The sequence below is a fragment of the Miscanthus floridulus genome, chromosome 1 (genome assembly GCF_019320115.1).
Source record: "Miscanthus floridulus cultivar M001 chromosome 1, ASM1932011v1, whole genome shotgun sequence".
Lineage (NCBI taxonomy): Eukaryota > Viridiplantae > Streptophyta > Magnoliopsida > Poales > Poaceae > Miscanthus > Miscanthus floridulus.
In genome coordinates, this window is record NC_089580.1 from 54,910,409 (window position 1) to 55,054,587 (window position 144,179).

General features: G+C 46.1%; 7 protein-coding genes and 4 pseudogenes across 7 annotated transcripts; 9 read left to right on the forward strand and 2 right to left on the reverse strand.

Moving 5' to 3' along the window:
• Positions 1–50,901: 50,901 nt before the first annotated feature.
• Positions 50,902–52,301, forward strand: LOC136457032 (uncharacterized; annotated as a pseudogene).
• LOC136457039 (uncharacterized) lies at positions 52,302–54,344 on the forward strand (annotated as a pseudogene).
• An 11,470-nt stretch (positions 54,345–65,814) lies between these two features.
• Positions 65,815–66,911, forward strand: LOC136484239 (uncharacterized). Its single transcript, XM_066481462.1, has one exon. The coding sequence runs from the start codon at positions 65,914–65,916 to the stop codon at positions 66,628–66,630; it is 717 nt and encodes a 238-aa protein (XP_066337559.1). The 5' UTR covers positions 65,815–65,913; the 3' UTR covers positions 66,631–66,911.
• A 4,914-nt stretch (positions 66,912–71,825) lies between these two features.
• Positions 71,826–72,835, forward strand: LOC136484248 (uncharacterized). Its single transcript, XM_066481471.1, has one exon. The coding sequence runs from the start codon at positions 71,970–71,972 to the stop codon at positions 72,642–72,644; it is 675 nt and encodes a 224-aa protein (XP_066337568.1). The 5' UTR covers positions 71,826–71,969; the 3' UTR covers positions 72,645–72,835.
• Positions 72,836–73,022: 187 nt separating this feature from the next.
• Positions 73,023–75,482, forward strand: LOC136457048 (telomere repeat-binding protein 2-like; annotated as a pseudogene).
• A 6,928-nt stretch (positions 75,483–82,410) lies between these two features.
• LOC136484252 (receptor-like serine/threonine-protein kinase SD1-8) lies at positions 82,411–86,770 on the reverse strand. The gene is made up of 6 exons (XM_066481483.1): positions 85,361–86,770; positions 83,889–84,271; positions 83,572–83,782; positions 83,226–83,463; positions 82,957–83,107; positions 82,411–82,852 (listed from the first exon to the last, which is right to left on the reverse strand). Exons 1-6 carry the CDS (start codon positions 86,694–86,696, stop codon positions 82,535–82,537), a joined length of 2,637 nt encoding a protein of 878 aa, XP_066337580.1. The 5' UTR covers positions 86,697–86,770; the 3' UTR covers positions 82,411–82,534.
• Positions 86,771–88,610: 1,840 nt separating this feature from the next.
• LOC136484259 (glycine-rich cell wall structural protein-like) lies at positions 88,611–89,494 on the reverse strand. Its single transcript, XM_066481496.1, has one exon. It carries the CDS (start codon positions 89,448–89,450, stop codon positions 88,779–88,781), a length of 672 nt encoding a protein of 223 aa, XP_066337593.1. The 5' UTR covers positions 89,451–89,494; the 3' UTR covers positions 88,611–88,778.
• A 4,849-nt stretch (positions 89,495–94,343) lies between these two features.
• On the forward strand, positions 94,344–95,925 carry LOC136457065 (RNA-binding protein CP31B, chloroplastic-like). The gene is made up of 2 exons (XM_066457112.1): positions 94,344–94,399; positions 95,544–95,925. Exons 1-2 carry the CDS (start codon positions 94,344–94,346, stop codon positions 95,923–95,925), a joined length of 438 nt encoding a protein of 145 aa, XP_066313209.1.
• Positions 95,926–96,554: 629 nt separating this feature from the next.
• LOC136484268 (cytochrome P450 71D11-like) lies at positions 96,555–97,366 on the forward strand. Its single transcript, XM_066481505.1, has one exon. It carries the CDS (start codon positions 96,560–96,562, stop codon positions 97,283–97,285), a length of 726 nt encoding a protein of 241 aa, XP_066337602.1. The 5' UTR covers positions 96,555–96,559; the 3' UTR covers positions 97,286–97,366.
• A 14,760-nt stretch (positions 97,367–112,126) lies between these two features.
• Positions 112,127–119,216, forward strand: LOC136484274 (uncharacterized; annotated as a pseudogene).
• Positions 119,217–141,381: 22,165 nt separating this feature from the next.
• LOC136484280 (dirigent protein 1-like) lies at positions 141,382–142,299 on the forward strand. The gene has a single exon (XM_066481526.1). It carries the CDS (start codon positions 141,518–141,520, stop codon positions 142,133–142,135), a length of 618 nt encoding a protein of 205 aa, XP_066337623.1. The 5' UTR covers positions 141,382–141,517; the 3' UTR covers positions 142,136–142,299.
• The last annotated feature ends 1,880 nt before the right edge of the window (positions 142,300–144,179 follow it).

Consider the following 144,179-nt stretch of genomic DNA (forward strand, 5'->3'; position numbering starts at 1 on the left):
TTGATTCTTGCTTCAAACTTACCTTGATTCCCTATAAGCCTACATATCATTGGAGTCTTTCCCTTTCATTGGTTAAGTCTTGTTGAGTACCTTTGTACTCAGTGTTTGTTAAACCCTTGTTGCAGGTGAGCCTCATCAGTAGTTTGGCATGTGCCCCTGTTGTATGACGGTTCTAGAGGAGTCCCTAGAGTAGAAGTTTGTTGTGCACCCTTGGGTAGGGTGAACCTCTTTTATGTGTTGTATTATAAGTGGTACCCATCATGCTACTCCACTGCCTAGATGGATAAAACTTATGGTTTGTAATAACTAAATAAATGGTTTATAAACTTTTGGTCTGTAACACTTCCGCTATTTATCTGATGTAATATATTTGTATATTTGTACAACTGTTGTGATACTACAATGATTCCTATGATGTATCCTGCTTGGAATGATTAGGTGGATGATTTGGGTTTCCTAAGGACACCCGACAGACTTCCAGAGTTGTCTAGCTCTCATATGCAGCAGTCATAAGTCTGTAAGACAATGACATGCACATATGGGCCATATAATTTAGGCGGTTCTATCACAACTGGTATCAGAGCATGACATTATAGAAGTTATTGTAGTACTACTTTACAAAACTTCAAAATAAACTATGCAAATTAATTTTAAGTCTAATTTGGTCAAAAAGGTTACTTCTGACTCATCCTTATGCTTTCTTAGGATACCTCAAAGGATACCATTCATCATGACCAGGGCTTAAGGAACTAAAGGATTTCCAGCCATGCTACAAGAGCTTATGTGGCATGCCAACTTCTCCTATGCACCAGAGTACTTTGTCTACACCACCAAAATAGGTCTCAATCTTGTAGAATGCTATGCTAGTGTTCTCCTACATCATCATCTCATGATCAGTCTACCAGAAAGATCTCACATCTTTTCTGGTATTAGAAGTTCTCCTAAAGCTGCAATTCAAGCTAGTGCCTACAATGCCCTTACTAGCCTTAGACGCAGAAACTCAGAGCTAAACTATTCCTATACCTTTGCCTATTTCCCTTACTGAGTCACCAGGAGTGTGAATGAAGTCCTATACCCACATCCTGAACATGAGGATGATAACCAGAGCTGTAGAATGTCTGAGCTTATCTGAGCTCTAGATGTCTCATACTGATGCCTTACCTTAGAGGTGAACGAATCTCGAAGGTGTTTAGGGGACATGACCGTAGAATTAGAAAATCTTTGCAACCGCCACTCATATCCCTCCATTGAGACTAGAGCACCCCTTCTTTTTACCCCAACAGACCTTTTACCAGAAATTTACCTACACTCAGTCATTCAAGGAGAGCGTTATCCTATCCTTCCTTCACGTAACTGCTATGCACCCCCGAGTGAGCTAAGACAGGCTATGGGAGAGCTAGGAAATCTTACCCATCCTGAAGCTCCATGAGATACTGGTCATCCTACCTTCTACTATCTTCCTACTTTTTCTCATCGTCGTTTTGCACGTTATCCATATGATCATGAGGGTGGAGGCTACTCTTAGAATAAGTTGTGTAACAGTGGAATAGCATGTTTAATATCGCCCTATATTGTAAGAACTTTAGTGTGCTGTTGCTTGTTAGTGTTTTATGTAAAAAGGTTTTTAATAAAGTTATGTAAGCAGGTTTGTAGTAATCGTAAGGTCGTTCATGCATCATGTTATTAAATAATCTTTTGTTTACTGTCCCCTTACAAGTAGCTTGGGTTAAGTACGTTGTCCATCCTATTCATGCTATCTGCCTGTTCTTTCTTTGTTGTTCTACCTGTCTGTGGAAATCTAGAGATTTATAAGTATTCTTACCCTACAGTATGAGGACTCATTCTAGAAATATTGATGCACCCCATTCTTCACATGGTCGTGCTGCCACACCACCACCTAATCCACCACCAGCACCCACTCTAGCTGATGCAGTTGTCGCTTTGATAAATGTCAGCGCCGATAATGCGCGAATCCTGCAAGCCTTAGCGTAGAATGGAATACCTATTCCTTAGGGTTGTTAGGATGCGCTCACCAATAACACCTAAGCTAACTTCCTCAAAACTCATCCTCCTGTATTCATGAGAGCTGAAGAACCACTGGAGGCTGATGACTGGCTTTGCACCATTGAGCAGAAACTTGGTCTTATCCATTGCACTGATGCTCAGAAGACCCTATATGCAGCACCAACTCCAGGGCCCTGCTAGCGCTTGGTGGACAAACTACCTTACAACTCACCTAGTGGGACATTAGGTTCCATGGGCTGATTTCCGCACTATTTTCCGTGCACACCATATTCCTGATGGTGTGATGGAAATGAAGTTGGAGCAGTTCCTCAAGCTTCAGTAAGGAGGCCAGAGTGTGCTAGAGTACTTGGGAAAGTTCAATCATCTATCTTAGTATGCCCAAGAGCATGTCGGTACTGATGCTAATAGGAAGCGCTACTTTATGCATGGTCTAAACACTAAGCTTCGGACCATGATGACTGGCTGCACCGCTGCTACTTTCAATGAGATTCTCAGTATTGCTCTCTGTTCTGAGGAGACATATCATCTGCACAAGGAGTCAAAGAAGAGGAAGAATGCGCCTATGGGATTTTCTAGTGCCAATAATCAGCATCAGAGGATTGCCTACCAACCTTTCCCTAGTTCTTCTTATCATCCACCTCAATGGCAAAGCCAGTAGTAGTCAATTCTTCGACCTACTATAGTTCCTTCCTATCCACACCAGCCGAATGCCACTGGTGTTCATCCTAGTAACCCACCAAATCATAACTACCCATATTACAACTATGGTAAGACTGGGCACTTTTCTAGGGAGTGTCGTCAACCTAGGCAGGTAAATGCTCAGAGACCCCCAATGAATCAACAGTAGAACAATCAGTGGCAGAATAATCAAAAGAAGAGGGTTGTTTCTAAAGTGGGTCGAGTTCATTATGCTTAGGCAGAAGCAATTCTAGAGGGGGAACCTGTTATGATGGGTATGTTTTCTGTTGCTAAACAACCTATAGTTATATTGTTTGATTCTAGTGCACCGCATACTTTTATCAATAGAGCATTTGTCATGAAGTATCAGTTGCTAATTGAGGTTTTGAAGGGTAGTTTTTGTATACAGTCTCCTAGGGGACAAATATATACTAAGGAAGTGGTGGAGCATGTCCCTATAGATCTTGTTGGGCATACTTTTTCCACAGATCTGATCATTCTTAAGGGTCAGGATATAGATGTGATCCTTGGCATGAATTGGTTGTGCCAACGGGGAGCTGTTATTGATGCTCTGAATAGAACTATCCAGTTGAACTCTCCTAATAATAGTTCTAAATTGCTTATCCGTCTACCTACTCCTAAGAGGGCAGTTGAGAGATGCTTTGGAGGCATTGTTATGGATGTGAAGAATATTCCTATAGTAAGAGAGTTTCTAGATGTGTTCCCAGATGATTTGCCTAGCTTACCTCTAGATAGAGATGTAGAGTTTGTGATTGAGTTGAAACCTGGCACTGCTCTAGTGTCCAGAAGAGCCTATCAGATGCCACCTAAAGAATTAGCATAACTTAAGGTTCAGTTGTAAGAGTTGCTTGACAAAGGTTATATCAGACCCAATTCATCACCATGGTGATGTCCTACAATCTTTGTGAAGAAGGACCAAACCCTGAGGTTGTGTGTTGATTACCGCCCACTAAATGAAGTAACTATCAAGAATAAGTACCACCTTCCTTGCATTGATCTACTCTTTAATTAACTTGCAGGAGCTAAAGTGTTCTCTAAGATAGATCTCCAATCTAGCTACCACCAAATAATGATTCATCCTAAAGATATTCCTAAGACTGCTTTCACTACTCGATATGGTCTTTATGAATATCTAGTCATGTCCTTTAGCCTAACCAATGCTCTAGCTCACTTTATGTACCCAATGAACTCTGTTTTCATGTCGGAGCTCAATAAGTTTGTTGTTGTCCTTGTTGGTGGTTCTTAACTCACATTTCTACCGCCAATATTTAAACAAAATAAAACAAATATGAATACCGAAACTTAGAATTAGGGTTTTTAACTAACATTCTCCATGAGTTTTGGTACATACATATTTTGCAAGGAATCATGTGAAAACACACTAAAATGCGCAACCGAGAAGGCACATTCAAGCAAAACATAAGCAAAGCCCAACCAAACTTTGATTCTAGGCCAAAACACCAGCGTGGTAGGGATCTAGGTCCACCTAGGAGCCCACCTAGCGAAGGCAATGCGAGGAGGCACCAACAGGGGTGTGGCTGCACCCCCCTTGCCACCTCTTGGGCCCAGTCTTTAGGAGGTGGTGCAATTAATGCCCCCAAGGATGGCTGCATGGGTGCTTACCAAAAATACCTCACCAAACCATCATACTCAAGCTATAAAAGGAGCCCCCCTCCTCACATTCAATAGCATCATACACTTTGGAGAAGAAGAAAAAGGGCTACACACATTTCATTGGCTTCTAGCTATACTAGTTAGGGAGTGAGAGAGGGAAAGAGTTAAAGGAATAGTGGAGTAATGGTGCCCTCTACTTCTTGTACTCTTAAAGCCTAGTACATTAGGTGGAAGGAGTGCTAGACTTGTCAGCTCCCCTCTACACTTGTACCTCTACAAACATCATGCTACTTGGAGTAAGACATTTGTGTTCATCTTTTGGTTTGATCCCTTAAGTAAAAGTTATCATTGTTACTACTTACTTGTGGGTTCATCGTCTATCCTTGTGATGGATGCACTAGTAGAGCACTCCTGATAAAGATAGAAGTTCCTGGCCAACACTAGAGTAGTAGTGGTTAGCATAGATATTGTGTCTAAGCTACACATTACCTTCATTTGCCTCATTTCCCACGGTTAAGGGGTAGGCGGCAAGTGGTGACAGCCCTGTCCGTCCTTTGTAACCCCCCACATTTGGATACAACATAGAGCCGTAGACCAGCATCGACTGGTAGACCAGTTGCAACTCGGGGCCCGAAGTAAGTCTGTAGTAGCAAAATTATCTTCGCTTAAGGTTTTTGCCCTTAGAAGAACCTCACTACCCAAGTTACCCTTCATCTTGTTTTCCTAGGTAAACTAGCTAAGAGACTACTTACACCTTCGTTCCTTGTTGAAATACGATACCCTAAATACCACTAGGTGAAGTGCTACAGCGGTACTTCCGTGTGCTTGCAGACTTTTCTGCTTACTCTAAGATGCACCAACAAGCATTTCTAGCACCGTTGCCGGGGAACGATTGTCGTTTTAGTCTCCAAACCTAGTTTGCCCATGTATCCTTTATTTTTTACCTTTCTTTTTTTACTCTTTTCCAATGGAGCAACCTACCATTCAAAACCTTTTTGCTCCCAAGGGTGAGTTCATTGAAGCACCACAATCCTCGAAGCTAATCATAGCTTCTAGTTATGAGCTCCGCCCTAGCTTTATAGCCATGGTTCAGGAACAAGCCTTCTTGGGGTTGAATTACAAAAACCCCTACCATCACTTAAGGGAGTTTGAGCAGCTCTATGCTTGCCTGACCATTTCAGGTATGTCACAAGAAACACTTTGGTGGAAGTTGTTTTCTTTCTCACTTGATGAGAGAGTGAAACAATGGTATGCCCACAACGTAGGGAAGGTTTCTAGCGATTGGGAAGAACTAAGGAACATATTCTATTTTGCGTTCTTCCCTATATCCCGAATCACTATCCTATGACAAGAGATACTCAATTTCCAACAAAAAGAGAAGGAAACTATAGGTGCAGATTGGGATAGATTCTCAATTTTAATAGGATCTGGCCCAGACTTGTCTATACCCAACCATGTACTTTTACAACAATTCTAGTTAGGGCTTAGCAAGGAATCTACCCTATAGCTCGACATAGTTGCCGGAGGTTCGTTTACCCAAAAACCATAGCAGAAGGAGAAGCTCTCCTAGACCGCATTCTAGAGAACACTCCTCCAGTAGAACCCCTCAGTGTAGAACCCGAGCCGAGCCATGAGGAAGTCTCTTCGGCTGAGGTCGAACCCATAACATCTTTAGAGAGACCTTTGTCCAAACCAGAAGATCTGAAAGGAAGGTTTCCATCCTTCGGACCTTCCATATTTCGAGGATGAACTTTTTGAAGAATTCAGAAACACCTCAAAGTTCTCATGCCAAAAGAAGCCACCAGTTCTAGTCACTCCTGAACCGTTAGACAAAGAATCCCTTAGAGATTCTATGAAGTAGTTGACCGCTATCATGAGCAGCGAATGGGTGGACGAGGGAGAACGTTCTTCTAAAGAAATTTAGATACGCACCCCCTCTTCAACCATTCATTGTAAAATTTAAGGAACTTGGGTGGAGGCGCTTTATAACCCTTCTATTGGAGCAAACTTAATGTCTATAGCTTTTTCATCTGCTTATCTAGGTGAAAAATCCTAGGCTCCAATAGTTAAGACCCTTAGGTCTAGTCCAAGAACTAGCCTAAAAGGGCTTGGGATTCTCCATGATATAATTTTACAACACGGGGATACTGAGGTAGCCCTTGATTTCCATGTCTTCAAAATCTAGGATTTCAACATCATGATAGAGCATCCCTTAAAAAAACTTATCGTGGAGCTTCCTTCATCAGGGGCATTGGACATAAAGTTGGGAAGAGACACTTTTACCATTCCTATCGCTCGAGCTAAAAACTTGGTGCCAGAATCTCTCCCCCGTCTTGACCAGCCCAAGGAGGTCATGTTAGTTTTACCCTTTTATTCCCCCAAGTCATACTTAGAAAAGGATGCGAAACTCTTCATAGAAGAAGAGGACAACTGAGGAGAAACCATTGATCTTCCCATAGAGGAAGTATCGACACAACCTCTGGTTGAGATAAAACCCCTACCTACTGGCTTACGCTATGCTTTCCTAAATGGTGACAAAAACACTCCTGTAATCATTAGCAATAAGCTTTCTAATGAGGAGACATCCAAACTCATCGCCAATTTAGAGAAACATAGGTCAATCTTCAAGTATTCTATGCAAGATCTCAAGGGTATTAGCCCAACTCTCTGTACCCATTGCATTCTGATTGACCCTTCAAGTACACCATCTCGAGAGCCTCAGCGTAGGCTCAACAATGTGATGTGGGAAGTCGTGAAGAAGGAAGTCCTCAAACTTCTTCACGCTGGGATAATTTATCCCATACCACATAGCGACTGGGTTAGTCCCGTCCAAGTGGTTTCAAAGAAAGGAGGCATGACGGTCGTTGAAAACAATAAAAATGAGTTAATTCCACAACGAACCATCATGGGGTGGAGAATGTGTATTGATTACCGAAAACTCAATGCGGCAACAAAGAAAGACCACTTTCCACTGCCTTTCATTGATGAAATGTTAGAGCAGTTGGCGAAGCATTCTTTCTTCTATTTCCTTGATGGGTATTTGGGATATCATCAGATCCCCATCCACCCTAATGATCAGAGCAAGACAATGTTTACATGCCCTTATGGAACATATGCATATCATAGAATGTCGTTTGGGTTGTGTAATGCACCCGCATCATTTCAACGGTGCATGACATCTATTTTCTCAGACATGATAGAAGAGATCATGGAGGTTTTCATGGACGATTTCTCGGTCTATGGCAAAACCTTTGACCATTGTCTAGAGAATCTAGACAAAGTCTTGCAGAGATGCCAAGAGTAGGACCTAGTACTTAACTAGGAAAAGTGCCACTTCATGGTCTGTGAAGGCATCATTCTTGGGCACCTTGTGTCCAAGAGGGGGATAGAGGTAGATAAGGCCAAGATAGAAGTTATCGAGCAGCTACCACCCCCTATGAACGTCAAAGGGATCCATAGCTTCCTAGGTCATGCAGGGTTCTATAGCCAATTTATCAAGGATTTTTCACAAATCGCTAGACCCCTCACGATCCTGCTAGCTAAGGATGCACCTTTTGAGTTCACAGATGAGTGCTTAAATGCTTTCCACACTCTCAAGAAAGCACTCATCTCAGTGCCCATCATCCAACCGCCCGATTGGTCGCTACCGTTCGAGATAATGTGTGATGCTAGTGACTATGCTATCGGTGCGGTCCTTAGCCAAACCAAAGATAAGAAGCATCACGCAATCACATACGCTAGCAAAACGCTGACGGGAGCACAACTTAACTATGCTACCACAGGAAAAGAGCTCTTAGTAGTCATTTTTGCTATCGACAAGTTTAGGTCTTACTTAGTGGGTGCAAAAGTTATCGTTTATACCGATCATGCTGCACTTAAATATCTGCTCACTAAGAAAGACGCTAAACCTAGATTAATAAGATGGGTTCTCTTACTCCAAGAGTTTGACCTTGAGAAAAAAAGATAAAAAGGGAGTAGAGAATACTGTCGCCGATCATCTATCGCGTTTGCAAGTCACTAACATGTAGGAACTCCCAATAAATGACTTCCTACATGACGACATGCTACTCAAGGTGATGGACACAAACCTGTGGTATGCAAACATCATGAACTTCATGGTTTCAGGATACATACCACCAGGTGAAAACAAAAGGAAGTTGCAAGCAGAAAGCAAACATCACCTTTGGGATGACCCGTACCTGTACAGGGTATGCTCTAATGGCCTATTGAGGAGATGTGTACCCACGGCAGAAGGATTGCAAATCATCGAGAAATGCCATGCAGCACCGTACGGAGGACATCACGGAATATTCCACACACAAGCCAAAATCTGGTAGTGCGGGTTCTTCTTGCCAACGATGTATGAAGACACCAAGGAGTTCATCCGAAGGTGCCAAAAATCCCAACTGCAAGGTGGCATTATAGCTCGCAATGCAATGCCCCTTCATTACAACCTATAAATGGAGATCTTTGATGTTTGGGGCATTGACTTCATGGGACCATTCCAAAAGTCCAATGACAGCGAGTACATCCTCATCACCATTGACTACGTGTCAAAATGGGTGGAAGCTTTACCCTACAGAGCTGCTGACGCCAGGCATACAAGAAAGATGATAAGCGATGGAGGATCCCACTTCATTGACAAAACCTTCAGAGCCTTCCTAAAAGAGCTTGGGGCCAAGCACAACATTGCCACCCCATACCATCCTCAAACAAGCGGTCAGGCAGAAACCTCAAATAAAGAAATAAAAATATCCTGTAGAAAATGGTCAATGAAATGGGAAAAGGATGGAAAGATAAGCTCCAATGCACTTTGGGCATACAAGAGAGCTTATAAAACTCCCGTTAGCATGTCGCCGTTCTAGCTCATATATGGGAAAAGCTGCCATTTACCATTTGAGCTTGAACACCGAACTCACTGGGACATAAAGAGCTGGAACATGGATGTGAAGCTAGCCGGTAGAAATCATCAAAAACAAATTGCTGAGCTAGAAGAATGGCGAGAGAAGGCGTACCATAGTGCCAAGCTCTACAAGGAAAGAATTAAGAGATGGCACGATCACTGAATCCAATACAAAGAATTCAAGGAGGCAGATAAGGTTCTTCTGTTCAACTCCTGAGTCAAACTCTTCGGTGAAGGAAAACTAAGAAGCAAATGGCAAGGACCGTACACCATCATCAACACTTCGCCACACGGCTCAATCACCATTCAGGATGATGATGGTAACATTTTCAAAGTTAACGGTCAACGTTTAAAAGTTTTCCTAGAGCCTTCTTATAACACTAACTTAGAAATAGATAGAATAGATTTAATTGTTTTTTATAAGTTTATTCAAAACTTAGGAAAATTTAAAAATTAACTATGCTAACATATTCTTTCATTCACTTATTTTTTTTGCTTTATCTTCTTAAGCAAGTCATCATGGTAAAGTGACCTTTATGCCCTCACTAGACAAACCACGATTTTTGCTCTTTCTTGCTGATCACATAATATTCTACTCATTAATGCATGATCATGAGAAATGTGCAACATAAATATTCTTGATTCAACTTGATCACATTTGTATCCTGCTCTATCATGGTGTGATACTATTGAATCGTAATTTGACACTAGCATCACTAGGATCCCCATGCATGCAAATGAACCTAGACGATATCTCGAACTAAGGGGAGGAGCTGGGGGGTGCGGGCACACCCATGGTGCGGCCACACCAACCCTGGCTCTGCTGGCCCCTAATCTTCTTATGCATCTTCTTGATCCTCGGTGTATCACAGCCATGACGGTGCTTGGTTCATTTCCATTGCGGTATAGGCTAGAGAGACTATATAAGCCACCCCATAGCCTCTCCTCTCCTCACACCAAGCTACAAGCTTTCTTTTCTCCCTCCACTTAGCACTCAAAGCTCTAAGCTCAGCAATGGCCAGCCATGCTCTCACCTTGTACAAAGGCTCTTGCTCCACCTACAACCTTGATGGCATTCTGACGTCCATTGATCTTGTACCCGAGAGCTCATTCATGAGGGAGGAAGTGAAGGTGGTCTTGGAGGCACTGCTCGCTATCATGCCACCACCTAGCTATGCCATGAGAGGTGGTTCGAGCCTCAAGACCACGGTGCATTCCAAGGCGCCCCAAGGTGGCGTCAAGGAGAAGAAGACAGCGCGCACACAACCTACCACCGGCACCATCGGCCTCAAGAGGAAAGCACACGATTTTAGCGGACCTAGCAAGTGCTGTCTTGTAACACCTTTGGGCAATACGGTCTCCCACGCTAGTTTGTCCTTTCATACCGCTAGGCCTAGTCTCTCATACACTATGGTAGGCATGCACAAACCTAAAGGAGCGTATGGAAAGGTGCTCATGCGCAAAATGGCTAAAAAGCTAGTGAGCAAGACGACTCCGTCAAGAAAGGAGTCGGAATCCTCGGGTGTGCCCCTTATGATCAAAAGGTTTAGGAAGCTCCTGCCAATAAAAAGACCCATAGGGCAACATGAGAGTAGTGATGAGGAGGATGCACCTTCCAAGGGACCTTCCATCACCTCTCTTAATGCTAAAAATGATAGCCTGTGAGATCTCCTTTGGTGCCTTAATGATAACTTAGCCACGAACCTCCTCAAAATCAAAGATCTGGTCAATGACATCAACAGCTTGCGCTTCAAGCTTGACTAGAAATTAGCTAAGGTGGCTAAGGCGATAGGAGTGGTGGATGCTCTAGATGAACCTTTCTAGGCCACTCCCACTGCAACATTAAATTAGGCGCATTCCTTTATATTTCAAGTTTTCATTCCCATCATGTTTTGAATTCTAGTCATGTAATGCCCCTACCATTTTATAATTGAATAAAGTTTTAATGTTAGAAATATTTTGTTACTATTGTTTTCTTGTTCTTTTTGTGTCAAATAAAGATAGGCAAGAAAACAAGTGTGGGGGAGGAACCACACTCACCCCCGACTCGGTTGCACAAAAGATGGTCCAATTCAAATTTGGTTTGTGCAACTCTCTCTAATTCCATACTTACATAAGAAGCTTTAAAACTAAATAAATTACATAGTAAAAAGAATATGCTACATGTCCATGTCTTCCTATGAGTATGAAGTTTGCTTACTTTTTATTCCTTGCTAATATTCCTAGAAACTTGTGAACACTTATTATAGGGAACCCATTTTATCTAAGTAATTGATGAATGAGATATAGTAGGATGACACGACGCTTGCTCATTCCTTGAGAAGTACTTGGGATTTATTTTACAAAACAAAATTCAAATAGCATGTTCCTTGAATGACATTCAAATACCTACCAAGGCCATATATGATCTTACATGACAAACCCTTCCATATATGCCTCTTACTTTGTGTTGAGTTTGGTCAAGTTTTGTGACCCCATTGAGAGACGTTTCATGCTCCCAAGATCAAAACTCACGTACACGCCACAATTAACAACTATTCCTACACTGCGAATATGCTAAAACATGTTTTCCATCACCACCAAAATAAATACTCCATGCTAAAAAATATGATCTCTCTAGCATATTTCTAGAAAGAGACAGCAAGGCTATGCAAAAAGATTGAAAAAAGAATGGGACACATGAAGGTCCTGAAGTATAGAAAAATAAAATAAAATAGGGACACATGAAGGTCCCAAAAGAATAGAAAAAAATGAGCACATGAAGGCTCATAGAAGAATAAGCTAGCCATGTCTCAAAATAAAAGTTAGAAAAAAGAGATCATATCCAATAAAGGAGTATAATTCCATAAAAATTCCACACACTTGCACTGTTTTGATCTAAGAGTATGACACTTCTCTCTAGTGCGGTCCAAGATTTGACTTTACAACAAATGCAAGGTAAGTGTGCCTCACAATTTTTATCCCTACCGAAAGCTCCATATAAAGCTTATTAGAAGTAGGATGATCAAAAGAGAAGGCAAAACTTCACAATATGCCTTGGTGAGGAACCACTTACAAAATTTGAGTGACCCAAGAGAATCATTCAAGGAACAAAAAGCAATCCTTATGTTTTCAAAATCATACAAAAACCCAAGTTCTGAGCAGGGATAGAGTAAGAAGATTTAATTCCAAGCTATTCCATTTTTCAATTGCCCAAGATATTTTGGTAGACACTTGGAAGTTCACAGGTTCAGGTGAAGCATGGAATAACCTGTATGCTGATTTTCAAATTAAGGAGATGAACCCTCTTAGTCCTTAGAACTTTACTCGAGGACGAGCAAAGGACTAAGTGTGGGGGAGCCTATTGGCGGTCCTTAACTCACATTTCTACCACCCACATTTAAACAAAATAAAACAAATGTGAATACCGAAACTTAGACTTAGGGGTTTTAACTAACATTCTCCATGAGTTTTGGTACATACATGTTTTGCAGGGCATCATGTGAAAACACACTAAAATGCGCAACCAAAAAAGTGCATTCAAGCAAAACATAAGCAAAGCCCAACCAAACTTTGATTCTGGTCCAAAACACCAACGTGGTAGGGATCTAGGTCCACCTATGAGCCCACCTGGCGAAGGCGGTGCAGGGAGGCGCCAACTAGGGTGCGGGCGCACCCTGGGTGCGGCCACACCCCCTTGTCGCCTCTCGGGCCGACTCTTTAGGAGGCGATACAATTAATGCCCCCAAGGATGGTTGCATGGGTGCTTACCAAAAATACCTCACCAAACTGTCATATTCAAGCTATAAAAGGAGCCCCCTCCTCACATTCAATCGCATCATACACTTTGGAGAAGAAGAAAAAGGGCTACGCACATTTCATTAGCTTCTAGCTAAACTAGTTAGAGAGTGAGGGAGGGAAAGAGTTAGAGGAATAGTGGAGTAACGGTGCCCTCTACTTCTTGTACTCAGCAAGCCTAGTACATCGGGTGGAAGGTGTGCCAGATTTGTCGGCTCCCCTCTACACTTGTACCTCTACAAACGTCGTGCTACTTGGAGTAAGACATTTGTGTTCATCTTTTGGTTTGATCCCTTAAGTAAAAGTTACCATTGTTACTACTTACTAGTAGGTTCGTCATCCGTCCTCATGACAGATGCTCTAGTAGAGGACTCCTGATAAAGACGAAAGTTCCTAGCCAACGCTAAAGTAGTAGCTGTTAGCTTAGACGTGGTGTTTAAGCTACACGTTACCTTTGTTTGACTCGTATCCTACGATTGAGGGGTAGGCAGCAGGTGGTGACAGCCCTGTCCATCCTTTGTAATCCCCCACGTTCGGATACGACATAGAGCCATAGACCGCCATCAACTAGCAGACTAGTTGCAACCCGGTGCCCGAAGTAAGTATGTAGTTGCAAAGTTATCTTCGCTTAAGGTTTCTGCCCTTAGAAGAACCTCACTACCCAAGTTATCCTTCATCTTGTTTTCCTAGGTAACTAGCCAAGAGACTACTTACACCTCCATTCCTTGTGGAAATACGATACCCTGAATACCATCGAGTGAAGTGTTATAGCGGTACTTCCGTGCGCTTGTAGGCTTTTCTGCTTATGCTATGAAGCACCAACAGTCTTCATTGATGATATCCAAATATACTCAAAAACCAAAGAGGAACATGTGGAACATTTAGGCATCGTTCTAAGCCATCTAAGGGAACACCAGCTATATGCCAAGTTTAGTAAGTGTGAATTTTGGCTTGACGAAGTGCCATTCCTTAGGCACATTCTGTCTGTCGAGGGTGTTGTTGTAGACCATGGCAAACTGAGAGACATCCTTAATTGGAAACCAGCAACCACTGTTCATCAAGTTCGTAGTTTCCTTAGAATGGTGGGATATTATCGTCGTTTCATCCCTGATTTCTCTAAGATATCCAAGCATATCACTGAGCTGTTAAAGAATCAAGTCAAGTTTGTCTGGTCACCTGAGTGTGGTAAAGCTTTCGAAACTTTGAAGAATCTTCTTACCACTGCTCCTGTTCTAGCCTAGCCAGACATTGAGAAGCCATTTGATGTTTACTGTGATTCCTCTAGCATTAGAATTGGGTGTGTACTGATGCAAGAAGGTCAAGTTATAGCTTATGCTTCTAGACAGCTCAAGCGTCATGAAGAACACTATCCTACCCATGATTTGGAGTTAGTTGTAGTTGTTCATGCACTTAATATCTGGCGTCACTACCTATTGGGTAACACTTGTCACATATACACTAATTACAAGAGTCTAAAGTATATCTTCACTATGTCTGAATTGAATATGCCTTAGAGAAGATGGTTAGAATTGATCAAAGATTATGATTTGGAAGTTCACTATCACCTGGGCAAAGCAAATGTCGTTGCAGATGCTCTTAGTCGAAAGTCTCATTGTAATTGTCATACAGCAAAGCTGATGTATAGTACTTCATGTCAAGAGATGGAGAAGCTAAATTTAGAGATTGTTTCATAGGGAACCCTAGCCAATATCACTGTTGAATCCACTATTCAGAGTCAGATTGTTGCTGCTCAGAAAGGAAACAAAGGAATAGCTCATATCAGAGAAAGAGTTGTGACCGGAAAAGCCCCGTGTTTCTGGATTGATGATGAAGGTGTTCTTTGGTTCAAGAATTGTCTAGTGGTGCCAAAAGTTTCTGAGTTACATCAGCAGATCCTTGATGAAGCTCACTTGTCTAGGTTCTCTATTCATCCAGGAAGTAATAAGATGTATCATGATATGAAACAGAGGTTCTGGTGGACTAAAATCAAAAATAGAGATTGCTTGGTATGTAGCTAAGTGTGATACTTGTCAATGAGTAAAGGTTGTCCATCTGAAATCTATAGGACCACTGAACCCTTTGTCTGTTCCATCTTGGAAGTGGGATGATATTAGTATGGACTTTATTGTTGGTCTACCCAAGATGTCCAAAGGTTGTGATTCTATTTGGGTCATCATTGATCGTCTCACAAAACTAGCCCACTTCCTTCCAGTTAATGTGAAGTATCTAGCTATATGTTATGCCAAGCTATATATTGATCATATCATGAGTCTTCATGGAGTACCTAAGACCATCATTTCTAATAGAGGTACGCAGTTTGTCTCCAACTTCTGGGAACAATTGCATAAATCACTCGGTATGAGACTCATCCGCAGTTTAGCTTATCACCCTCAGACCGGAGGATAGACTGAAAGAGTCAATCAGATTCTAGAGGATATGCTGAGATCTTGTGTCCTCACTTATTTAGCTAAGTGGGATGAGTGTTTGCCCTTGGCAGAATTTTCCTACAATAATAGTTATCAGGAAAGCATTAAGATGGCACCTTTCAAAGCCTTGTATGGTCGAAGGTGTAGAACTCCGCTGAATTGGTCAGAACCTAGAGAAAGATGGTTCTTTGGACTGGATATAGTGAAGGAAGCTAAAGAAAAGGTTAGACTCAGCACAGTCCCGCCAGAAGAGTTATGCTAACAAGAGACGTCAACCCTTAGTATTTAAAGTGGGAGATCATGTCTATCTGAAAGTATCACCTATAAAGGGAGTAAATCATTTCAGAGTCAGAGGAAAATGAGCACCTCACTATGTAGGTCTATTTCTGATCTTGGAACGGTGTGGATTAGTAGCATATAGCCTTGAGTTACCAGAACAACTCTTAGTTGTGCACAATATGTTTCATGTATCTCAGTTGAAGAAGTGTCTATGAGTTCCTGAGCAGGCTATGGAGATTGAAGGAGTAGAACTTGAACTAGATAGATCTGACATATGCAGAATATCCTATTCGAATCTTGTATCAGAAAGATCGAGTCAATCAAAAGAGAATGATCAAGTTTTACAAGGTTCAGTGGAATAAGCATTCAGAGAAGGAAGCTACTTGGGAATCATAGGATTATCTGAGGGAGAATTATCCAGATTTCCTTCCATCTAACTAGGTTGCTAACTCCTTAATAGTTGTAACTTTTCCTTTTGAAAGTTGATGTAAATGTTGCAAACCTCCCTTGTTGTTTTAAGGAAACCTTGCTTGTAAATGTGTTTGACATGTTTCCTTTTCCATTACTTAACCCCAGGCTTTAGGTTTTCCTTAATCTCAGGATGAGATTTCTGTAAGGGGGGAGGAGCTGTAACACCCCTAGCATTAAGCATCACTAAAACATGAGCATGTCAGCATCATGCATGTTAAGCATTCATGGTAGCTAACCAAGCTTTGCATTCACTAAAATCAATGTTAATAAACTTTGTGACCTATTGAGTTGAAACCAAAAAAATCCTTTTAAGGTACTTTGTGACCTTCTATTTTTGAATTTCACCAAAATACTTGAATTTATGCTTTAATAAACTTTGAGGTGTAGAGTTGGTGCTTTATACTAGTGTCAAGTATGGAGTATGAATTCAAGTCCAACCTATTGAAATTTGAGCTCCAAATTTGAATTTAAACTTGAAATCCAGCACTGTCAAATTTGGTTGTCTTGGAATCCAACATTAAGTTCAAAGTTGGGGGCATTATTAAAATGAATTTCTTGAATAAACTTGATTAAACAATAATATCATTTCAAAGTTTGAAGTTTGAACTTTGCAATGGTGTAATTGGTTGTTTGGTTTGCTCACTAATTAATCACCAATTAATTCACAAAAAAGCTAAGCTAACAAAATTTCAAAACCCTAACTGAAGGTCTGAAGTTCTGACTTTTCAGTTTCAAACCCCCTCTATTCTTGAATCCTTATCTCCTAATCTAGTTAGAATTAGGTGTTCTTGCTTAAAGCAAAGATGAAGATCAAAGTAAGGGGAACAACTTTTGTTTTTGGATCTCAGCGAGTTGCCTTTGGGAATCTAGAGAAAAAGGAAGCAGAAGATTGGGCTTTAGGCTGCTATAGTGAGTCCAGTGAGCATATGCCTGCTTCAACGTCGATGGCTGCCGCCGACTGCTTTTTGGCCGCTCTCGCACGCGTGGACGCATAGCTACTTCCCTGTAGCATCGCAAGCAGTTGCTGTCTAGCCTCAACATTTTGCCTTGCCCATAAATCAACGAGTCGGTCGTCATCTCCCTTCTCCTCCTTTTCCACCACCGCCGTCGATCTCTTAGTTCACCGGTGATTTCCCCTCCACTACTCCACCTCCTCGCAATTCACCTCGTCCACATCTTTGCCACCGCCTTGCGCATCCACCTGCCTTGCTTGCATCAGCCTAAGCCACCAGAGTCGCCCTAGCGTTGTCTTGTTCCCCGACGTCGAGTAGAGCGCCGCTGTGAGCCCCTTGCCAAGGCTAGCCCTCTGTGGTGCACCTCTGCTACAACCATCTCATGTTTCCATTTCCTCTTTTCACCCTGATGCTCATAAGCTAGATGGTTTTCGTAGCCAACGTCTAGACAAGCTGGAACGCCACCATGCCTGTGAGCTGCGCTGCCGCCATCATCTCCAACATCGATGACCTAGCTCCGCTGCCTTCTCGGTTTAGTTGTCTGGCATTTTGAAGTCTCGGTGAGCCCCTCATGCTAACGTCATTGCCAATTTAGTCTCTACTGGGCCCTTATGGCCAGAGTGCCGCCATGGCCACGGTCGCATGCTTTGGAGCTTGCGTGCGCTCAACCAACCCCTTGGGCGTGTTTGTCTGAGTGTGTTGAGTGCGTCAGTGCCCCTCATGTCACTAGTGACCTCACCGTTGGCCGCCTCCACTTCGCTATTGCATCGGTAGACCGCGGTGATCATGGGCAGTGGCGCTGCGGGCGTTATTTCGCCCGAGTGACCATTCGGTTGTGTTTGTGAGGCCGAGAGGGAGGTGTAGGAGTAGCTTGGGTCACCGAAGCCATCGTCGTCGATCACTGTCATCACGTTGGAGCTCCACCATGTCGCCATGGCCACCAGCGTGCGAGTTGCGCTACCCTAGATGGTCGATTAGTGCCACTAGTGTGTGCTCGTGAGCGAGTCGAGTCTGTTAGGGCAAGTCCCATCGTCGGCGAGGTCACTGCTAGTGAGGAAACCACCGGTCAACATCGCCTGAGCCACGGTCAGCGTGGGAGTCCTATTCACTGACCAGGGGGCCTGGCTGTCAGTGACTATGGCTGGGGCGGGGTGAGTGAGAAAGGAATTTAATCCTTTTCAATTTTCAGAAAATGCTAATAAATCATAAAACTTGATTAATTCATAACTAAATAATGAAAGCTGATAAAATTATGAAAATGTTTGTGTAGACTTTTTATGATATGCTTAATCATGGAAAAATATGAGTTGGTCAATATCAGTAGTTTTGCTATGGTTAAAAACTACAGCTTTTAATTAATAAATGAACCTTCTATGATTTTTATAGGCTAAAATAATTATCCTTTAATCATGAAATTTTTTGTGTAAGCTTAATATGCTTAGATATATCTTCACAAAAATTTTGGTACTATTTTGATAATTATAAATTGTCCATTTAGTTTAGGTCTACTAAAATGCCTTGTTAATTAATTAAATAAATACAAAATGACTTCTATAAATCCTTAACTAATGTTGATGTGATTTTGGGATTGATTGTGGACCTTGGAACACTAATCCTTTGCTGTTCCTTGGCAACTTAAGTTTATGATTGTTGCTCTCATAGTCAACCTTGTTAGTAATAAAAAACAATGTGTTTTGTGAAGTAGTTAACTTAATTAGAAAGTGAAGGAAAGTTGTATTCAAGTTGTTTAATTTTGATTAGTCTTCATAACCCATGCTTAGTATTTCATCATTCTAAAGCATGCATCTTTATTTATGTTTAGTGAACGAGTCTAGTGAGCCTTTGGTTGAGCAAGTCTTAGTGGCAAGGTTTCACTCTATGGAGGTCGGGTTCGATATATGTGGTCCATCTGAGAAATCGGACAACCCCAACATCGAAGGCAAGCCCCCGAGCATAAACCCATTCCTTGTGTTTTATAAACCTTAATCACTTAAGTCTTATGTCTATTGCATTAAATAAGATTAGGAGTTGATTGATTACCAATTGTTGCATGACTACCTTGGTATTTCAATACTATTCCTTGTCACCCTGCTAGCTATCATAGGTTAGTTATGCTTAGCCATGCTTAGTTAATAAGAGTTGAGTGGTGATTTCATCATTCGCAATGGTCCTATCCTTAGGAGATGTCCTGAGTGTTAAAATAATGAATTTGCATAACTTGAGACCAGATGGGACATGGAAATGGTCTTTGGTGGTTAAGCCGATAGGGTTACCTGGTCGTGCTTGTCACGTCTGTGTCGATTAAGGACTGTCTATTGTAGACCTATGTGTATAGTTGGCCATGCAGCCTGAGCCCGTCGACCTGGCCCAATCCCGGTTTTTTGGCCCGGCCCAAGCACGGCCCGACGCGGAGGCTAGCGGGCCCGGGCTGGCCCAGCCTAGAGCAGTAGGCCATGCCTGGGCCTGACCCTAGGCACGTGGGCTAGCACGGCAGGGTCTGCTATAGAGCAACCAGCCCGGTGATGGCCCGGTCTGCCAACACCCCCCCCCCCCCTCCTACCGCCCCGTGCCCTGTCCCCACATATAAGTGGCTCCCCAGTCCCACCGTTGCCTGTCGCCTTGCCTCCTTAGTCCTCACCTCTCCACTCTCCCTCCTTGCCCGCTCCACAGTCAGCAGTCACCTCACCTCCTTGTCCGCTCCGCTCTCCGCTCCGCTCTCCGCTCTGCCCTCTGCTCCACTCTCCGCTCCAAACCCTAACCCTAATCCCAAGTTCCCCACTCACTCACCACGGTGCAGTCGAGCCCCGCTTGCCCAGTCGCCTTGGCCTCATCGGTGGCCGGCTCCGCGGTCCGCTCCCAACCCTAACCCTATTCCCCACTCACTCACCGGCTCACTGCGGTGCAATATCTGCTCCCTCTATCGCCCGCAACGACCACATCCACGATCTGGTGAATCTGAGCTCTCTCTCATGATCTATTGATCTCGTCCATCGTCCCCGACTCCGATGACCTCAATCCGCCTCTCCTCCCTTCTCCCTCTCGCTTCTCTCGCTCTTGATGAACTATGTGAGTTCGTGACTATGTTCCTGTCCATCCCTCTTTCGCTATTCGCCATCATTTCTAATCAGTATCTCTCCTCTGGGTGGCCCTTGTCATCTCCGGCACCGGGCTCTGGTTGCGTAGGTACTCCGCTAACCCTAACCCTAACCCTAACCCTAACCCTAACCCTAACCCTAACCCTAGATCTGTCTTCTCCACTTCTTGTGTCTCTTCCACTGATTCTGGATCTGTACCTCTATGGCTCTATCTCTCTGACTCTGTTTTTCTCCTCTATGTAGGTCGATTGCCGATGCCTCGTCGTCCTCTTCCGGTGGCATAGACCGAGCATGGCGGTCGCGCGCACCATTGAGGAATGGTGCTAGAGATAAGCCATCCATGGTCAAGGTTGCCATGGTGGATGACGATGATGTCATCTATCCACTCACTGGCAATGATGACCTGATTGCGGTAGGGCTGCTCCTAGAGGACGACGACGACATCCATGACGACGCTGCTACATTGTTGGGCATCGATGTTGGTAGCGGCTTTGCTCTAATCGATCTGGACTGTGGTGACGGTGGTGGAGGGGTGGAGCCAGCACCATCGGCGACGGCGATAGGGACACTGTTCGACTCCAATAGCACAAATAGTACCTTATGCCTTGGTAAGCATAAATTTGGTGTCTGGGTTGATTTTGATGAGATCTATGAGACTATGAATGGTCAAAAGGTTCAAACTGTTGCTATCTGTAAAATGTGTAAGAGTAGATTGTCTGCTAGATCTTCTGCTGGCACTGGCCATTTGATTAGGCATCAGAAATCTTGTAGGAAAAAGGTTGATCATGCTGCTAGGGTTTAGTCTAGGCTTTCTTACAATCCTGATGGATCTGTGCATAACTAGGACTACAATCCTGTTGTTGCTTGCTCTGAGTTGTGTAGGTTGATTGCTAGGTTTGACCTTCCATTAGGTATAGGTGAGTCATAGGCATGGGAGGATTACATTGTTCTTGCTCATAACCCTAGGTTTGCTAAGGTTTCTAGACATTGCTAGGCTGATTGAGGTTAAACATTCTGGTGAAAACATTGCTGAAAGAATTGCTACTGTGGTTGAGGAGTATTGTCTGATTGACAAGATTTTCTCTATCACTCTAGACAATGCTTCTTCTAATGCTAGGGCTATGAACACTTTGACACCTCTATTTGCTTGTTACTTGGGTCCTGATCCTTTGGATCCTAGTAACCGTAAGTATAGTCTTGTACATCAACGTTGTGCTTATCATATCATTAATCTCATTGTAAAATCTGGATTAAAGAGGTTGAAACCTTACACTGAAGATTTTAGAACTACAATTAACTTCTTAAATTTCTCTAATCAAAGAATTGCATTGTTCAAGGAATATTGTAATGCTAAGGGTGTTAGACCTAGAAAGTTTGGCTTGGATATGGATGTTAGATGGAATTCTACTTACCTGATGCTTAAACACTTGGTTCCATACAAGAATGTATTTTCTGTGTTCATTAATTCCTATTATGGTTCACAATTGTTGACTACAAATCATTGGTATTTTGCTGAGAAGTTACTAGAGTTCCTAGAACTCTTCTATGACTCCACTGTTGTACTGTCTGGTGTTTATTATCCTACAAGTCCACTTGTTCTGCACCATATCCTAGAGATTGCTTCTCATTTGCATGCATGTGAAAAAAGAGCATAATCTAAGAGCTATTGTATTACCAATGAAGCTTAAGTTCCTTAAATATTGGCAGGACATACCTCTGTTATATTCATATGCATTCATTCTTGATCCTAGAGCTAAGATGAGAGGTTTCTTTAATGTGCTGCAATTACTTGGTGAATACACTAGTTCTGAGTACAGTTCATACTATGCTGATGTCAAAACTGAATTGTATAAACTGTTTAACAAATATGAGAGCAAGTTTGGTGCAGCTAGGTCTCAAAGGGTTGCACAACCATCACATCATATAGGTAAGAAAAAGCAAGCCTGGGGAAGAATCTTTGGCCATGGATCAGGTGTTGTTGATCCTTCCCCTCTCCCTGCCACTTCATCTTCATCTACTTCTGCTGTTTTTGAGCTATCAGCTTACTTAGACAGTGACAATGTCACTTCTTATGAGGTTGATTTTGACCTACTTCTATGGTGGTGTGACCACAAGCTAACCTTTCTAATCCTGTCTATAATGGCTAGAGATATCCTATCAGTTCCTGTATCTACTGTATCTTCAGAGTCTTGTTTCAGTTTGACAGGTAGGATAATTGAGGAACGGTGGTGGCGCTTGTCACCAGAGACTATGGAGATGCTAACCTGCTTAAAGGACTAGGAGTTAGGAGAAAAAAGGGAACATGTTGTTGACAACCAAGAACTTAAAGACTCATTCCAGAACTTGTACCTTGATGAAGATGGACCTGCTAGTGGTGCTCCTGGTACTTAGTGAGGTACTAAGGTTGAGACTTCCCTCCTGAGTGTGTGTGTGTGATCTGTGACTGTGAAAGGGTGTGTGTGACTCAGTGACTGTGAAAGACTTGTCTATCATTTGAACAATGGTTAATTAAGAGCTGGCTGCACTCTTTTTTCCTTTCTAGGGTTTCTCACAAGGGTGAGTTTTACCTAGAAAGGTTTTTAATGAGGCAGCATAGCACTAAACAACTCATTTTGGTTATTTTTGTTGTCTATCGGCTTTGGACTTTGATTCTGTGAATCAGTGAATGTATGAAACTATGATCTATGAATGTATCAGACATTTCGACTTTGATTCTGTGAATATATGAAAATGTGACTGTATCAGACAAGTTTTGGACTTTGATTTTGTGAATGTAAGAAACTATGATGATGTATTGATGTGAAGTTGTGAACTGTGAATGTATGAATTATGAAACTATGAGCTGTTATCTGTTTGTAAAATTATGAATGCAAAGGGTAACAGGCCGTGGCTGGCATGGCCCGTGATTCTAGCCGTGCTTCGTGGGCTGGCCCGGCACGGAAATCAGCCCATAGGGCCGTGCTTGGGCTGAAGGCTAGGCCCATGGGCCAATGAGGCACGGCCCGTGTGGCACGGTGTGCCATGCCAGCCCGTTGGCTATCGAGCCATGCTGGCACGGGCTTGTGCCATGCCGGGCCAGCCCGTTGGCCATATATGCCTATGTGCGTTGAGACTTTGTAGTACTGGGCACATACTCTAGTAAGCCTAAGACCTCAGCTATTCTATTGTGTGAAAAGCTAATTGCACACTAGGAGTGGGAGATGGTGAGAGTAGCGTGTACCCACCTTACGGAAACATCATGGATGACATAGGACGGTGGAGTACTATATTCTCGGATAGCGCAGACCGGTTCACGTTTTGGAGGATCCGAGTGTAGGTTGATATATGTAGGTCTAGGACCTACATATTGAAAGCATCTAGGCCCCTAGTTGGGTTTCGGTGATTAATGACAATACAAGATTACTATGACTAACATGTGTTTTGTAGAGGCAATTAAGTTAGGTCATGGTAATGGAGATCGATTGGGCAATCAAGGTGGTCATGCCCCTACGATGGAAATCGTTTCGGTTTTCAAAGGATGGACGACAAGGTTAAAGATGACTAGTTCTAAGTGTCGACTGGAGTTGGAGTGACACTTAGAGTAGTTTAGGACTTTGTTTTTTCCTTTGGCTATACTATTAAGGGGGGTATGGACGGGTAGCTTGACCTAGTTGAGTCTAGTGAGTTAGGTGTGGTGCACACTTGTTAAAACTAGCTCTAGGTAGCTCCTATGAATGCCTAAGATCCTTTGGAGCAAACTTCATTCACATATGTTCGAGAGTTGGAAGTGAATGGAGGGTCAAATGCTGACCAGACGCTGGCCCCGATGCGACTGGATGCTGGCCACAGGGTCCGATCAGTTCATTTGATCAGCAGTCTGTGTTCAGTGCGACCAGAAGCTAGAGAGGTCAAGTGATCAGACACTGAAAGGCAGCATCTGGTCGACTCCAGTAAGGTTCTAGAGAAGGGAATCTGTGACCGGACGTGTCTGGTAAGTACTGACCGGACCCTAGGGGTTCAGCGTCCGGTCGAGTCTAGTAAGGTTCCAGTAAGGGTTTAATGCGACCGGACGCGTCCGGTCAGTGGTGACCGGACCCTGCCAGCGTCTGGTCAACTCATTGTTATTGGTTCGCGGGTTGAACTGACCGGAGCATCCGGTTAACATGACCGGAGCGTCTGGTCACCCCGCAGAAGCTCATAACGGTTCATTTTTCAGGCTGTCTTATAAATAGAAGCTCCACTCATATGTGGAGTCACTTTTGCTCATTCCAACAGCTGAGAAACACGTTTGTGAGTGCCAAGAAGAGCAAGGTCCTAGTGAGGTGATTGAGATTTGAGGATCCAAGGGAGTAGCCTCATTAGTGAATCAAAAGTAGCAAAGTGTGCATCCATCTTCTCATTAGGCTTCGCGTGGTCAAGTGAGAGTTTGTGCTTGTTACTCTTGGTGATCGCCATCACCTAGATGGCTTGGTGGTGGTTGGGAGCTTGGTGATCACCCGACGGAGCTTGTGGGTGACCCAACTCAAGTTGTGAGCGGCTTTGGGTGATTCGCCGCGATGGAGTGTCGAAGAATCAACCCATAGAGAGCACTTGATCCTTGCACAGATCAAGGGGGAGCTACACCCTTGCGCGGGTGCTCCAATGAGGACTAGTGGGGAGTGGCGACTCTCCGATATCTCGGTAAAACATCGTCGTGTTCCTCTCTCTCTTTACCTTGAGCATTTACTTTGAGTATTTACTTTAAGCAATTCAATACTTGTCTTTACATTCATAGAATTGCCATGCTAGAGTAAGTTTGGAACATAGGTTGCAAGTCCTTTGTGTGTTAGTTTGATAGAAACACTTTTCTAGGCACATGGGGTTAATTGGGCTATCCGTAGAATTTGATTATTGTAAGAAAATTTAGAATTAGCCCAATTCACCCCCCCTATTGGGCATCTTGATCCTTTTAATTGGTATCAGAGCCTCGTGCTCACATTTTTAAGCTTAACCGCTTAGAGCAAGATGTCTCACGGGGATGGACCTCCTCCTGTCTTTGAGGGAGATGATTTTCCATATTGAAAAATCCGCATGGAGGCGTACTAAGAAGCTCTAGACGTTGGTATTCTTAGGGCCGCCTCACAAGGCTTCCCAAAACCTTGGGATGCTACTAACCTACAAGGCGATGAGGTTAACTATGAAAAATGGAATGCAAAGGCTCGAAACACCATCTTTAGAGGTCTTTACAAAGATGTGTTTAACCGTGTAAGGAACCACAAAGACGCCCATGCACTATGGTCGGATGTTTGTGCGCTCCATGAGGGAACCAAGAGTGAGTGTGAGGAACGCTATCATCTTGTGATTAAAAAGCTAAATTCTTTTGAGATGCTTCCCAAAGAAAGTGCTAATGAGATGTATTCTCGTTTAAATGTTCTTGTAGAGGAAGTCAATGGGCTTGGACTTACTCAAATGTCACCATCCGATGTTGTGAGAAAGATCTTGAGTGTCCTCCCCATTGACAAATATGGGCATATTGTGACCGTGCTACATCAAGGTGATCTTTCTGCCACTACACCGACACAAATCTTGGGGAAGATCAATGCTCATGAGATGTACATGCACATCACGCCACAAGATGGCTCATCCTCTACAAAGAAGAAAGAGAAGGACTTAGCATTCAAAGCTAGCCAAGATAAGGGCAAAGCAAGACTTGAGTATGAGAGCTCAAGTGATGAAGATGATGAAGAAAGTCTTGCTCTCATGGTGAAGAAGACCGCCAAGATGCTAAAGAAGCTAAACAAGAGTGGCATCAAGTTTGATGGCAAGAAGAAGAAGTTCTTCACTAGCTCAAGAAGAAAGCCAATCTCCGAGATGGATTGCTACAATTGTGGCAAACTTGGCCATCTAGCTCATCAATGCACAAAGCCCAAGAAAGAGAAGTTCAAGAACAAGAACAAGGGCAAGAAAGATGACTCAAGCAATGAAGATGAAGATGAGAAGAAAAAGAACAAGCCATACAAGAAGAGAGATGGCAAGAAGAGGGACTTCCACAAGAAGAAGAAGAGTGGAAAGGCCTACATTGTCGGTGATTGGCTCACGGACATTGATTCATCAAGTGGATCATTCGATGATGATAGTGACAATGAGAAGGTGGCCGGCATTGCTATTGATCTTGCATCTTCTTCGCCACCATCGCCATCATCCTCTACACACCTATGCCTTATGGCCAAGGGTGAACACAAGGTAACTAAGAGTGATGATAGTAGTGATGATGAGCAAGCTAGTGATGATGATAGCGATAGTGATGATGATGATTCACCTACCTATGATGATCTTGTTAAAATACTAAGAAAATACACTAAGATCATTAGAAAGAGTAGAGCTACAAATGAAAAGCTTGATGCTAAAAATGATTCACTCTTAGCTAAGTGTGATACATTGGAAAAGGCTAATGATGAGCTTAGAGAAACTAATGATGCTATATCATCCAAACTCAAGGAGCTCAAATCTTCTAAGAAAGAGCTTAAAGATAAACATGATAAACTTGAGTGGGTGCACAATGAACTCATCACTAGCCACAACAAGCTCAAAGATGAATACACTACTCTTAAGATTAATCATGATACTCTTGTTATTGCTCAAGAATTTTTACCAAATGAGCCACATGATGCTACTAACCATGTTGTCAAGATTGATATAGCTACTTCATGTGATGATTTAATTGATGAGAGCATTGAGCATGGATCTAGTAGCAAAGGCAAGCAAGTGGTTGAGTGCAATGACTTTGATGAGTATGTCAAGCTCAAGAGTGATAATGAGAAGCTCATGAAAGATCTTGAAGAGATGAAAAGCCACAACATCATTGTGCTAGAAACTCTTGATCATGACAAAGAGTTGATCCTTGAGAATGAGAAGCTCAAAGAAGAAAACAAGAAGCTTAAGGAAGAGAAGAAAGATGATGCTCTAAAGGAAGAAAATAAGAAGCTCAAGTTGGAGAAAGAGCATCTCAATATTGGGTTGAGCAAGTTTGCTAGAGGCAAGCACCTCCAAAGTGAGCTACTTATGAACACCATCATGAAGATGGATAGAAGTGGCATTGGATATGTGGCAAGTATAGAGAAGAAGAAGGCTCAAGCTCAACAACAACAATCAAAGCCAAAGCCAAAGCCAAAGAGATGTTTTGAGTGTGGACAAGAAGGCCACTTTGCTCATGAGTGTCAAACTCCACCGCCACAACCCTTGCCCAAGCATGCTAGACCCTTTGCTTTCAATGCTCACTACATGCTTAGAAAAGATTCTAGTAGAAAGATGAAAGTCATGTTCTTAGGACCCCCTAACAAGAGTAGGCCTAAGAAGATTTGGGTGGCTAAGTCACTTGTTGAGAAGGTAAAGGGTCCTCAACAAGTTTGGATTCCTAAAGCTTGAATCTCTTGTGTGTAGGTGAACTACAAGACCGGTGGGAGTCATTGGGTTATTGATAGTGGTTGCACTCAACATATGACCGGTGACCCTCGTATGTTCACCTCACTAGATGAAGAGGTAGATGGACAAGAGAAAATAACATTTGGAGATAATTCAAAGGGCAAGGTTAAAGGATTGGGTAAAGTGGCAATATCAAATGATCATTCCATCTCGAATGTGCTCTATGTTGCTTCATTGAGCTTCAACTTGCTATCCGTTGGACAATTGTGTGATCTTGGCTTCCAATGCTTGTTCACCGAGAAGGAAGTTGTTGTATCCAAGGTAGATGACAATCAAGTGATATTCAATGGATTTAGATACAACAACTTATATCTAGTTGACTTCACCTCCGAAGATGCTAATTTAAAGACTTGCCTATTCACCAAAACAACACTTGGGTGGCTATGGCATAGAAGACTTGCTCATGTTGGAATGAGCTCACTCAAGAAGCTTATGAAGAATGATTTGGTGAGAGGGTTGAAGGATGTGAAGTTTGAGAAGGACAAGCTTTGTAGTGCATGTCAAGCCGGCAAGCAAGTTGCAAACACTCATACAACCAAAGCTTTCATGTCAACCACAAGAGTGCTAGAACTCCTACACATGGATTTATTTGGACCAACAACATACAAGAGTTTGGGAGGGAATCTCTATTGTCTTGTGGTTGTGGATGACTATTCAAGGTATACATGGGTGTTCTTCCTTCATGACAAATCTGAAGTTGCATCTTGCTTCAAGAAGTTTGCCAAGAGAGCTCAAAATGAATTTGAAGTGAAGCTCAAGAAGATTAGAAGTGACAATGGGAAACAATTTGATAACACAAATATTGAAGCCTATTGTGATGAAGTTGGGATCAAGCATGAAGTCTCCGCAACTTATACTCCTCAACAAAATGGTGTAGTTGAGAGGAAGAACCGAACTTTGATCACTCTTGCAAGGACAATGCTAGATGAGTACAACACCCCCGAAGCTCTATGGGCGGAAGCAATCAACACCGCATGTTATGCATCCAACCACCTATTCCTTCAAAAGTTCCTTGGCAAGACACCCTATGAGTTACTCAATGGGAAGAAGCCGGACGTCTCCTTCTTTAGGGTGTTTGGTTGCAAATGCTACATGTACAAGAAGCGGCAACACCTAGGGAAGTTCCAAAGACGTTGTGATATTGGTTTTCTTGTTGGTTACTCATCAAAGTCCAAAGCATATAGAGTATTTAATCATGCCACCAGCTTGGTTGAAGAAACATATGATGTGGAATTTGATGAATCTAACGGCTCCCAAGGAGCACATGAGAATCTTGATGATGTAGGTGATGAACCATTGAGGGAGGCTATGAAGAATATTCCAGTGGGAGACATCAAGCCAAAAGATGATGAAGATGATGTACAAGTCATTGATCAACCCTCTTCATCAAGTGTGCCACAAGATGGTGAAAAAGATGGGAGAGTAGAAAATGAAGATACGCATATCTCCCTTGAGCAAATGGTGGTACAAGCACAAGATGTTGATGCTCCACAACCTCCTCCTCAAGTGGTCAATAGAAGAAATACACCTCTCCTACAAGATCATCCACAAGATCTCATCATAGGGAGTCCATCAAAGGGTGTAATGACTCAATCACAAAAACTTACTTCATTTATTGCTCATCACTCTTTTGTCTCTTGCTATGAGCCTACCAAGGTAGAAGAAGCTCTTAAAGATCCGGATTGGATCAATGCCATGCATGAAGAGTTGAACAACTTCACTTGCAATGAAGTTTGGACTCTTGAAGAGCGACCAAAAGGTGCAAGAGTCATTAGAACAAAGTGGGTGTTCCGCAACAAGCAAGATGATCAAGGTGTTGTTGTGAGGAACAAGGCAAGACTAGTTGCAAAGGGGTTCTCTCAAGTTGAAGGTTTGGATTTTGGAGAGACCTTTGCACCGGTTGCAAGATTAGAAGCCATCCGTATCCTACTTGCATATGCATCACATCATGAAATGAAACTATATCAAATGGATGTGAAAAGTGCATTTTTAAATGGCTTTATTAATGAACTAGTCTATGTTGATCAACCTCCTAGGTTTGAGGACCCTAGATATCCTAATCATATTTATAGGTTGTCCAAGGCACTATATGGGCTTAAGCAAGCCCCAAGAGCTTGGTATGAGCGCCTTTGGGACTTTCTCATTAAGAAGGGCTTCACCATTGGGAAGGTTGACACCACACTATTCACCAAGAAGCTTGATGGGCATATCTTCATTTGTCAAGTATATGTTGATGATATCATCTTTGGATCATCAAATGAAGACTCATGCAAAGAATTTGGTGAATTGATGTCGAAGGAGTTCGAGATGTCCATGATTGGTGAGCTTACATTCTTTCTTGGTTTTCAAGTCAAGCAAATGAAAGAAGGCATCTTCATCTCTCAAGAGAAATACACAAAAGATCTTCTCAAGAGATTCAAGATGGATGAATGTAAGCCAATCAAGACACCAATGCCTACCAATGGACATCTCGACCTAGATGAGGGAGGTAACCCGGTTGATTAAACTCTCTACTGTTCTATGATTGGTAGCTTGTTATATTTAACTGCATCTAGGCCCGACATCATGTTTAGTGTGTGTATGTGTGCTAGATTTCAAGCTAGTCCTAAGGAAACATATTTAATTGCTGTGAAAAGAATTCTTAGGTATCTTAAGCACACACCAAGCATTGGTCTTTGGTATCCCAAAGGAGCTATATTTGAATTAATTGGCTATTCTGATTCGGATTACGCCGGATGCAAAGTTGATAGAAAAAGCACATCCGGAGGGTGCCATTTGCTTGGTAGATCACTTGTGTCTTGGTCCTCCAAGAAACAAAATAGTGTGGCTTTGTCCACTGCCGAAGCGGAATACATTGCCGTGGGTGCTTGTTGTGCACAAATATTATACATGAAACAAACTTTGCTAGACTATGGTGTAGTTCTAGAAAGAGTACCTCTTTTGTGCGATAATGAAAGTGCGGTAAAACTTGCAAATAATCTGGTTCAACACTCTCGCACCAAGCACATAGATATCTACCATCACTTTCTAAGAGATCATGTTGCTAAAAATGATATATCACTAGAAGGTGTAAGAACCGAAGATCAATTAGCGGATATCTTCACTAAACCGCTAGATGAGGCTACATTTTGTAGATTGCAGAATGAGCTCAATGTGCTTGATTTTAGTAACTTCACTAAGAATTGAGCTTGTGTTGTCCCTTGCATTTATTGTAATATACAACATGTTTAATATTTGGCAATGCATATAGGGCTTGTCTAACATGGTTAAGATAACCGCCGAAAAGCGTGTGAAGAAGCTTAACCTTGGATCAAACTTGACAAGCAACTAGATTTACTTACATAGTATTGCATATACATGGATGTTGTTTTGTTGTTTTGTTCCATTTGCCCTCTTATTGCCTATTTTCTTAAAAAGAATTATAGCCTAAGGCAAAATATTTTGAAAAATATGAGGGTTTGAGAGAGGTCACTCATATCAGTCCCAATTGGTGTTTAGTTGGATCTTATTCTAGTTGGGACTTGATTGGGAATAGGCAGTGCGGAGGAACTCTGAAGATTTGCTAGAAAAGGTGCACCGGACGCTGCACCGAACGCTGATGTCCAGCGTCCGGTCAGTTCATAGGAGGTGAACTACTGATGAAGGAGTGACCGAACGCTGCATTTGTGCGTCTGGTCAGGAAGGGTTCCAGCGTCCGGTCATTTGGAGAAGGAACTGGCTGTACTGACCGGACCCTGCCTGCATCCGGTCATGGACCACCGGACGCGTCCGGTCCTGATTCCAGAGGAATTAGACCTCTCTAGAATTGACCGGACGCTGGGTGGTAGCGTCCGGTCGCTACCACCGGAGCATCCGGTCAGTGGATCTCGCGCGGTTTCAGATCTCTTCCTCGTTTCCTTCTCTGTTACGTGTGGGGCCCTCTTTTAACCGCAGCCCTCCCATGCACTCTTGGTCTATTCCACGCCGCCATCACCGAGCTCTAGCCCTAATCGCTATGATCGCCATAGCCGCCACCTCTGCGCCAGCCGTGCCCTAGCCACTGCAGCCCTCCCATGCCTGAGCGCCGCACCGCCGCAGCCGCTGTCTCCAAGCCGTCGCTATCCCGCGCCTCCGACTCCGCACAACCACATCTGCGTTGAACCGCCGCACCAACCCTAGCTCGTGTGCCACCGAGCAGTGCCACCGCCTCACTCGCCATCGACCACCAGCGCCACTTCCGTGCTTCATTGTGCCCCCGTGTGCCCTATGTCATCGACTCACAACCGTTGTGCCGTCGATTTCACCGATAAGGCCATGCCCCAGCAACCACATTATGCTGCTCGTGACCTAGATTGATTCAATCACTGATGTCAAATCACATCCAGGGCCACCGATTCATCAAAGTGCTTTGCAACCTAACCCTAGCCCCGGTTCCGAGGTTTCCCCCGCGTGACGCTTCTCTCCTCCTCTCGGATTGCCGATCGTCAGGTAGAAAGCCCATCGTGTCACTTTCTTACCAAATTGCTTTCTCTTTTAGGGTCTCGCATCTATTAGATATATTGTATTTATTTGTATATCCATTTATTCTATCATGCAGCGAGTCAGTGTCGTTGAGGTTCCTGTGATAGTTGGCAGTCAACTCAGAGCCAAGCTCACGAGTAAGGATCAAGGCCAAGCCTCGGGAGTGTCAGTTTGACAGTTGATCTTCATCAGCGGCAGTTCATCCTCTTGTCAGATCAGATGGCTCGCACCAAGAACGTTGGTGGTGGTCCAGGAGATGACGATTGGAGGCCCCCGCCTTGCCAGCCTATAGGATCGAAAGGCAAGGCAACGAAGCAGGTGACATCCAAGAAGCGCAAGTACCCCGATGTAGAGACAACGAGAGCAGCAGCTGTTGCAGAGGCCGCAGAGCGTGCCGAGAGAGGAGGCACTCACAGTGGTGTTGTCATAGTAGATCCATAGCTCACACCAGCACAGAGGGCAGCAGTTGAGGAGGCTGAGCATCGTCATGGTGGTCCACCTGGGACTGTCATGATGGCAGGATGTCGACTGGCTATTGAGGAGGCTCGACCTCAGGGGGAGTCCCAGTAGGAGGCACAGCAGCAGCCCCCACCAGCAGAGCCTCAGCTAGCTCAGGAGACTCAGGAGAGCCAGCAGGCTGAGGAGACCACGCCGGCACCCTAGCTACGCCGCTCTGGTCGTACCAGTGCTACAGTTCCAGCGAGGCTAGCTACACAATGTAGGGGTTCACGCCCACCGCCCAAACCATAGGGTCCACCTCCAGTGGTACACCTAGACTTGAGGGTCGCCATAGCCAGACAGGTTCGCTAGTTGAGGTTTGTTGAGTTCGATGTGTGGTTTCCTCCAAGGAGGGATGAGAGAGCAGTGTTCTACACACTGCTACAGGAGGATTTCTATAATGCCTATCTCAACAGAGGGGCAGTGTTCAGATCTCAGAGACTCTGTAGTTTAGAGTCTATTGTGGCAGCAGCTGGAGAGCACAACCACCCCTACATGTCATATTTGTCGGGGCTCGCAGATCTGATTGGCTAGATATGAGTATATGTACCATCTTGGGTTCGGCAGTTTTATGCTTCACTCTACGTTGATCCGCATCACAACTTCATTCACTTTGCATTCAACGGCAGAGATTACAGGGTGATGAGTTTTAGGGCCCGGGAGATACTGAGGCTACAGGATTAGCCTATCAAATTGCATGAGGTATGTTATGGATAGCAGGAGCCTCCCAGGCGTCCTCATGGAGGGTTGGTGCCCCCTATAGATCTGGTGCGACATTTCTTCAAGGAGCCCTTTGGTGAGGGGTCAAGTAGGAACCCTAGTGACCTAACTCCTACAGCTCGTGTGCTCGAGGCCATTATCAGGAGGACACTACTTCCCAGGTTGGGATACAGAGAGGGTCTGACTCGCCTACAGCTCTGGCTCCTTAATGCCCTGATGCAGCAGACCATGTTTGACATTTGGGACCTCCTTCTATCAGAGATGGAGGATACTATTGCTGAGGGCTTCAAGGGTCGTAGATAGCTTCCTTATGCACATTGGGTCACATTCTTGATGCTCCAGTGTGTGCACGTTAGGACCCCTAAGTTGGTTGCCGAGTACAAGGGTGCCACCACAGAGTTTCCCGCATATAACATGGCATTGAGGATTAGGCACAGCACTCCACAGGCACTAGCTCATCCTAGTCATCGTCTAGATATTCCAAAGTCAGCAGCTCAGTAGGACGAGATCATTAGAGGCATTGCCGCCACTGAGGAGGAGCAGCTTGAGGCACAGCAGGGGATGACTGAGTCCAGCGATAGTTCGGATGATGACTATCTGCCGATTCCTCAGATGCCTCCACGCAGACATGATGTAGAGGCCAGCAGTTCTAGCTTAGCTCCACCAGCACCATAGACGGACCCCGCATTGGTTGCCATTCTTAAGCGGATGCAGCAGGATCAGGCACGACAGGCATAGGAGACCGCTGCCAACTTTGCATAGTTCTAGGCTTGTCAGGACGAGTTCTAGCGGCGGCAGCAGCTTCTCCAGCAGCAGCAGCAGCAGATGCATCAGCAGCAGATACTCATGCAGCAGCAGCTTATGGGCTTTATGTAGCATGTAGTGATAGCACTTGGGGCCCCACTACCACAGCCTTTGCCCTAGCTTGCTCAGCCTGCCACCACTTCAACAACTCCAGCTATACAGCCCAGTGGGCCTCAGAGTCAGGGACAGCCTCTAGCTCAGTTTGCTTCACCTATAGTTTAGGTGTCCCAGTGGTTGTCCTCACTAGTGGTTGCCCTATAGTTCACTCCATATCACACAGGCTTCTCACCAGAGCAGTCACCCTCGCTTTTTGTGCCTGACACATCAGTCTCCAGGAGTCTTGGAGCATCTTTTAGCGAGCTGACCGGCATGCCTACACCGCCTCATATGCATACCGCCGGTCCTTCTATAGTAGCTCCAGTCACACTGACTACTCAGAGGCTCCCCTCGTTTGTCTCCTCTTCAGATCCTACGACAGACATACTAGCAGCTTCACAGGCAGCACCTACCCTAGCTCAGACCCAGACCGCTTCAGCGACACTTCCTGCCATAGAGGGTCAGTCAGTATAGAGCTTAGGGTCAGATGATGATGGTGCCCAGTTCCAGCTTGCCCCCACGTACTTCAGCACCCGACTCATCCGTTGTAGCCCCGCCTACCGACCCTTAGGTTTTGGTGTTTGATGCCAAAGGGGGAGAGGGTTAGAGTATGTAGACTCAGGGGGGAGCGAGTTTTAGGGGGAGCTAGTTATCTAGTATTAGCTTATATACATTTGGAGTTTTATTTGTGTGATACACTATTACTTATGCATTCGTATACATTTGGAGTTTTATTTGTGTGATACACTATTACTTATGCATTCATGTGTTTACTTTTAGGCATATTATTATATCCATGTGATAGTGTTATCTACGTGATTGTGATATATGACATGTGTGCTCTCTACTTTACATTATGTATATGTCATATCACTTGTGTTATGCTCATTTGCCTTTGCTTCCGCGTTTATACTTCGATGCAAATGAGCTTTGTTACTTGTACTCATGCTTAATTCATATCCTTTGAGTACATTGTGTTGGCTTGGGTCATATAAGCTTGACTAACACTTTTGTTCTTATCGACAAAAGCTTATATGAACCAAGCCCGTCAAAAACCTCACTCTTTCACATACTCGAGGTGGTATTGTTATCAATCACCAAAAAGGGGGAGATTGAAAGCATCTAGACCCCTAGTTGGTTTTTGGTGATTAATGACAATACAAGATTACTATGACTAACGTGTGTTTTGTAGAGGCAATTAAGTTAGGTCATGGTAATGGAGATCGATTAGGCAATCAAGGTGGTCATGCCCCTACGATGGAAATCGTTTCGGTTTTCAAAGGATGGACGACAAGGTTAAGGATGACTAGTTCTAAGTGTCGACTGGAGTTGGAGTGACACTTAGAGTAGTTTAGGACTTTGTTTTTTCCTTTGGCCATACTATTAAGGGGGGTATGGATGGGTAGCTTGACCTAGTTGAGTCTAGTGAGTTAGGTGTGGTGCACACTTGTTAAAACTAGCTCTAGGTAGCTCCTATGAATGACTAAGATCCTTTGGAGCAAACTTCATTCACATATGTTCGAGAGTTGGAAGTGAATGGAGGGTCAAATGCTGACCGGACGCTGGCCCCGGTGCGACCGAACGCTGGCCGCAGGGTCTGGTCAGTTCATTTGATCAGCAGTCTACGTTCGGTGTGATCGGACGCTGGGTCTCTGGTGTTACCACTGCGCTATGCTTCTGAGTTCGTTAGTATTTGTTTTGGAATTGTTTTAACCAAAAAATGATTTCAAGAAATGATAGCTTCAAACATGATTTTGAGATACCAAATGATTTCTACTGAAAAAGTCATGAAATTAAAAGTAGCCGAACTCATCAAAATCTATAACTTTTGTTTTGGTCATCTTTTCATGTCACTAAATTTGAACAATTCAAAATTTGAATTTCAAGAAATGACAGCTTCAAACAAGAATTTGACACACCAAATGATTGCTACTGAAAAAGTCATGAACATAAAACTTGAAGTACTCATCGAGCTCTACAACTTTTATTTTGGTCATTCCTTCACTCGACAAATTGTAGAGCTTGATGAGTACTTCAAGTTTTATGCTCATGACTTTTTCATCTAAAATCATTTATGGTTTCAAAATGTTGTTTGAAGTTGTCATCTCTTCAAATTTCAAATTTTTTAGTTGTTCAAACAAAGTCATATGGACAGATGACCAAACTTAAAGTTATAGATCTTGATGAGTTCTACAACTTTTATGTTCACGGCTTTTTGAGTTCAAATCATTTGGTGACTCAAAATTTTGTTTGAAGTTTTCATTTATTGAAATTCAAATTTTGAAATGTTCAAATTTAGTCACATGAAAATATAACCATAACGAAAGTTGTACATCTAGATGAGCTCTACGTCTTTGATGTTTACAACATTTTCAATTCAGATCAAATTTAGTCACATTTTGAATTTGAATGGAATACATAAAAAACAAAATTAAAATGAAAAATATTTTTACAGGCAGTGTCTAAAACCAACTGCCAGGGGAAATCATTTGTACAGGCAGTTGATAAGCCAACCCACCTATACAAATGCATGCTATATATATCCACGCGCTGAGAGCCTCTGAAAATTTAAAGTCTGGTGGCTCATTCTTCTTCTCCGAGACGCCATCAGGCTGCCCAAATTTTCCATCGCCGCCGCGTCGTCCCCGCCTGTGCCGCGTGCCGTCCCGCCCACACCTTGCCATCCCCACCTACGCCGCTGTAACACCCTAAAATTGGACCTAGTTTAAAAATCACTAAAATTTGAACTTTTAAAACATTGCATAGGAGCAAGCATATATAACCAACATAGGAAATTTTTACAAATAAATTAACATACAAAAATAAAACTTGAAGTGTGAAACTTGACGTGTGAATGTTTGCTTGGCTTGTTTAACTTATGGTGGTACATTTTTGCACACTCGTGCATTCAAATTTGAATTTAAAAACCATTTAAACATATGCATACTTGAGCTGGGAAAAAGAAAAAAGGAATTAGAAAATGGGAAAAGCCACTTGGGCTGAATCTCGCCCTCTCCCTCCCTTCGACACGCAGCAGCAGCCCATTCCCTCCCACCTTCCCTCCCTTCTCCCGCATGAGCCAGCCCAGTAGCGTCGTGGCCTAGCTCCGGCCCAAGCCTCGCCCGCGCTCCTCTCTTCCCCTCTCCTTCTCGCTGACGCCTGGGCCCTGCCCCTCAGCTTCGTCGTCAACCTCAGGCTGGCAGTCGTATGCGGCATAGTGCCACGCGTCAACACTCCACCAGCACCACCCTAGTGCTAGTGGAGGTCGGCGGTGACACCATGACAATGGGACCCCGCAACTCCCCTCCTTTCTCTTCCTCTCCCCTCTCCCCCCTCACTGTGAGCTCATCAATGCCAGTGCCATGGTCGCCTCCGTGCTGAGCCACTAGAGTAGCCACCAAGGCACCTCACCATGTGTGTGGGCAAGCTCCAGCCATGGCAACGTGGCCTGACGAGGTCACCACATGAGCACATGGTGGATAAGCATGGCTATGAGAAATATCTTGCTGCTGGGACACCGGCCTAGCCGGCCTATAAATAGGCCTAGCTGGCGATGCTCTCGCCTCGCCCTCCCCACCATCCGCTCTACCGAGAGCGGGAACACCCCATCTCCCCCTCCAATCCACCTTCCTCCTCTTCCTTTCCACTTTCTCCCATTTCCCCCCAATTTAGGAGTTCACCGGCGCCATTAGCGCCACCTCCCCTCTTCTCTTTCTCCGCTGCGACATTGGCCAATTGGAGTGACTGGTGAGTCCCCAATCTTCTCCCCATCCATTTTCCATAGCTAGTTAGTAGGTTAGGTCTCTATGTTGCACTACCCACGTGTGCCCTGCTCCATCGAGCTGCCATGGCCGTTGGCCATCACCAGCAAGGCCACCCTAGGGCACACCACCACCACCACTACACTCATCACTCACTTGCACACACATACACATAGTTAGCTATTTAGGATAGGGCCTAAAGGGCCAAGTCCACCGCATGGCGCTGCCACGACGCCCCCCATGAGCCGCCACCACCACCGTGGGCACTCGCTGCCATCGAAGATTCCACCACCAGCTATGGCGTGACTACGCGAGCTCCATTCGGCACTCAATCATCATCACCGGGGTCCTACGCCACTGGCGTGGCCAACTCCAGTGAGCCAAGCCTCCCCTCCCCTGTTCCTATGATGCGGCGGCCACCTCCATCCATCGTCGTTCCCTCCTCCCCTTCTCTATCTCCGCCATGTGGGACCAGGTGGAAATGGTGTTGCCGTCATCCCTCCGTCCCCATCCGTCCCCCTCTCTCTCTCTTATTCACTGACACGAGGGCCTAAGGCCATAACGCCGATGCCATCGTCACTAATGACATAGACAGGGTGGCCCACCCATCATCCACACACCACACACACAGCACGGGGTACGCATTAGAAAATGTTGGGTACACCCGTCTAGTGTACACAGAGAGCTAAAATACATGTTCCTAGCCTAGAAAAATTCCTAAAAAATTTGTAAATAAACTAGATGCATTAAGCAAATTAATCATGTAGTTTCCACATATTTTTATGCACCAAAAAATGCATATAAATTCCCACCTAGTGAAATAACTAAGGGATAAACTTCTAAAATATATAACTTTTAAACCCTAACTCCTTTTTACATGAAACCACCTCTAAAATTCATCTAAAATCCAACCCTATCATTTGCACCTAGTGCCACCATATAGTTCTATGTTAGCTTTTGCCCTTTTCTTTTGTGGTTAGTAGTAGTCTTATTTCGATCGATACAACCGATAGACGATAGTAATCATCAGGAGGACGAAGACCCAAATTTCATAGATGTGCTGGAAGGTGACAACGACGATGGCAAGTCCTAGCTCCCCTCTCTACCATCATGCTTTCAACTATTGTAATGCTAAAACATGACTACAAGATTATTACCCTAGAATATGAGCTTGGTTAATGTGATATGATTAAGATAAATGGTTATCTTGTTATTTATGAGCTCCATGTTATGAATATATTTAGGGATAATAATGGAACTTAAAACTTGTTAAACCTAAAACTAAACCCCGACATGGGGCGAGTGGTGGTGAACTATGGAGGTAGTTTACCATGACAGGGATGCCTAGAGAGGATTCCTATGGGAGATACTCACCTCGGTCACATAAGGACTGGTTCATAGTCCATCTCGTCTAATGAGTTATTTCGTACAACCACATGCCTATATGGCTACGCTTGATCTCACACCCTATTAGATAAAAATATAATTTCTACTAGGAGGCCAGTGTAGGCAGTGGAATATTAGGAGCCAACACGGGGGATAGATTTTCTTCCATGGTCCGATTGGCGTGGTTGCTATGTGATCTTCCACGTTAAGCTTTTGGTTTTTGGCCGCATTCGAGCCCTTGTTTTCTTGGTCGTGTTCAAGCCATGTTTTTCTTTTGTGATGATTTGGTATCATCACATTTGGGGGGATTTGGTATATTCCTGGTTTTGTGTTTCCAACCCCTGAGAAGCCATAGTAGAGTTACATGGACATATAAGGTCGCGTACATTCGGGTATTAGGTCTTGTTAGGTCTATTTTGTCCACTGATCATGGATGAGGTTGCACCTATCATGTGGGAAAATTTGTACACCTCTGTAGAGTTACCTAAACCTATTTGAATAGCCACATCCTTGGAATGGGCAAATTCTAGGATGGGATACTATGATTAGTTTTACTTTTTTATGTGTAATGAAACTGGTAATGGAATCGATGCTAATCCGGGTACTAATGGGAATGGTAATACTCCGCTAGGACCTAACCTTTAATTATAATCACCACTACACTTCTATTTCCACCCTATGGTTAGGGCTTGCTAAGTATGTAAGTACTCACCCATTGTTGACTCATAGACCTTGGCACAGAAGAAGACTATGACTTCCACGAAGAAGCGTACCATGAGGATTAAAGTTCCGGCTAGGAGATTCATTCGTAGGAGTATGACATCGAGACTAGGGCTTCGACCGTGCTCAAGTTGCCTGTGGAATAGGACACCACTTCGTTGTATAACAATCCTGCTCTAGAGACCACCAATAATGTCGCTTAACGGTCATAGTCTTCCGCTATATATGTAGCCTATGACCATGCCCCCTTTGGGTCACTGTTGTAAGACCTTATTTCTAGATATCAATAAAGCTCGGAACCTTTTATTATATATCTATGTACCATTCTTGTGTTTTGTGCATATATGTGCATGGTCTTGGCATAAATATAGATGCACTTAGGACTCTCAAATTGAGGGGGCCATAGAGTGGTATCAGAGCCGAGCTTGACCGTAGGACGAAGCCCTAGGATTGGAACGCGTTAGATAGTTTTATAGCAATAGGAATAACTGCAAACCTAATAATAGCAAAGGCAACAAACCCTTCTCATTGTCGTTTCACATTTTTGTCACAAAATGTTCTAACCCTTGTGGTGAATTTTGAATCAATGGACGACATATGGGAATGTTCGGACTGTTTGACCACTGGAGGATTCCCACCACTCCTTTGGGAGACACTTCAGCGCTTGGGGTACACTGAGCCTCCCATGTACTACTATTGTGAGTGCGATGTGGAAGGTGTACTCAAGTGCGAGATGCACCTGCATATCACTGAGCATCCAACAAACACTGAGTTCATGGTAAGATGCATCCCAGCCTATGGAAGAAAATTACAAGACACATGTCAGATTGCAGCACGCGGGGCTCTCATGTGTATTTGTCAGGAGTATGAAGCAAAGGTCAACAACACCCATGCAAAGTTCTTCCTAGTGATGGATCAGACTTCCCTTGTTTGACGTAAGAAGATTAAGGCAATGGAAAAGGCAAAGCCACAATCGCTAGAGTATACTCTCATGAGTACAGCCAAGTACCTACATGCCCTCAACACTCTCTACGAGAACTAGGAAATAGAGTTGAAGATAAAGAACACCAAACTCAAGGAAGCAGAAGCCAAAGTACAAGAAATAAGGACTGGATCTACTCATGCTAAACTCAACTGTCGACTATGAGGGAAGAAAAGGAACAATGCAAGCAAGAGCTATAGAAGGCCCTTGAGCACCCAAAGGCATGGAAAAGAAGGAGAGCCTACTGAAGAATCAACCACCCACAACAACAAGAAGACCGCCAGGGATGCAAAGGCCATTGGACCCTCTTGAGTTATTTTAAGACTAGATGCTAAGGGACATGCATGTGGAGGTCATGATGGGAACTCAGCGAGATACAGTTCATGTAGAATAAATAATGGGAACCATAGTAGCTAGTAGTAATGTCTAGTATTTCGTATAGTAGTAGTACGACCAGTATCACTTTGATGTCATTAGAAGTACGAGTAGTCGCATAGTAATCACTCTAGCAGTTGTTGTATGATGCACCATTGTATCATATATGTATGGCTGTCCATGTGATATGTGTGTTTGTTTATGCTTGTGAGTCTTTGTTTGCTTGTTATTTTATTTTCTTACACCCAAATCCTAGAGGATGTATTCTCATCCTTGCCGCCCCATGGCAATAGATGGAAAGGAGGTCCAATAGGATTTGGGATCAGCCGTGAAAGGGCCACGGAAAGACTAGGTTCATGAGGAAGAAGGGCCTAGTTGCACCACAACCTAGAGGCAGGAAGAATAGAGGCAATTGTGAAAATTGTAATCATAGGCACGGGCATGAGCAACCACCAGAGGATAATAAATCCATTTATAGAAGAAGTACATGAAGAAGGTGAAGAAGAAATTGAGCAAAATGTTGGAAATGACTCAGTGCAAGGGGAGGAACACCCCCACCCCCTGCCAACATTGGCAAAAGTGATGGATAGACAGACAAGGTTATTGGAAAATCTTGCAAGAAGACAGGATAATAGTAATGTACAAAGGAAAAATGGCAGCATTTATGAGAATTCACCGACCAACCTTCGATAGTGCAGAAGATGACCCATTGTTAGTAGATGATTGGTTACGTACAATCACCAAGAAATTAAATGTAGTACGAGCCACCAACGAAGAAAAGGTTATTTTAGCTACACACCAACTAGTAGGAGCTGCTGGTGAATGGTGGGAAAACTACCAAGATGCAGCTAATGAGCCAGAAGCTATCACATGTCAAGAGTTCATGGAGAAATTCCATGAATATCACATTCTCGAAGGAATCATGGAGATAAAAGCAGAAGAATTTCATTCCCTGAGACAAGGTCCAATGATAGTAAATCAGTACATCAGGAAGTTTATGAAGCTAGCATGTTATGCATCAAAAGATGTTAACTTAGACAAGAAGAAGCAGAAGTGTTTTAGGAGAGGACTCAATGCATCCCTAAGAGAACAAATGGTCACTCACATCTACCCCAACTTCAACACACTAATGAATCGCATAATCCTATTAGAAGAACATGTCAGAGGTGAAGGAGAATGGAAGCGCAAATTCCTGATACAACGTGCTCGCCAACATGAAAGGACACAATGAGTCCGCACCAACAACACCACACCCACAAGGTATCAGCCAACTATATAGTATAGGACATCCTGACCCAACACTTCACATGACCATATCCAACTATAAGAACAACAACAATAGCAACATCAACAACAACAACAACAACCAACCCAAGTGTACCAATAATACAACAATGAAGACTTGTTTGGATGTCGATAGCCAGGACATCACATAGCCCAATGCCCTCTTAAAGCCACAAACCCTACCCCTGCTCAGTCTATAGCCAGTAACAAGAGAGCCAACTCAGGAACTGGATGCACAGCACCTCAGAACTCTAGACCACCAAGAAGGAATGCCCCAAATTATGGGCAAGGCTATGTGAACCATGTTAATGCAGAGGAAGTACAGGCAACACCCGATGTTGTGTATGGTGAGTTTCTAGTAAACTCCACTCTTGCAACTATGTTGTTTGATTGCGGCGCTTCGCATTCGTTTGTTTCTATTTGTTTTGTGCTTAGAAATAGTTTAAGAATAGTGTTACTCCCCACCCCTCTCTTGATTCGAACCCCTGGAGCTGCCCTTGAATGCACCCTCAAATGCCCTTGAGTGAAGATAGTGATAGATGGAGTAGAATTTCAAGCAGATTTAGTAGTACTTAAGACAGAAGATTTGGATATAATACTAGGAATGGATTGGTTAAAGAAACACCATGGCACTATATCCTGCAGCAATAGAATAGTAACCCTAATGAATCACTAAAGGATTAAAGGTAGAATGTCACCCTCAAGCTCCCAAAGCAGAACCAATGGTTTGCAGTATACATGCAACAAGCATTGGAGAAGTACCAATCGTATGTGAATACCCTCGATGTGTTCCCTGAAGAGTTACCCAGAATGCCACTTGATAGAGACTTGGAGTTTATAATTGATCTAATCCCCAAAACCTGCACCCATTGCAAAGAGACCCTACCAAATGGCAGCCAATGAGTTGGAAGAATTAAAGAAACAATTACGAGAGTTATAAGAGAAAGGATACATCAGACCAAGCTCATCACTTTAGGGATCGCCAGTTTTGTTCGAGAAGAAAGATGGACAGTCTTAGAATGTGTATTGATTATCGATCACTCAACGAAGTCACCATCAAGAACAAGTACCATCTACCAAGAATTGATGACCTATTCGATCAACTAAAAGATGAGAAGTATTTTTCCAAGATACATATGAGATCAGGCTACTATCAGCTAAAGATTCGGCTCAGTGATATACCAAAGACCGCATTTGTGACCCGCTATGGATAGTATGAGTTCACCATAATGTCGTTTGGACTAACCAATGCCCCAAGCATATTTCATGAATCTGATGAACAAAGTATTTATGGAAGAGTTGGATAAATTTGTAGTAGTGTTCATCTAACGACATTCTTATCTATTCAAGAAGTGCTGAAGAACATGAACAACATTTGAGAGTAATATTGAACAAGCTATGAGCACATGAGTTATACGCCAAGTTCAGAAAATGTGAATTTTGGCTTCAAGAAGTCACCTTTCTAGGACATATCATCACCGCCGAAGGAGTAAAGGTAGACCCGAAGAAGGTTAAGGTCCGTATCAAAATGAAGCAACCAACGAATGTGACAGAAGTTCATAGTTTTTTAGGACTAGCGGGTTACTACTAAAGATTTATTGAAGGATTTTCAAAGATCAGCAAGACCCATGACCGCACTGACACAGAAAGGAAAGGAATTCAAATGGAAGGAAGCATGCGAGAAGAGTTTCCAAGAGTTGAAGACCCGATTAACCACAGCCCCAATACTCACACTACCAGACATACACAGAAGTTTTATAGTATACCTATGATGCTTCACGACAGGGGATTAGGATGTGTCCTAATGCAAGATGATAAAGTAGTCACCTACACCTCCTGACAACTGAAGAAACATGAGGAAAATTATCCAACACATGATTTGGAACTAGCAGTCAGTAGTGCACGCATTGAAGATATGGAGACACTATCTCATTAGAAACAAGTATGAGATATTCATAGACCACAAGAGTTTGAAGTATATTTTCACCTAGCCCGATTTAAACCGATAACAAAGAAGATGGTTGGAGTTGACCAAGGATTATGATCTAAGTGTACAGTACCACTCAGGAAAAGCTAATGTAGTTGTAGATGCATTAAGCAGAAAAGCATATTGTCACCCCATGATGACCATTAAACCAAAGACCAGAGTTAGCACAAGAAGTTCACCAACTGAATCTACAAATTGTACCCCAAGGTATCCTAAATATCCTACATGTAAGACCAACCTTGGAAGAATGGATAAAGCGAGCCCAAGACAAGGATGAAGAAATACAACTCAAGGAGAAAAGTAGTACGAAGGAACTTCTAGGATTCAGAATCGGTGAACAAGGGAAGTTATGGTATGAAGACCTGGATATGCGTACCAAAGGATGAAGCACTTTAAAGATTAATATTAGGTGAAGCGCACCATTCAGAGATGAAAGCGCACCATTCAGCCTACTCTATCCACCTAGGATCAACCAAGATGTACATGGACCTCAGACAAAAATACTGATTGACCAGAATGAAAGGAGATATCATAGAATATGTCGCCCAATGTGATACATGTAGATGAGTCAAGGCAGAACATCAATGACCTATAGGACTACTTTAGCCATTGCACATCATAGTGTGGAAATGAGATGAAATTTGCATGGATTTCATAGTGGGATTGCCCAAGACACCAAATGGACATGACTCCATATGGGTTATAGTAGACCGATTGACAAAAGTGGCACACTTTATTCCAGTAAGGACTGATTACAAGGGTAACAAGTTAGCACAACTATACATTGATAGCATCCTTAGATTACATGGAGTACCAAGCCGAATAGTCTCAGATAGATGGACTCAATTCACCACCTAATTCTAGAAAAGCCTAAACAAAGCTTTAGGAACATGCCTAGATTATAGCTCAGCCTATCATCCATAAACTGACGGACAGACAGAAAGAGTGAACTAGATATTGGAAGACATGTTGCAAACATGCATACTAACCTATGGAAAAGACTGGGAGAAGATACTATGGTTCGTAGAATTCTCCTACAACAACAGTTACCAATCAAGCTTGAAGATGGCACCACTCGAAGCCTTGTACGGAAGGAAATGCCAAACACCATTAATGTGGTCTAAGATCAGAGAAAGAAGCCTATTTGGTCCCGACTGTGATTAAGGAAGCCGAGGAACAAGTAGCAAAAGTCTGAGACAATTTGAAGACATCACAAAGTAGACAGAAGAACTATGCAGACACTCAGAGAAGACCGCTAGAGCTCCAACCCAGAGATTTTGTCTACTTAAAGGTATCACCCATCAGGAGTACTCGAAGATTTCAGGTCAGAGGAAAGTTAGCCCCACGGTACATTAGGACCATATCAGATCATTGAAAAGATTGGAGTAGTAGCTTACCGCTTAGAGTTACCACCGAAAATGTCCGACATACACTATGTGTTTCACGTATTGCAACTAAAGAAATGTCTGAGGGTACCAGAAGAACAAGCACCTACTGGAAGCCATAGACCTACAACTAGACTTATAGTATCAGGAAAGACCAATTCAAGATATTGGATACTGGTCACCTGACAAACTAGGAGGACAGCAGTAAGATTTTATCAGGTATAATGGAGTAATCATATAGAGGCAGAAGCCACATGGGAAAGAGAAGATGATCTTAAAAAGGAATTCCCCTATCTATTCGAGGATCAGCTCGAATCTCGAGGATGAGATTCTTTTTAAGGGGGTAGGTTTGTAACACCCTAAAATTTGACCTAGATTAAAATCACAAAAAATTGAACTTTTAAAAACATTGCATAGGAGCGAGCATATATAACCAACATAGGAATTTTTACAAATAAATTAACATAGGAAAATAAAACTTGATGTGTGAAACTTGATGTGTGAATGTTTGCTTGGCTTGTTGAACTTATGGTGGTACATTTTTGCACACTCATGCATTCAAATTTGAATTTAAAAACCATTTAAACATATGCATACTTGAGCTGGGAAAAAAGAAAAAGGAATTAGAAAATAGGAAAAGCCACTTGGGCTGAATCTCTCCCACTCCCTCCCTTTGGCCTACAACAACAGCCCACTCCCTCCCTCCTTCTCTCCCTTCTCGTGCAGTAGTGCCGTGGCCCAGCTATGGCCCAAGCCTCGCCCGTGCTCCTCCCTTCCCCTCTCCTTCTCGCTGACACCTAAGCCCCACCCGTCAACTTTGTCGTCGACCTTGGGGCGGCAGCCAAATGTGGCACAGCGCCATGTGTCAATGCTCCGCTAGCACCACCCTAGTGCCAGCTAAGGTCAGTGGCGACATGGCGACAACAGGACCCCATGGTGCCCCTCCTTTCTCCTCCTCTCCCCTTTCCTCCCCCACTGTGAGCTCATCAATGCCAGCGCCATGGTCACCTCCACGCTGAGTCATCGGAGTAGCCGCTAAGGCACCTCACCATGCATGTGGGCAAACTCCAAACATGCCGACATGACCTGATGAGGTCAACCATGTGAGCACATGGTGGATAAGCACAGCCACGAGAAATATCTCACCACCGGGACACCATCCTAGTCAGCCTATAATTAGGCCCAGTCGGTGACACTCTCGCCTTGCCCTCCCCACCATTTGCTCCACCAAAGGCGAGAACACCCCATCTCCCCCTCCATTCCACCTTCCTCCTCTTCCTTTCCACTTTCTCCCATTTTCCCCCAATTCAGGAGTTCACCGGTGCCATTAGCACCACCTCCCCTCTTCTCCTTCTCTGCTACGACATCGGCCGATTGGAGTGACCGGTGAGTCTCCAAGCTTCTCCTCTTCCGTTTTCCATAGCTAGTTGGTAGCTTAGATCTTTGTGTTGCACTGCTCGCATGGTCCCCACTCCTGCCGAGCCGCCATGGCCATTAGCCATCACCGGCAAGGCCACCCTAGGGCACACCACCACTACCACTACACTCCTCACTCACTTGCACATATGTACACATAGTTAGTTGTTTAGGATAGGGCCTAAAGGCCCAAGTCCACCGCATGGCGCCATGTGACCCCTCCGGTGAGCCACCACCACCACCGTGGGCACCCGCTGCCGACGGAGATTCCATCACCGGCTGTGGTGTGACCCTGCGAGCTTTGTCTATCACTCGACCATCACTGGCGAGGCCCAACATCATCGGTGTGGCCAACTCCGGCGAGCCAAGCGTCCCCTCCCCTGTTCTAACGACACAGCGGCCATCCCCATCCATCGGCGTCCCCTCCTCCCCCTTCTCTGTCTCCGCCATGTGGGACCAGGTGGAAACGGCGTTGTCGTCATCCCTCCGTCCCCGTCCGTCCCCCCCCTCTCTCTTATTCACTAACACGTGGGCCCAAGGCCAAAATACCGATGCCACCATCACTATTGACGTAGGCAGGGTGGCCCACCCGACACACACACACCACACACATAGCGTGGGGTACGCATTAGAAATGCTGGGTGCACCCGGCTAGTGTACACAGAGAGCTAAAAATACATCATCCTAGCTTAGAAAAATTCCTAGAAAAATTGTAAATAAACTAGATGCATTAAGGAATTTAATCATGTAGTTTGCACATATTTTTATGCACCGGAAAATGCATATAAAATCCCACCTAGTTAAATAACTATAGGATAAACTTCTAAAATATATAACTTTTAAACCCTAACTCCTTTTTACAAGAAACCACCTCTAAAATTCATCTAAATCCAACCCTATCATTTGCACCTAGTGCCACCATATAGTCTATATTTGCTTTTGCCCTTTCTTTTGTGGTTAGCAGTAGTCTTATTTTGATCGATACTGACCGATAGATGATGCTAATCATCAGGAGGACGATGACCCAAATTTCGTAGACATGCCAGAAGGTGACAATGATGAAGGCAAGTCCTAGCTCCCCTCTCTACCATCTTGCTTTAAACTACTTTAATGCTAAAACATGACTAGAAGATTATTACCCTAGAATATGAGCTCTGTTAATGTGATATAATTAAGACAAATGGTTATCTTGTTATTTTATGAGCTCCATGTTATGAATAGATTTTGGGATAATAATGGAACTTAAAACTTGTTAAACCTAAAACTAAACCTCGACATGGGGTGAGTGGTGGTGAACTATGGAGGTAGTTTACCATGGCAGGGATTCCTGGAGAGGATTCCTATGGAAGATACTCACCTCGGTCACATAAGGACCGGTTCATAGTCCCTCTTGCCTAGTGAGTTATTTCGAACAACCACATGTCTATATGGATATGCTTGATAGATGTATAATTTCTACTAGGAGGCCAGTGTAGGCTGTGGAATATCAGGGGCCGACATGGAGGATAGGTTTTGTTCCATGGTCCGGTTGGCGTGGTTGCTATGTGATCTTCCACGTTAAGCTTTTGGTTTTTGGCCGCGTTCGAGCCCTTGTTTTCTTGGCCGTGTTCGAGCCATGTTTTTCTTTTGTGATGATTTGGTATCATCATGTTTGGGGGGATTTGGTATCTTCCTAGTTTTGTGTTTCTAACCCCTAAGAAGCCCTAGTAGAGTTATATCAACATCTAAGGTCGCATACATTCAGGGTACGAGGTCTCATTAGGTCTATTTCGTCCACTGATCATGGATGAGATTGCACCTATCGAGTGGGGAAATTTGTACACCTCTGCAAAGTTACCTGAACCTATTCGAATAACCATGTCCTTAGAATCAGCAAATGCTAGGATGTAATGAAACTGGTAATGGGATCGATGCTAATTTGGGTACTAGTGGAAATGGTAATACTCCGCTAGGACCCAACCTTTAATTATAATCACCACTACACTTCTATTTCCACCCTATCATTAGGGCTTGCTGAGTACATAAGTACTCACCCATTGTTGACTCATAGACCTCAGCACAAAAGAAGACTGACTTCGATGAAGAAGTGTACCATGAGGATTAGAGTTCTCGCTAGGAGATTCGTTCGTAGTAGTATGACATCGAGGCTCGGGTTTCGACCGTGCTCAAGTTGCCTATGAATAGGACACTGCTTCATTGTATAATAATCCTGCTCTAGAGACCACAAATAATGATGTTTAACGGCCATAGTCTTTGGCTAGATATGTAGCCTATGACCGTGCCCTCTTTGGGCCACTATTGTAAGACCTTATTTCTAGATATCAATAAAGCTCGAAACCTTTTATTATATATCTATGTACCATTCTTGTGTCCTCGGAGCCGCACCGGAGCTCGCCCACCTTGGAGCCCCACCATCTAGGCCATGCCAGAGCCCCATCTCTGCCTACGTAGGAGCCCCATCTCGGAGCTCCACCATCTACCTTGCCCCATCTCGGCTTTAGCCCCACCCACCTTGGAGCCCTACCTCTGTCGCCTACACCGGAGCCCCGACTTGGACTCAAAGCCCTGCCATCTCGCTGCACCTCTCAAAGCCCACCGCGAGGACCACACCGTTGTCCAGGTATACCGCCACCATCCAGGTCTACCACGTGTGCCATGGTATGCATCTTGCCATTCTGTGCTCCTGTCTTGTGCAGCCGGCCCCTGCACTGCCACACACTACCGGCCCATGCCCGTGCCATGGTGCGCTGCCTGCTCCCATGCTGCCGTGCGCTTCTGCCTGCCCTTGCACCACCGCGCGCTGCTGCCTACACCTGCATTGTTGTGTGCTGCCTGCTCCCGCGCCACCGCTCGCATACCTTGGCCGGATGGACCATGGCTGGACCGCTCGATGGCCCATCTGGCACATTTCCCTGGGCCGAAACCCTAACTAGCCCATTAAGGGCTTGTTTCAACATTTTCGCTTCTATATTATGTGTTGTAATCATAAAATTAATTCTAGGGTAGCTTTTTTGCTGTAAAATTTAATAATTCTAGGGTTTGTTTGTTATTATTTGTACATTGTTCAATATAAAATAAATTAATACTAGGGTAACATTTTTTATATTGCTTAATTTATTGTAATAGTTTTTGTTATCCAATTGGTGTGGAATATTTATGGTAGCTTCTTCATGCTATGTATGAAAATTTCATGTCCATTCGATGCTAGATGCACATACATTTTCATGCTATGTATTTATATATTGTACGTGCTATTAAACAATGCTTATATAAAAATAAATCTTAACTAAATCAGAATTAGCTTGATGAGTTCTCCAAATAATGGTGGCGAGGTGGGTGCCCAACCAAACAATGGTGATGAGGCAGGTGCCCAAGGATCAGACACGCAGCACACCACCACCACTAGTGGATTGTGGAGTTCATCGTCTGATCCGTGCCCTAGCATAGATAGGGCGTCTCGTCGTGCTGAAACCCGAGACCCTACTTACAATCGAATAGAGGAGGATGTACAATTTAATTAATTCAATGGAGGGCTATGAGGGGTTGTTATTCATATCTATACCTACGTACCAAATATATATAGATATATGATTGGTTGTTCTTTGTAGATAACTTCTCAATTGCATAACCAAATGAAGGAAGATGCATCAGATTCCGCACCAGAGGCAACTGAGACCACCGCCGAAGATAGGAAGCGGAAATGTGGGGATCGGGGCGTAAATAGGTGGCCAGATCGTACATATTCTGTCACACAAATAAGCCCAAAAGGAGAGCCCGTACAACCTATAGAGGTGGCAGCTAAGTATCGAAACACCATTGGTTTCCTTGTTAGGGACAATCTTGACATCACAATCTCTAATTGGAAACTAGTGCCAAAGAAAACCAAAAAGGACTTGTGGAAAAAGTTGAGAACAAGGTTTATTTTCTGAGATGATCGTGAGACACAAGCTATCACGAAGGAGTATGCAATAAGGCAGTGGGCAATCAGCTTACGTAACTGGAGGTCTGAATTGAATACCAAGTTCATGAAGAAAGGGTTGGACACAACGAAGAAGTACCCAAAAATTCTAGCAACTAAGTGGAAGACCTTTGCTGAGCAGAAGACATCAGAAGAGTTCTTATCTAAGAGTCAAGCCAATAGTGAACTTGCAAAGAAGAACATATACCACCATGCCTTGGCACTGGTGGTTACAAGCGTGCGATTCCCAAATGGTAGGTAGAGGAAGCTGCTCGGAAGACGGCAGGGTTACCGATGATGTTTGAGGAGGTACTCGAAAGGGCAGTAAACTGGCTTCGTGCGTGAAAACCACAAGAAAGTGAGTCTGGTTTGTCATGGCCAGATCCAATGATTGATGAAGCAGCCAAGAATATTTTGGCCATGGCAGCTAAGCAGAAGGAAGGATCATTCAAGCCATCAAGAGAGAGGGACACCCTTAGTGTTGGCCTGGGTAACCCATAGCACCCCGATCATGTGCGAGGCATCTCATCCCGGTTGGGCTAGAAGGAAGGATTTCCTGAGCATGCCAAGATGTATAGAAAATGTGACCACTACAAGGAAGCTATGAGAGATATTTTTAAGGAGGAGGCTAAGCAAGAAATGAAATAGATGTTGGTTGAAATCATGGCCAATCTTGATTCTGAGATAAGGCAACAATTGGCTAGTGTTTTGTCAAGTCAACAAGTGCCCATAATGCAGCAACCATAGATGATCACACAGACGCCACAAATGCAGATGGTCATCATGCAACCACGCGGATTCTCCAATAGTTCCAAGTAATATCGGATCTATGGCAAATAAGGAGCACTATGTAGTTGATGACATCGTCGCACTGACAGCTTGCTCCCTAGTTATATCGTATGGTATCACCAATGTTCGTATGATAGAAGTTGCCACTGGTATGGTGATCCCAGGCTGTGACTATCACAACAAGTTCATCTCATGGCCTCGATGGGACATTAGGTTGAATGATCCTATTCCATCGATGCCATTTTCGGAGTGGACGATGAAGGAGGGTTCTCACATGCAGCCTCGCCATCTCAAACCCCTTTACAGCCTGAACCTAACCCAACATCTCCAAACCCACCATCTTGTAACACACTACCATCACCAAAACCTAACCCACCACCACCATTTAGCCTCCACACCATCTTAGAGCCTCTACCTAGCCCACCACCATCGACAACCATGAATCCACCATCATCCCCGAGCAAGAAGGATGCCTCATCGGAACCTAAAGGCAATGTAGCTAATGAAAACCCTAAGTCTGTGCCAAAAATGGTTACGCCCTTCGATAACGAGACATCACCGAGGGTCATGAAGAAGTGGATGGTCGGATTTGAAAGGAGACCAAGCACACGTTACATTACTGAAAAAGCTGCTAGCAAGTACGCCTCCAACACGATCACCATATGAAAGCCAATGAGAGAGGATTACGATAATATCCCCACCGATAAATATGTGCCAGGTAGGCCTCTACTCCAGTGGTGCGAACTCCTGTTGTGTTTCACTGTGCGATGAAGAGGTTGCATGACTGGTATATGAGAGCATCTTCGGTTAGGATCAATGCCTTCTACGTGGTTGTACCACCACTAACTTTTATGGGTGGCCCTAGCAAGGTTATGGTAGACTTCGAGGACATTTGGTTGATGTTTCGCCCGGACAAACTCGACGTCCAGCTCATGAGCGTGTGGTGCCTGTAAGTGTCGCTCATACATAATTATGTTTTATTACTGATATAATGTTAGGGCATATGAAGTATCATTTGACAAAGTCACACGCTTTACATAATGCAACAAGCCGACCAGGACATGCAGTTTACTGAGGATATGTTTGTTCACCAGGGGAAAAAAGGTTGGGTATCTCGACCCGGCCAGAATAAGCGAGAACGAACACATAGTAGTTATGGGTCCTGATCACGACTTGTTCGTGGGCAAGACCGAGGCTGAAATAGCAAAAATTAGAGTGCGGGAGCAAGATAGGCAGGAAGTTGCAGTGGCCACCTACATAGGAAACGCGTTTCTTCAATACCAAGATAGGAGAATTCTATGTGCACCATACATGTTCAAGTATGTGTTGGTCGTAAACTCCCTTAATAATTTTTATTTACAAAGTTCTTACTGTCTTAACACATGGCTTCATTGAATCCGTGCAAGGACCATTGGGTCTGTATGTAAATTTGGCTCTACGATACATGGATTTTGGTCCTTGACTCCGTAGATTTCCCACAGAGCAAGTTATAAAAAATTCATCGATATTTTACAACAGTAAGTCAAGATTTGCATGCGTGCTTTTCCACATTTCTATACTATCTACGAGAGTTTAGATATGACTTGTTGAATTCATTCGAGCTCTATAGGGCATACAAGTTCTATAAGTTCAAGGGTGGATGGTACGATTAAAAAAAAGCCAAAAAACCGCTACATGTGCGGACTAACTTTAAGGTAAATTTTAAATAAACATACATATTTGTCTTGTATATATGTATACATAGCATCTATGTAACCACTTGCTAATTCTTATATAGTGCCATAAGCAACTACCAGGATCGATGCACAGTGGGTACTATGTGTGCGAGTTTCTCAAAGAAAGCGAGAGATACACCAACAACCCTAGCAATGTAAGTAATAGTCATATGTCAAGTTTTGTCATTACTGATGCGTTCTCCATATTGGTTAGTTATAAATGTATCATGACATTATATTTTGCAGGTATACAAGTGTGATCCCACTGAGTAGGCGCCTCCAGTAATAAAGAGCTCATGAACATTTGCGAGGACTTTAGCCGATTCATCATGGAAGAAATAATTCACTTCGATGGGAAGTATTTTGATCCAGAGTCAGAATTAGCTCGACCACAGTACCGAGATCTTGTACATATAGCTAGGCTAGAGCTAAACCGCGATGATTATTAGAGGAGTATGTCATGGGACCGAGCTAGCTATGAGTGGAAGAAACTTTGTTTTATGTATACATTATTAGTGTGTGATGACTTTGGTAGACTGCAACAAATATTGCTTTTTTCATGCATGCAAATATAATTTTCTGTGATTTCTATTTGGATTCATTTCAATTTGTATACAATAATTGACTGGCGGGAAATATAAACAATTCACTGGCAGGTAATATATGGCGCCAAATTTTGAATTTTTCAAGGACCGTAAACGGCGACCAGAGGGGGGGGTGAATGGGAGCCGTAAATTTTCTTTCGAAATATTTGACCGCTGTCCCAACTTCACCGCCAAATGCGCAAATAAAACACCATGATGTCCACTGACCCAAATGAGTGGGTGGATGTTCCCTAGGAACACTAGCGGAACACCACAAAACCGTCACAGCAAACGGAAATCGGATCGGAGTTCAAACGTGCTAACCACAGACGAAAAGACTGATGCTAGAATTACAGTCCAGAAATTCCCAAGCCTTCAACCGAAAATTCTGGGCTATAGAAAGAGCCAGACAGAGGGAGTTATCCGCACCACACTAGTGTCCTAGTAGAGCTCGGCTGGTGGTTCAACATACGCATGGTGTTGAAACATTCACCTCCTAGGTGATGTGCACTCATGCCTACACCCTGCGGCAAATGAAAGGAACCAGCCGAAGTTGCCAATTGAAAATGAAATTAAATAATCCAACAACTATTGCTTGATAGTGACAACTCAAGATTTGGAGAAGCAAATCATGTTCAAGCAAACACTTGCAGTTGTTGTGTTCATAACTTCATGGACTAGCATCGGCTAGAACTAGGAGTCGCTTGGCACTGCAGCACTGCTGCTGGTTCTCCCACGTTTGGGCACGAGCGCGAACTGACGAATAGAAGAACAGAAGTTCGACAGCTCGACTGAATCGAAAAACAGTGGCCGCAAAGTAGACTAGAAATCGACCAATCAAAAGGAAAGGAGCAAACTGCTGCACTTGCCGGTCATAGCACTAATGTGCTTGGAAGCCCTTTGCCCAAGCCGACACATCGCACACTAGAGAGAAATTGACGAGCGGAGCTAGTGGACTGAACAGAGATACGATAGGCTACTAGCAGTCAAGACTTGAACGCCCAAAAATCGATGAAAGCAGCAGCCAAATCAAAAGCTCTTGACCCCAAATTTCACATAGGGGATCTTCATGATGTTGGTGAGCTATCCCTAAAGAATCATGGCTCGAACCCAACTAAATCTTCGTGAGTTTCAGATCGTGGCCCAAAACAAAAAAGGAAAAAAAACTGAAGAACACGAAGAATGAAAATCATAGCTTGAAATGAGGAATTCCGGAGGACACGAGGAGGATTCGGGCCTCCATTCCCATACCAAAAATCCTAGAAAACAATCACAAATTTTTTCAGTACATGGACCTCTCTCTCAAGTGCAAAGGGAAGAAGAAAACCTAGCCTAAAAGGAAAAACAAAAAATGGGAGAGGTGAGGGAGATGGGGGCTCCCTCATCCTATTTAACAGGGCTATTACACATTCCTAGTTTTGCCCCTAGATACAAATGAGTTGAACCACTAAGCCTAAGGGCGTTGTTGTCCAACCCGGTGTAATCTTGATCCGACGGCCACCGCGCCTTCTCACCGGTAGCTTCGCCTCAACGTGAACTCCCTGATGCCGCCACGTGCCGTCCACCCCTCCTCGGAACCTCCGCCTGGGTTTTGAGGCCCAAACCTATAAACCATCCGCGGGTAGCGTACTCCATACGCGTCCCCCGCCATTCGACACGTGTCACCGCCGTCCTCGACCGACCAGCCCACCAAGTCCTCCTGAGCCTCGCTCGACTCACGCATCCGCCGTCTTGACCCAGTCAACACCGTCACTCCATGTCTTCTTGCATTTGTTGATGTTCCAAGTGTCAGCCACCGCGGCTAGTCACCTGGCCTCCCGGTCCCTCGGTCCAAGCCTCACGTTCATCCTTCACCGCTCTCGGTCCGTCGGCACGACACGTCCTCCTTGACCTTCACCTCACCATCAACTACCGACTCCGTTCTCCACACCTACACACCACGAGCCAAGAGACATGCACACATAGCTTTTGCCATGGTAGAGTTAGTAACCGACTCAACCTATTCATGGATCACGTTGATCAATCACTCATCACACAAAAACAAGCACACAAGGGTACTTGTCAACCTTATGTTTGCAATCTCCCCCTTGATGAGTGCATTGTCAACACCACCACATGAATAGCTTGAGCAAAAAAGAAGAAAAGAAGGAAGAAGAGGAGAACTCATCCAAATGACCAAAAGCCAAAAAAACGGGGTCATTTGAAATGAGCAAAGCTTGGTCCCCAAAGACATGGGCAACAGCTCAATGCAACCAAACAAAACATAGCTAGCCCTCAAGAAGAGGCAACGGGCTCAACACCACTAGCAAAGCTCGGAAAAAAAACAGGAAAATTGCTAGACCCTTAAGAAGAGGCAAAGGCTCAACACATCTAGCAAAAGCAACTCAAAGTGCAACTCCCCCTGAATAGGTGCAATCTCACAAATGAAAGCATCTCTCAACTTTGTGTCTCAATATTTCTCCCCCTTGTTGACATATGCACTTATCAAGCTAGTGCCCAAAGATTGCATCTCCCCTCAAATCATGCTATGAATGCAGAAATGCAAGAATGCAAAAGCTTCAAGATTATAGCAAGTAGATTGAAAGGATGCTCTAGTTGATGCTGTCATGTATATATATAGCAACACATACAAGTGCTAGCAAATGCTCAAAGTGACCAAATGAGACAAAATATGGCATTTAAGCAAGTTTGATCAAGTTTGAGCAATTTTAAAAGAAGGTTCACCACCAAAGGAGCACATAGCAAAAATAGACTAGGAGATCGACCTTGTGCTACACATGTATGCAAAGTGAACTACCCCAAACAAAGTTCACACATCATGTCATGAGACAAACTTGTGGTTTGATCAAATTTTAGATACCAATTGAAATTTATCGGAGTTATGTAGCTTATTACCAAAGTTTGTCAGACAAGTATGTGCGGGAGGTTATCTGTGCCATCAAAACCTGATTTAGCGACCATGTCAAGCCTATGCTAAAGGCAATCAGGAGCTTAAGACAATGAGCTCGGTATCCATTACAGAGCTCAAGTTCACCAATAAGTGCAATTTGGAGCTGTCTCGATACTCTGACATAGGATAGTACAGACCCATCCCTGATCTTTTCAATTCACTTAGTTTGTTTTTCAAGTTTTAGCACAAATTCAAGTTTCTCAAGCAAGTGTGTAACTCAAGGTATGAGCCGTAGCAACTAAGCATATATATGAAGCAAAGAAGATCTCGACACATTCTACACATGCTAGTTGCCACAAGTAGTGGTGAACACATTTCATGTTCCAATAAGTTTTACTCAAGTTCACAGTTTGGAAAAACAAGCTTAGCTCATAACATGCATCAATTGATCAAAAAGAGCCTAAGCCAAAAGCACATCATGTATATCCATAACAACCCCAACAAGAGCATAGTGTCAATCTAGCTACTATAAGGATGAAGCTCAGGATGCAATATGATACATGATGATATGATATGCAAGTATGATATGAAAACAAAAACAAAGGCTAAACTACAAAGAAAAGCAAAACTAGAATACAACAACCAAAGTTCCCCTCCTCTAAAAAGGGAAATAAACTCTAAGCTCCCCTCGCAAGCGAGTAAACTGGGCTTGGTCAAGAGGCTTTGTAAAGATATCTAGCAAGCTGGTTTTGGGTGGTTACGTGGATGAGATCAATGTCGCCTTTTTCATAGTGGTCTCGGAGAAAGTGGAAATGGACTTCGATGTGTTTGGTTTTGGAGTGAAGCACTAGGATTCTTTGCAACACTAATGGCACTCAGTGCTATCACAGAAAAGTGGCACTCTCCTATACTCAAGTCCAAAATCTCTCAAAGTGGCAACCATCCATAGGAGCTGTGAGCAGCAAGCGGCAGCAACAACGTATTCGGCTTCGGTGGTGGATTGGGCTACACTAGATTGTTTGCGAGAAGACCATGACACCAAAGAAGAGCTGATAAATTGACAAGTCCCAGAGGTGGACTTGCGCTCAACTCGACAACCAGCATAGTCGGCGTCCAAGTAACCACAGAGAGAAAGCGAAGAAGAAGCGGAAAACCAAAGGCCAAATTTAGGAGTGAACCGGAGATACCTGAAAATCCGCTTGACGGCCTGCCGATGTGAAGTGTGCGGAGAAGCCTAGAAATGGGCGCACAAGCACACGACGAACTAGATGTCGGGTCATGTTGCTGTCAATTAGAGGAGGGAGCCAATCATGCTCCTGTACTCCTTCTGGTCCACCGCCTCGCCTTCCTTGTCTTCATCCAAGGCCATAGTCATTGACATGGGTGTTGAGAGGGGCTTCACCTCACCCATGTCGAACTTCCTCAACAAGTCTTTCGTGTACTTGCCTTGATGGATGAAGGTTCCTTCTTGCATCTGCTTGATCTGAAGTCTGAGGAAGAATGTGAGCTCATCCATCATGCTCATTTCGAACTCCCTGCTCATCATTTCAGAAAACTTTGCAACAAGACCGTGAGAGGAGCCTCTGAAAATAATATCATCCATGTAAATCTATACCAAGAGCATGTCAGTGCCATGCCTGAGGAGAAAAAGTGTCTTGTCTATAGAACCCATCTCAAACCCCTTAGCTAATAGGAACGACTTTAACCTCTCATACCATGCGCTGGGGGCTTGCTTCAGGCCATAAAGGGTTTTGTGTAGCTTATAAACATGGTTTGGGTATTTGGGGTTTTCAAAGCCTGGAGGCTGCTTCACATACACCTCTTCTTCTATGTAGCCATATAGGAAAGCACTCTTCACATCCATTTGGTAGAGTTTAAAGCCTGTGGATGCTGCAAAGGTAAGGAGGGTCCTAATGGCCTCAATGCGGGCCATAGGAGCAAATGTCTCCTCAAAGTCTACTCCCTTTTTTGGCTAAACCCCTACGCTACTAGCCTAGCCTTGTTCCTCACCACAACTCCATCCCCACTTTGCTTGTTCTTGTACACCCACTTGGTTCCTATGGGATGACACTCGGGTGGTGGTGGAACTAAGACCCAAACTTGATTCCGCTCAAAGTTCTCTAACTCCTCATGCATAACATTGACCCAATCAGGATCAGAGAGTGCATGTCCAGTACTTTTGGGATCAAAGTTAGCGACAAAAGCTGAATGTGCAAAATGGGAAATATGATAAGACTTGGAACATGTTACCCTTTCGTCGATGTCGCCGATCATGGTCTAAGGAGGATAGCGTCGCTGGATGTGTCGAGGTGCACCCAAAGACAAAGTCACCTCTCCCTCATCCACAGCTGGGGCCTCCTTAGTCAATTGAGGAAGAAGCTCGCACGGACCCCATGAAGTAGAGGTGGAGGGCTTGGGGCCGTGAGCCGAAGTGGTCGAAGTTCGGCTCGATCGGGGCAGCCGGTTGAGATGGCTTGGGATCATCCCAATTAGCATCGTCGTCATCCTCAACGAAAATGCTGTCACCCATCTCTTCATCACCTACACATTCAAAGATAGAAACAGAAGAGGGCATGGTTTCGTCGAAGGTGACTTCACAAGTCTCCACGACATGGTTAGTCTCAAGATTAAGCACACGATATGCATGTGAATGAGAAGCGTAACCGAGAAATATACCGTCCGAAGATCTAGATTCAAACTTGTCAAGATTACCTTGCTTAAGAATGAAGCACCTGCAACCGAAGACTCGAAAATGACTCACCTTGGGTGGACGCCCAAACCGCAACTCAGTAGGATTGTCTTCTTCAAGAAGGCATGAAGGAAAATGCAGGTTTGAAACATGGCAGGCAGGTGTTGATGGCTTCAGGCCCAGTAACGCCTAGGAGTCCTATGCTCATCGAGCATCATCCTGGCCATTTCAACCAAAGTCTGAATTTTTGCGCTTAACAACACCATTCTGCTGAGGGACATAGGGCGAAGAAAACTGATGTTCAAGACCCAACGAAGCACAGAAGGTGTCAAACTGTGAGTTTTTGAACTCAGGTGCCATTGTCACTGCGGACAAGCTCGTATGGCATTCTTTGGTAACTCAGTTTGCAACCTCAAGATCAAGTCACTGAGCATGAGAAAACGCTTTGTCCTTGCCCTCCATGAAAAACACCCAAGAATAGGCAGAAAAATCATCCACGATCACAAGAACGTACCACTTCCCTCCCTCTGACCTAACCCGAGCTAGACCAATAGTGTCCATATGGAGTAGCTCACCAGGGTCTCAGTGGTCATGACCTGAGTCACTAGAGGATGGGAAGCAGCCACCATCTTCCTGTGGTGACAGGGATGGCATACCAGATCCTTCTCAAACTTAAGTTTGGGCAATCCTCAGATCATGTTAAGAGAACTCAACCTCACTAGGAGATCGAAGCTCAAGTGACCAAGTCTCCTATGCCACTTCCACAAATCAGAAGAAGATCCAGCAACCAAACAGTGAGAAGAACCGAAAGACTGAGAGAAATCAGCTCTGAAAACTCAGCCGAAAGGAATGATCTGACAAACTAGATGTCCCTGAGAATCGAGCACATGAGAAAGTCTAGTCTTAAAGTGCACCTCAAACCCACTTGAAGGAGTTGCAAAACAGAGAGCAAATTGAAATGCAGGCTTGAAACCAAAGCAACGTCCTTCAAGATAAAAGACTCGTTGACCCGAATGGTCCCACGAGACAGAACCTTACCTTTGCTATTAGTCCCCAAATGTGATGTACTCCTTGTATTGCATGGGGTCTAGGCTGGAGAACCATTGGGAACTTCTGGTCATGTGGCGCGAACAGTCGGAATCAACAAGCCATGTGTTCTCTAGGCCTCCGCTCTCATTTTCGTCGACGTCGACGTCGACTGTCCTTTTTGAGCTTTGCTCCACCTGTCAACCGCCATAGTGCAAAACCCACCACTGGTTTGCACCGGTGACAAAGCAAAGACCGTTGAGCTTGTCCTCGCTGCTTCTTCTTGGACTCATCGTTGCTCGAGGGAGAAGAAGAGTGATCATCATCGGAGTCATTGTCGAGGTCGCTGAGGGAGGCGACGAAGGCGCATTCTTGAGCTTTGGCCTTCCTACAGTATGCCTTCTTGATCACCTCCTTGTCAAAGCCGCCCTTGGCCTTGTGCTTGCCGGAGGTGTAGTCACGCTTATCCTTGCGCTTGCCGAGGTCATACTTGTTGGTGAAGGGCTTCTTCTTGGGGCAGCACGCAACGAAGTATCTCGGATCTCCACATCCATAGCATCCCTCCTTTGGGCCACCACTGCGTCGGTGGTTCAAACGGTTGTTGTAAAACCGAGAGAACCGACTGATGACGAGTGCCAACTCATCATCCCCAAGACACTCTAGCTGCTCCTCTATGAGTGACATCAAGCACGACAAAGAGAAAGAAGCTTGTGAAGGGTTAGTCAATGAACTTGAACCACTACCTAAGACCAAAGCCATGGTTGGTGCAGAAGGATTCTTGAGCTTGGCTTGGGTTTGGTAGTCGATCTCTGTGGACTTGAGCTTGCTAAAAAGCTCATCGACGATGAGGGTGTCGTAGTTGGCCGACTCGATGATCACCGACACCTTCACATCCCATACCTTTTGATCAAGGGCATAGAGAAGCTTGAGCGCCCTCTCATGATCACTATAAGGTAGGTTGGCCTTGTTCACTTTCATTTTGTTGACGATAGTCTGAAAGCGGGAAAACATGGCATCGATGGACTCACCATCAAGCTGAGAGAAATTCTTGTACTCGCGCTTGTACGTCTCGTAGAGTCTAGTCTTGACCTGTGCGGTCCCCTCGTGATAGCTCTGAAGCCTCACCCAGATCTCTCGAGCTATAGTACAATCGGAGACACGCTCAAACTCAGAAAACGAAAGACTTGAGAAAAGCACACTACGAGCTTTGCTATTTGCGTTGTGTCGATCCTTATGATCCTGGATGGTACGGGCCACGACAGGGAGCACAACGTAAGTAGCATCCTCGTAAATTTCCCAGACGAGCCAATCAATCCCCTAAAGATGCGCAGACATGTGGATCTTCCAATAAGGATAGTTGGACCCATCGAAGTATAGTGGTTTATCAGAACCACGCTCTATGTCGCCTTCGTGGATCATGGACCGATTAAGGTGGAATGATCCTTAACCGGCTCTGATACCAATTGAAGAACCGTAAACGGCGACCAGAGGGGGGGTGAATGGGAGCCGTAAAATTTCTTTCGAAATATTTGGCCGCTGTCCCAACTTCACCGTCAAATGCGCAAATAAAACATCGTGATGTCCATGGCCCAAATGAGTGGGTGGAAGTTCACTAGGAACACAGCGGAACACCACAAAACCATCATAGCAAACGAAAATCAGATCGGAGTTCAAACGTGCTAACCACAGACGAAAAGACTGATGCTAGAATTACAGTCTAGAAATTCCCAAGCCTTCAACCGGAAATTCTGGGCTACAGAAAGAGCCAGACAGAGGGAGTTATCCGCACCACACCAGTGTCCTAGCAGAGCTCGGCTGGTGGTTCAACATACGCATGGTGTTGAAACATTCACCTCCTAGGTGCTGTGCACTCATGCCTACACCCTGCAGGCAAATGAAAGGAACCAGCCGAGTTGCCAATTGAAAATGAAATTAAATAATCCAACCACTATTGCTTGATAGTGACAACTCAAGATTTGGAGAAGCAAATCACGTTCAAGCAAACACTTGCAGCTGTTGTGTTCATAACTTCATGGACTAGCATCGGCTAGAACTGGGAGGCGCTTGGCGCTGTAGCACTGCTGCTGGTTCTCCCACGTTTGGGCACGAGCGCGAACTGACGAATAGAAGAACAGAAGTTCGACAGCTCGACGAATCAAAAAACGTGGCCGCAAAGTAGACTAGAAATCGACCAATCAAAAGGAAAGGAGCAAACTGCTGCACTTGCCGGTCATAGCACTGATGTGCTTGGAAGCCCTTTGCCCAAGTGACACAGCGCACACAGAGAGAAATTGATGAGCGGAGCTACGGACGAACAGAGATACGACAGGCTACTAGCAGTCAAGACCGAACGCCCAAAAATCGATGAAAGCGCAGCCAAATCAAAAGCTCTTGACCCCAAATTTCACACAGGGGATCTTCATTATGTTGGTGAGCTATCCCTAAAGAATCATGGCTCGAACCCAACTAAATCTTCATGAGTTTCAGATCGTGGCCCAAAACGAAAAAGGAAAAAAAAACTGAAGAACACAAAGAACGAAAATCACAGCTTGAAATGAGGAATTCCGGAGGACACGAGGAGGATTCGGGCCTCCATTCCCATACCAAAAATCCCAGAAACAATCACGAATTTTTTCAGTACATGGACCTCTCTCTCAAGTGCAAAGGGAAGAAGAAAACCTAGCCTAAAAGGAAAAACGAAAAATGGGAGAGGTGAGGGAGATGGAGGCTCCCTCATCCTATTTAACAGGGCTATTACACATTCTCAGTTTTGCCCCTGGATACAAATGAGTTGAACCGCTAAGACCAAGGGCGTTGTTGTCCAACCCGGTGTAATCTTGATCCGACGGCCACCGCGCCTTCTCACCGGTAGCTTCGCCTCGACGCGAACTCCCCGATGCCGCCACGTGCCGTCCACCCCTCCTCGGAACCTTCACCCGGGTTTTGAGGCCCTAAACCCATAAACCGTCCGCGGGTAGCTGTACTCCATACAGCGTCCCCCGCCATCCGACGCGTGTCACCGCCGTCCTCGACCGACCGGCTCGCCAAGTCCTCCTGAAGCCTCGCTCGACTCACGCGTCCGCCTGTCTTGACCCGGTCAACACCGTCACTCCATGTCTTCTTGCATTTGTTGATGTTCCAAGTGTCAGCCACCGCGGCTAGTCGCCCAGGCCTCCTGGTCCCTCGGTCCAAGCCTCACATCCGTCCTTAACCGCTCCCGGTCCTGTCGGCACGGACACGTCCTCCTTGACCTTCACCTCGCCGTCAACTACCGACTCCGTGCTCCACACCTGCACACCATGAGCCAAGAGACATGCACACATAGCTTTCGCCTATGGTAGAGTTAGTAACCGACTCAACCTATTCGTGGATCACGTTGATCAATCACTCATCACACAAAAACGAACACACAAGGGTACTTGTCAACCTTGTGTTCGCAATTTTTAAAAACAATTCACTGGCAGTTTTGCTAATAAACCAGTCTCTGGAAAAATTATTCCAAAGGCGGACAGATTTAGGTCCACCGTCTATGCTAAAACAGTTACACCGTTGACTGACTTAAATGAACTGCCAGTGCAAATACTTTAAACACTGGCAATTTGTTTACATCAACCGCCTGTGTAAATATTATTATCACCGGCGGTTGCCTTAGAGGAACCGTCAGTACAAATGTGTTAATACTAGCGGATCTTAACTAACCGCCTGTAGTATTTTAGTTTTCACTGGCCTTTCACACCTGACGGTGGATTCAGACGTCAGTAGAAATGCCTGTGGAACCGCCGTTGCCTCCAGTGTACTAGCGGTAACAGCATGCAACCTAATTCTGTTGTCAATGCATACAAGACTTTTATTACCTCTCCCACCTTATCACCTCCTAAACGCGCACAAGTGAAGTGACTAGTGGGTATATATAGTAGCATGCATGGCCATTTTCTCCACTCAAGTATGGCATGCGTGCATGATTGCATTAATTGTTTTCAGTCATAACCATAACACTCCAATTTTTGTATATATTGTACATATAGTATTTTTTTTTTGTTTCGCTCTTTTGTTCATGTCATGGAGGTTTTTATATCAACAGCACCTTTTTTTTATCACAGTCCATTTTTGTTGTAACCTGTGCCGAGCATTTAAAATTACGCAACTATTCATCCATGCATTTTGGTATATCTTTTGTGGAAATTCCATTCTCTACTCACTCTCCACCCAAGCCTATACCTACCTTGAAATTATATGATCAATTTCATCAATTATCCTAATATATACAACTATGTACTTTTTATATGATCAATTTCATATGTGCTTCTTAAAAGCTATGTCCAAAATAATATCCAATTTCAGGTGTATCCTTGTCTTTTCCTTTTTGAAAAAAAAAATTGCGCGTTATTTTGCCTTCTCAGACGTAAGCATTCCGATTTTTCATTTGCTGCTTCACATCACAACGACCAGCCATTAGTGCATACAGATGGGCAGTAGGTGTCGTTGTTTTGACAAAAACTTTGCATTGAATGTCGACGGAGTGTCATCCCAATGCCGCGTCATGCAACTGTTTCCTGCTACCTTCGCCCTTAAGCAACAGAAATCCTTTATAATACCTTCCTCATCCACAACTCGTCATCACAGATAATAATTTTGTTTTCCTTTTTCCATTTCGCGTCGCGAAAAAATGGTGATCGTTGATCCGAAAGCCCTGGCCTCGGCCCACCAGTTCACCGTCGTCATCGACGGCGTCGAGACGAGCGTCCACGAGGGCGTGCTCCGGCGCAACGGCGGCACGGTGGCCGTGGTCGGCCCGGGCGTCCTGGAGGTGAGCCGTCTCCAGCACGTGGTGGTGCGCGGCGGCGGCGGCGGCGACGTCCGCTTCTCCCGGTGCGGGTACGCGGCCGCCGAGGACTGCGGCGCGGCGTCGTTCCACCGGTGCGACGCGGTGCGCGTGGGCGGCGCCCGCGACGTGGCCGTGCGCCGGTGCCGCTCCGCCGACGTGGAGCGCGTGGCGGGCGCCGTGGCCATCCGCCGCTGTAAGGGCGCCGTGCGCGTCCGCGGCGCCGGGGGGGAGCTCCGCGTGGGCCGGTGCCGGGAGGCCGACGTCGGCGGGTGCGCCGACGTCGCCGTGGCGCGGTGCCGCGCCGCGCGCGCCGACTGGTGCGGCGCGCTCGCGCTGGGGAGGTGCGGCTCCGCCGACATCACACGCTGTGGCGCCGTGCGCGTCGACCGCTGCCGCGACGCCACCGTGTCCGGGTGCGGCACCGTGGCGGTGCGGCGGGGAAAGGTGAGCATGGTGGAGATGGCCCAGCAGGTGCCGCCGGATTTTCACGAGCAGACGATGATGTATCAGCAGGGTGAACCTGTCCTCGCTACGCCGGTCGCAGTCGTGGCCAAGTGAAAGGAGATGCGTCGCCCCGTCGTTCGGCCGATCATCGCGTTCGTATCTACGCTGAAAGTATATAATACTATTATATCGTGTATATATTGTGAAGACGAATTCTCGTTCGATTAGTCTCGGTATTGTTTCTAGTAGATGCTATTATTGTACCAGTAATTGCTGTAATATTCTGCAAACTTTCCTACCTACAAAGCATATATGGTGTGTTTCATGTTAAAACATTGTTCATATGCATGTAAAAGTATATAAAGATATAAATAATGGAGTATTTTTGTGGATTAGTTATTTTCTGTGGTTGATACTCAACCCATCTGATCATGTTTTCTAGTGTTGGCTCTTTGTGGATTAGTTATTTTCTGTGGTTGATACTCAACCCATCTGATCATGTTTTCTAGTGTTGGCTCTTTTGAGAAAAAGGTGGGTGCGGAGGGTCCTCACATGGCCCAAATCGCGTGCGCTCATAAGATTAACGGCGCACAGGTCACCGATGGTGGGGAAGAAGGGGGCGAGGGTGGGGGCAGCGGACGAGCGGTGAGCGGGACGACCAGCGGCGAGGTTGCCGTAGCGGGGGCGGCAGTGGCGGCTAGGGTTTCACTTCTGCAACCATATATGGCCGCGCGCCCTTAGAAGAAGGGGCCTGAGGGCGGCGGGCGACTGAGCGGTGATGGCGGGTTGAGGGCAGTGAGCAAGGCAGCGGTGGCGCCGAGCGGGCGGCGGCGGGGCAAGGAGTCGTCGACGAGCTACTGGATTGGGATTAGGGAAGAGCGGGGTCGTCCGACAGGGAGGTCGCTGGCGGCCTGGTCGAGGTGGGCAGGGGCATGGCTCGCAGTAGAAGGAGAAGAAGAAGGGCACGCAGGATGAGACAGGCCCGTGTGCACCACTAACCTTAGCGGCTCGCTCGCGTCACCTAAGGGAGTCAGTGAACTGAAGCTCATAATAATTCTTCGGACTACCTTTGACTTTTTGAGATAGAAGAAAGTGTACCAGGTGAATTGAAGCTCATAATGGAGATTTCGTGCGTGTTTAGTTCAATGCTTCAATCTGGCTTGTCCTATCAATGTCTCAGTTTAATTTTCTTCATCTGCGCGGTAAGTCCAGACATTTATTCTACACGCTAAAATTTGGCCGATCGTGGGCGCATTCCAAACTCACCCGAGCAACTCAACAGCTTGCTAAAATTAGTAGCCAAATTTTATTATTTAGCTATTCTATAAAATAGAAAACTTCTCAAAAAGAAGAGATCCACGACGGCCTGCTATTTTATAAAATCAGATAGCAAACGTCTATGGTTGACTATATATGGCCACCGAAAATTAAGGAATAAAGTCAAATAACATATTTGTTGAAGCTTACTTTTTGCTATATAAATTCTAAAATATCCACGAGTCGGCATGAGTGTGACATGTGTGGCGAACCATACATCTCCGTTATATGCGTGGAGTTGCCTTTTTAGATAAGAATCATTGGAATGAATGACGAAGCTGAGCAACGCTAGCTGGAGGGGACAAGAACAAAACACATGTTATGAAAGGGCATATTGCATCATTGTCCATTAGGCTTCAAAGACAATTAAGGCCCTCTTTGGCACGGCTCATCTAGCGGCTTCTCGAGCGGCTTTTGATGAAGCCGTGCCAAACGGCACTCTGCAAAACGACTTGCGCCTAGAAGCTAGAGAGAAGCCGTTCGGTGGCTTACACAGGGGAGGGCAAGCCAAAAAATATGGCTTCCCCCGGCTTCTTCCTCACCTGCGCATTGCTTTTCCATCCTTGTCCCCGGGCCTGCGATCTGAAATCTAAGCTTAAAGCAATCTGAATAAGGTGGACACAAAGGCTATTGCGATGGCCCCATATCCTATTTCTAAAATCTGGCCCATTAGCTAAAACCTGCCCCACAACAATCTTAACGTAGTAACATCGAGGGTCCAGTAAAAAAACACATAGTTATTACATCCAGGGACTCAGGGAGACATCCATCTTTGTATGGTTTAACATATCGGTAATGCTGGAAGCAGCGTCGGCCGGACGCTTAGTCGGTGGACCGCTATGCCAGCCCAAGGACACCCCCCTCCTCCGCCTCCCGCTCCTCTATTTCTAAAAAAAAAATTGGTCGTCCACTAATTTCTATCCACTCGTTTCTATCGCTTTTATCCGCTTGCATGTTGCGCGGCACTCGGTTGCTGCCTTGCCAAGCGCCGCACGCGGCCGCCTCCAAGGCGCAGCGCTCGGCCCCTGGCCCTGCCAAGCACGATGTGTGGCCATCTCTGAGTCTGGCTGCTGGCCCGGCTAGGCACGGCACGCGACTGCTCTCTCCTAGTTGTGTGGCTACTGCCTCCCAGTCGCATTGCGCGGCCGATGCCACCCTTCCACGTCGTGCGGTCCATACCTCCCTTCCGCATCGTGCAGCCGTTGTTGCTGGGCCGCTGCCTCTGGTGTCCACACGCCGACGAGCCTTCGTTCTCCTGAATAGCAAGGAGATGTTGTGCTAAAAACGTATGTTGCAAGCATATGTTTCAATTATTTCAGAGGTATGTTGAGTGTTTCATATGGATGTTGCAAAAGTAGATCGGTACGTTGCACATGTTGCAATGGTTGTACATGTATGTTGCAAGCGTCTATTCCAAATGTTTCATCTATTTTTTCATACGTATATTGTAAGTGTGCTTGGATGTTGCATATGTTTCGCTGCAAATGTTTTATCTGGATATTTCATATGTTTTGCAATGGCTTTTTCATGTGTTTTTTTTGTAAGTGTTTCAAGCGTATGTTTCAACTTTCAAGTGTTTCATTTGTCTTCAGAAGCATGTTGCAAATATTTTATCTGAATGTTTCAAAAGTAGATCGAGTGTTGGTGCTGGTGACCCACCCGCTGCAGCTGCCTGTTGCAGCTGCTAGGGCGCTACCAAGCGGGCGCAGACGTCCAGGCGAAGGAAACGGAGGGGACGCGAGCAGTCCCCACGTAGGGCCAGGTGGTGCGGGTTACGTTCGGACGGCACGGGCCCCACATGGGGCGTGCGAAACGGAGTGTAGGCGTGGGCGTCCAGACGCGTGCGTCCGTCCGAGCGTTAGCACTGCCGTTAAACATATCAAAGTCAATGTGATTCATCTCCATGTGATACAAAAATGTAAGACATCTTTTTTTGAAACAATTATTATATTTTCGAATAATAATTAAGCCATTTTAAACATTAGAAGAAGTGTGGATGCGCCTAAAGACGACTGTATCTACCTTCAATCAGTTTCTCTTAAAATTTAGGGGCTTAAGCATTTCTACCCCTGTTTTCAAGCGCATTGGTGATTTTGCCCTCGTTTTTTAACTTTGTGATTTTACCCCTACGATTTTAAAATGAAGACTTTACCCCTGGTATGTGAAATCCCTGTAACGGTGTTAACTTTTGGACAAAGGGACAACTTTGCCCATACGTTTTTACCCCTGTTTTATTATGATATTTGTGTTTTACCCCTATTTTTAGACAACAAGTTGACCATTTTTATATAGAATTTTTAGAAATTTTTTACAACATTTCAGCTGACATATCACACAACTGATCCATATAAACATATCCATGTGACATGCCATAATAGTACCATATTATATGCCAACATAGAGGTCCAAGTAACACGTCAAACACCAACATATAGGTCTCTAAATGACATGTCAAATAAAAGTAGGAACTAGTAGTGAGTTCTATAAGCAACTAGCGGTGAGCTACATATCCACTAATGAAGGAGCATGAACCAGGATTCTTATTCAATGTCCTCCTGACAAGGGATACCCACTTCAGTGCCAAGAACATTTTCAGCATTCAAAGGAACAATTTCTTGAAAACTGACAACAAGAAAAAGAAGTGAAACAATTTCCAACACTCAAGAGCATATCGTGAAGTTAAATTTTGTTTAAAATTTAGGAAGCCTTTTGCGCTACACACCCTAACTAACACATAGGTATCAGCTGTTGGCGAAGAATGGAGCCAGTCATCAAGATTCAATCCCCTTGGTGGGGATTTACGGCCGACATTCCATGTGGAGGCAAAGATTCTACAAAAGCAGGGAAACAAAAAGAGATCTTCGTCAGATTATTGCAGTAAAGTCAAACTGCAAGAACTACCTACAAGCTCAAACAGGCAACTGACTGATTTTCAGCACTGAAAATCTGAGATGCACACTACCATACTACTACTAGCACATAACAGATCAGTTGGTTCGCGCTTTCCATTTGATTTCTAATCTCACAAGGCAAAGAAGCACATGGAGTGGGAAAAAACTCTACTTGTGATTCTGAACTTCTATGAGGCGTGCCGCGTTGGGGGGAACGGTCGGGGCAGACGCGGCGCCTGGGGCACCCGCCACGAACTGGGACGCGAGCCGGGGAGGAGGGGGTCGGGGGGAGGAGAAGGGAGACGCGCCGCCTCGCCGCCTCGCCGCCGGGAAGACTCACCGCCGACAGCCAACGGTCGGGGTGGACGTGGCACCTGGGGCACCCGCTGCCCCTGGAACACCCGTCGCGAACTGGGACGCGAGCCGGGGGGAGAAGGGCGACGCGCAGCCTTGCTGCCGGGAAGACTCGCCGCCGGCAGCCGCCCTAACCCTAGGTTGCAAATGCCGCACCCTGTTCGCTTGAGCTACTTTTCAGCCATAGAACAATGTTTTCCTTTCACAACGTTTCAGTATAAGCGAACAGGGTGGACAGAGAACTGTAGGAGGCCAACGTGTTTTGCTTCCGGTGCCTGTTCATGCGATTCACGGAGGAGGAGGGGCAGTCCTGTCATTCTATCTACGTTTCTTTTCTTTTTCTTATTTTTTGCTATTTAATCCCATAACTCCAAACAGTGTTAAAAGTAGGGGCAAACGACAGCTTTGTTTGGAAAAAAAACGAGGATAAAATAAAAAGTTAAAAAAGAAAAGGTAAAATCATCGTTGAGCTTTGGAATAGGAGTAAAAACACCGGAATCCCTAAAATTTAAGATCGGAGACACTAGATTAAATTTACGTAGAAATGTTCTATCATTGCGTGAGAACTAAGAAGAGACACCTGTCACTCGGATTGGCAGTCAGCGTAGCAGGTGTTCCATTGAGATTTTTTTGCTGATGATCACAAATGGACCATAAACACGAATGAATACACGGTTGCAATTTGCAGGTAGTACACCAATTGTTAGAGTAGTAATAAACACAACGACAATATGACCAACTGCCCAAGCTGAGCTCTCACCCATTTATGGCGACCCCCCAAAATCGCGTGTATCCACCTCCAAAACGCTGGACAGCTGACCTACCCAAACCACCAAAAGCAGATCGCTGTCCTGCACACATCTGCTCGCGGCTCGCCGCCCAGCGAACCCAATGGCGCTCGTCGACGCTAAGGCCGCCGTTGCGTCCACCTCCACCGTCGCCGCTGCGCCCGGGACGGCGGACCACTTGTTCCTGGTCGTCCTCGACGGCGTCGAGACGCCCATCCACGAGGGGACGACGCTGTACGGCAGCGCTGGGGGCACGGTCACCGTCACCGGCCCGGGCCAGCTCTCCGCCGACGGCCTCCGGAGCGTCCTCGTCCGCGGTGGCGGCGGGTCCGGGACCGCCGTGCGGTTCACGCTCTGCGCTGACGCGGCCGCCGAGGGCGTGGGCGCGGCGAGCTTCGACCGGTGCGGGGCGGCGCGCGTGGAGGGCGCGCGGGAGGTGTCCATGTCCAGGTGCCGCGCGGCCGAGGTGGAGAGCGCGGGGAGGGTCACCCTGGACCGCTGCCACGACGCGCGCCTGCGGGGCGGGGGCGCGCTCCACGCCGCGCGGTGCCGCCGCGCCGACGTCGAGAGCTTCGGCGGGGTGCGCCTGGCGCGGTGCAGGGCCGCGCGCGCCGACTGGTGCGGCACCGTCGAGGTCGAGCTGTGCAGGGCCGTCGACGTCACCCGATGCGGCGCCGTCACCGGGGAGCGCTGCCGCGTCGTCAACGCCGCCGGGTGCGGCAGCGTCGACGTGGCGCGGGCCGTCATCAACTTGGTGGAGGAAGAGCAGCAGCCGTAGTCAGCCCCATCGCGGAGCGGCTCAACATCGAGAGCTCAACAGCTGTAACTAGAAGTGGAGTACTGCTGTATCTTCTGCTGCTGTAAACTGAACAAGAATGCTTTTGTAAATTGTTTTTCAAAGTAGGCTTTGTGGTTCGCGATTTAATTGATTGATTGAGTTCATTACTTCCATATTCACTAGAACGACAATTTTTATAATTCCCCATCTAGTTTTTCAATTCTCTATTTAAAAAAAACCGTTATTTCAAAATTGTTTTTCACTAATCACTGCGATACAAGTGGGCTATCGGCCCATCCCCAGCCCAGCCCAGCCAGCACCGCCTCGTCGTCTCGCATCGGCGTCGGCATCACCACCGGCATTGTGCCGGCCGTTGCCATGCCGCCGCCGACGATTTCTTCATTCTCGAGTTCATCGCAGGCAACGCCGCATCCCCCACTAAAGATGGCAACGGGGAATTCCCCGTTGGAGGTTGCCTCCCCATCCCCGTCCCCGCGGGGAGAAAAAATCCCCGTCTCCGTCCCCGCCAAAGCTCACGGGGACGATTTCTCCCCCATCCCTGCCCCCGCGAGGGGAAAAATCCCCGTCGGGGATCCCCGTCCCCGCATTTGTTCATCACCATTCAGGTTAATTCATCATCATTCACATGAGTTCATCGACACAATATTAGAGTACACCACGAATCACAATCCAAAAATAGCTAAATAGCAAGAAGCAGAATATTAATCATCACAAAGGTGTAGAACTAGGGTTATTGCTGTTATATATACTCAGAAGACATTGGGCCTTCGTGGGCTGGTTGGACCATCAGGAAAGAGAGCAAAGCCTGTATATAAACGGGGCGGGGATGCGGGTATCGGGGATGGGGATTGCTCCCCCAGACCCGTCCCCGCCAAACCCGACGGGGGACGTTTTCTCCCCGTTTAGATCCCCGTGAGGACATATTTGACTCCATCCCCGTGCCGGGAATTCCCCACTGGGAATCGGGGATCGGGTCCCCGTTGCCATCTTTATCCCCCACGCCGTGTTCGACTCTCTTCGACTCTCTCCTCGCCTGCCTATCCCCACCCTCCGCCTTCCCCCGCACCTCACAGCGCCTCAGACAAGCCCTAGTGCTCCGCGCCCTCGACGCCGCCCTCCACACCGAGGGCGCCTCCAGCCTCGTCCTCCACAAGCCGACGCAGCCGCCTGCTTCCCCCACCAGATCTCTGTTACAGACAATGAGGAAAACGACGAGGCTAAGGCCGCGGCCGCGGTGGCCGATCTCAAGCGCCTCCTCGACCTTGAGTGGGCCAACCTCCCGCCCTCCGCGCTCGAGCGCGCCGCCGACAGGATCGCCGGGGACGGGGCCCACCAGACGTGGGCCGCCGCCGACCACACCAAGCGTGCAAAGCGTCGCCTGCTCGGTACCTCCAATCACAAAGCTAGCCTAGTCCATTATCCTATTCGATTTTTTTTTTTCGAAACAATTGTCCTGTTTATCTTTTCCAATGTTGTTGCTTACTATCTAAGACAAGAAAATGAATGAATCAATGATGAAATTGTGGTTACTCCATTTGCAGTAGGGGAATCAACGGAGCGTGAGATCTTATCTAAGCTTGTGCAGGATGGATCCACTTCTCATCAACCAATTCTGACGGAAGTTGCTGATAACGCGAGCAATGCCAATGAAGCTGATGGTGCTCGACGAGATGATGAGGCCCATTCTTCTAATGAAAACAGTGAGGCTGATCGTGGTCAAGAAGGTATGGCTGGGCACCAAAATGCATCGGTTAAAGGAGCAGAGGGTCAAGTTTCAGAGAAGTCTGTCCCTGCTTCTAAAAAGCGCAGTCTTATTGAGAGAAATCCCAATGCAAGTACTTATGAGGTAATTAATTCACTGTGCTTTTATTCGCATTCCATCCATATATTAGGTGATGAAGCTTATCAATCCCATATAGAAGTATCCATCTTGTAGTAACTTTGATTGCATCTTAGATTACCTATGTTTCCACATAATAAAGTAACCTTTTCGGTTTCACTATATTTATTATGTGTATCTCTTGGTTCAAATACATCTAGTTATGAATGAGGAAGTTGTTCTCTGTATGTATTATATGCAAACTTTTGGGATATTGTTTGGCAAAGCACAATTGTGTAATTTTTTTTGGGTGAAACATTATAATAGCATGTGTGCAGTTTAGTGATGATATGTTGTCATCGTTTTGGGTGCAGTGGGATAGCTCTGATGATGATCAGCCAGTACGCAAGCGTAAATTACATCCTAATGAGAGAAAATCACATCCTTCTCCTACATGTCCACATAAGATCAGGAAGAAGTGGAGTGAGATAGAGGAAAAAACCTTGCTGGAAGGGGTGGAGAAGTGAGTTGATATTTTTGTTTGCCTTATTACTCTTACTATATTAACATTTTTTTTTGTTCTTTAATTTAAATTCAGTAAGTAAACCTTGTACCTTAATGATAGATTTTGCATTTTGTATGGTAACTCGAAGGTATGGCAAAGGCAATTGGAAAGATATCAAACTAGCTTACCCTGATGTCTTTGAGGAGAGATCAACGGTATACATTCTGGCTGGCATTCTATTTCTTGCCTTGGATGAAGACTTGGCCTTGAACGTTTGGGTTTGAATGTTTGATGTGCAGGTAGATCTGAAGGACAAGTTCAGAAATTTGGAAAGGCACCACCATGAATCAGCTTGAGGCCTAGTGGCGCTGTTCTTTTGCTCTACTCTGTAAATATTTTGTGTTGACGGTGGTAGTATGCAAATGAAGGCCTATGTAAGGTGCATGGAAACATTTGTGTTTCGTGTTGTGCTGTACCAAGGACATTGTTGACTTGTTGATCAGCCTGGGCGTTTTTTCACCGAAAACCGAACCGAACCGAAACCGAACCGAATAGTAGGTAGTTCGGTTTTTCGGTTCGGTTTCGGTTTCCAATTCCGTGAATTTCGGTTATCGGCTTCGGCTTCGGTTTCAAGTCCATACCGAACCGAAGTACCGAACGCTAAACTCGCTGAGCGCCTGAGGCCCTGAGCCGCCGCTGTGACGCTATCCGCTGACTCTGACTCGCTGAGCGCCAGCCCAGGCGCCAGCCCACCAGTGACCAGGCACCGGCCCATCACGGCACCACCCATGGCAGCACCCGCACCAGGCACCCGCACCACTTGACCACTTCACTCTTCACTTCCTAACCCTAACCCTTCACTCCCCAGTTCCCCACTTCCCCGCATCGAATCGAGATCGACGAATCGAGTCGCACCGGCAGTAACCCTAACCCTTCACTCCCTAGTTCCCCAGTTCCCCGCATTGAATCGACGAATCCAGTCGCACCAGCACCGCATTCCGCACGCACTCCGCAGAGCCTCGCACTCTCGCTCCTAACCCTAACCCTTCGGAGGCGCGGCAGGCGGCGCACCCAGCAGTTCAGGGCGCCAGGTGGCCAGCAGCGGAGGCGCCACCGTCGACCGTCATCAAGCTCCTCAACCACGGCCGCAAGAACAGAGCAGTCCTCCAATGTAAGTCTTTAGTTCTTCTTGTTCTTGCTTAATGCCTAATAGATCCAGATGCCTGTTGGTTGCTTTGTGACAAAGCGAGTTGATTAGTTAGTTAGTTTGTACCCTGACTAAGTACCTAGATGGCTGGTTTTTGTTTTGATGTCTTGTAGATGGGGGACACTGAAGAAACAGTGGCGCATCTAAATGTTCAAGTGAATGAGAATGAAGTTGTAAATGGGGAGAATGACAAGCAGGATGAGCAGCAGCAGTCCAAGGATGGAGAGGAAGTGGGAGATGAGGGAAGCAAGAAAAGGAAGCCCATGGTTCCAAGATCAGATGTTTGGGAACACTTCAGCAAGATCAAACTTGATAATGGGGAGGAGAGAGCCAAGTGCAAGTACTGCGGCAAGCAACTCCGCTGTGACACAAAGTTAAATGGTACGTCCTCCATGAAGGCTTATTTGAAAATCTGCAAGAAGAATCCTCACAAACCTGTAGTAGATAATCAAGGTACTTTACAACTACAACCTAGCCCTAGCAATAGTAGTGTTGGTACTCTATCTACTTGGAAATTTGATCCTGAGGAGTTAAGGAGGAGTTTTGCTGAGATGATAATAGAAGATGAGCAACCTTTTGTGTTATCTGAACGTTCTGGCCTTAGAAAGTTTATGTCAAAAGCATGCCCACGTTTTGTTTTGCCATCTAGAAGAACAATCACTAGAGTCTGTGTGAAAGTGTTTGATGATGAGAGAGAAAAACTTAGGAAATTTTTGAAAGACAACTGTGAAAGAGTTAGCCTGACAACAGACACATGGACGGCTAAGAACAGTCATAATTACATGTGTGTTACAGCACATTTTATTGACAATGAATGGAATTTGCACAAAAAAATTATTGGTTTTTTCTTAGTTAAGGGCCATAGGGGGGAGGATATTGGGAAATCTTTAGAGAATTGCTTGGCTGACTGGGGAATTGAGAATGTTTTTACAATAGCAGTAGACAATGCTAGTGCAAACAACACTGCAATTAAGTACATGCAGAGGGTCCTGAATGAATCAAAAGGCTGTGTTGCTGAAGGAGAGTACCTTCATATGAGGTGTTTTGCACATATTATCAACCTGATAGTAGGTGATGGGCTGAAAGAATTTGATAGATCAATCGCTCGTGTTCGGGCTGCTGTTAAGTATGTTAGGAGTGGACCATCTAGGTTGGTAAAGTTCAAGAAATGTGCCGAGTTAGCAAAGGTTCAGACCAAAGCATTTTTCAACCTAGACGTCTGCACTAGGTGGAACTCAACTTACCTGATGCTACAAACTGCACAAGAGTATGAAAAGGCCTTTGAAAGGTATAGTGATGAAGACCCATACTATAGTCTAGAGTTAGAGAGTGAGAAAGCACCAGGAGTTCCAATCAAATCAGATTGGGAAAAGGCAAGGAAAATGGCTCAATTTCTTAAATACTTCTATGAGCTGACCCTCCGTGTCTCTGCCACAAGTCGCCCAACATCTCACACATACTTTCATGAGATTGCTGATGTTTTGGTTCTGCTGAGACAATGGTGTCATAGTGAAGATACATTATGTAAGGAAATGGGCCAGAAAATGTTAGTGAAGTATTACAAATATTGGGGAGAGAAGTATGGAGAAAGGCCGGGGGATAGAGAGAAGAGAGGAGAGAAAGACAAGGGGGATCAATTGCTTAACATTGTTATTTTTTTCTGTGTTGGTATTGATCCTCGGTTCAAACTTTCTAACTATGTCAAGATGGCAACTATGGTAATGTTTGGTGATGAAATAGGTCAGAAACTGTGGGCAACAGTCAACACTTATTTTAGTGCTTTGTTTGAGGAGTACAGAGAATTGTATGCTCCATCTCCATGTGACAAGGTGCCTGCTGAAACTCAAGAAACACCAGAATTTTGTTCTGGATTGATGAGCTCCATAATTGCACAACAGATGAGCAATAAGGGGAGTGCCAATACCACTGTGAAGTCTGAACTAGACAAGTACCTTTCAGAAGATAATGAGGAGCTTAGTAAAAGTTTTGACATTATGAAATGGTGGAAGAACAATGCTACTAGATTTCCCATAATGTCTCGTATGGCCCGTGATCTTCTGGCAATTCCTATCTCAACAGTAGCCTCTGAGTCAGCCTTCAGTTCAGGTGGAAGAACACTTGATGATTTTAGGACATCACTCACACCAACAATGGTTGAGCGGCTCGTTTGTACAAATGATTGGCTTCGTGGAAACAACTACATCAGTGTTGAAGAGGACACAGACGAATTGGCCAAGCTTGAGGAAGGTAATTTTTAATGCTAAGTCTAAGTTGTTATCATTTCTATTATTTATCTTGATAGCTTATTGCAGTAACATGACTACACTTATTGTAGAAATTGGTGCCCTGGCCATTTCTAAGGATAGCACTACTGCTACTGCATCTTGATAATGGTAAGTTGTTTAGCTGGACGCCTGGATTACAGGTGATGCACTGCTACTGCTGGACCCTTTTGAGGATCATAGAAAATGCACTACTACTGCTACTGCATCTTGATATAGTGCTATCTTGATATAGCACTACTGCATCTTGATATAGTGCTATCTGAGTATCTTGATATACTGCATCTTGATATAGTGCCCTGGTGCTTTGCCAACAATCTGGCTGGACACATCCTGGTGGCTCGAAGTCTATTGCTGGTGTAGTGGTGTTTGGTTTCTATTGGATATTGCTGTTGTTGATGCAAGCTGGCTGCCGGCTGGAAGTCTGGAACCTGCATTGATTTCCTGTTGTTTATCCAATTTGTAAATTTGATTTGAGCATTGAACTGCAAGTTTGTAATATTTGATTTGAGCATTGAATTGTTAAGCTTGTAACAGTCTTGAGTATTCAAACAATGTCTGTTGTTCTAAATTGAGTAAATTCTGTCAAGAATGAACTGCTGTCAGTTTAGCCTGTCTGTTGTTTTATTTGCATCGGTTTTTTCGGTTTTAACCGAAAAACCGAACTAAAAAACCGAACCGAAATTGGTCGGTTTTTATAATTTCAACAAACCGATTGGGGGTCATTTACTGAAAAACCGAAATTTTGAAAAACCGAAAAACCGAACCGAACCGTCGGTTAAAACCGAACGCCCAGGCTGACTTGTTGAGTGATCAATGGAAACTAGCTGGAACCTCACATGTTGCTGCAGGCGGGCACAACTGGAGCACACATTTGACTCATAAAAACACCATGAGAAGGTATTGGCTGAATCTGATCCAATGGTCATTGTAAGTTGTAACTCGAACTGAAAATTTAAACCATTGGCGCAACATTGACACACTATATGTTCATGAAACTCAATATATGGTTAGCTCCAGGAGTAAGAAACAGTTCCCTCGTTGTTGGTAGGCAGCCAAATAGATAATTCTCTCATGTTTAATTTACAACAGCCAGATGTTATGTTTTACCTGAGATTACCATTCACACTCAACTTTAAGAGCCATACCAAGTCAAAGCTGACATTTCATCATTTAACCTACATCCAACGAGAAATTTTGTATTTATATTTAAGGATGTGAATCATATCCAGGATTCTAGGCAAAAAAAATTTAGCTTCTGTATTTGCATATTATCAAATAAGTTATAAATAAAGGTGTGAAAAACATCGCATGATGGTTTGACTTTGCATTCCTAGAAACACGACTGACATTGGATACCCTTAATCAGAAGGGAGACGACAATCGTAGTTAGGGAAATAATCTCGTGGAAGTACTTGTCTTTTCATGTAAGCTTAACACTAAATTCGACGTAACAGTTACTGGGAGAATAATATTCCATGTTGTTAACGTATCTTCTGAAATGAAACTGCCGACACAAACCTTTCATCTGGCAAAGATATTGCATAATCAGATTGGTTCAACATAACTGGAGGAAAAGAGAACAAATATTAAAACATAATAACAGAATTTAATAGTGAGCTGCAACTACAAAGCAATGGGCGTGTGAATCCTATTTTTATTTTTGAGAACCATATCATTTGTTAAAAGTTGTTCGCAATATATATATATATATATATATATATATATATATATATATATATATATATATATATATATATATATATATATATATAAAGCTGTAGCGCGCATTTGACATCATCAGCTTAGATCAGAATAGGGGTAGAAACGGAACCATGAATGCTTAGGGCAAGATCTGCCGTGAGAATAGGAGAAATTAAGTATTCTATATGATTTTAAATTTTATACTCAGTTTGTTTTTAAGTCGAGTCCAATGCACCAAAAATATTTGAATTATGCTTTAGAAACACAAGATTGCCTTTTTTTTATAAGGACAAGATTGGCTTTGTAACTTCCATCAACTCTTATGTTTAGGTGAAAAATTGGGGCTTTTGCTTCCGTAGCTGGCGCTAGCCTCACCTTGCCCAGCAAAGACTCGGACGGAGTGAGCAGTTTGGGCCTTGTTTAGATCCCATCAAAATTCCAAGTTTTTTCACTCTCTCCATCACATCAATTTTTGGACATATGTATGAAGCATTAAATGTAGGTAAAAAAATAACTAATTACACAGTTTGGTTGTAAATCACGAGACGAATCTTTTGAGCCTAGTTAGTCCATGATCAGACAAAGTTTGTCAAATACAAACGAAACGTGCTACAGTGTCTAGATTACAAAAATTTGCAATCTAAACAAGGCCTTGGTTGTTGGGCCAGCTATTTTTGGTTTCTGTGCAAGCAAGCAATTTTCTTGCTTTTGCCAGAGGGGTTTCGGCTCGACGGGCATAGCAAGTTTTTCGTGGAGCGTGCAAGCAGGGCAAGGCGAACCCGGCTCTGGAACCAAACGTCCCCAAGTTGCCAAGTTAGATCTCTCCACATGTCAAGAAGAAGAGGTGCTTATCAGCTAATGAAATCTCTTAGTTGGTCCTTCCTCCCTCGTCAATGTTATCGGTGCCACCAAGAAACGGGACGAATCAAAACATCCTGGTCTCTTGACCATTTGCGGTTTGATTTAGCAGCTGCCAGCTGCTAGTATGAATGAAGGAGACACCAAGAAAACACACGTACCCGCAACCACTAAATGTCCTATAAATGATGCAATTCTAGGTTTGGTTAGAGTCAAACTAACTTAAGTTCAAATGAGTTTATGAGAAATAGTATCAACATTTGAGACTCCGAAGATATAATATGAAAATATATTTAACGATAAATCCAACGATACTTATTTACCCACAAACATTAATATTTTTTATGTAAATTTAGTCAAACTTAATGCAATTTGACTAAGAAATATTTAGAATTATAACTTTTTTTTTGAAACAGGAGAGGTAGAGAAGGAGAAGGGAAGGACTGTTAGGACTATTCCAACTTTGAGGTTTCGCTTTCGATCTTTGTGAGTGCATGATTGGGATTTGTTAATCAACTCCAAACTTCGGTTACTACGATCTTGACTTGTTGCTCTTTAGACTAGAATGCGTGATGCAACGATTGGGTCGAGGAACATCATATTTAATTTTGGAGGTAGTCTATTTAGCAGCAGGTTCACAGGTGCTGTATCTTCATAGGCTTCGATGGGTTAAAACGTTATCTGTTCTGTTTCAGAATTTGAAAGAATAAACTGATTCGGTCGAATTCAATTCCTGCCAAGTTCCACAAGTTCAGATTTGTGGTTTGGTCGATGTCAGCTCAGGATTTTCTCAAACAGGATTGTTCTAAAGCGAACGTCAACTTGTTGTCTCCGAAGCAAAATCTTTGCTCCTGCAAGTCCGCCAGTCAGGGAACCAGTATGCCATCTTTCACGCCATCCGGAAAAAGGTAATATGAATCTGGTGATTTTATCTGGTCGTTGTACTAACATAGTACCATTGAACAGGCCCTCCTCCATCTGTTTGTTTTTATTTGGTGTATTGGGATTTTAAAAAGCCTTTAAATGTACACTTTGACTACAGTTTACAGCATATCATCAATTGTTACAAATCAGTGTTATATTAAAGTATTTATATATAAATATTCATATAGCTATTACTAGTATACACTAATAAGCATGATAATTTGACTATATTTAGTCAAAATTTATTAAATTTGGTTTTTAAAAATCATAACAGGCCTCTAAAAAGGAGGGAGTATACGGTTTCCAGTTTCCTGGTATCAACACTAGCTGAACGTTCAGATTTGTATCAAAGCAATCAAAACCGTTGAGGCCTTTTTTTTAATGAAATCTTGGGGGTGGCTATGCAAAAAAAAAAAAAAAAAATGTAACAGATGATTTGTTTTGCTTCCGCGTAACACCGAACAGTGAACAAGTCTCTCAATTAATTGAATCCCACTGCTGTGCAAGGTAAAATGTTTGGTATTTACATCTCAACACAAACAATTAATGTCTTCCATCGATCTTCCGTCGCTATCTACCCTCAACTACGGTTACAGTCCAGCTGCTGGCGCTGTCAGACCGGCAGGCCTTCACCTCCGGGTCCTCCTCGTCGTCGTCGCCGTGGTTCCTCCCGGTGCTGAACGCCGGCTCGCACGGCTCCGGCAGCGTGGGGTTCTCGCAGGTGAGCATCGTGGTCACCGCCGACATGGTGGGCCTGCGCTTGGGCTGCTCCTGGACGCACAGCAGCCCGATCTGGATGCACTTGAGCACCTCCGCCGCGTTGGACGTGTCCGCGATGGACTGGTCGATGAACTCCAGGCTCTCGCCGTCCTTCCACAGCCTCCACGCCTGCATTGCATGCGGAAACGGAAACCAAGCTTGCCATGACTTCCTGCAATTAATGGAATTGCATCGTCGAACGAATTGAAGGAGTAGATCGAAATCACACTCACATATCTCAGGAGGTTGAGGTCGAGCTCGGTGTGGTAGAACCCTCTGTTCTTCTTCCCGCTGACGATCTCCAGCACCAGAACGCCGAAGCTGAACACGTCGGATTTCATGGAGAAGACTCCGTCCATGGCGTATTCAGGGGACATGTACCCACTGCAAGTGAAAGCAACAAGTCAGTACTATATATATCACCAGGAGATGTGACGTAACTATCATGGTGTTTCTAACGTGTGTAAAGCGGCACAAAATTAATCTGAAACGAAACGCTTACTATGTTCCGACTACTTTCTTGGTGTAGGCAGCGGTCTGGTCGGTCCCGAAAATCCTGGCGACGCCGAAGTCGGAGATCTTGGGGTTCATGTCCTTGTCCAGCAAGATGTTGCTCGCTTTGAGGTCCCTGTGGATTATCCTCAGCACCGAATCCTGGTGGAGGTACAGAATCCCCCTTGCGATGCCGTTGATGATGTTGAACCGCTTCCCCCAGCTCAGCATCGACTGCTTCTCTTCATCTGGGGACAGTTATTTCCACAACAGTTAAACTCATGCATGTCAGGATTTGATCGATTCCCATGGCTTAGGAGTTGAAACAGTGGCAGCAGCTAGCGGTAGCGGCTTACCGAAAAGGAAGGTGTTGAGGCTCCGGTTGTGCATGTACTCGTAGACCAGCATCCTCTCCGACCCGTCGATGCAGCAGCCCAGAAGCCTGACGAGGTTCCTGTGCTGCAGCTTGGCTATCAGCTTCACCTCGTTCTTGAACTCCCGGAGCCCCTGCGTGGACCGCCGCGACAGCCTCTTCACCGCGATGTCCTGCCCATTGTCGAGCTTCCCCTGCAGAGCATCATTAGCAGTTACCACTAGTAAGAAGCTGATCTGAATTTTGGCCGGAAAACCCTTTGCATTCATACGTGTCAAGCAAGACTGAAATTTGGCTTACTATGTAGACGGGGCCGAATCCACCCTGGCCGATCTTGTTGTGAACCGAGAAGTTGCCCGTAGCGCCCTGGATCGTCTCGACGTCGAACGACGGCAGATCGCAGTCCTGGTTACTACTGCCCTGACCGTTACTATGCAGGGAATCGTCCTGAACATCAGTCGACGCAGCAATCTGATTCCTTCGTCCGAACGGTGTGCTCTGCCTCTGCGCGTTTCTCAGCAACGCCAGGGGAATGGCTTCCTTCTCTTTCCTGCGCTTTTTCATCTTCATGGCGCAAATGTAGAGTCCAGCTAGTAGCAGCGCCGGTGCAGCGACCGATGGGACGATGATCTCCACGAGCCTCTTCGTTCGCGCATCCGTGTCTGCTGAGGAAGAGCTGAGAGCTGCAGGATTCAGAGAATAACAGTTCGGTTAACATGCACCAGTAAGGTAAATTTGATTGTGATGTACTTGATCAATTAAGTTATCGAGCTGTAATAATCCTGTACATCCGAGTTCTATTTCTTATTACTGGCAGATCAGTAGCTTGATTTTCTTTTTCCCTTGTAAGATAATGCATCTTCTGGGGCTGCTAAAGAGCCAGCAAGGACTGAAAAGGACTGGCCTTTATGTTAGTAGCCTAATAAGGAACGTTAGTGCTTGCCTTTTTTTTCAATAGTGGGCATCACTGTCGTTGGACCTAACAGCAGTTGCTATAACCATCCAAATTAAGGCTGGGGTCTTTTGACTTTTGACCTTGGAGTCTGCAGATTTTCAGCAAGTGAGAAAATACCGGGAGATAACTTTGAACAATCGCAGCTGCACTCGTTTTGCCCTCAACTATTTGACCTGGCGTGCTGATCAGCTTTGTTCAACTCCTCTATCTATCCTAAAAAAACCGTGAGATATATACGCGACGCGCATGGCAAGTATGAACTCTGAAAGTACACTATGCAAAAACAAGATTTCCCGTCACATCAAACTTGCAGTACATGCATGGAGTACTAAATGTAGACGAAATCAAAAACTAATTGCACAGTTTGCTTTAACTTTGTGAGACGAATCTTTTGAGCCTAATTAGTCAATGTTTGGACAATAATTCACAAATACAAACGAAATGCTACAGTGGATAATCGTGCACTATGCAAAATTTGCAGGTGCAAACTTTGCCGAACTAAACGCGCCCCTACTAAAAAATATCGACCGCATGCAGAATGCAGCTACAAGACGTCAATCAATCAACAATGATGAACACTACTATCCTATGCTAAAAAAACAACAACAAAGTCACTCACGATGCATGCGTTCTAAATTTCAAATGCAATTAAAGAGCAATAATCCGAAAAGATATGACAACAAACTCCTTTTTCTTCTTATGTTAATTACTTAATTAAGAGAAAAAAGAAAAGGAAATGCCGACACAGTGGCACCAAACTTGTCATCAATTTGATTTGAATGAACATCAGAAAGGGAAAGAAAAATGTAGTACTCACGTAGATCGGATGCCGCAAGCCGGACGAAGAGATTCTGTCCGCCATTGCCAAACTGCCTCATGTCGAGAAGGTCGCCGGTCCACATGAAGCAGCCCGTGGCCCCCGGGCTGCTGACATTGGCGCTGGCGTAGGCCCGGCACGCGCAGTTCCTGAGGCAGGCCAGCCGGCACTCGTCGAGGCCGAGGGACATGTCCACCGTGGCGTTGGCCGACTGCGGCAGCTTCATGTTGGTGAGCGTGGCGAAACCGTCGTCGCCGGTGCAGTTGAGCTCCGTGCGTCGCCTGCACCCGCCGGAGCCGTCCCTGAGCGCCCACTCGGCGGGGAAGCGCGGGTCGAATCCGGGGACGCAGCCGCACACCGGGTTGCGCTCGACGCTGCAGACGCCGTAGGCGCCGCAGGCGCGGTAGCCGTCGCACTCGTCGAGCGGGTAGGACCAGAAGACGCTCCAGGACCGCGTCATGTCGATCCACATGAGCCGCTGGATCTGCCCCGACGAGTTGAGGACGAAGCGCGTCGTGAGCGGGGCGCTGTCGTCGACGACGCCGTAGCTGTAGTAGGCCTCGTCGCGCGTGGAGACGAAGCGGAAGGTGAGGAGGCTGTTGGACTTGAGGTTGGGCACGCCCGTGAACTGGTACCCGTTCCAGGGCCCGCTGCCGTAAGTCCGCGCGGTCCGGCGGTAGAGGAAGAGCTCCGGGGAACCCCGCGGGTCGAGGCGGAACGAGTACTCCCCCGGGGACGGGTCCCCCGCGGCGCGCCACGAGGTCATTTGCCGGTCCAGCCCCGTGCGGAAGTCGATGCCGAGCTTCATGCCGGGGAGCAGCGTGTCGGTCGGGTAGTCGAAGCTCTGCCACACCACGCCGGCACCGGGGACGCGGAGGACCAGGTTGCCGTTCTCCAGGAGCTTCGCGTATGCGGTGGCGTTGCTGCTGCTGCTGCTGGCCGTGGCCGTGCCCGGCGGCGGCGGCGTCGTCGCCCAGACCACGGCGTCATCGTCGTCCACGACGATGGCTAGGCTCCCGTTGGCGAGGACCCTGAGCGCGGCGGCGTCCACGCCGCCCAGGGCGGGGCTCCCGCGGTTGGCCACCCACACGACGGTCCGCTCGGGGATGCCGTTGAACCATATCCCGAGGTACGTCCGCGTCCGCATCGTGTCGTCCGGGTCCGGCGCGAAGAAGCCCAGCACGTACTTGGCTCGCCCCGCGGACACCAGCGTCCGGTTCCCCTTGAGCGGCGCGGCCGGCGTGACCGTGTCCGCGTCCGTGTCAGTGCCGCCGGCGGCGTGGAGTAGGAGGAGGAGGACGGCGGCGGCGAGGAGCGGACCCCGTCGTCGCCGCATGGTGCCGGTGGTACGTACGTGTCGGTCGTGGCAGGTTGATTAATCGCGGACTGCGACTTTGGCGGACTGGCTCATCGTGGCGCCTGTGCATCTATTTAAGCAGTCGTCGGTTGGAGGGAGCATGGAGCGCGAGCCGCGAAGGCTTTGAGTTCGGCGACGCCGCGTTTCCTTTGGAGATGCGGTGGGGGATTTGGGGGGCGGGGCGGGGCTGACACGACACGCCGACGCCGACGCCGACGTCTGGACGCGGGCGGGGGCGGGTTCGGGGTCGCGGCGCGGCGCGGCAGGGCCCTTTTTTTTCTCCTGCTGATGCCGTGGTGCGGCACAGAGGTCCGGAGCCTGCCAGCCAGATGGATGAGTTTGTTGACCGGATGAGGACTGAGGACTCGGGACGGGCCGCGGCTCGTTGGGTTTGCACCGCGTGGTGTGGTTGGACTGGCGGCGTAGGCAGGGTCGATTCTGATGATTCGGAACGTGGGGTTTATTTGGAAACTGCATACGCGAGGCTGATGTGCTCGCCTGCGTCAACGTAGAGAGGTGTTCGTGACAGACGGCGGGGCAGGTGCTTCCGAGCTCCGATCCTCCAATACAAAAGGACAACCCTGTTCCTGGGTCGATTTTGCTGCAAGCTAAAGTGTGCTGTGTTGACCACGATCGGTCGCGCGTTGTTTCCACACCCCACACACGCACGCTCGCCGTTGCTAACGTCGGGGAACGCCTCGTCTTCTCCAGAGGAATATGGTCCCACGCGCGCAACGCGCGTCATGCCTCACAGCTCATTCGCATTCCCCCCCAACGAGAGATTCGGTACTGTGCCATCACGTATTTTGATTTGAACCCAATGCTATTCTCTCATTATGTTTTCAAATTCATCTGGATTCAAGTTGACCAAACTAACGGTACACGTTAGCCTATTCATGGGCCAGGATCAGTAGGTTTGGCTGGGTTTGAAACATAGCCCGTTGACACTAAAAATTAGTGTTTCTTGAATGCACATGTACGGATGTACCCACTTGAATCCATGTGTGTTGAAGTGAATTGGGATGAAATTTAAACTTAGTTTCATCCTCATTTTACACACATGGATTGAGATGAGTACGTATGTAACCCAAACAAGGCCTTATCTGATTGGATTGGTTTGCTTGGGCTAGTGACACAGCTTCTCTAGTTGCTAAGTTGGGTTGGTCGTAGCGGCTTGCCGAGTTCTACACCGACTATGATGTCCCATTCTTTAATGTTCTTCCACTAATGTCCTCTTTGGCAAGACTTCTATAGAGACTTCTCTACCGGCTTAATTAAAAGTTCTATCAAACGAGTACATACACGAACAGCTTTTGAGGCCAAAAACGATAAAGTCAAAGTTGTTTTAGGCCTAGAACCAAAACACGGTGTTCCTTGGCTTCTCTGTTTCTAGAGAAGTCTAAGCCTTGCCAAAGAGGACCTAAGAACTACTCCATCGTGTGACAGACCAAGGCTATAATATGGTTCGATTTGCACACTAGAGCACTCAAAACTATATGAAATCTTATGGTCCAATTTGCACACTAGAGCACTCGAACTATATGGAATCTTATGGTCCAATTTGCACACTAGAGCACTCGAACTATATGGAATCTCCAATTTGCACAATAGAGCACTCGAACTATATAGAATCTTATGGTCTAATTTACACACTAGAGCACTGGAACTATATCTATCGTGGACTGTATACCATGTGTAACTTTAAGGATACCAACATATTAGTATACCAATATACACCATATACATTTCATTCGTCCATTTATATCGTACAGATACATTACAATTAGTTTAGCATTGCAGTACATAGCGCAAGCTTGTCAACACAAACACATACAAGATGCTGCCCTAAAAAAAAGCACATATATGCTAGATGCACAACTAGATAGACACACATTTTAGCATGCATGGACAAATATGGCTGGCATATATAACTTGCACATCGCATCATGGCATCATCCATGTCGATAGTATATGGGTGTACATGCCCTTTAGTTTTTGGGATACTATTTCCTACAAACTTAGTACGTATATTATTGAATTAATTAAGATAGACAAGTTGCTTCAACCTTGGCCACCACCACCTCCAGAGCCGCCGCCAACAGCTCCGCCGGCTGACCCAACTCCACTGCCTGCTCCACCTCCGGCGCTACCACTCGCACCTCCATACCCTCCGCCGCTCCCCACCGCGTTGCCAGAGCGTCCAGCACCACTGCCACCACCATAACCGCCTCCACCGCTTCCCCCGTCCGCACCTCCGCCGCCACCGCCGCCACCCCCGGTGCTCACGCTCACTCCACCGCGGCCTATGTGAACACCAACACCGCCTCCACCACCGGCGCCGGCATGCACACCGCCGGCGCTAACCGCGCCGCCTCCACCGCCGCCGATCCCGACATCGACCCCGCCATGTCCAACGTCGATGCCAACACCAGCACCCGCTCCGCCCCCCGCGCTCGCGCCGCCGCCACGGGCAGTGCCGGCTCCGCCTCCGAACCCGCCACCGATGCCGATTGACGTGTCGTGCCCGCCGTGGCTGATGCTCACGCCGAAACCGCGGCCACCGCCCTCCCCACTCCCGCCGGCTCTGATGGAAAATGATTTGCTGTCATTGACGGCGGCGGCGGCAAGGAGAAGCCTGCTTGCATGGGTAAGCGGGAGAAGGAAGAAGCACGATAGTAGTAGAACTGAAATGGCCAGGCGGCGGCATGGGGAGCTCGCCATGGGAGTGTGCATGGAAGGATGGCCTGTGGAGCTTCAGTTTGCTGCACTACATCTACACTACTCAAGGGCAGCTTTATATAGAGCCAGCCAGTTCTGCTGAGCGATTCTGCACAAAAGTAATCTCAAGTAGGCGAAAAAAAGGTGATCGATCGTAGTGAGCTGTGAAGCACACTAGGCCATGTTGAGAGGTGAAAGTAGACCACATGGCCATGACAATTGCTAGATGCACTTGTTTAATCAGGCTTATAAATCTATATAATAAATTTAAGCTGCCAAAAATCAAGTCTAATAATCTACACGACCAACGAGCTTTGCTTGTAGGGATTGATGCTTTCAAGTTTTCATTTCTTGAATACAGTTCAGATCACTTATCCAAAATCTATATTCCTTTTTTATGGAACAAGTGGGGCCCCTACAGATATAAATACTCTTCTGTCCAAGAAAGAATGTAACTATGTGTTGCGTGCCAGTTAAAATGATTCACGTTTGACCAAGTTTATAGTAAATAGTATTCAAATTTATGACTCCAAATCAAATTATTATGAAAATATATTTCATAATTAATCTAAAGATATTTATTTGATATAATAATTATTTATACTTTTTATCTACTAGCAAATATGCCCATGCGTTGTGACGGAAGAAAAAAACTATCTAATGTTCGATTTGTTCGCTTCAACTTGCTACACAGCTGCAATGGCCACGATAGCTTAATTTGTATATATAGGCGCTACTTTTGATATTGTGAGCAGTTACTGTAGCAATCACAAACGAACGGGATCATTAATGGAAACAAGGATGGCAAATGTTAGATATCTATTTATTTTTTAGTAGAGTTATATATGAAGTTTTGTAGCTTCTTTTGAGGATATATAAAGGTATGTAATTTTATATATTATTAAAGTCAGCAAGGAGTTAATCGTCATCGTGTCTCGATTTTCACATATATCAGCCTTAGCGAGAGTTCCATTGCTATATGCGGAAAACTTAGAGATTTGCACTGGCAAGTGTAGATAGCTTGAAGAAACATTTATTTTTATTCACTGAATGACAAAGTGTTCGGAATTTAAGTTTATAGTTTGATTAGTTAGGTCATCAATTGATTCGTGTTATAATAATAGTCTATTCCTAATTAATACTAACAACTTAGTAATATAAATATTTGTTTATTATAAGTAAGGGTCAACATTTAAAAGACTCGTAATATTGTATATATTATTTATCTTTTTTTATAATAAAAAGCATAGTTACATCATCGTCAGGAAATAAAAAACAAATAAACAAATAAATTGGACTGAAAAAGTCACGGACACCACACCATCCAGGAGACGGGATGGCGCCTTCCTAAGGCCCTGACCCATGAAACACAAGAAAAGGGAAAAAAAGACAAAGGAGTCCAACAAGAAATGGAAACAGAATAAAAAAAAGATCCGGAGCGACCACCGGTAACTAGGCTCGATACAGATATGGATAGGCTGGACGAAAAATTATATGTGGCAAAAATTGTCTCTTTAATACTAGAGATAGATAGTTGGTTAAACTTAAAATACTAAAATATGATACTGTACTAGAATTGTATTTTTTCTTCGAGAGAGAGGATATTAAAAAGAGATAGTACAAACAAAGGTTACAAATACAAGAACAAAATCCATATTTTCATGGTCAATATGCAAGAAGCAAAACTAACTTTGCACGATTGTGTTGATCATTATCTGGATTGATTTGCGCACACATGAGTGAACATATCTATATCTATATATCTTATATTTTCAAATCCCTCTAATAATTTATCTTACCATGCAAAGTGTCAACATCAGTATCCATTAGAATATCCTACTAGCACATACAACTATCTTGCCATGTAAAGTGTCCTCATCAGCATCCACTAACACATGCCATTATGTTTTCATTCAAAATATTCACATTAGCAAACCACATTATTTACTAACATATATTTAGTCATTGTCCACTTCAGAATGCTAAAAATCATCCACTAACATGTATTATGATATTTATTCATTCATATTAGAAAATATAAGTAGTATACTTTCACCCGCGATTTCTGCAGTAACATGCGGGCGTTCTTCTAGTTACTAATATATTATAACTTCTTATTAGGAGTTTACTGATGCATGGTTTATTTGAGATTTGTTATAACAAAAAACTGGTAATTGGCAAATATATACGCACTTCAGCAAATAAATACATGCTCTAAACCCTGTTATGGGTGTATACCAAACAATTTTACTGCCTGTCGTGTTCGAAGAAAGGAAACGCAGAATATGTTGCTTTGATCTTTAGAAAACAAGGATGCAACCGTTCACACGTACTTTGATAATTCGAAACGCAAAGTTTCACATGACCTTTCCAGCTCATTATTCCTGCTTCCACATTTGCTTTCTGTTCGGCCGGTTGCTTTGCAGCTGTGACAGCTCTCGATCGCATCTGTTCTTCTCGAAGATCTGCGTTAAGCTAAGCACCTCTGAATGCCTCCAGGTGATCCATTTGCTGCCAACTGCTTTGACGGGTTTCCATTCTATGTGTACAAGAAAAGCTAAGTGCGCACGCCCATTATACATACTGATATAAAGTGGTTTATCGATATCTTAGGTAATTAGCCAGTGTTGACTTTTTTGGAGCGTTAACCTCTTGACATGTTCGGACTTGCAACATTTTTAGATGGGAAAGTCTTCATCAAGTCATGCTGTTTTATTGAGGCCGTTCCAACATCGTCAAATATATTTATATATTAATATTAATGACTATAAAAGGCTTTTGTCAACCAACGGAATAACTTTGCAGTGGAAATATTATTAGATTTGTCATCATCAGAAACTATGTTGTGATTTTTGTGACCTTACGACTGACTAATTAGTGACAGATCCCATGACAACCTCTTATGTGTCCTTCAGGTTAAGACGCGATAAGACCCATCACTAATGAGCCACTACTGGAAACAGGGTCTTTGCCGAATGCAAACTATTTTGCCGAGTGTCAAAAATCGGGCACTCGGTAAAGACCTTCTTTGCCGAGTGCCGCACTCGGTAAAGAATTGCACTCGGCAAAGAATTCTTTGCCGAGTGCCCGGCACTAGGCAAAAAAGGGCACTCGGCACGGGCACTCGGCAAAGGACTTCTTTGCCGAGTGCCAGGCTCTCGCAAAAGCGCGACACTCGGCATAGGCTGCCCCGCGTAACGGTGTTTGGCCACGTCCTTCTTTGCCGAGTGTCTACTGTTAGGCACTCGGCAAAGATTTTTTTTAGAAAATACTTTGCCGAGTGCCCCTGAGACGGCGCTCGGCAAAGATTCAATCTTTTTTTAAATGTCTTTGCCGAGTGCCTAACAGCTTCGGCACTCGGCAAAGGGAGGAATTAAAAAAATTACATTTTTTTGAAATACCTTTGCCGAGTACCCATATGAAGGCACTCGACAAAGAGGAAATTTCTAAAAAAAATTCAAAAACCCTCTTTGTCGAGCGCCTTATTCTTGTCACTCGGCAAAGACCCCTTTGCCGAGTGCCATGCCCCGACGCTCGGTAAAGTTTTTTTTTGTTTTTGGCCTCCAAATTTTTTGTGCAGCCCTTTTAAAGTACCAGGAACTCCTCGTTAGAATTTGGGGATTTTTTGTGGCTTTTTGATATATTTAGTTACTTTATTTCGTTTACTTGATTTTTTTCGAAAAATATAAATTTGAACTGCACGTGGTACGGATAATAGAATTTAATGATTCAAAAAATAATAGTCATGTTACTGAGTGTAGTGTGAGGCCGTATCCAGGAATGGACCCGAAATTTCAGACATCTTGTTCACGAAATATGACCGCGAACTTGCGTGCGAAGTGTTTTTAAATTCTATAAAAAACAAACGAAGTCCAAAAATCATGAAACTTGCTGAGATGTCGTGACACTACTACACAAACTTTATTAGAGGCGGGCGTTTTTGGTTTTCCGCGGCGGGCAAAGCCGTCCGCCGCGGCCTAGAGGCCACGGTAAATCGTGGCTTAACCGCGGCGGGCGGCCTTGCCCGCCGTGGTTAACCGATTTACCACGGCGGGCGGTGTAACGCGCCCGCCGCGGTAAATATATTTTTACCACGGCGGGCACGTTAGGATGCCCGCTGCGGTTAATCATTTAAAAAAACAAAAAAACCAGGAGCCCGCCGGCGAGCCCGTTCTCGAGCCCACTGGCGAGCCCACCGGCGACGGATCCGGGCTTCCCACGGCTGTAGATCCGTGCCGCTCGGGGAGGGAGAAGAGGAGGCCGTGGTGGAGGGAGGCCGCCGCGCCGAACCGTCCTCGCCCGCCGGATCCGGCCACCGCGCGCCGCCACCGACCGGATCCGCCTCGGAACGCCGTCACCGGCCGGATCCGGTCACCGCGCGCCGCCACCGGCCAAATCCGCCTCAGGACGGGCTCGTCGTTGCCGTCCCACGATCCGTGGAGGAGGAAGTCGCCGCCGCCGGATCTGGAGAGAGGAAGAGGGAGGAGTGAGGGAGATGGAGAGAGGAAGAGGGAGATGGAGAGGAAGAGGGAGATGAACTCACCTACCTCGGATCGATGTCCTCCGCGCCGCTGGCCTGCCGGATTCGAAACCCTAGCCCCGCGCCGTCGACCCGCATGCCGTCGTCCCGCGCGCGCCGTCTCCCCGCGCGCCGCCGTTGCTCCGCACGTGCCATCGCCCAGCGCGCCGCCGTTGCCCCGCGCGCGCCATCGCCCAGCGCGTCGTCGTTGCCCCACGCGGAGAGAGAGAGAGGGAGTCGGGGAGGGGAGGGAGTCGCGGCGCAGAGAGTGAGATGAGAGAGGGAGGCGCGGCTGCTGGGAGTGCGAGTCTGTGTATATATATGATGACGGAAATAGTGGGCCTCGCTTTGCTATTGGGCCTCCGATTTTCCGTGGCGGGCCTTAAACGATGCCCGCCGCGGTAAATCGGTTTACCGTGGCGGACGCCTTAAGACGCCCGCCACGGTAAATAGGGTATTTTCCGTGGCGGACGTCTTTAGGCGCCCGCCGCGGTAAATCGATTTACCGTGGCGGGCCCCTTAAGACGCCCGCCACGGTAAATAGGGTATTTTCCGTGGCGGACGTCGTTACGCGCCCGCCGCGGTAAATCGATTTACCGTGGCGGACGTCTTTAGGCGCCCGCCGCGGTAAATTGATTTACTGCAGCGGGCAAAAAAACTTTGTCACGGTAAATAAAAAATGCCCGCCTCGGTAAATCGCTGTATGTACCGTGGCGGGCAAACTCAGTGCCCGCCACGGAGGCCAAAAGTGCAACGCTGCGCAAATTCAATCCTGTAGTAGTGTGATATCGTATGTGGAGGCTATGATAAAATTTTCAGAAGATTTCGTGCACGTTGTCACGTACGATGCTTGCAAACCGAAGAATCTCCGACGAAGTTTCGTGATTTCGTGAATAGGCCGACAAGGTGGTAAGCATCGTACGTAACAACTTACACAAAACCTTCTCAAATTTTTATCACAGCCTCCACATATGATATCATGACATCTTGACAAGTTTCATGATTTTCGGACTTCGTTTGCTTTTTATAGAATTTAAAAATAACTCGACTGCAAGTTCGTGGTCATGTTTCGTGAACAACATGTTCGAAATTGGTGGTCTGGTCCTGGATACGGCCTCACATTATACTAAATATCATGAATATCATTTTTCTATTTATTTTTTCATTATTCGAATGACTAGCAGTTATAATTTGAATTATCCAAGAAAATTCAATTAAATAAAATAAATTAAAAAATATAGAAAAAGTTCAAGAAATGTGTCACATTGGAACATGAAGTACCAGGTATTGTATGAGAACTGCAGAAAAAGTTTGGAGGTCAAAAGTGAAAAAAATATAGTTTGCCGAGTGTCAAAACATGACACTCGGACGTATGGCACTCGGCAAAGAATTTTTAAAAAAATTTAAAAACCCCTCTTTGCCGAGTGCCAGTCCGGGGGCACTCGACAAAGATTTTTTTTAAAAAAAATCCTCTTTGCCGAGTGCCAGGCCAGGTGGCACTCAACAAATAATTAAAAAAATAAAAAAAACTTTGCCGAGTGCCAGAGCGGGGGCACTCGGCAAAGGGGGGATTGAACCTCCCGGCCCAGCCGGCCCATACACACCGCACACACGCACCCGCCCCCGCCCGCGCCTGCGCCAGCGCCGCCCGCCCACAAGCTCCTCCCCACGGTCTCCCTCCCGCTCCTCTCCTCCTCCACCCACGCCGCGCCGCTCCTCCTCCGCGCCAGCCGCTGCCTACCGCTCGCGCCCCTCGTGGCCTCCTCCAACGCCGTCGAGTGGGCTGACAAGGAGGAGGAGGAAGAGGAGGCCGGAGAGGCCTTCGACGAGGAGGCTGGGGAGGTTGAGGAGGAGGTGCTGGCCTCAGGCGATGAGGGTGAGGGGGAGTACGCCACGGTCGAGCCGCCCGAGGAGGCCAAGGTCTACGTTGGGAACCTCCCCTACGACATCGACAGCGAGGGACTCGTGTAGCTCTTCGACCAGACCGACGTCGTTGAGGTCGCCGAGGTGAGCCGCACGCGCCTCACCCCCTAAATTTGCTATTGACTTGAATTTCTTCGACCACTGGCGTTGGGGGCCGTTGGCCGCGACACAACGGTGGAGGCGAGCGAGACAGCGGCGGGCCAAGGAGGAGGGGGCAGGCAGGGCGACGTGAGGATGAGCGTGCGACCGGTCGTGGCATATCGGCATCCATAGAAGTAGCACTGGTGGATTGGGTGGGTACAGGAAGAAGTGAAGCTGTAAATAAATAAAAGATAATAAGGTTGGAAGAAGGGGATTTCTTCACATGCAACAGTTAAAAATCCGCCTCAATATTTATACGTAAAATCTCTTATACATCTTAGTATTATGATAAGACGTAGTTCCATCGAGTGGTTGAACCAGAGATTTAACTTCTTTATTTATATATAATTATATATAGGTAAGCGAGCAAAACGATGAAGGAAGCAACCAAGAAGATTGTATATTATAGTTATCGGCAGCTAGCAACATGGAACGCGTAAAATAATGAGAAATGCATCTTGTCTTGTACCTCTTCCACTTGTAGTATCTAAAGCTAAAATAGAGGCACACAGTAGTACCCAAAGCACCAAGTTTGGCGATCATGGACCACGGTGTGTACTACTGCCTTCTAGCTCTTCTTCCACTTGTGTACTTCCTTCTAAAATCGCTGTGGAAGAAAGCTCCCTTCGGATCTGGTAGCCGCCATGGACTCGAGCTCCCTCCAGGCCCATGGCAGCTCCCCGTCATCGGTAGCATGCATCATCTCTGTGCCTCCCTCGTGCACCGCGCACTGCGGGACCTGTCGCTCCGCCATGGCCCTCTCATGTTCCTCAAGTTCGGCGAGCTCCCAGTCGTCGTAGCATCCACGCCAGAGGCCGCGAAAGAGGTGATGAAGACCTACGACGCCATCTTCTCGACGAGGCCACTGAGTTTCGGCATCAAGACGGTCACCAAGGACGGCCCGGGGATCGTCTGGGCTCCGTACGGCAACCACTGGCGGCAGCTCCGCAAGATCTGCGCCATAGAGCTGCTCGGCGCCCGGCGCGTCCAGTCCCTGCGGCCTGCCCGCGAGGCGGAGGCGCTCCGGTTGGTCCGAGCCGTCGCGTCCTCTTTCTCGTCCACCGCGGCAGGAGCAGCGCCGCTGGTCGTGGACCTCGGTAGGCTGGTCGCCATGTACGTGGCCGACGCGTCGTTGCATGCCATCCTGGGCAGGCGGTTCAAGGTCGAGGACTGGGACACGTTCGTGCGTTATGTCGACGAGGGTGTCCGGCTCGTCGGCGGGTTCACGCCCAGAGACCTGTTCCCGTCGTCGTGGCCGGGTGTGTGATGACACGTCCACGAGCCATGGCCATCATCTGCAGCTAGTTCCCTCCGCACATGCGTGTGCATGTAACAGAATATACAATGTTATCATCACCGGTCATCATGCTGCCATATATGTAGCATTTGTATCACTCCGGCTGTTTTGTTCATTTTTGCATATCATCACCAGTCATCATGCTGCCATAATTATGTTTTGTTTATTTTTGCATATATTTCTAATACATGTATTACTATGTTTTTTGTAATTATGTTTTGTTTATTTTTGCACCTATTTCTAATTACGTCTTGTTTTCTTTTTTATTGCAGGTGATTGAACAAAGATGGCGGGCGACCGTCATAGGTCCGTGAACTCGATTTACCAAAGACCACGCCGGCTGCAGGAGGAGCCGGAGGGGGCGGTGGAGGGATCGGACAGGAGGAGGAGGAGGAGGACCGCCAGCCGCAGGAGGGGGCCGTCTCCTCCCACGCCGCGCGAGGAGCTGGAGGAGGAGGTGGCGCCAGTGGACAAGTCGGACAAGGAGCTGGTTCGGCAGACGGACGAGGAGGAGGGGCCGCACAAGGATGACGAGTTGGAGGCGGCAGGCACGGGTTCCACTTCCTCCGACTCCTCTTCGAGTGTCTACTTGCGAGGTCCCGCGAGCCCCCCACAGGTTCCGCTTCCTCACCAACGCCCAGTGATTCGCCCCGAAGGACAAAAGTAAGTAACTTTATATGTTATCACCACTACTTCATATGATATGATGAAAAAAAACTAATAATTTTTCTTAATCACTTGTGCAAGAACTGGGTGATTGTGTCGGGAGGTAGCGCACGGCTAGTCAACGACATCCTAGGTCTTCTGTGCAGGCAACACTTCCTCGGCATTGTCACGTATGCATTGAAGACGGAGCCGGCCTACTCGTTTGACCACTACGCCGTCGCCCTCGATGCGGAGTACCCCAACAAGGCGGCGCGGGTGAAGGCAGAGTTTTGGGTAAGTCTTCCTCGCACAACATTGCTCAATACGTCGCATTCATTGGACTTTTCTTGAAATAATGAATGAATACATCGCTTTTGTATGCATACTTATTACAGATGCGATGAGGGATTTGAGGCCAGGGCAGAGCAGGTGACTACCAAAGCCTGTAAAAAACTCGTCACCGACATGCATCACGAGGTGCGCATCCAGGCCATTGTAACATACTATGGGTCGAAGCTTGGAGAGAGGAAAACCAAGAAAGACGCAAGAGAGATGTAGCTGACCCGGGAGCAGTACCTTGAGGTAAATGAAGAACATCAATATTGATTCGTTTTGAGATTAAGTTGGTTTAATTTGATCTTCTTATATGTCCAATACTTGATGACGTGTAGATGATTCCCTGGTGGTGCCAAGCGTATCCCGAGTGCTGGGCGATGATGGTGGAGAGGTGGTTCACGGAGGAGTACCTCAAGATGCATAGGGATGCACGGGACCATTGTTTACAGATGCAAGGTCTAGCACACCATCAAGGCAGCCGCAGCCTCGCCGGCTACAAACAAGCATGGGTATGCGAATTCATTTATCTATTGTGACGCTCAGTTCTGCCTGATTTCTAATCATCGTGCTGTCTTTCTCGCAGTCGGCATCACATAGTGGCCAGGCTTGCTCGGACTTCCAGGCATGGTGTATGGCCCACAAGGGCAACGCGACGTCCGATGTCTCCTTCAACCTAGAGGACCCAATCGAGGCATACACAAACCTGAGCGTCCACTCCCGCATCAGTGAGTACACTGAGGTGGCGAGGTCGCTCCATGGGCCAGACCACGATCCGAGCACCTAGGACTTCGATGGAGAGGCCTTCATGAGGGCGGGGCAAGGCAAGAAGCATGGACGGTCCTGGCTTGACGACGGCGTCATCGACACGGCCTCTACTCCCTCTCTCTCCCAGATCCGAGCACGGAGCACGAGCGAGAGCCCGGCCATTCGCACACGGCCGACCGCTGCACAACACCGGGTCGACGCACTCGAGGTTATTCCTGTTTTACTCGTCATACATTGATCTTTACACACCTTAATTAGCTTTGCATTACTGAAATATTGGAGTGAAATATTGTAGGCCCGACTGGAATAAGAAATGAGGCAACGTCAGGAGCTGGAGGCCGGGCAGCAGAAAATGACGGCCCAGCTGGAGGCCAAGCGGGCCGAGCGGCAGGCCCAGGCGCAGAGGCTGACGGATATTACGTAGTTCGTACAAGGGCTTGGACAACATGTGGGCTTCTCGTTGCCAGCTGGGCTGTTGGTTCCACCCCCGCCTCCGCGTCCTGCAGCTGCAGCTACTCCTGTGAGTATGAAAGTTTTTTACTTTCGCTTGTGCTTTGCTTGTATGACATCTATCTTTCTAGATTAGCTATCCAAATAATCTTGTCTCACATGCAATCTTTTCTCCTTTGTGCAGTCTCCATCTGACGGTGGTTCGAATAATCCACCTCATGCACCTCCGAATGATGGAGCTATGCCTTCACCACAGTCACAGTGGCCGAGATGAGTGCACGTTGTATTTTTTTATTTGTTGTTCACTTGGTGATGGACTTGTGATATACTTGTGATGCACTTGTGGACTTTGATGGACTTGTGATGGATTTGTGCATTTATTTGGATGGACTTGAGCACTTATTATTATATATGTGATATATATTGTGATGGATGTGATATGTGCGGATGGATGTGTGGATGGATGGGATATATATGTGATGGATGACATATATATGTGATGAATGAGATATATATGTGATGGATGAGATATATATGAGATATATGTTTGTATGAATTTATTTGTCATAATGGAATGTAAAAAAAATAAAAATTGCCGTTTTGGGTCACTTTGCCGAGTGTTGCACTCGGCAAAGGACCCCGTTGCCGAGTGCCATGGTCATAGCACTCGGCAAAGCTGGAAAAATGGGCGCTCGGAAAACCATTGTTCCAGCTTTGCCGAGTGCCATGACCATGGTACTCGGCAAATAATTTTTTTTAAAAAAATTCAAACTTTGCCGAGTGCCGGCCAGAGGGCACTCGGCAAAGATTTTTTTAAAAAAAAATTCAAACTTTGCCAAGCGCCGGCCAGGGGGCACTCGGCAAAGAATTTTTAGAAAAAAAACATTTTTGCCAAGGGCCAGATAGAGGGCACTTGACAAAGATTTTTTTTTTAAAAATAAAAAAAATCTTTGCCGAGTGCCTGCAGGGTTGGCACTCGGCAAAGCGACCGTCAATGGGGCCGGCGCCGTGACGGTCGCTTTTCTTTGCCGAGTGCCCCTGGGGCTCTCGGCAAAGCCTTTATCGAGTGCCCGATAAAAGACACTCAACAAAGAGGGTTTTGCCGATCAATTTTTTACCGTGTGTTCTTTGTCGAGTGCCACACTCGGCAAAGGCTTTGCCGAGTGCAATTTAACCTTTGTCGAGTGCCTCAGGCACTCGGCAAAGAACCTGAATCCAGTAGTGAGCAGTTACTAATAGTAACAGACAAGTGGAATCATGCTCCATCACTTATAATAATAGTAATAGTTTTCTACTTATTACTCACTCCTAAGTGACAAGTCTTGTTGGTGCAAGTTATTATAGTAACTCGTTTTAGTATTTTTTTTGTTCTAACTTTTGAAATGTCCATATATTATTAGGGCATCATCATTTCAAAAACCTTCTAAGTCCCAAGATCCACTCATCACCCATGTGTCTGCGTCCTAGCTATAATCTATTGTCGACCTTAGTCCCATGTCGTCGCGCTAGATCTCCTCCACGCCACGATGTAACTAACCTGCACTACCCTGCTGTGGGCGACTTGCCACCCCTCCTCTCACCTTGAGAACACACATCTATCCTCCATCATGTCTCTTGAAGCGAGGCTCCTCCCCTTCATCCACTTTGTATACTTCAATGCGTGCCTCCTCCTCCTCCTTGACCTCCATGAGGCTAGGCTCCTCCTGCACTCTAGTGAACTCTTCCATCTACATGCCCACGCCAGCCATCACTGGTCTCCACCTCTCCGACCTTGTACCTACCATTGGACTCATGCACACCTCCTCCCTTCACCCTCATGTTCTTATGTGTGCCATAGATGAATGGTTGGTTGGATGCTAGAGATGAACACAATGCTAGGTATGCTATCGCTTTTATATGATTCTACATTTTGAAACGTGATGTAAAATTTCACTAAGACATGTGTTGAAATGGATTTCTTAATGATGAAATTGCACTGTAAAGAAGTGTGCATGCGTTTCCTCGATGATGTTTGATAAAATTGAAATTAGGCTATTACTTGAGTTTAATACTTATTAATTTTGAGAATTTTTTGTTGGTCTATCTAGTGATGCATTTGTTTCCAAGTACATGCGACTATGTCCCCATAAACTTATACCATAACATTTATTTCTAAATGTTCCTTTTGACTTTATTTAATACTTCTGAATACTACTTGTGTATAGATAGACATGTACTTTCTCTGTCCTATAAAAAGAGTTGTTATGGGATTCGTGCTGATCAATTTTTTTTAAATTTGAATAGATTTGTAGAAAATATAAGCAACATTTATATCTCCAAACACGTTTACTGTGAAAATATATTCAACGTTTGCTAGAAAGCGGGAATGACTTTTTTATGGAACGAAGGGAATATAATAATAATATCAATAGATTCTCACGACGCATCAATATGGTATACATTGGACTGATTTTTTTTTTTGAGTAAAATGCACGCTAGATCCTTAAACTTTTGGGACATTCCTATATGGGTCCTTGGACTAAAAAAATGACTATCTAATCTATTGCTGTCGTGCATGAGGGGTCCAAAACCTGCCACGTCAATGCCAGCATCCGACGTGGCCATGCCATAGTGGCAGATGGATCCTGTGGTCATGGCAACTTCTCAAAGAAAAACCCACGCCGTTTCTTTTTCTCATTCCGAAGTTCACGTATCTAGCTAGCTTCTCCACTGGCCACTGCACAGGCACTCACACTCTGTGTCGCGACTCAGACTCTGATTCTGCCAACCGAGACAACGACGGGAACGGCACGGCGGTCTCCTCGAGCGCTGGCCTTTCGCTCGTGGCACTACAGGAGACGCGTCCTTTGCCGAGTGCAATTGCACTCGGCAAAGAAGACTTTGCACTCGGCAAAGTCTTTACCGAGTGCTGCACTCGACAAAAAGCTGTCGGCATATCCTTTTCCGGCAAAGGCTTCTTTGCCGAGTGTCGCATCTCGGACACTCAGCAAAGGATTTACCGAGTGCCACAACGGCTCTCGGCAAAGAAAAGTCGTCGTGACTGCCAGGTCAATGTGACAGTCCCTTTGCCGAGTGCCACGAGTCGGCACTCGGCAAAGAAATGTGTTTTTTATTTTTTTAAAAAACTTCTTTGCCGAGTGCCTGAATCTGGCGCTCGGCAAATCTTGTTTTCTTTTTTTTTTGCATTTTCTTTGCCGAGTGCCTTGACCATGGCACTCGGTAAAGCTGGGAAACTAGGTGTCCCAGATTCCCAGCTTTGTCGAGTGTCATGGTCATGACACTCGGCAAAGAAATGAAAAAATTCAATTTTTTTTGGTTTTTAGTCTTCCATCGTTGCAAACAAGATATACATCATATATATATATATATAACACAACTATATTTCACACAAATATATATATATATATATAATACAAATGTATATCACAATCCACCACAAACACAAACATAGCATACAAGTATCACAATATCGACTCCCAAGTCCAAAGTCCAAACACACAAGCATAGTTCACAAGTGCATTATATCACAACGGCTGCCATTTGAAGCTCACGGCGACGGTCCGAGTTGGGATGGCCCAAAGTGCGATCCCGGCGACCCTCCGAGGTGGTTCGACGCCGCCCCCGATTGATGCTGCACAAAATAGAAGAGATTGCACGTGAGCGACAAGAGAAGAAATAAATATGTAAGATAAATATCCGCCACTACCACCACCACCACATCACCGCCATCACCAACACTTCACCACCACCACATCACCACCATGACCACCACCACACCACCACCACCACCATGAGCACCACAACACCGTGACCACCACCACCAACACCACAGCACAACAACCACCACCACCACTAGGTTTCTTTAGGTTTCACTAGGTTTTTCTAAGTTTCAGCATAGAAAGTAAAACTTCATACTTATATTCACCGGGGTAGAATTAGGACATTATGGAGGTGGATCTGGAGCAAGCAGCGTCTGTGGGATCGTCCAACCTTGTTGCTGGCCAATTTGCTGCATGAACTTGATCATCTCGGCCATCTGCCGCTGATCTTGCTCCCGTTGGGCCTCCAAAGTCTGTAGCCTCTACCGCTCGGCCTCCCACTCGGCCTGCAGTTCCTGCACCTGGGCCTGCAGCATTTGACCCCAATGTTTCAATAATGCATAGGTAAGGTATGTAAAAGTCAAAGAACGACAAATGAAACAGGAATGCTTACCTGGAGTGCCAACACCGCGGTCGGCCGTTGGCGTATGGGCACGCTTGAGCTCGTGCTCGCTGCTCGGAGCTGGTGGAGAGGAGGAGTAGAGGCCATGTCGAGGACGCCGTCGCCAATCCAGAACCGTCCATGCTTCTTGCCTTGCCCCACCCTCATCACGAGCTCAGGATCAAGGCGCTCCTCGGTTCTTGGATCGTAACCCGACCCATGGACTGACCTTGCCGCCTCCGTGTACGAAGAGAGGCGGGTGTGGACGCTGGAGTTGGTGTACGCCTCAAGCGGGGCATCTAGGTCATACTCGATGTCGGCCATCGCCTTGCCCATGTGAGCCAGAGCATATGCCTTGAGTTGACCAACTGGTTGGCCACCGTGTGCATCCGACTACGAGAAAGACAACAACATGTGGTTAGAAATGATGCGGAATTGAGCGCGGCTAGATTAGAGCAATGGCGGAGACTTACATATGCTTTTGCATATTTGCTGAGGCTGCGGCTGCCCTGATGGTGAGGTACACCTGGCATCTGCAAACGCCTATCGTGGGCCTCCTCGTGCTTCTTCTGCCAGTCCCCGTCCAACCAGGTGTCCACAATATATTCCCAGCAATCGGGGTGGGTGGCACACCAGCTTGGAATCGCCTACAGGACATCAAGTAGACGACATATCAGAAGATCAAATTAGGCATACTTAATCTCAAAAGAAATAAATATTCATGTTTTGTATTTACCTGTATGTACTGCTCCCTTGTCAGCGTCATCCGTCTTGCCTCCTCTTTGTTGACACGCCTGAGTAGAAACTTGGCGTTGTAGTCTATGTGGGCCTGGATGCGGGACTCGTAGTGCAAGTCCATGACACGCTTTTTACAGGAAGCGTAAGCCACCTGATACGCACTTTCCTCCTGTCCCTCCTGGATTCTGAAGAAGTCCTGCATAAAGACACGAGGTATCCATTATTTTATTTCAAGAATGTCCAATGAATGCAAGGAATTGAGGAATGTAGTGCAAGAAAGACTTACCCACAACTCCCTAATCACCCAATCTGCCTTGTTTCTACAGCGGATGCCATTATGATCTAGAGCATCCTGCACGAGGGCATAGTGGTCGAACGTCCAGGCCGGCTCCCAATCCTGATCTCCTTTCCTAACCAGGCCAGGAAAGTGTTCCTTGCACAGAAGTCCTAGGATGCCATTCACATTGCGTGCTAGGGCCGCCTGGTCCACAAGCACCCAGTTCCTGCACAAGTGGTCCACAATAGCTATTAGTTGTTATTATGATTTTTCAACATATCAAATGAAGAACATATGAAGTTACTTACTTATCACCCTCGGGTGCAATCAGTGGGCGCCTCTCAACATGTATCGGTCGCTTCGGGAGCTTTGCGGGACCTCGCTGGTAGGGCTTTGACGTACCAGAGGAAGTGGAACCCCCTACCGTCGCCGCCTCCTCGTCCTCCGTCGCTAGAACCACCTCCTCGTCCTCCGTCCGTGGACCCCCGTCCCCGTCCACCATGTGCTAAAGGTCGTCGTCGTGCACAGAGTCGCGTGAGGAGCTGCGCCCGTGGTCAGTCAACGGCTCCCACCTGGGCCTGCCTCTCGGCCTCCTCGGCCTCTCTGACGCCTCCGCCATGTCCCTCCGGTTGGCGTAAACCGAGGGGCAGCTCCTCCTAGTGGGCCCCATCACCTGCAATTCAAAAGAGTAAACCAGTAAGTACAGATAAACGAGACGTACTTAGTAAGAGATGCAAAATAAAGAAAATGTAATTACAAAATAACATAGTATTACATGTATTTCTAATATTCTTCATAATCGGGATTATCTGGACGATAGGTATCGTCATCACTATCAAGATTGTCCAAATCCTCAACAACCTCATCCTCATTGTTGTCATTGCCTAGTCGTAGTCCATCAAGCATTTCCAAGTCCTTTGGATCATGCACCTCATTTGCAGCGTCCTCGTCAACAACCCATTCCTCGTCTGCTTCCATTTCGATCTCTCCAGTTAAGTCTATCTCAAGCATCCCTGGTAGCCCCTCTTTTTGTTGATAGAACTCTCCGTCATGCGTGTTTGGGTTCAAGTTGTAATCATCAGGGTTTGGGCGAGGTAATCTACCGTGTGGTGATACCTTGTGCACAATATACCAACCCTGAAGACGTGGGTCGGTTTTGCAAGCATATGGACAATAATAAACTTGTATGGCTTGTTGAGCCACAATATAGACATCTTCTCCTAGATAGAAGGAATCCTATCGAGTTTCGACTATCCCAAGCTGATGGGACTTTCTCGATACTGTAGGATCAAACCACTGGCATTTGAATATGATAGGATTAAGTGCTTTGGAACCACGGTACTCGAGCTCATATATTTCATCAACTGTCCCATAATACTCCTCCTGATCAGTATCAGGCGTAAATACTCCGGTATTCGTGGTCCTTGGATTGGGACGACTCTGCTCGTACCTTGTTGTGTGGAAGCGATATCCATTCACGTCATAAGCGTTAAATGACAAGATCTTATAGTCAAAGCCATTGGCCACCTGTCGTAATTTAGCACTTATAGACACATCCCTTTGGCACTGCAAGTTCAAGCAGGAGAGAAATGAAATTAGGTAACTTAGAACGTCAAACTTAGTAAGAGCTAAGTTGGCCGGTACCTTTTTTTGGAACCATGTAATGAAATCAGGCAAACCATGTTGAAGAAGGGTCTCTCATTCATGGTCAGAAGGTGGCCTTGAATGATGCCAGGATTCATAAAAAAAATCCCTGCACCGACAAGGAACAATGTTGTTGGATGTACAAAAGTTATGGAGTATGTAACAAGTTCATTGAGAACTTACCACAGATACGTTTCCACTTCGTCAAGGTTGGTCAACACGTAGAGCATGATCTTGCGCCACTCTTCATAGCTCAAGGTCTTTGTGGTCGCTCCACTTGCTCTCCCGCATGGCCCTTTGAAAAGGCTAAGGGTCGATTCATTTTCGTCCTCGTTGTACCGAGCGGGTGGATTATGCACGCTAGGAAGGTTCTCATTATAGTATGTTGTTGTGAAGTTTGACACCTCCTCATGAATGAATGCCTCAGCAATGGAAGCCTCAATCCTGCCTTTGTTTCCACATTTCTTACGAATAGTCTTTAGACATCTCTCGATTGGATAGCACCAACGGTTCTGCACGGGCCCCCCATTCGTGCCTCGGACAGGAGGTGTAAAATCAAATGCTGCATCGACAAGAAAAAGCTAGGTGGAAAGATCTTCTCCAACTTACAGAGCAACAGAGGTGCCGCTTTTTCCAACTCCTCAACCACTTTCATAGATACCTCCTTGGCACAAAGCTGGCGGAAGAAAAAGCTCAACTCTGCCAGCACCTTCTAGACATTCTCAGGGACGTAGCCTCGAACCATCGATGAAAGAAGCCGCTCAATCCATATGTGGTAGTCATGACTCTTCATCCCTAAGACTCGGCCAATCTCTAGGTTCGCTCCCCTCCTCAGATTCACTGCATACCCATCCGGGAACTTTAACGTCTACATCCATTGTATCACTTCCGTCCCATGCTTCTTTTCTAAGACGTAATCGGCCTTAGGCCTTTTCCATGGCTTGCCGTCTATTGGAGGCAACATCTCTAGCTTTGGTCTATCGCATAGTGTTGCCAGGTCCACTCTGGCCTTAGGGTTGTCCTTTGTCTTATCAGGAATGTCCATGAGTGTTGCCCAAAGTGCTTCAGCGACATTCTTCTCAGTGTGCATTACATCTATATTATGTGGAAGGAGAAGGTCATCAAAATAGAGAAGCCTCTCCAAGCCCGACTTATGAGTCCACATATGTTCGACACCATATCCCATAAAGCAATCTTTCTTTGGATTATCTTTCTTTCGAATATCTTTCTGTGGATTGACCACGAGAGCATCTATCTGAGCATGAACCTGGGCACCAGTCATCTTTTGAGGTTCAAGGTCGGTCACCTTAACACCTTTCGTGAAGTTCTTGGTGTCTTGTCTGAATGCATGGTTAAGAGGGAGGAACTGTCGATGCTTGTCGAACGACAAAAACTTGCCACCCTTCTTCAACCAAATGAACTCCAGAGTTGTCTTGCATACCGGGCATGGGAACTTCCCGTGGACACACCAAGCGCTGAATATCCCATACGCCAGGAAGTCATGCATGGAGTACTGGTACCAAACATACATTTTGAAGTTTTTCTTTGTAGCTCGGTCGTAAGTCCATACCCCTTCATTCCAAGCACTGATCAATTCATCATAAACAGGCTCCATGTACACACCCATTTTGTTTCCCGGGTGTCTAGGAATTATCAACGTCAAGAATATGTTTTGCCGTTGAAGGAGGACCCCGGGGGGAGATTGAGGGGGATAGCGAACACGGGCCAACAAGTGTATGGGGCCGACATCATTCCATAAGGATTGAACCCATCCGTTGCCAGCGCAACACGTATATTACGGGCCTCAAGATCTTTGTCACGATGCTTGCGATTAAAGCTTTTCCATGCTTCACCATCAGCTGGATGTACCATCTTGTCAGGATTGTATCGAATGCCATTCTTGTGCCATGTCATCTATTTCGCGGACTCCTCGGTCATGAATAGCTGTTGGAGCCTCGGTATGATCGGAAGGTGCCGTAGGACTTTTATGGGGATCTCAAGCTGCTCCTTCTGGCCATCACCTTTGCCTACCTCCACATACCTAGAGGATTTACACTTTGGATAGTACTTTGCATCCTTGTGATCTTTTCTAAATAGGACACACCCCTTCGGACAACAATGTATCTGCTCATACGGCATCTTAAGTGCACGAAGGAGTCTCTGTGACTCGTAGAAGCTGCTCGACAGAATATGACCCTCCGGAAGCAGCCCACCAATAACTGCCAACATACCATTGAAGCAGGCTCGACTCATGTTTTACTGGGACTTCAACCCCATTAGGCGTCCAATGGCATCTAGTTGAGAAACCGTTGCCTTCTCATATAGGAGCTTCTGTGCCAAAGACAACATTTGGTAGAACGCCTTTCCGGTTGGCTCTGGCTCCTCCTCATCCTCCTTCTCCTCCCCCTCCTCCGTAGGTCTTTCAGCAAACGTTGCTTCGTGAAAGTCACATAACCATCCTGCTACCCCGCCATCAGCATCAAACGCCTCCAAGCGTGGTCTCACCACCTCCTCTCTAGTACGATGGGCTTCACCATGGAACACCCACCGGGTATAGTTGGGCGTAAATCCATACTTGCAAAGATGTTCCCCCATGATCTTCCTTATTTTTCTTTTCCTGTTCCCGCATTCGCTACAGGGATAGAATGTGTCTCTCGCTCCATTAGCTGCCTTGCCAAATGCTTGGTTCAAGAAACCGTCGGTCTTGTCCATCCATTCAGGGGTGATTTCAGCCTGACTTGGGCGGCCCGTGTACATCCCCCCCACTCACGGTTATCCATCCTCTAGCATATACATGAGCGAGTAATATAACCACCAATTGCATCTGAACGGCGTGCCTACTATCTAATGGGTGAGGATATGTCCTAATCCCACCCGCGGATGCGTAGATGAGGTTAGTTTACATGCTCTACTCCGATCCGAGACAGAATTTTGGCCGCACCTCTCCACTGTTCTCCCGATACACGTCCTGGAAGGGAGTGTGTGTATCCGGAGAACAACAGGGAGGTGGTGCCAAAACTCTGTCTCAGATCGAAGCAGAACATGGAAACTACCCCATCTATGCATCCGCGGGCTGTCCAAAAAAGTGGACAATCTGAAACAGATACGGTCTTAGATATGCGAAGATCCACATACCTCCAACCGTATCTGTTTCGAACGGGAGACGCCTAACTGGGTTACACTGATCTGTGACAACCATAAGGAAGAGAGGTTATTTATACCTAGGGTGGCGGTGGAGTCAGGCTAGCGGGGCAGTGGCGAGGCAACGTTGTGCAGGCAGGACCGCAGCGCCGACGAAGACGATCAGGGTCGCCTACGTACTCCGGGTCCCCTCCGACGGGTCCTGCTCTGCAAAAGAAGAATTATAATACTATAAGTTAAAAATTTCGGCAAAACCTCCCCTGTACGGGGAGGTTTCCAAAACCTGCAAGAAAAAAGCCAGTACGATGGCCGACAGCATATATACGGCACGAAGGCCCACACATCCACGTACGGCACGAAGGCCCACACATCCACATACGACACGAAGGCCGTCAATGACATACAAGGCACAAAGGCTGACAACCGGGGGGCTTTATACCTTGGGTGGCGGTGGAGTCGGGCGACGTGTTGCCGGGGTCACCTTCGTCTCCAGCGAGGGGCGGGGACGACGGCGGGGACGGACGACGAAGGGCGTGGCTGGCGGTCGAGGCTCCTCCTCCTTCCTCCTTCCTTCTCCTTCTTCCTTCTCCCTTCTCCTTCTCCTCCCTTCTCCTTCCTTCTCCCTTCTCTCCTCCACCTCCCTTCTCTCCTCTACTGCCCTGCTCCTCCTCTCCTCCAATCCGGCGGTTCAGGGGGCAGGGCACCAGTCCGGCGGCGGGGACGGCCGTGGTGGAGCGGGGCTGAGCGGGGACGGCTGCGCGCGCCGGAGCAGTCGGGCGGCGGCGGGGCGGGGCCGGTTGCGGCGCGCGGCTAGGAGAGTGGGAGCGGGCATCGTACGTCACAACTTGCTCGGAAACTTCTAAATTTTTTACCACAGCCTCTACATGCGATGACACGACATCTCGACAAGTTTTGTGATTTTCAGACTTTGTTTGCATTTTATATAATTAAAAAACACTTTTCTAACAAGTTGGTGGTCATGTTTCGTGAAACATATGTTCGAAATTTCACGAATGTCCCTGCACACGGCCTCAAAATACAATAAAAAACATGAATACCATTTTTTGAATCGCTAAATTCCAATATTTCATACACCTACAGTTCAAATTTACTTTTTCGAGAAAAATTCAAGTAAACATAAAATTTTTTAAAAATATACCAAAAAGTCATAAAAAAATTTTAAATTGGAACATGTGCTTCAAGGTACTGTATAAATGCCACAGAAAAAATTTAAAAATAAAAATAAAAAAAATACTTTGCCGAGTGTCGGAACTGGCACTCGGCAAAGGAACCTCTTTGCCGAGTGCCAGGCTTGCAGCACTCGGCAAAGATAGAACATTTGCCGAGTGCTAACGGCCAGCACTCGGCAAAGGATGACGGAGGGGCCACTGGCGTCGGCTGAGGTATTTTGCCCAGGGTTCTTCTTTGCCGAGTGTCCCTCTTTACTGAGTGTTTGGCACAAGATAAAAACGTCTTTTACCAAGGACCGGTTTTACCGAGTACGGCACTCGACAAACTACCTCTTTGCCGAGTGCCCGTTTCGACACTCGGCCAGGCTCCGAGCACTCGGTAGTGTGGTGTCGCTCCGCTGGTTGTACCGTTGCACGACCAGCACGGACGCCGTCGTCGAGAACTCTGGCGTCGCCAGGTAGCTCCCTACGGGTCCCAGCTCCGGCCTCCGGCCAGTTGCTCTTCTTCACCAGCGGTGGCGTCGGCGCCGACCGCCCCGCCACGACCAGGTTCTTGCCTCTCCCGAGAACGGCAGCCTGTTGCGGAGCGCGCGCGCTGCACTATGGAGATGGCCGACGACCGCTCCGAAAGCTCCACGAGATGCGTGGCGTACATGGTCAGCTTGCTCCGCCGCTGCCCGCTGGCGTGGAAGCATGCCAACACCCGCAGCTCGCTGTCGGCCTCGCCGCCGCTGCGCTCCACAGTAAGGTGCTTGTACGACGACGACGCGCCGCTCCGCTCCGCTTGTAGACCGCGCTGACGGCCGGGGTGGTAATGAATGTGGTGGTGAGCACCAGGATGGTGAACGCCTCCTCGTTATGCACATTGCGGTCACGGACTCGCGGCCGATATTGAGCACGATGAGCTCCACGAGCCCCTTGGTGTTCATGAGCAGCCCGAGCGCGAGGAAGCTCCAGGACTTGGCCCCGAGATGGTGGCCACGTTGGTCTTGAACCAGCTGGACAGGAAGTACAGGGGCAGGAACAGTGACGACACGAGGTCCTCCATCTTCTCGGTGAGCGCACCGGCATAGACGCCTTCCTTGGGCATCAGGACGCCGAGATGACGAACGCACCGGCATAGACGCCTTCCACGAACCGCGCATCGCTCGCACCATGGCCTCGAACGCGGCGGCCATGCGCACGAGGCCGCGCAGGCCCTCCACGCCGTGGAAGCGGAGCACGAGCCACAGCTTTAGCGCCTTGAGGATCACGTCGTGGTCGGTGCCGAGCGCGCCCGTCAGCGCGTTGGGACGCCGCACCCAGAGCGTGCAGCAGTCCATGTTGGCGAGGAGCCACTTTTGCGGGTTCTTGCTGAACGAACCATACCACCTCCCCCTCCCCCTCCCCCTCCCCTTCCCCCTCCCAAGAAGAGTCGCCACGTCGCCCTACCGAGCCATGTCCTCCGCTACCAACCTCCGTTTATTGTCGTGGGACTGGCGCCGACGACCCGCTGGATTTCGGCGCGTTCGCCGGCACCACGTTCCTCCCGCTGCAGCGGCGCGCGGCGAAGCGGGAACCCGCGGTGTCGCCGGAGGCCGTTCAGGCGCGCGCCGTTGACGAGCGGGGCGACGGCGCGGCGGAGGAAGAGGAGAAGGCGCCCGCCGCCAAGAAAGTTTTTTTAGGGGTTTCCCATTCTTTTTTTTCGCGGATTAAATATTCGATTTTCCGTTAACGTTGGTGGTGGATGCACCAAGAATTGCTTCCTCTCGTGGCATTATAGTACTAATCCTTATTTTATTACATGGTTCAATATCGCATAATCTGTGGTAGTCAGGTTCTTTTGTTTCTTTACCAAGGTTAGATTTTTGGAAGCCATAGATACTTATTCGTTGGTTTCTGAGGGTAATTTTGAAACATAGATTTGCTTTTTATTGTTCCTGAATCCTAAATCCCCTCAGTAAGATTTTGCCAATAAATGTAACAAACTAGTCACTATAATATGAAATCGGAGAAAGTAGGGACGGGCAGAAATGTTAGTGATCACATGTTAACAACTGCTAATTAGTAGTTATTTCGCATCTGGTGTGGCCAATGTTAACAACTGCTAATTAGTAGTTATTTCGCATCTGGTGTGGCCAAAATCTCAAATTGAGGTATGTTTTTGGCTTTTTGCCATCATGGATATGGGTGTATCAGGGATCAACTTCATTTGAGTAGTGCTATTTGTCTTGTTTTGGTATTAGCTTGGTCACCTTTTTGGCTATTTTACTTTGATAACCTCATGTGAACTGCTGATTTTTTTCTCTTCCTTTTAGGCTCCACTTTTTGATAGTTGGATACAAATATATGATTCTTTCTTGTCTTGATACGCTACATTTTAATCAGTTATTCAGTTACAAGTTGTTTACATATTTTTGACCATATATATGTATTTTTTACCATGTTCTACCTTTTCTGTAAGCAGGCCCATCTGATAGGCAGGTGCAGGGAGTGCGACGGCCGGGGGCCCATGGCGTTGGGGGCCCATGAGTATATCCCTCATTACTACAGGTATACAGGCTCATACAGTCCATTTGATGGTGCCGCTTCGTATGATCGTATCCCTGGTCGCGAGCGACCCTTCGTATTCGCCATCACGAGTCGCGACTTCCTTTGCGGTTTCGGTGACGGCGTGCTTCACGGGAATCTCTGCGGATTGAGGGTGGCCGGCGGTGGGCACGGTGACCTCGTCGGCATGCTGCAGTCCTTCAGCCCTTCAGGTCAGCACTCAGCAACAAGGCGAGCGCACGATCAGCAGGTTCTGGTCTTGCCTCCGCCCTCCGGCGTTCCCTATCTGGCTGTATGTCTCCCTGTCCCTGATCAGTTTTTTTTTTCCAGTTTTGTTGAATCAGTTTGTCAGTTTGACACTCGGCGCTCCGTGACTCTGTGGCCAACGGTAAGTGATTGCAGTTGCAAATTTGCAGTTCCAGTTCAGTTATCAGTTGTAGGAATCTAATTTTCTAAATTCTAATTCAATTATATTTTTTGAAAATGATAGATGCCGCCAAAGAAACATTTGTCGTTATCAAACAAGGAAACAGAGAAAACTAGAAGATCAATAGAAAGAATAAAAAAAAAGTGCTATACATAAGTTTTTTTCCAAGTTCAATGAATGCCGAAGTCAGTCAAGATCAGAGGCAGGAACAAGATCAATCAATAATTGCACAAGCTGATGGCAATGACGGTGGTACAGAAATGCCCGAAGGCGGTTCTTTTAAAAAGCACTAAAACACTACATTTGAGGTAACCATAATATTTATTTTGCCGTTCTTTTTGCTTCTTCAATTCGATGTAATGTCATTTTTTATTGAACTAAATATATACTGTAAGTTATCTCTTATTAGTAGTACTATTATGTATTTGAAACGTCATTTTGAAAGATTAGATTGTTGGGCCCTTTTGCCTTACTTGCACGAGGGCCCTCAAAATTATTGAGACGGCCCTGTCTGTAAGCCCATAACAGTCTTACACATGTCATCATCCTCATCTCTGGAAGCTTTTACCAGCAAAAAGTGTGCCCTCTATTATTGTCGCATCGTGCATTTATGGATTTAGCTCACCTATATTTTTACATAGTATTTGGCCTGGCACTTGCAACATCATAGCTTATATCTGTTTTCTTTTAGAAGTTGCAATCCAGAACTTATCTAGCTTCAATTGGTCCTTTATAAGGCATTAATTTTATCATTGCTTATCCACTAACTGATGGCGATAATGGTACAGATGTTCGCTGATGAGGAATCTTGATGCACTATTCTATTGATTGAAAATTAGATATTGTTTTTCCATTATTGTTCAAGGCTATATTTCAGCTTGACGCTAATATGGTTTTCTATCATGGCTACATTATTTATTTTATGAAACTTTTACGTGATCGCACCATTTTTGTTCTTTGCATCATTGCATGAACTGATATTATAAAGAGGTTTATCATATGTTTTCGATAAAAAATTAAAAGTTGCAAACACTACTACACAAACGAATATGCGCAGCGTTGCACTTTTGCACTCCGTGGCGGGCACCTATTTTTGCCCGCTGCGGTAAATCCCACGATTTACCGCGGCGGGCATTTTTTATTTACCGCAGCGGGCACTTTTGCCCGCCACGGTAAATCGATTTACCGTGGCGGGCATCTTAATATGTCCGCCACGGTAAATACCCTATTTAGGTGTCCGCCATGGTAAATCGATTTACCGTGGCGGACATATTAAGATGCCCGCCACGGTAAATACCCTATTTACCGTGGCGGACATCGTAAGGTGTCCGCCACGGTAAATCGATTTACCGTGGCGGACATATTAAGATGCCTGCCACGGTAAATGTTCATCTCCAATATAAACCGAGGCCCTCGCACCATCGTCGCCGCCTCCCCCACTCTCTCTCTCTCTCAGCTCCCCGCCTCCCCCACTCTCTCTCAACTCTCCGCCTCCCCCACTCTCCCTCTGCCTCCCACTACTCTCCCTCGATGCAGGCAGCGGCGCGCGGCGCTGCTCTCCTCCATAGCGCCGCCCCCTACAGCGGCGCGCGCGGGACGACGGCGACGGCTGCGCCCTCCTCCTCCCCCACGGATCCTCCATGAACGACGACGGCGCGGGGCTAGGGTTTCAAATCCAGTGAGTTCATCTCCCTCTTCCTCTCTCCATCTCCCTCACTCCTCCCTCTTCCTCTCTCTAGATCCGGCGACGGCGACCTCTTCCTCCACGGATCCGGCGGCGGCGACCTCCTCCCCCACGGATCTGGCGGCTGCACCCTCTTCCTCCGTGGATCTGGCGGTGGAGCGACCGGATCCGACAGTGGATCTCCACCACGGCCACGACGCCGGGATCCACCACGGCCACAACGCTGGGACCTCCACCACGGCGGGCGAGGACGCGTCGGCGCGGCGGGATCCGCGAGGAGGCATAGGGATCCGTGAGGAGGCGTCGGTGTGGTCCCCTGCGAGCGACTGGCGAGGTGGTGGCGGCCGTGGGAAGCCCGGATCCGTCGCCGGTGGGCTCGCCAGTGGGCTCGAGAACGAGCTCGCCGACGGGCTCCTAGTTTTTTTGTTTTTTAAAAATGATTAACCGCAGCGGGCATCCTAACGTGTCCGCCGTGGTAAAAGTATATTTACCACGGCGGGCACGTTACACCGCCCGCCGCGGTAAATCGATTAACCACGGCGGGCAAGGCCGCCCGCCGCGGTTAAGCCACGATTTACCGTGGCCTCTAGGCCGCGGCGGACGGCTTTGCCCGCCGCGGAAAACCGAAAATGCCCGCCTCCAATAAAGTTTGTGTAGTAGTGAAACAAACTCATGCATGCTATAAGATGGGTTCATATTCTGTATATGTCCAAATATACTATCCTAATTGTATGATATCGTCACACTGATGGCTAAATGACTTCAATAGGAAATTCAAATAATCATTCGGATAAGAAGACTGTCAAAATAATGACATACAATGTATGGTTCCGAGAGGAATTGGAACTGATTAGAAGGATGGATGCTATTGGAGATCTTATTCAGCATCACAGCCCAGATCTTATGCTTCCAGGTCCTTTATTCAAACTATGCATTACTTATTATTTTCCTCTTCTACTTGGGTTTCGGATATTCATTTGTGGAACTGCAGGAGGTCACTCCAAACATTTATCTGCTTTTCGAAAAATCGGATTGGTGGCAAGCATACAAATGCTCCTTGCCGCATGAGATGGCCATGCAAAGACCATATTACAGCATGCAGGTATAAAACATTTCTCAAACTGAGATGGTCATGGAAATACCATACTACTTTATGCAGGTATAAACCATTAACCACTTTAGGCATGTAATACTCTATTAGAATTGCTTAGATCTATAAGTTTATCTAAGTTTCCTGTCAAGTTTTAAAATACTGTTCCATATGACTTCTCTTTTTTAGTTTTTTATAACATGGGGGCTAGGGTTATGTACTTATGTTTTCTTGATGCATAGAATTCATTTCATGGTTTAATACTGGATTTAGTTGCCATTTCGAAAGCTTAGTCACTACCTCAACCTGTTTCTTTATCTGAGCTAAATTCCTGTTCCATAATTCAGATTTCAGAATATTAGATGTACCTAGGTTTTAATAAAATGTGAGGTAAACTCTATCCCTTCAGGATGTCAGAAAGCTTAGCTAGCTATCCTGTTACTGTTTTATGCGCTCATGTCCATCTGTACTCCGTATGGATAAGCTGGTGCTACTATACGGCTTACTACTTTTCAGGCACGCAACAAAGGATACTCATGCCTGCCCATACACTGATGGGCTTCCTGCTTCTCTGCATAGTATTAGCAGCAACATCTACATATGCTGTGTTTTACATGTTGAGGCATTTTTACTTTGGATTGTTTGCCTCATGATTTTTTTTTAATGTTTAGTCTTTTGGTGCCTGAACTTTGCGCATCCAGAAATGCCATTTCTTGTGCAATTTTGTTGTTCCCGATTGGTTGAGGACTGTATATCCTGATTTACTTTGTTACAAACAAATTCAGATGAGCAAGTTGCCTGTGAAGTCATTTGACCGCAAACCATTCTATAACTCAAAAATGGGACGGGAGCTGTGCATAGCTGATGTGACTGTTGGATGTGTGATCAAGTTGGTGGTGGCTACATACAAGCCATCCCCTGGACCTCCTACTTGGGACCAGATGTTCAGCAAGGAAAGAGTAGGCCAGCACTACCGGAATCTTCAAATTTGCCGAGTGTTTTTATGTTTCCCGAGTATATTCCCTCGGACACTCCGCGAACAAGTTCTTTGCCGAGTGCCGCGCTAAAAACACTCGGCAAACCGTTTTGCCGAGTGTCAAAACAAAAACACTCGGCAAAGAGGTTGTTTGCCGAGTGTTAAAAAATACACTCGGTAAAGAAATAAAAATCTTTTTTCTGGAAAAGAAGGAGAAGAAAAAAATGAAAAAAAACTTTGCCGAGTGCTCAGATCTAAAACACTCGGCAAAAAAGAGTAGGAGAAGAAAAAATTAAAAAAAACTTTGTCGAGTGCCCCGTCTGGGACACTCGGCAAACAAAAAAAATACCTACTTAACATAACCGCGTCCCCAGCACCCCACCCCCGCCCTCCCGTCCCCACCCCTTCACTCTCCTCCCGACAGCACCGCCTCCCTCCCCTCCTCTCCCGGTTGCTCCCTTCTTCCCCGCCCCTCCCTTCTTCCCCGGCGCGGCCTCCCCACCGGCAGCGTGGCATGGGGAGGGCGGATCCAACGAGGCGTGGCACGGGGAGGGCGGATCTGGTGGTGCCCTTTCTCCCTCCTGCGGCGCCCTCTCTTCTCTCTCCCTCCGATGGTGGCGCGACACAGGGAGGCCGGATCCGGTGGCGGCGTGGCGCGGGGAGGCCGGATCCGATGGCGGGGAGGCCGGATCCGGCGGCGCCCTTTCTTCCTCCGGCGGCACCCTTTCTTCCTCCGGCGGCACCCTCTCTTCTCTCTCCCTCCGGTGGTGGCGCGGCGCGGGGAGGCCGGATCCGGTGGCGGCGGTGGCGGGCCAACGCCGGTGCGAGCGGGGTGACCAGATCTAGCGGCGCCCTTTCTTCCTTCGGCGGCACCCTCTCTTCTCTCTCCCTCCTGTGGTGGCGCGGCGCGGGGAGGCTGGATCCGGTGGCGGCGGTGGCGGGCCAACGCCGGTGCGAGCGGGGTGCTCCGGTGGCACCCTCTCTTCTCTCTCCCTCCGGTGGTGGCGCGGCGCGGGGAGGCTGGATCCGGTGGCGGCGGTGGCGGGCCAGCGCCGGTGCGGGCAGGGTGGCCGGATCCGACGACGCCCTTTCTTCCTCCGGTGGCTGATGCTTTTTTTTATTTTTTTTCAAAAAATGTTTGCCGAGTGTTTTTGGGGCACTCGGCAAAGTCTTCGCCGAGTGTCCGACGAAAAACACTCGGCAAAATAGCATTTGCCGAGTGTCGGTTTGCCGAGTGTTCTGGGGGTGGCACTCGGCAAAGCTCCTGTATCCGGTAGTGCAGGCAAATGAATCTGTGAGGACTCCGCAATGTAATATTCTGCGGGGATACAAACTGGGATGACAAAGGAGATGGGCCCTTCCCCCTACCAGATGGGTGGATCGACGCTTGGGATGAGTTGAAGCCCGGCGAAAATGGCTGGACCTACGACACGAAAGCTAACGTCATGCTATCTGGTAACCGTAAGCTGCAGAAGAGGCTGGACCGGTTCGTGTGCAAGTTGTCGGATTTCAAGGTCGAGAGCATCGAGATGATCGGGGAGGAAGTGATACCAGGTGTCACGTACAACAAGGAGAAGAAAGTTCGCCAGGAGATCCGTCAGCTGGTATTACCTGTCTTACCCAGCGACCACTTCGGGCTTGTTCTGACTATCAGCTCTCAGTCTGAGAAGATCTGATCGATTATGGTCCAGAAACTAGTCTTGATGTATCATGTAATGGTCCTCATTTTGTATATATGATAGGATAGGATTATAGGTAGTAGCATATCCTAAGTGTGTCATGGAAGAGTCACAGTGATTGGTTGATGCCGAATGAAAACGGCAGGCCTATGATCATCCTGGGCCCCCGATTTTGTCTAGTTTGGTGAAGGAGGCACCCGTTTGCTATGTAAATATGTCTAGGTCGGATAGTTCGGTAATGACCGGGACCGAAACCGAACTACCCAAGACCGAATTCCTCAGTCTTGGGATTTCTAACTAACCGGTTGGTTCACGTTTTGTGGTAACCGAAGTTTGGTAAAAACTGAGGAACCGATTGGTTTGGTTCCATCTAACCTGTAAGGAAAATAGACCCTTGGCCAATTTACTTTAGATTTTGGTGTTTCATGACCAACACAACTAAATTTGACTAATGAATTTACAAGTGATTGTTTTGTAGTTCAATAGGATACAAGACGTGACTTGGACGAATGCGACGTGATGATCCGATGATCAACACCATAAGTAAGACCTTAGAAGCGCAAGATAAGACCCAAGATATCAAGCAAAGTCCAAGTACGAAGATAGGAACCAAGCAGGACGTAAGATCATGAAAAAACGAGCTCACAGAGTGGACCGGACACTGGATAGCTCACAGAGGTGACCGGACGCTGGACCGGATGCTGGACAGCTCATAGAGGTGACCGGACGCTGAGCAGCAAAGTGATCGGACGCTGGGTGCCAGAGTCCAATCAACATCAGTTCCAGAGAGCCGTTTTTGTGACTAGACGCGTTCGGTCAGTACTGACCGGACGCTGGTCAGAGTCTGGTCAGTAGCAGAAAAGCGGGATTTCGTCCCCAACGGCTACTTTCTCAGTGGGGCTTATAAATAGACCCCCCAACCGACCATTTGAGGTGAGTGGAGCTGAGGAAACATACCAAGGGTGTTGATACACCATTTTAGTGATCTCCACTTGCATAGTGCTTAGTATTTTATTAGGTGATTAGCATATGTGCTTTGCGAAGTGCTTAGGTTGATTAGACCACCACTTATGTGCTTGCTCTAGGTTTAGGCCTAGTGTTTAGTGAGGTTTGCATACCTCTTATCACTCGGTGCTTGCGAGCATCATTGTTGTACATCAGAGGGGCTTGTAGTCTTGCGAGATCACACCAACCGAGTTTGTGGTGTGGCCGCCACCATGTACCGGAGGGAACAAGGCCCGCGGCGTTTTGACCGGAAGCTTGATAGTGAAGACGGTGGGGAGCATCCGGGAGAGGCTTGCCGGAAGGCACGCCAGAGACCCACTTGCGCAAGGGGAAGGCCCGAGGTTATCCATGGAGTTACCCGACCGGGAGCTTGCCCCTTGCGAGGGGCTCCAACGAGGACTAGGGGGAAGCTTGCATGCTTCTCGATACGTTGGTAAAAATACCGGAGTCGTCGATGGAAGTTTGCATATCTCTACCTTGCTCTTTAGCTTTCGCATTTACATTGATTGCTTTACTCCTTTTGCGGTAGAGATAGCAATACACTAGCAACAATACACTAGCAAAATCGTAGTTGCACATTTAAATAGTTTATTTTTTTGTATAGGTTTTGCTAGGGTTAGAAAAAGAGGTCATAGTTTAAAGTTAGATTTTTAAGTTGCCTAATTCACCCCGTCTCTTAGGTGTCCCGATCCCCTTCAATTGGTATTGTCAAACCCAATTTTAAGGATAAAATTGAATGCACTAAACTCATATGTGCCTAAAGATCAGTCACACACACAAGCTGACAAATTATAAAAGAGTATCATCACAGTGTATCTTACATCACGATAATAACATAACTTAGTCTTACACATCACAACGGAAAATAAAAGATAACTCTCTCTCGTGGAACACCATCACAGGGAAGGTCAACTAGTTGACCACAAGCCTAATAATCCTCAGAAAACTCCTCATGCCCGTTGTCATCTGTTACCCATCCAAGATTTTTATCCAAATATAGAAAGTAAACAAGCGTAAGTACTTCCCGTACTTAACAAGATAACATGGGGTTATGTAGCTCAAAAAGGATGACACAGGTTTACTGCAGTTAGCACTTTTAGTAAGTCCAGATTTTATTAACAAGTATAATCAAGTTATGCTTAAGCTCCTATTTATACCCACATAATCAGATATCAGAACCATTTGCATCATAGTATCATCGTATACCATCATAAATAAACCACAATGAGTAACCATTTATTCTGTGAGTTTTCCGGGCCACTTGTGACCGTGAGCACGACTGTTATAACAGTTTGTAACCCTCTACAGAGGTGGTGCACATTCACCGCGAGTCGTGATTCTCATATGCCCGGGTTAATTACTCCCATGTCACTGCCAAGGTGAGCGGGCAGGGTATACTATGAAGTCATTTCATAGGTTTCTCTAACAAGTTAGGGCCGCTAGGTTTCCTCGACAGACAGATGTAGGAACCCTCCTTTCCTATGGCACATATCCATCGTGGCTATACACATAGGAACAGAGGCAGTCATATACCCAACGTGGCAAGCCCCTCTTGTGCCATAAAGGTAACCTCTAACAAGCTAGAAAAGGTCCTATTACTGAGCTAAAGTCAGAGCCATATAACTCTCACGGTTGCACTGTCAGTCACAGCTTTTGCCGATAGATAAGTCCTTATGGAGGGCTGGGAGCAACATGATCAAAAGTCATTTGCACCTTCGCCCTATGGATCAATTGTTATAAATCATGTTATACTTTTAGTTCCATAGAACCATTAACCATTGTATAGATCATGTTCAGTTAGAGCACTAGCAATCTACCCATATGCAATTAACCCATAGGAGTCAAGGGAACATGTCATCAAATGACTAGAATGTCCTTATGGTTATCAAAGTTAGACACATGCACATGAGTAAATCATTAAAGTGAATAGGACATCAAGGTAGGCCCATGCTATACTTGCCTTGGTTAGCAAACTCCCGCTGATCCTGCTGGTCGTCGAAGAACTCTTGATCTCCAACATTCTCCTCACCGTCTGAACACGACCAACACGGCAACACACAACATTCCAGGAACATTCATGCAAAGCAAACAATCCTACAGTTAGAACAGTACACCAACAGTATAGAAAACAAGATAAAATGTTTATGAAAAGAATCTACGTCTCGCTACGATCACGTCAACGCGAAGTTCACGAAAATCAGAGCTAAAACGCGAAAGTTATGAATTAAACGGGGTTTCCTATAACACTTTATTTAATTAAACCTAACCATGAAATTTAAAAGTTGCAAACTTAATTAACAGTGGTACTAACACATAGATTATGAAATTACGAACCTAACGCAATTTGAACGGGTCAATTCGGAGCTAAAATGAAGTTTTTATGAGCAAAACAAATCTAGTGGCATTTCTGTAAATACTGAAAACGTATTTTGGACTAAAACAGTGTACTTTACGCTTTCAAAATGAGAAAGCGTACTCTGGAAATTGCGCTAGGGACGGCGGGTTAGGACTTAGAAAAACCCAAGGTCTCTTAAGCAAAACTGCCAGGGCGAAAGGGTATCGGCCATTCTGGGCCGTCGATCAAGCAAGGAACGGCCTGGATTAGAGAGGGGAAGAGAGAGAAAGAGAGACGCCGGCCGGAACAGTGGCCCGGCGGCGGCGTAGCCATTGCCGGCGGCGAGAAGGTCACCAGCGCGCGCGGTTAGGGGCCTACGGGCCACGGTTCAAAGAACCGAGGGCACCGGGAGAAGGAGGGGGAGCAGGGAACCTCGGCCAGGCCAAGAACGGGGCCAGAGGACACGGCTGAGGCGATGGTCGCCATGGCCGGCGGCGAGAGCACACGGGCGCACGCGGCTAAGGCTCTAGAAGCCACAAAATGAGAAATAAATTGCACGGGGAGAGAGAGAGAGGGGAGAACGACGAAGCTCACAGCGGGGAGAATCAACATCGTCGGCGGCTCGGGGATGGCGGCCACGCGGAGGCGGATGGCGGACCACGGCAATCCTCGGCGCGGAGGTTTTCGGCTTCCATGGCTCGAGCGAGTGCGAAATGGGAGCGGGGATAGGTAGCAGGGGTGCGCGAGGGGTCACGGCACCCTTTTGAAGAGGCCAGGGCGCGGGGCGTCGCTCCCACGATGCACGGAGCGGGCGCAGGGCGGTTACGGCTAGACCGGCTTGACCGGCGCAGCGGCTGAGAGCGGGGCGGAGGCGCGCGACAACGGCTGCCTGGCCGAGCTGGGCCGGCGCGTTGCTGGGCCGCGTGAGCCAGGGCGTGGGCGGTTGCGTGCGCAAGGAAGGAGGGGAGCTGGGCCGGCGGCTGCCAGGGAAATGGCCTGCGGGCCGAAAGTGAGGAAGAGATGGAGAGAAAAGAAGAAATCCCCTTTTTTCTTTTTATTTTTAGAGTTTTTCAAAAGTATTTTTCAAATGGATTTGAATTCTTGTTTTCAAATTTGGTCAAACGAATCATCCCAAGAATGAATATGCAACTGCATGCATGCATCAAGAGGTTACTAACCTTATAATTGATTTTAATTCCATAAAAAATATTTCTTTCCTATATTTCAATGCTCACATAATAACATAATTAAATCGAATTTTCTTATTTCAAAAGACTGAAATTTTTGGGTGTTACAGGTATCAAAGCTGGTTGGCTCAATTTGGACCTTTGGCTTAACCGCCGTTGAGCCGACGCTATTTAGAGTGGTTGGGATGGATACCTCTAGGCCTCCGCACTTTGATGGCACTAACTTCCCATACTATCGGGCTAGAATAGCTTGCTACCTTGAGGTGGTTGATTTGGGAGTTTGGAGAGTCACTCGTGATGGGATGAAACCCATTAAGAATCCCGATAAACCCATGAAGAGTGATGAAAAGGAAATTCATTTCAATGCTAGAGCAAAAAATTGCTTGTTTGAATCTTTTAGCATGGATGTGTTTAACCAAGTGTTCACTTTAAATATGGCACATGAAATTTGGTTAAAACTTCAAGAGCTCCATGATGGCACAAGTAATATCTGTGAGCAAAAATATTGTCTAGCTAAACAAAATTGTGATTCCTTCGAAATGAAAGATGATGAGCTTGTTCGTGATATGTATTCTCGTTTGAATCTAATTATCAATGAACTCCATTCTATAGGATTAACAAAGCTAGATGATGCTGACATCGTGAGGAAGATCATCTCCGTGCTACCACAAAAGAAATATGCAAGCATCATCACCATCCTTCACAATATGGAGGACTTGAGTACCATGACTTCGGCCATAGTCATTGACAAGATAGTGGCATTTGAAATGTCACGCAAGATGGGTCAAGAAGAAGCCTCTTCATCAAGCAAAGGCAAAGCTCTTGCATGTGGCAAGAAAAAGAAGATGAAGGGCAAGCAAGTTTAGACAAGCTCAAGCTCCTCAAGTGAAGATGAAGAAGAAGATGAGGATGATGATGATGATAAAGATTCAAGTGATGATCAATCTTTCTCCTCCACCTCCGACCTTGATGAAGAATCAATCAAACTAATCAACAAGGGTGTGCCCATCCAAATTCAAGATCTCATTTTCACCAATCAAATAAATGAGCAAAGAAAGAGAGGATGCTATGGATGCAGCGAGATAGGGCACTTTGTGGAAGTTTGTCCAAATAAGCCCACACCCAAAACAAAGAAGAAGGCATGCAAGAAATAAGCCCTCACATCAATAAGGACATGGGATGATTCTTCAAGTGAAGAAAAAGACCATCACAAGAGATGAGGGCGCAAGCACTCATCATCAAGCTCTTCTCGTGTGTGCCTTATGGCACGAGGTAACGAAAGCTCATCCTCTAGTGAGAGTGATACTGATGATGAAATGCCTTCTTATAAAGAAATTGTGCAACAAAACCTTAATTATGCTAAAGTTTGCACTAGTCAACAAAAGAAGCTCGGGAAAATAAAAAAGCTAGATAGTTCATAAGAAGCATACAAAATTTTGCTTGAACAATATGAGAATTTTGCTAATCTTAATGTTCAACTATCTACTAAAATTGAGCAACTTGAGGCTAGTGTAACAACAAATGCATGCACAATCAATGATTAGCAACTTGTAAAGAAAAATGAAAAATTAAAAGAAAAGTTAGCTATCTCACAAGATGCTTATAAAAGTTTGCTTGCTAAAATAGAAACCATGTGCAAACATTGTGATGAGCTAACTAATAAAGTTGCTAATCTTAAAGCCATTAGTACAACTCCCACTAAGGCATCTAAAAGGAAAAGTTCTAATATGTCTAAAAAGGATGCCTCTACTTCTTGTAATGATTTATGTTTAGACTTACCTTTGTGCAACCAAGTTTGTGTTGAGAAAGTTATTGTAGATACTGCACACAAGAGGTTGCAAAGGAGAATGAGCAACTCAAGCAAGAAGTAGCTCGCCTCACCAAGGACTTGACTCAAGTAAAAGGCAAGTCGAAGCAAGCCCAACTTTATCAAGATAACACCGTCAAGGGAGTGAAGAAGCTTGATGAAGGACAAACCGTGGTTTGCTACGTGTGCCACAAGGAAGGTCATAAGTCCTATGAGAGCAAGGTGAAGAATGGGGGAGGAGCAAAGAAGAAAGAGAAAAAGCAAACAAGCAAGCTCTCCAACACCTACACCAACAAGGTGGACAAGAAGGTCTCCACACCTTATCTCTTGAAGAAGAATAAAAATGACAAGGTGGTTGCCATCAAGGTGAATAAGCAAGCCAACAATAGGGTCAAACGTTTTTTGGTGCCAAAGGAAATCATTTCCAACATGAAGAGCACCAAGAAGGTTTGGATCCCGAAAGAGAAGTGAGAAGTCCAATGGACTTCGAGGAATTTAGAGACTTGGCAAAGTATGGATGCATTTCATGGGGTGCATCATGATGGACTAAATCATTGCCAAGTGGGTTAGTGAATACTATGAACCAAAATTCCCCTTCCCATGTTAGGTAACTAGATTCAATTTAGTTCAATTGGTATTAGATTTAAATTTTCCTACGATTGAAATCTTTTAGCATCTAGTTACTCCTCATGCCTAGGTTTGCATTTGCATTTGTCACACCCAATTTTAAGGATAAAATTGAATGCACAAAACTCGTGTGTGCCCAGGAAACAATCACACACACAAGCTGACAAATTACAATAGTATCATCACAATGTCTCATACATCAGAGTTATAATAGAACTTAGTATCATACATCACAGCGGAATAATAAAAATAGAATAAACTCTCATGGCCATCATCACAGGGAAGGTCAACTGGTTGACCACAAGCCTAATAATCCTCCGGGAAATCCTCATACCCGATGTCATCTGTTACCCATCCGGGATTTTTATCCAAGTAAAGAAAATAAACAAGTGTAAGTACATTCCGTACTTAGCAAGCTAACATGGGGTTATGAAGCTCAAAAAGGATAGACTCTGGTTTACTGCAGTTAGCATTTTTAATAGGTCAAACTTTTATTCTCAAGTATTATCAAGTTATGCTTAAGCTCCCATTTAATTCCCATAAGAACATATAACGGGGTCAAGTTTACCATAATTCATCATAGAACAACTTAATTAATCATCATCAAGCATCCAGTTATTCTGTGAGTTTTCCGGGCCGCTCGTAACCGTGAGCACGGCTGTTATAACAGTTTGTTACCCTCTGCAGAGGTGGTGCACATTCACCGCGAGTCGTGATCCCCATATGCCCGGGTTAATTACTCCCATGTCACTTCCAAGGTGAACGGGCAGGGTACACTATGAAGCCATTTCATAGGTTTCCCTAACAAGTTAGGGCCGCTAGGTTTCCTTGGTAGGCAGATGTAGGGACCCCTCTTTCCTATGGCACAAATCCATCGCGGCTATACTCATAGGAACAGAGGCAGCCCTATACCCAAAGTGGCAAGCCCCATTTGCGCCAAAAAGGTAACCTCTAACTAGTTAGAAAAGATCCTATTACTGAGCTAAAGTCAGAGCCATATGACTCTCCCGGTTGCACTGTCAGTCCCAGCTTTTGCCGACAGATAAGTCCTTATGGAGGGCCGGGAGCAACATGAACAAAGGTCATTTGCACTTTCGCCCTATGGAACAGTTGTTATAATTCATGTTACTCACTTTGTTCCATAGTATCATTCATCTATAAGTATATCAATGTTCAGTTAGAGCACTAGCAATCTACCCATATGCATTTAACCCATAGGAGACAAGGAACGGGATATCAATCACTAGGATGTCCTTACGGTTATCAAAATTAGACACATGCAAATGAGTAATTGATTAAAGTGAAATAGGACATCAAGGAAGGCCCATGTTATACTTGCCTTGGTTCACAAACTCGTGCTGGTCCTGCTGGTCGTCGAAGAGATCTTGGTCTCCAACGTTTTCCTCACCGTCTGAACGCATCCAACACGGCAACATACAACATTCCAATAGCATTCATGCAAAGCAAACACTCCTATCATTAGAACAGTACACCAACAGTATTGAAATCAAAATAAAATGTTTGTAAAACTAATCTACGTTTCGCTACGATCACGCCAACGCGAAGTTCACGAAAAACGGAGCTAAAATACGAAAGTTATGATTAAAACGGGTTTTCCAATAGCCCTATATTTAATTAATTCTAATCATGTAATTAAAAAGTTCCAAACTTGACTAACAGTAGCTCCAACATGTAACTTATGAAATTACGAAGCTAACGCGATTTGAATGGATCTATTCGGAGTTAAAACGACAATTCTATAAGCGAAACAGTTCGAATGGCATTTCTGTAAATACTGAAAGCGTACTTTTGACTTAAACAGCGAAGTTTACGCTTTCTAAACGGGTTTGCGCATTCGGAGAAATACGCTAAGGACGGCGGGTTAGGACTTAGAAAAATCCAGGGACTCTTTAGCAAATTTACCCCCGAAGGGGTATCTTCTATTTTCGGCCGTTAGATCCAGATCGGACGGTTCGGATTAGCCTGGGGGGTTTTGGCCGGCCGGAACAGTGACTCCGGCGAGGCAAGCCATGGCCGGCGGCGTGAAGCTCACTGGCGCGCGCGGTTCCGGGGCTAGGGGCCACGGTTCGGAAATCCGGAGGCACCGGGAGAAAGCTGGGGAGGAGGGGAACTCGCCCAGGCCATCACGACGGCCGGAGGAGAAGGTTGGAGCGGCGGCCGCCATGGCCGACGGCCAAGAGCTCGCGGACGCTTGCGGAAAGGGCGCTAAAAAGCCACGAAACTCGAAAAGAAATGCATGGGGAGAGAGAGGGGACCACGGCGAGCTCACCACGGGCTAGAAACGGAGGTGGGGACGGCTCGGAGACGACGGCGACGCGGACGGCGAGGTCGGAGATCGGCGGGGCTCCTCCGTGCGGCAGTTTCGGCCGGGACGAGGCGAAAACGGAGCGGAGCAGCAGGGGGCGCGTGAGGGGGGGGGGGGGGGCTCGGCTGCCTTTTAACGAGGCCGAGGCAACGGGAGGACTCCCACGACGCGCGACGTGGGCGCGGTTGCAGCAGCGCCATGAGCGGGCGGTTGCCGAAGGAAGGGGGCGGCACTGACGTGCGGGCCCGGGCGTCAGCGGCTGAAGGAGGAAAGGGAGGCGCGGCGGTTGCTGGAAGGCCACTGGCTCAGCTGCGGTGCTGGGCCGCGCAGGCCGAGCGGGACAGGGCGCGCGGCAACGGTTGCCGCCCGAGTGGGCCGGCCCAGCAAAGGAAGAGGGGGAGGGGGAACGGGCCGCGGGAAGGAGAAAGGCCAGCGGGCCGAAACCGAGGAAAGAAAAAGGAGAAAGAATTTTTCTTTTCGTTTTTTTTTTCAAATGGATTTTCCAAAAGCATTTTCAAATGATTTTATTTTTATTTCAATTCAAATTCTAGTCAAAGTCAATCATTACAAAAACAAATGTGCAGCAGCATGAATGCATAAAAAAAAATTTCTAACCTTATATTTGATTTTAATTTCATAAAAATATTATTTCCTAAATTTAAATTCCCACAAAATGCAAATTTAATCACTTTTCTCTTTTTTTCAAAAATATGCAAAATTTAGGGTGTTACAATTCTACCCCCCTTAAGATGAATCTCGTCCTCGAGATTCGGGTGATTGCTTACTCAAACAGTTGGGGATAAGTCTTTCTCAGATCCTCTTCTCTTTCCCAAGTAGCCTCATCCTCTGTATAACGATTCCACTGTACCTTGCACATCTTTACTGTTCGGCTTCTCGTAACTCTTTCGGCAGTTTCCAAGATCTTTATCGGGTACTCTTCATAAGTAAGATCTTCCTTAACAACAAGTTCTTCCAAAGGAATTTGTTCTTCTGGTACCCTCAGACACTTTTTCAACTGGGAAACATGGAACACGTCGTGCACACCGGACAAGCTCTCAGGCAGTTCCAACTGATAAGCTACTTCTCCACGTCTCTCTAGGATCTTAAAAGGTCCTATATACCTTGGTGCTAACTTTCCCTTCATATTAAATCTTCTCACACTTCTCATTGGTGACACTTTCAGGTACACATAATCATCAATCTCGAAAGTCAGCTCTCTTCTGCGAGTATCAGCGTAACTCTTCTGTCGAGATTGAGCTACTCTCAAATTGTCTCTAATCATTCTCACTTGTTCTTCCGCGTCTCTAAGGACATCGGGACCAAACACTTGGGTTTCTCCAGTCTGATTCCAGAACAAAGGTGTTCTACACTTACGTCCATACAACGCCTCGAAAGGTGCCATCTTGAGGCTCTTTTGATAACTGTTGTTGTATGAGAACTCTGCGTAAGGCAGACTCTTATCCCAACTATCACCATACTGAAGTGCACAGGCTCTCAACATATCTTCCAAAATCTGGTTGATCCTTTCCGTCTGTCCATCAGTTTGCGGGTGGTAAGCAGAACTGAAATTCAACTTTGTTCCCAAAGATCTATGTACTTTATGCCAGAATTGCGATGTAAATTGGGTGCCTCTATCCGACACAATTTTCTTGGGAACACCATGTAAGCACACTATTCGTCCCATATATAACTCTGCTAATCTTGCACCATTATAAGTAGTCTTGACTGGTAAAAAGTGAGCGACCTTGGTGAGTCGATCCACTATTACCCATATTGAATCATACCCTCTTTGAGTGCGGGGTAATCCTACAATAAAATCCATGCCAACTTCTTCCCATTTCCATTCAGGGATCTTCATTGGTTGTAGTAACCCTGCAGGTCTCTGATGCTCAGCTTTCACTCTTTGGCAAGTGTCACACAAAGCCACATATTCTGCCACATCTCTCTTCAAACCATACCACCAATACTTTTCTTTGAGATCCAAGTACATTTTGGTACTTCCAGGATGTATAGAATAAGCAGACTCATGGGCCTCTTGCAGAATTGCATCACGGATAGCTTTCACTTCCGGTACACATATCCTTTTCCTGAACCAAAGAGTTCCATTATCATCCATTCTGAATCCGGGTGCCTTTCCAAGCACTACATTCTCTGCTATTTCTTTAAGTTTTTCATCCTCCAATTGACCTTTGCGTATCTCCTGTTCCAGTGTAGGCTCTATCACCAATTCCATTGCATTAGTGACCAGGCTCAAGTTGAGATACTCCATTTCAGCACACAACTCTGCTGACATAGATGTTGTCTGAATACCATTGGCATAACTCTTTCTGCTAAGTGCATCAGCTACTACGTTTGCCTTTCCCGGGTGATAATGCACTTCCAATTCATAATCTTTGATCAATTCCAACCATCGACGTTGTCTTAAATTCAGATCTGATTGGGTGAAAATATACTTCAAACTCTTATGATCAGTATAGATATCACTCTTATGTCCAATCAGATAATGTCTCCAGATCTTCAAAGCATGAACCACAGCTGCCAATTCCAAGTCATGAGTAGGATAATTCAACTCATGCTTCCTTAGTTGTCTGGATGCATATGCAACCACTCTTCCTTCTTGCATAAGCACACATCCAAGACCCAAACGGGATGCATCACAATATATAGAGAAGTTCTTGTTTAAATCGGGCAAAATTAATACTGGAGCTGTAGTCAATCTCTTCTTTAGCTCTTCAAAATTTGCCTGGCATTTATCCGACCATACATACTTAGCATTCTTTTCCAACAAAGCTGTCATAGGCTTGGCTAGCTTGGAAAAGCCTTCAATGAACCTTCGGTAATAACCAGCCAATCCCAAAAAGCTTCGAATCTCACTTACAGTAGTTGGTGGTTTCCAATTCAGTACATCTTGCACTTTGCCTGGATCCACTGCTATTCCACCATTGGAGACAACATGACCCAGAAAAGAGACTTCCTTTAACCAAAACTCACACTTGCTCCGCTTAGCGTACAACTTATGTTCTCTAAGCTTTTGCAAGACCATCCTTATGTGTTCCGCATGTTCTTCTTCAGTCTTGGAGAATATTAGTATGTCATCTATGAATACTACCACAAATTTATCCAGAAACTCCATGAACACCTTATTCATCAAATACATGAAGTATGCAGGTGCATTAGTCAATCCAAAAGACATAACGGTGTACTCATATAATCCATACCGTGTAGTGAATGCTGTCTTAGGTATATCCGAGTTCCGAATCTTAAGCTGATGATAACCAGATCGGAGATCAATCTTGGAGAACACATGAGCTCCTCTCAACTGATCAAACAAATCATCTATCCTAGGCAAAGGGTATTTATTCTTGATGGTAACCTCATTAAGTGAGCGGTAATCCACACACATCCGTTGACTACCATCCTTCTTATCCACAAAGATCACAGGTGCCCCCCCACGGGGAAGAACTGGGGCGTATGAAACCTTTTTCTTGCAACTCTTTTAGTTGTTTCTTAAGCTCTTCTAATTCATTAACTCCCATTCTATATGGACGTTTAGCTATTGGTGCAGTTCCAGGTAATAATTCAATAATGAATTCAATGTCTCGGTCAGGTGGCATACCTGGCAAGTCATCGGGGAAGACATCCGGAAATTCCTCCACGACCCGATCTTGTTCATTGATTTCACCATCTAGCTGATTCACTGTGGCTGTAGGCTGAGCTTGCACTACTACTTCTACACAGATTCTATCCCCATTGAGTGATGTCACAACCACAGATTTCTCCTGACACTGTATCACTGCCCGGTGTTGTTTCATCCAATCCATTCCCAGGATAAGGTCAATTCCCGCTGTTCTCAACACAATAGGCTTCACCTTGAAGTCTACCCCCCTTAAGGAAATGCTAGTTGAGGGGCTCCAATAAGAAGCGGGCATACTACCTCCCGGGGAATTCACTAGTATTGGGTTTTTCATGGCACACAAAGGTATGCTATGCATTCTAACAAAAGCTTGGGAGATAAAAGAATGCGAAGCACCAGAATCAAAAAGTACGGTAGCAGAAATAGAGTTGACACTGAACGTACCCAACATGACCTCAGGCGTCTCCTGAGCTGCATCAGATGACACATAGTTCACCTTCGCTGTGAGAGGTGGTCGGGCGTTGAACTTCTGATTGTTGGCCTGATTCTGAGGTGCTTGCTGGTTCTGCTTCTTAGGACACTGATGAGCATAGTGACCTACTTCTCCACATCGGTAACAGGCATTGGGATTGTTGGGTGCGCCACTCTTCACAGGAGCATTGTTAGGCACTCCCTGGCGTGTTGCAGGGTTGCTAGTCTGTTGCGGGGGACGCTGACTTCCAAACTGTTGCTGATACTGAGGACGTTGCTGGAACTGGTTCCGCTGAGGATGCTGACCACGGTTTCCCTGATGAGTTGGTCCTTGATTCCTCTGCTGGAAACCTTGCTGGGGAAAAACACGTGGGCGAGTGTTGCTTCCAGAAGCTTGCCCTTGGAGCCTTCTCTTCTTAGCTTCCATCTCCTTGCGCTTATCATCAATCACGATTGCGCGATTCACCAAAGACTGGAAGTTAGGATAAGTATTAGACATCAGCTGGAGCTGCAGTCCATCATAGAGTCCCTTGAGGAAACGGCGTTGCTTATCCTTGTCATCTGCCACATCATTAGGAGCGTAGCGAGATAGTTGTGCGAACTTGTCCCGATATTCCGCCACAGTCATTGATCCTTGCTTGAGAGATCTGAATTCTTCCTGCTTCAGTTCCACTAGTCCATCAGGAATATGGTATGATCGGAAACTGTCCTTAAATTCCTGCCAAGTGATATCAGGAGCATTGTTGGGACGTCCAAACTGGAATGATTCCCACCAATCCTGAGCAGCTCCTTGGAGTTGCCCGGAAGCATACAACACTTTCTCCAGGTCGTTGCATTGTGCTATGTTCAGTTGTTTCTCCACAGCACGCAACCAGTCATCGGCCTCCATAGGGTCTGTGGCATGTGTGAACACCGGTGGACGACCTTTCATAAACTCTCCACGCTTATCTCTAACCTGGACAGGCGGTGGACCTCTTGCAGGTTCATTGTCCAAACGCTGCATCATAGCTTGCATCAGCTGCGCTTGCATACCCAAGATCTGCTCCATGGTCACAGGTGGCGGTGGTGGATTCATAAGAGCATCACGCCCACGACCACGGCCTCTGCCTCTTCCTCCTCTTGCGGCCATCTGTTGTCCAACAAATGTGCAAAATTTAGAGATTTTTCCAATTATAGAGAACTTACAAGAGATATGAAGCAATGCTGAAATTTTTCTGGGCAAGACTCAAATTCGGCAGTTCAGTAAAACTGTTATAACTCGAGTTTCAGAGATCCAACAGAGGTGCACCAAGATTCGTTAGAAAGCTTAGGACATCAGCTACAACTTTCATTTAGACCATTTTTACAGATTCGAACTCACACATAGTCAAAAATAGAGCTAAACCGAAACTGTTCTGAGTTTCCAGACAGCGCAGGAACATCAACTTGTTCCAATTAGATCTCCCAAACCAGAATAGCTATTGACGTGATTCCAAAGACACTTGAAAGATACAGAGGTCTAGTTATCTCCACAAAAATTTCAGAATTTTTATCATCCCAGATTTTGAATTACCAGATAAAGAACACAGGCTGCTCCAGAAATCAGCACAGCAGAGATAAGATAAAGTGATACTTCTGCAATTAAGATTTCATTCTAAAAATTTAAAGTTCCAATCTAAAGAAGTTGTGGACATGCCCACAAACTTCCAGCAATCAAGCAAAATACCAACTCAACCAAGTTCACAAATCAAACATCTAATCAACCAAGTTCACAAGACCAACAAGACTAAGTAAGGACACGAACTAACGACGTGATAATCTAGCTCAAGGCACCTAACACCTATGGAGCGGTGTCAATCATGGTGAAGGAACGGCGCTTCTTCTTGTAGATGGAGGGCTGTCCCAGCTGTGCTCGAAGTTCATCCACTTGTTTCTGAAGACGTCTCTGCGCCCTCTGAGAGGCACGCAGTTCTCCTTTGACCTCATCATCCACTCCCTGCATAGCGTGGACATGCTGCACCGTTGCCTCCAAAGTGGGGTCATTCTCTGGTGGAGCCAAAACCTGCCAAACACCCTCATGATCATTTCGAGGAAGGAACCTGAAGCGATCCTCCCTCATGGCCTCGAAGCGACGACCATGGTAGTGGATGTAGGCATTCTGTGCCGCATCCTCCATGCCATCCAAAGCATGGGCTCTCCTGGCAGGGGCACTGTGGACAGTCTCCACCTCATGTCCATTGATGATATCATTCCATGCGGTGACCACCAGCTCTACCTTCCAGAAGGTAGCCTCCAGTGGGTGCTTGTACTCGGCGCAGTGATAGCTGATGGAGGCGTGCAAGTCGGGGAAGTAGTCGTCCAGCACGTGGGTGAGAAGAGTGTGGTAGTAGGCTGTCTCTGGAGCTGGCTTGAAGTAGTACTTGCACTTCCAGCCAATCTCATCGTCCTCCACGGGGGCAGCTGGGGAGGGTGCAGGTGTGGGGGAAGTAGCCGTCGACTCCTCAGGTGTAGCTACCACAGGGTAGACGGGAACAGCGACTGGTGTAGGAGTAGGTGTAGGCGTCGGTGTAGCCATCTCCTCGTCGTCGGAGATGATCACAATCTCCCTCTCCGCTGGTGGGGCACGCGGGGTGAACATGGCACGATAGCCGGCGGTGCTGAGTCGAGCAGTCTTCGGATTATGAGACATCTATAGATTTAAAGTGAGATGAAATTAGAATCAACAAGTTTAAATAATAGATTAAGGTATGAAAAGCATAAATGTTTTAATAAAATAACAAGGATAAGTCAGTAAGCAAGAAACCAGAGGAGCAAAGCTGCTAAAACGACCTTTTTCTAACTAGGCTTGCGTCCTACAGTCAACACGGCTCTGATACCAATTTGTCACACCCAATTTTAAGGATAAAATTGAATGCACAAAACTCGTGTGTGCCCAGGAAACAATCACACACACAAGCTGACAAATTACAATAGTATCATCACAATGTCTCATACATCAGAGTTATAATAGAACTTAGTATCATACATCACAGCGGAATAATAAAAATAGAATAAACTCTCATGGCCATCATCACAGGGAAGGTCAACTGGTTGACCACAAGCCTAATAATCCTCCGGGAAATCCTCATACCCGATGTCATCTGTTACCCATCCGGGATTTTTATCCAAGTAAAGAAAATAAACAAGTGTAAGTACATTCCGTACTTAGCAAGCTAACATGGGGTTATGAAGCTCAAAAAGGATAGACTCTGGTTTACTGCAGTTAGCATTTTTAATAGGTCAAACTTTTATTCTCAAGTATTATCAAGTTATGCTTAAGCTCCCATTTAATTCCCATAAGAACATATAACGGGGTCAAGTTTACCATAATTCATCATAGAACAACTTAATTAATCATCATCAAGCATCCAGTTATTCTGTGAGTTTTCCGGGCCGCTCGTAACCGTGAGCACGGCTGTTATAACAGTTTGTTACCCTCTGCAGAGGTGGTGCACATTCACCGCGAGTCGTGATCCCCATATGCCCGGGTTAATTACTCCCATGTCACTTCCAAGGTGAACGGGCAGGGTACACTATGAAGCCATTTCATAGGTTTCCCTAACAAGTTAGGGCCGCTAGGTTTCCTTGGCAGGCAGATGTAGGGACCCCTCTTTCCTATGGCACAAATCCATCGCGACTATACTCATAGGAACAGAGGCAGCCCTATACCCAAAGTGGCAAGCCCCATTTGCGCCAAAAAGGTAACCTCTAACTAGTTAGAAAAGATCCTATTACTGAGCTAAAGTCAGAGCCATATGACTCTCCCGGTTGCACTGTCAGTCCCAGCTTTTGCCGACAGATAAGTCCTTATGGAGGGCCGGGAGCAACATGAACAAAGGTCATTTGCACTTTCGCCCTATGGAACAGTTGTTATAATTCATGTTACTCACTTTGTTCCATAGTATCATTCATCTATAAGTATATCAATGTTCAGTTAGAGCACTAGCAATCTACCCATATGCATTTAACCCATAGGAGACAAGGAACGGGATATCAATCACTAGGATGTCCTTACGGTTATCAAAATTAGACACATGCAAATGAGTAATTGATTAAAGTGAAATAGGACATCAAGGAAGGCCCATGTTATACTTGCCTTGGTTCACAAACTCGTGCTGGTCCTGCTGGTCGTCGAAGAGATCTTGGTCTCCAACGTTTTCCTCACCGTCTGAACGCATCCAACACGGCAACATACAACATTCCAATAGCATTCATGCAAAGCAAACACTCCTATCATTAGAACAGTACACCAACAGTATTGAAATCAAAATAAAATGTTTGTAAAACTAATCTACGTTTCGCTACGATCACGCCAACGCGAAGTTCACGAAAAACGGAGCTAAAATACGAAAGTTATGATTAAAACGGGTTTTCCAATAGCCCTATATTTAATTAATTCTAATCATGTAATTAAAAAGTTCCAAACTTGACTAACAGTAGCTCCAACATGTAACTTATGAAATTACGAAGCTAACGCGATTTGAATGGATCTATTCGGAGTTAAAACGACAATTCTATAAGCGAAACAGTTCGAATGGCATTTCTGTAAATACTGAAAGCGTACTTTTGACTTAAACAGCGAAGTTTACGCTTTCTAAACGGGTTTGCGCATTCGGAGAAATACGCTAAGGACGGCGGGTTAGGACTTAGAAAAATCCAGGGACTCTTTAGCAAATTTACCCCCGAAGGGGTATCTTCTATTTTCGGCCGTTAGATCCAGATCGGACGGTTCGGATTAGCCTGGGGGGTTTTGGCCGGCCGGAACAGTGACTCCGGCGAGGCAAGCCATGGCCGGCGGCGTGAAGCTCACTGGCGCGCGCGGTTCCGGGGCTAGGGGCCACGGTTCGGAAATCCGGAGGCACCGGGAGAAAGCTGGGGAGGAGGGGAACTCGCCCAGGCCATCACGACGGCCGGAGGAGAAGGTTGGAGCGGCGGCCGCCATGGCCGACGGCCAAGAGCTCGCGGACGCTTGCGGAAAGGGCGCTAAAAAGCCACGAAACTCGAAAAGAAATGCATGGGGAGAGAGAGGGGACCACGGCGAGCTCACCACGGGCTAGAAACGGAGGTGGGGACGGCTCGGAGACGACGGCGACGCGGACGGCGAGGTCGGAGATCGGCGGGGCTCCTCCGTGCGGCAGTTTCGGCCGGGACGAGGCGAAAACGGAGCGGAGCAGCAGGGGGCGCGTGAGGGGGGGGGGGGGGCTCGGCTGCCTTTTAACGAGGCCGAGGCAACGGGAGGACTCCCACGACGCGCGACGTGGGCGCGGTTGCAGCAGCGCCATGAGCGGGCGGTTGCCGAAGGAAGGGGGCGGCACTGACGTGCGGGCCCGGGCGTCAGCGGCTGAAGGAGGAAAGGGAGGCGCGGCGGTTGCTGGAAGGCCACTGGCTCAGCTGCGGTGCTGGGCCGCGCAGGCCGAGCGGGACAGGGCGCGCGGCAACGGTTGCCGCCCGAGTGGGCCGGCCCAGCAAAGGAAGAGGGGGAGGGGGAACGGGCCGCGGGAAGGAGAAAGGCCAGCGGGCCGAAACCGAGGAAAGAAAAAGGAGAAAGAATTTTTCTTTTCGTTTTTTTTTTTCAAATGGATTTTCCAAAAGCATTTTCAAATGATTTTATTTTTATTTCAATTCAAATTCTAGTCAAAGTCAATCATTACAAAAACAAATGTGCAGCAGCATGAATGCATAAAAAAAAATTTCTAACCTTATATTTGATTTTAATTTCATAAAAATATTATTTCCTAAATTTAAATTCCCACAAAATGCAAATTTAATCACTTTTCTCTTTTTTTCAAAAATATGCAAAATTTAGGGTGTTACAGCATTCTTATATATTTGGCCATGCATACACTAGGTATTTCATATGGTAGGCTTGCTCGGTTTCATTCTTATTTCTTGGAGCAATCCTACATGGTTTAAAATTATTTAGGAGCACAGCACATAGCTTGTCCTTCAATTGTTCATCTAATATGTGCCAAAGTCCAAATTGTAGATAATTTTTCTCGAATATCGCCTTCGAAAATGACCCTCATATTCATGTGATGTCATCTTTCAAGTGGTGTTTTTTATTCTAAAATCAATGTGCATGTTTCCTACAAATATTCCATACTTATGTGCACAAATTTAGGGGGATGTTACTCTACAAGATGGATGCTTTGAGACTAACACCTTTTCAAGCTTATCATGTGTGTAGTAGTCTCATTGCAAGTAAAATAGAGTCTCCGGATTTAAGCATCATACTTCAAATATCTACCACCGATTGCAAGTTGTAGAAATCAAAATTGATTCCTACATGTGGTATTTCTAAACCAATATCATCATTTTGATATTTATATGCTTTCTTCGTGCATTATATAGATTAAATTCCCTTATGCAATACTTTGCCAATTATGCATATGCTTTGCCTTCTATCATATGTATGTATATATTTAGGGGGAGCTTAGTCTATATAATGTGAGAGTCAAATTTTACGATCTATTTCACTCTACACACAAAGGATCACAAAGTTTGACCCTCCCTTGTGCTACTAATGTCTTCCTTTTTTGGTGTTTGATTCCAAAGGGGAAGAATTTAGAGGACCAAAAGTAAGCATTAATTTGTAGTAATGGTCCAAGAAAAGAAGGATAGTGGATTATGGATTAGCCTATGTAATGGGGAGAATTTGTAGGAAGCAAGGCTTAAATCCATAATACCACATGGGGACATTTGCAAGGGTAAGATGAGTTTTTTTGTAGACTTACAAGTAGAATCTTTTAGCATCATATAATCTTGCCCCTTGCATTGCATCCTAGCAAGTAGGTAGTTTTTAAATTTCAAAATTTTATTATTTGTTTGCTTTGGTCGTGTTGTCATCAATCACCAAAAAGGGGGAGATTGTAAGGAAAATGGACCCTTGGCTCATTTACTTTAAATTTTGGTGTTTGATGACCAACACAACCAAATTGGACTAATGAATTTACAAGTGATTGTTTTGTAGTTCAATAGGATGCAAGACTGACTTGGACGAAGGCGACGTGATGATCCGATGATCAACACCATAAGCAAGACCTTAGAAGCACAAGAGAAAACCCAAGATATCAAGCAAAGTCTAAGCACGAAGATAGGAACCAAGCCGGACGCAAGATCGCGAAGAAACGAGCTCACAGAGGTGACCGGATGCTCGACAGCACACAGAGGTGACCGGACGCTGGGTGCCAGAGTTCGATCAACATCAGTAAGGTTCCAGAGAGCCGTTTTCGTGACCGGACGCGTCCGGTCAGTTCTGACCGGACGCTGGTCAGAGTCCGATCAGTAGCAGAAAAGCGGGATTTCGTCCCCAATGGCTACTTTCTCAGTGGGGCTTATAAATAGACCCCCAACCGGCCATTTGACGTGAGTGGAGCTGAGAAAACATACCAAAGGTTTTGATACACCATTTTAGTGATATCCACATGCATAGTGCTTAGTGTTTTATTAGGTGATTAGCATAGGTGCTTTGCGAAGTGCTTAGGTTGATTAGACCACCACTTATGCGCTTGCTCTAGGTTTAGGCCTAGTGTTTAGTGAGGTTTACATACCTCTTATCACTCAGTGCTTGCGAGCACCATTGTTGTACATCGGAGGGGCTTGTAGTCTTACGAGATCACACCAACCGAGTTTGTGGTGTGGCCGCCACCGTGTACTGGAGGGAACAAGGCCCGCGGCGTTTCGGCCGGAAGCTTGATAGTGAAGACGGCGGGGAGCATCCGGGAGAGGCTTGCCGGAAGGCACGTCGGAGACCCACTTGCGCGTGGGAAAGGCCCGAGACTTTTCATGGAGTTACCCGACCAGGAGCTTGGCCCTTGCGAGGGGCTCCAACGAGAACTAGGGGGAAGCTTGCGCGCTTCTCGATACCTCGGTAAAAATACCGGAGTCGTCGATGTAAGTTTGCATATCTCTACCTTGCTATTTAGCTTACGCATTTACATCGATTGCTTTACTCCTTTTGCGGTAGAGATAGCAATACACTAGCAAAACCGTAGTTGCATATTTAGATATTTTATTTTTTGCATAGGTTTTGCTAGGGTTAGAAAAGGATGCCATAGTTTAAAGTTAGATTTTTAAGTTGCCTAATTCAACCCCATCTTAGGCGTCACGGTCTCCTTCATAACCGAACGTCCAGACTGACTTGGCATATCGATATCCATGTTGAGGTTATGTTGAGCTTGGCAACGATGACCTGTTGCAGCCTCCTGCATCGGGCCCGGTGGTCTGACATCTTAGGATGGATCGTCGGTGTTGTGCCATGGGAAGTCGGAGCTGCTGGCTGCTTTGTAACCATGCTCGGCAACGATGACTCATGGTAGTGTGTACTCTACCGCGTTGCATGGGTGGGCTAACCTTTCGTGGTGTTTGGCTCCACGCTTAGTTACCTTTGCTTGTATATAAACTTCATTCGTCTTAATTGAAATGCAGAGCTCCGCCATTGTTTCAAAAAAAAAAACTGACAGCCTTTCAGTCTGAATGTCTGGATGCCCTACGATGGGTGGTACTGGTAGAGAGCTTTTTGAACGGTTGCTAGGTCGAGGAAGAGAATGACTTGTATCTGGTAGTTATATTATTTGTGATTTTGAGTGGCTTCACCGCGAGTAAGTTTGACGTCCGTGACCCATATCACCATATGAATGTCTTAGACGCGAACCCATGTACAGGTTGCCAATTTTCATAACGCGTCGGTAGCTGGCTCAGGCTTTTCTGATCGAGAGACATTCTAGAGTCTAGACGGCGGCGAGGACGCATGTTAGCCGTGTAGCGTAGCGTAGTTGTCACGTACCAGTACTAGGCCGGTCACCAAACTGTTCTTGCTCTGACTGGCAATGGCAGAGTCGCAGGCAAGCAAGCACACGACGGTCACCAATACCATGCCAATTGCCATGGCGACTCAATAGGACCATGCGTGCGCTCATGTATAGTGTGGCTATAGACTATAAGTAACGACGCTCGTAGAAGCCGAGCTACTCGTCCACGACCATCGGTCATTCCACTGGTTTGCTCTCCTCTCCTGGATCCATGGCTGAATCCACGCCTCGATTCCTCTTCCTCGTCTCTCTCGTGGTGGCGGCGCTCGCCATGGCCACTGTGCCAGCGGCGGCGGCAGCGCATGATGCAGGGGGCCGCAGCCGCCTCATCCACCTGCACTTCTACATGCACGACATCACGGGCGGGCCGGGGCAGACGGCGGTGCAGGTGGTCAAGGGTCCAGGGCCGGCGCACCCGGCGATGCGCGGCTACCACTTCGGCGACACCACGGTGATCGACGACGCCCTGACGGACGGGCCCAGCGCGCCGTCGTCGCGGCTCGTGGGGCGCGCCCAGGGCACCTACACGCTGGCGTCGCTCACGGAGCCCGTGCTGGCGGTGTCCATGACCGTGGCGCTCACGGGCGGGGCCTACAACGGCAGCACCCTCGCCGTCGTGGGCCGGGACGACGTCTCCGCGGGCGTCAGGGAGCTCGCGGTGGTCGGCGGCACCGGCGCGTTCCGGAGTGCCACGGGCCACGTGCTGTGGCGGACGGCGAGGATGGAGTCCAGGGACCACATGGTGCTGGAGCTCGACGTCTACGCCACCGTGCCGGGCGCTAGTCCCGCGCCACCTCCGCAGGCCGGCGTCGTGCGTCAGGTGGCCTGACGCCCTGACGGCCTGACCTCAACCGTACCTCGACGTGACCGGATCGGACATGGTTTTGATTTACCATGCACGATCGTATAAAATTGCTTCGGCTCCGCTTATATGTCGTTTGTAATTGAACAATAATTGATTACTACTACTACTGGTGCTACTGTTACGTTGGATCGAAAATGAACGGCAAGGAAAAAAAGTTGTACCTTTGTTCTAAAATATAATAAACTTTGAGTTATTAAACCATTACTAGATTTATAAGAGAAAAATTAAATAACTATAATATCATGAGTAATATTATTTTTTCAAAGGGACAACAAAAGCTTTGTTGCTATTTATATTAGAGAAAGAAAAACGAAACAAGTGTTGGCCTAGTTTTTTTTAGTGGAACCAGACAAAAAGACCACACAACTAGGGGTATGCAACACTACCCACAACCTCGGTGCTACGACCAAACAACTACTAACTTCACATAACTATTCACTCACTAAGACAACTAACCAACTCGATCGAAACACGACCCAACTCAACTCGATTAAATTATTAGGTTTTTTAGCAGAGACAAACCAGGAAACGTGTGTTCACAACTACAAACTTCGTCATGGCAACAACTCAATAACAATGACCACAAGAAGACAACTTCACCATGAAGACATGCCATGTGCCCCCAGGACAACTAGAGGGCCGAGGATTCAACCCAAACCACTAACTTGCATTGCGAAGAGGTAGAACCACCCATGTGCCTCAACCATGAGCCATATGTCCGTGTGGAACTACAAAGGCAATGCCTCTAGGTATGGACATAATGTAGACATGTCATCGGTACTCGTCTAACAAATGGACCAGGGTTTCACCCGCAAGATCCATAGTGAGAGAAAGAGGGGGGGCATCGACAGTGACGATAGGCACTTCGAAGGAGGAATACAACACCCAAAGGGCGTTGATGTCATCAACCCAACAACAAGGCAAAGGCTTCCTCCTAGCACCCAACCCACTTCCAACAAAACCACGCCTTCAACCAACACGATCCCAGCTTTGGTGGTTGCGTCAACCATGGTCACCACTACACACATTCGCACACCGACGATGTCAACGGGAGCGCGAAGATCCACCCCACCAGGAGCAAATCTGAGCACCCAAGCAGCCATAGCCCAGACCGCCATCTCAACGCCACCAGGCAACAACCTAGCGATGTACGCCACCAAACGGCCAACTGCCAACCTGTCGGTGTTTTGTAAACCGGACTAGTAAATTTATACGATTGACACACTGCTCTAGGAAGACGATGGTAGCATACAATAGACACGAGGATTTATACTGGTTTAGGCCGGAGCCCTACGTCCAGTCTTAGAGATGATCGAGTGCATGTTCCTCGCTTGAATGCTCTGAAGGGGGTGCAAGAAAGGTGAAAGAGATGGAAGGACCTAGGCTAGGCGAAGGGCTGCTCGAAGAGAAGCTCCAGGAGCCCTACTACAATGGTGAATGAATGGAATAGTAGAGGATATGAATCTTCTTGCCCTGGCGGTCCTTATATAGAGTTTGGGGCCAGGGCTTATACAAAGAAGAGGTTCTCCCGACCGAAGGGTCGAGAGCCTGAGGGAGGGCCTAGCTAACTTGGCTTGCAAACTATGCCATCTTCTGGTGCTCATTCGGTCGTGGCTATCGTCATGGTCTTCTGGCCTTGTTGTGACAGGATGTGACGTGGTGCTACCGTGCCGGCCGTGGCGGCACTGTAGCCTCGATGGTGGTTCATCAGCTGTCCTATGAAACATGGTGTCTGTCGTGGCCTTCATCATCATCTCCTGGTTCCCAGGAGCGTCGTACCTGAAGTACATGACCGCCCTAGGTTGTCGTTCGCCTGGTGGCTTCGCGGGGCTAAGAGCCATGACCCTGAGCGTCGGGGTCAGGGTTCTCTGCCAGTCTGGATGGCCTCTGTATTGAGACTCTTGTCGTGGATCCCATCTCGTAGTGGGTGGGGTTGTACGTGCGTCTACTCGATCCGTATTTGGATGGTGGGTATTGTACCCGTTGCCACCGTGGTGCAGTGTTGTCT

Coding starts and splice junctions, on each gene's coding strand:
- LOC136484239 (XM_066481462.1), top strand. CDS start 65,914: ATGGTGATCGTTGATCCGAAAGCCCTGGCCTCGGCCCACCAGTTCACC.
- LOC136484248 (XM_066481471.1), top strand. CDS start 71,970: ATGGCGCTCGTCGACGCTAAGGCCGCCGTTGCGTCCACCTCCACCGTC.
- LOC136484252 (XM_066481483.1), bottom strand. CDS start 86,696: ATGCGGCGACGACGGGGTCCGCTCCTCGCCGCCGCCGTCCTCCTCCTC. Junction 83,783..83,888: donor GATTCGGCCCCGTCTACATA/GTAAGCCAAATT, acceptor GATGCTCTGCAG/GGGAAGCTCGACAATGGGCA. Junction 82,853..82,956: donor ACCTCAACCTCCTGAGATAT/GTGAGTGTGATT, acceptor CATGCAATGCAG/GCGTGGAGGCTGTGGAAGGA.
- LOC136484259 (XM_066481496.1), bottom strand. CDS start 89,450: ATGCACACTCCCATGGCGAGCTCCCCATGCCGCCGCCTGGCCATTTCA.
- LOC136457065 (XM_066457112.1), top strand. CDS start 94,344: ATGCCCGCCGCGGTAAATCGGTTTACCGTGGCGGACGCCTTAAGACGC. Junction 94,400..95,543: donor GCCTTAAGACGCCCGCCACG/GTAAATAGGGTA, acceptor CTCCCGGCCCAG/CCGGCCCATACACACCGCAC.
- LOC136484268 (XM_066481505.1), top strand. CDS start 96,560: ATGGACCACGGTGTGTACTACTGCCTTCTAGCTCTTCTTCCACTTGTG.
- LOC136484280 (XM_066481526.1), top strand. CDS start 141,518: ATGGCTGAATCCACGCCTCGATTCCTCTTCCTCGTCTCTCTCGTGGTG.